This window comes from Dermacentor albipictus, chromosome 6 (assembly GCF_038994185.2).
Source record: "Dermacentor albipictus isolate Rhodes 1998 colony chromosome 6, USDA_Dalb.pri_finalv2, whole genome shotgun sequence".
Taxonomy (NCBI): Eukaryota; Metazoa; Arthropoda; class Arachnida; order Ixodida; family Ixodidae; genus Dermacentor; species Dermacentor albipictus.
The window spans coordinates 103,625,072-103,769,250 of NC_091826.1; the positions used below are offsets into that span (position 1 = coordinate 103,625,072).

General features: G+C 46.3%; 3 protein-coding genes and 1 long non-coding RNA gene across 16 annotated transcripts; all 4 read right to left on the minus strand.

Annotated features, from left to right (window-relative positions):
• Nucleotides 1–38,769: 38,769 nt before the first annotated feature.
• On the minus strand, nucleotides 38,770–58,696 carry LOC135915651 (uncharacterized). The gene is made up of 10 exons (XM_065448778.2): nucleotides 58,617–58,696; nucleotides 57,741–57,862; nucleotides 55,271–55,472; nucleotides 50,138–50,241; nucleotides 49,038–49,240; nucleotides 48,228–48,396; nucleotides 45,943–46,215; nucleotides 42,251–42,395; nucleotides 41,809–42,066; nucleotides 38,770–38,945 (listed from the first exon to the last, which is right to left on the minus strand). The coding sequence occupies exons 2-10, from the start codon at nucleotides 57,858–57,860 to the stop codon at nucleotides 38,812–38,814; spliced, it is 1,608 nt and encodes a 535-aa protein (XP_065304850.2). The 5' UTR covers nucleotides 57,861–57,862; nucleotides 58,617–58,696; the 3' UTR covers nucleotides 38,770–38,811.
• A 6,033-nt stretch (nucleotides 58,697–64,729) lies between these two features.
• Nucleotides 64,730–105,281, minus strand: LOC135915653 (uncharacterized). Of its 13 annotated transcripts, none has more exons than XM_070541165.1 (19): nucleotides 104,652–105,281; nucleotides 102,047–102,191; nucleotides 99,791–99,856; nucleotides 97,688–97,813; nucleotides 95,705–95,849; nucleotides 94,509–94,631; nucleotides 92,548–92,578; nucleotides 91,460–91,597; nucleotides 90,092–90,122; nucleotides 88,750–88,877; nucleotides 87,271–87,307; nucleotides 85,888–86,040; nucleotides 84,412–84,536; nucleotides 83,148–83,210; nucleotides 79,956–80,095; nucleotides 74,460–74,557; nucleotides 73,790–73,891; nucleotides 70,276–70,395; nucleotides 64,730–66,839 (listed from the first exon to the last, which is right to left on the minus strand). In XM_070541165.1, the coding sequence occupies exons 3-10, from the start codon at nucleotides 99,836–99,838 to the stop codon at nucleotides 88,752–88,754; spliced, it is 768 nt and encodes a 255-aa protein (XP_070397266.1). In that variant the 5' UTR covers nucleotides 99,839–99,856; nucleotides 102,047–102,191; nucleotides 104,652–105,281; the 3' UTR covers nucleotides 64,730–66,839; nucleotides 70,276–70,395; nucleotides 73,790–73,891; nucleotides 74,460–74,557; nucleotides 79,956–80,095; nucleotides 83,148–83,210; nucleotides 84,412–84,536; nucleotides 85,888–86,040; nucleotides 87,271–87,307; nucleotides 88,750–88,751. The 13 variants fall into 13 exon arrangements, with proteins under 13 accessions (XP_070397266.1, XP_070397263.1, XP_070397264.1 ...); XM_070541162.1 differs by having other exon boundaries at nucleotides 83,148–83,260; XM_070541163.1 differs by lacking the exon at nucleotides 83,148–83,210.
• Nucleotides 105,282–114,412: 9,131 nt separating this feature from the next.
• On the minus strand, nucleotides 114,413–117,713 carry LOC139046991 (uncharacterized). Its single transcript, XR_011507029.1, has 2 exons — nucleotides 117,609–117,713; nucleotides 114,413–114,583 (listed from the first exon to the last, which is right to left on the minus strand). It is a non-coding gene; the product is annotated as an uncharacterized lncRNA (long non-coding RNA).
• Nucleotides 117,714–129,237: 11,524 nt separating this feature from the next.
• LOC139046992 (uncharacterized) lies at nucleotides 129,238–135,469 on the minus strand. Its single transcript, XM_070520919.1, has 4 exons — nucleotides 135,413–135,469; nucleotides 132,760–133,699; nucleotides 130,654–131,032; nucleotides 129,238–129,341 (listed from the first exon to the last, which is right to left on the minus strand). The coding sequence occupies exons 1-4, from the start codon at nucleotides 135,463–135,465 to the stop codon at nucleotides 129,295–129,297; spliced, it is 1,419 nt and encodes a 472-aa protein (XP_070377020.1). The 5' UTR covers nucleotides 135,466–135,469; the 3' UTR covers nucleotides 129,238–129,294.
• Between the last annotated feature and the right edge of the window lie 8,710 nt (nucleotides 135,470–144,179).

Here is a 144,179-nt window from a genome sequence, read left to right on the forward strand (position 1 = left end):
ACTCGTGACTATGAGGCAACGGAAACGAGAAATATACAAACAGATAACGTTCAAATGAAGGATCAGGATCGAAAGACTAAGGTTATGTAGCAATCAAGATAGAAAGAGAAAAAAGGTAAGCCTCACAGTGGTTTCCTCTCGCACCACAGGCGTGCGCTATCCGGAAAACAAGAAGTAAGAACGATTTAAAATAACCGCAAGACATAAGAGCTTGTGTGGCTATGAGAGGGTCTGCGGAAGAAATGGTCTGCGAATCAAAAATAAGCAGAGTATAGGGGAAGCTATGCGTAGACACTTGTTCAGTAGTGCAGCCAGCGAAAGATAACAAGTGACGGGATCTAAGGCATGCGTTGAACTACCGGGAAAAAAGGCCAAGAGAACTATATACAACGCCGGTACAAATCGTATAACGAAAACAAAAGATTAGGGAAAGTGTGAGCTCTAGGCGGGAAGGTATTGAAAATCACGAGAAAAAAATTGAGCAGAGACCACCAAATCAGAAGTGATAACAAGTCAGATGCAAGCTGCATAGAAGAAAGCCACACTATAGTGTCTAGCAGAGCGGACGGTCATCAATACTGGGAATAAAGGATAAGCAGATGGAGAGAAGCAATGAATCCAACAACTAGACACGTTATGGATGGTGTCGCTGTCAAGTGTGGAGGTACGGAGCTACTCGTATGTAGATGCAGGCGAGAGAGTTGGAGAGGATAAGCATGGAATTCGGGAGGTAGATTATTGCCCTACGACTCTTTGGTACCTTGCCGCGTCGCCTCGAGGAAAGTGCCTTGGCTTCCCCCTGCATACAGAACGCGGGGTAAGTGAATGGGCCTATACGTTCATCGCTTAGTTAAGTGGCTCGTTGGCCGTAGGTCGGAGGAGGCCACTGCCAACCTCTTAGGGCCCGTACATGGTCGCTCCGCACGTCCGTTCCGCCCTTGCCCGGTCGCGTGCGGATAGCTCTCTACTGGTGAGCGAGGAGCGGACGCAAGTTTCCCATCCGGCCGCCTGCTCGTCTCTCATTGGCTGGTCCGAGGCGGATAGTTCGGCTGTCGTCACAGCAAACATGGCGCGTGCTCGAAGCGAAGCGACGCGGGGACGCAAGGCCTAGGCTACAGCCGCGTCAGAAACAGTCTATTTTTTTCTCCTTTTTGTGATTTTTACCAGAGATATGTGGCACCCACGGAGATAGTCATCGGAAGAAGCAAGCCGGTGTACGCTTCCAGACCTCATCAGTGCGTGCGATCGCCAACAGAAACAGACGGAGCGCAGGAAGTGTGTGTTGTGTTCACGAGAGCGTCGGAAGAAATATTTCAAGCCATCGACTTCGTGATTTCTTGTGCCATGCTTCGCGTGTGCGTCGCAGACGAGAACTCCATCACATACACGTGCATTCTGAGCAGCACACGCGTTCAAGGCGTGGCGAAATAAGTAGCGTCCGATTGGCGCACCCAGCGTACACGTTTGGTTTCTGCTCTGTGTATGCCGATCGTTGCCGCGGTGTGGTGAACGCCAGCCCTTCGCAACTTACCAAAAGTAACGATACGATCAGTAGCGATGAGTTTCTATCGCCTAGTTATCGCTGCCATTCTGCGTGTGCTATACTGCGTATGAGCCGTTTTGCCGGCTGCGATGCGCCGTGGTGATCGCGACGTTCGAGCTGTGCTCTTGCCGTTATGAAGTGCGTTTGCGAGCTACAAATCGTGATATATATTGTCGCAACCTATTAGGAGACGGGGAAGCCGGCGTAGAGGACGTGTAAAAGCACTTTTATGAGAGCAGTCAACGCGACGTCGTCGTCGTCTCTGTTTTTCCACTCGCGCGCCACTTCAGCGTCGTTCTCATCGCCTGGCACATACCCGCGGCGACCATATAGGATGTGGCATTTGCCCCCCCCTTTGAAAAAAAAGGCATCGTCCCGATGCACTAACCGCCGAAGGCTGTGCACAGACGGTGCAAAGTGGAGGTCACGAGGAAATGTAGGGCTTCATACGAAGCACGTGCACAACCTCGGGCAGATGCCGCCGGCGTTTGGAGCAGTTATGGCTGTCGGGGACAACTTCATAATTCACATCGCTGATGCGGCGCAGAACTGTGTACGGGCCGAAGTATCTTCGCAGGAGCTTCTCAGACAGCCCCCGCCGACGAATCGGAGTCCAGATCCACACCTGGTCACCGACGTTGTATGTGACGGGTCTGTGCCGAAGATTGTAGTGTCGGGCATCGTAGTCCTGTCGTTCTTGGATTCGCAAACGCGCAAGCTGCCTGGCTTCCTCTGCGCGTTGCGTAAACTCGTCGGCACCAGTCTCGTCGTCACCGCACTCGTGTGGCAGCATTGCGTCCAACATTGTTGTCACTTCGCGTCCGTAAACGAGGTTGAAAGGCGTCACGCGTGTGGTCTCTTGGCGAGCCGTGTTATACGCAAATGTAACGTATGGTAAAATCTCGTCCCAGTTCTTGTGGTCGACGTCGATGTACATACTCATCATGTCTGCCAGTGTCTTATTCAGACGTTCTGTCAGCCCATTGGTTTGGGGATGATAAGCCGTGGTCTTTCGGTGAGTGGTACCACTTAGTCGCAACACGGTATCCAGAAGCGCAGCCGTGAACGCAGATCCTCTATCTGTTATGACCACTGCGGGAGCGCCATGCCTTAGGACGACGGCCTCGACGAAAAATCGCGCTGCTTCGGCTGCTGTTCCACGTTGGATAGCACCTGTTTCGGCGTATCGAGTAAGATAATCAGTGACGACGATTATCCATCTATTGCCGGCAGTAGACAGTGGAAATGGACCTAAAAGGTCCATGCCAATTTGTTCGAATGGCGCTTGCGGTATCTGAACAGGATGCAGCAGTCCAGCTGGCTTGCCGGGTAGGGCTTTGCGGCGCTGGCAATCTAGGCATGTCTGTGTGTAACGTTTCACGATCGACGCAAGTCTTGGCCAATAGTACTTTAGCCTTATTCTTGCCAATGTGCGGGTGTATCCCAAGTGACCAGCGGTCGGCTCGTTGTGACAGGCATGTAAGACTTCGTCGCGAAGAGATGCGGGAATGACGAGTAGGTAGCTGCTGCCATTAGGTGAAAAGTTCTTTTTATAGAGAACGTCGTGGCGTAAGCAAAACGAAGGCAGCCCTCTCGCGAATAACCTCGGCACGCTGCTTGTTTTTCCCTCTAAGTAATTGAAAAGAGGAACCAGTTCTGCGTCCTCGCGTTGGTGGCGGGAAACGTCGACAGTATCTAGCACGCCTAGAAAACCCGCGTCATCATCGTCGTGGACTGCAGTCTCAACAGGGGACCGAGAGAGGCAGTCGGCGTCGGTGTGTCGTTTCCCCGATTTGTACACAACCGTGAAGTCGAACTCTTGGAGCCGAAGACTCCAGCGCGCAAGCCGACCAGTTGGATCTTTTAAATTAGTCAGCCAGCAAAGTGCATGATGATCACTGACAACGGTGAAACTCCGACCATACAAATATGGCCGAAATTTCAGGACGGCCCACACCAGAGCGAGACATTCTTTTTCTGTAGTGGAGTAGTTAGCCTCCGTCTTGGATAGCGTCCTGCTGGCGTAAGCAATAACTCTTTCGGTGCCGTCCTGCCGCTGTACAAGCACTGCGCCGAGGCCGACATTACTAGCGTCGGTATGAAGAATCGTAGGAACGTCTTCATCAAAGTGTGCGAGGACGGGAGGCGCCTGCAGCCGTTGCCGTAGGTCATCAAAAGCCCGTTGCTGGTCTTCGCCCCAGACAAAGGGGACATCTTCTCTGGTAAGATGGGTCAATGGCTATGCGATGCGCGAAAATTCCGCAATAAACCGTCGGTAGTAGGCGCAAAGGCCGAGAAAACGTCGCACGGCCTTTTTATCTGATGGCGTTGGGAAATTAGCAACGGCAGATATTTTATCAGGGTCAGGTCGGACACCTTCACGACTAACAACGTGACCGAGAAATTGAAGTTCTTCAAAGCCAAAATGGCACTTTTCAGGTTTTAAAGTTAGACCAGCTGAGCGTATCGCTTCGAAGACCATCTTTAGTCTTCGTAAGTGTTCCTCGAACGTTACGGAGAAAACAATCACGTCGTCGAGGTAGACCAGACAGGTTTGCCATTTGAGGCCTGAGAGTACAGTGTCCATGAGTCGTTGAAACGTTGCCGGCGCAGAACACAAACCGAAGGGGAGCACCTGAAATTCATAAAGTCCGTCGGGCGTAACAAAAGCGGTCTTCTCACGGTCTCTCTCATCAACTTCTATTTGCCAGTAGCCGCTTTTCAAATCCATCGACGAAAAGTAACGTGCGTTTCGTAGCCTGTCCAGTGAATCGTCGATACGCGGTAGCGGATAAACGTCTTTCTTTGTGATCAGGTTGAGTTTTCGGTAGTCGACGCAGAAGCGCAGGCTACCATCCTTCTTTTTCACCAATACGACAGGCGATGCCCAAGGACTCTTAGATGGCCGAATAACGCCGTCGTCAAGCATCGTCTTCACTTGTGTCTGGATTGCCTCGCGCTCTTTTGGTGCTACACGATAAGGGTTCTGCCGAATTGGTCTGGCGTCGGCTTCGGTGACAATACGGTGCTTAGTGAGCGGCGTCTGGCTAACTCGTGACGTGGATGAGAAGCAGCTCTTAAACTCATCGATGAGCTCAAGAAGGCTGCTGCGTTCGACGGGCGATAAGGTGGGACTGATATCGACCACAGGGGCAGGCATAGCCCCAGTGAACGGCGCGTGCTCCACTGAGAGGCAGTCCTGTATTGATGTAAATTCGTCGAAGTAAGCAACAGCCGTGCCTTTAACAATGTGTCGACGTTCCCCGGTAAAATTCGTCAGCAGGAGTTCAGCACGTCCGTCACGTACGTTAATTACGGCCCTGGCGATGGAAACGCCTTGACGCAGTAACAGTGCGTCGATGTGTTCAGCGACGCCAGTGCCAGTGTTGAAGTTGTCGCAGATGACAGGCACGAGGGAACAGCTTCGCGGCGGAAGCGTGACGTCGTCGTCGGCGGTACGTAAGCGGGGTCGCTGGTGCTCCGCGGGGTCGACGTCATCTGAACTCGTAGAAAATGTGACAACGAGGTCACGGACATTGATCACTGCACCATACTCTCTCAAAAAATCCATCCCCAATATAAGTTCTTTACAACACTCAAAGAGAATGACGAGGGTGGCGACGAAGGTTGCACCGGCGATTACTATTCTGGCTGTGCATTTGCCAATCGGCGTCATCAACTGGCCACCGGCAGTTCTGATGTTGGGCCCGGTCCACGGCGTCTTCACTTTTCGCAGCCTGTCGGCCAGCTTTTGACTGATTATCGAAAAATGCGAACCAGTATCGACGAGAGCGGCCACTTGGTGGCCGTCAATGCAAACGACAAGATCGGCGCTGACGGCGTCGGTTACAGGAGGTGCGGTTGGAGTCGTCGGAGTTGTAGAGTCGTCGATCGTCGGAGATGGGGGCTCTTGGGTAGCTAGCCGGTTTGCAACCTCACCCCCGGAGGTCGCTGCGTCTAGTTTCCCCGGCGCGGGCTAGGGGACCTGCCCCTAGAGGCGTCAGAAAAATCGCGACGGGTCGATGGGGTGTAACGAGCAGGAGAGGGGGAACGCGATCGAGGCGTCGTTGAACCTTCTGGCCGAAAGTTTGTAGAATTTCCGTCGCGGCTACGTGCAGCATCAGACACAGGGTAACTGCAGCTGGTAAATTTTGGATACCCAGCCGCGCGGTAGTGGCACGCGCGGTAAACATGTCCTGCTTCGCCGCAATGAAAGCATAGCGGCCGGCGGTCAGGGGTGCGCCACAAATCAGTCTTTCGAAGCGGGTAGCCGGCAGAGGATTCACTGTAGAAACGAGGCGCAGCGATCGACCGGCGGCGATACGGCATAGTTGGCGGCGGCTGTGACTGTCGAAAATAGGGCGTCGGGGATGGCGGTGATGGCTGCGTCGTAGTGGGCGACGGTGTCAGCAACATCGAAGTGGCAGGAGGTGGACGGCAGACAGCTTCCGCGTAGGTCAATCGTCGCGGCACCGCCTGCCAGTCGGGCGACGAAAAGGCCTCTCGAACTTCCTCCCGAACGATATCAGCGACAGAAGCCACCGCTGGTGCCATGGGAGAGATCCCGAGCTGCCGGATCTCCTCTCGCACAATCTGTCTGATGACTTCACGTAGAGACGTGCTGCAGCTCTCAGGTAGAATGGAAGCATTCACCGGCGAGCTCTTGCGATCATATTGGTGGTACCGTTGCTGTAGTGCCCGTTCTATAGCGGTAGCCTCCTTGGTAAATTCGGCCACTGTCGTCGGTGGGTTCCTCACGAGCCCGGCAAACAGTTCCTCCTTCACTCCGCGCAAGAGATAGCGCAACTTCTTTTCTTCGGCCATCTCAGGGTCTGCTCTGCGGAAAAGGCGGGCCATATCTTCTGCAAACATGGCAACGCTCTCGTTTGGTTTTTGAATACGAGATTCAAGTAGGCGCTGTGCGTTGTTTCTTCTGTCGCTACTAGTGAACGTGTCTAGCAGCTGGGTGCGGAAGGCATCCCACGTGGTCAAATTTCTCTCCCGGTTCACAAACCACGTCCGCGCACTGTCTTGAAGCGCAAAATAGACATTAGACAGCTTTTGCTGGGAGCCCCAGTCGTTATAAGTGGCGACACGCTCAAATTGGTCAAGCCAATCTTGGACATCCTCAAAAGCGTCGCCGTGGAAACTTTCTGGTATCTTAGGATTCTGCAGCGTCACCTGCGATGGAGTTGCAGTAGCCATGGCGGAAGTAGGTTGACGCGTTCCAGCAGGGTCCTGCAAAGGGTTGAACTCGGGCGTCAGGCCTAGCAGGCGGCGACTGTACCGGTGAACAGGAGTTTCGATGAACGAAGGTGATTCCGCTTTCGAGGTATGGCTCCGCGAAGGGGTGCCGAGCATGAGACAATCCTACCCAGCACCTCCACCAGTGTCGCAACCTATTAGGAGACGGGGAAGCCGGCGTAGAGGACGTGTAAAAGCACTTTTATGAGAGCAGTCAACGCGACGTCGTCGTCGTCTCTGTTTTTCCACTCGCGCGCCACTTCAGCGTCGTTCTCATCGCCTGGCACATACCCGCGGCGACCATATAGGATGTGGCAATATGTGCGATGTGTTGCAGCGTTACTGGGTGTAGAAGTGGTCGTACTACGCGATGTTCGTGTGCTCAGAAGTGAGCTGATTGCGTTTTCTTATGTAGTAGCCCGATAGAGAAGCCCTATCACACCGGCCTTTTCTGCTTCGTACACCTATCGTTTGTTTCAAAAGTTGTTACTGCACGGTTAGAGATGCTTCTATCGGTGGGGGGAAATTAGGGAACAACATTATAATTGCATACGTCAAGACGTTCAGTGCTGTCGTGAAATGTGGACGCGCCTGAGAGCACTAATGTCATGAATGCAATTAAAATTTCCCGAGACAGTATTAAGAGAACGGTTAAAAAAGAAAACATATGAGAAGGTGAGCACAGCAGCTTGTGAACCCGCTCCTATAATACCTCGACCCGCGTTTGTTTGTAAATGTATGTTTTCTTGCGTTTGTCAATTTTTTTTCTATTTCCCAGATTTCTTTATGTTGGAGTTCTTCTTAGTTCTCGCATTTATTGTGTGTGAATACGTGCCTGTTTCGATGCGTGCTTGCACTTACCATTATTTCTGTCCTTTTATATTATATTAGCAGTTGCTTTTGCTAGTTTTCTTTCAGGAAAGTCATTACACATTTTCATAAACCAATCTCATTCAAAGCACTAACTCATGTACACGGCAGGGCAGGCCTCTTCCATCTCATTAAAACCTTTCTCACTGGTCTACCTCGTCTTCTCAGTCTGCCTACTCGCTGTGTTTTCTGTCCTTGCTTCTTGTGTTGTTGCTGCAGTGTGATTAACCAACTTGCTCAAAACAGATTTTCATCGCCTATGAAAACAGAAAGGTTTAGAGATAGATTTTCTTAAAAGCGTCATGGGGGTTGCACAGCAACTTAGCCTCTTACCTCAGTTCATGTTTATGCATCAGTGCATGTGGCAGCTCGTCAGAAGTGCACATGAAAGGGTGCCATATTGTGAAACTATACCTTGCTATGCTGTTGCAGTTTTCATGCAATCAGTCTTAGTAAACGGATGGTTTCGCTGCCCATCACATATGATGGCAAAAAAGTTCAACACGAATAACACTGTGCAGTGGGGTGTCATTTCCTGTCTGATGTTTTTGTCGTTGCAAAGACATTTTTCACTAAATGAAGCCCAGCAAAGCAGTGCACTGATAGCTTTTGCAACTTTCACCATTTATTACTTCACAAATGTCATTGTTTGAACCTGGCCGTCGATCACTATGCCGATGGCTTGTGAATTAAATAATTGCCTCAATAAAACACATTCAACTTCACTCAGAATTTTTTAGTACAAACAATGCTAGCAAAGCTATTCAGGGTGAATAATTGTGCTTACATGCTGTCAGATAAACAAATACAACAATGGCTGCGACATGACTGTGATTTGACGTGCAGACTGCTAATGGTGCATTTCAAGCGTGCCCTCGACTACTGCTATTAATAGTTGCCCGACTGAGTATTTTGGGCCTAACTAAGCTAATGATGTTTGATAATTGTTCTTCTATTCGCATTACTTGCCTGGGCCAGGTAACCAAAATAAACAATGCCACCACATGAATGTGTGTTTGCATGCAAGCTGCCAACAGTGGCTGTCATTTTCGCATTGAGTGCTGCCGTTTCACCAACAGTGGCGACGACTTGACTGCGCTTTGACGTGCAGACTGCTAATGGGGCCTTTCAAGCGTGCCCTCGACTACTGCTATGAACAGTTACCCGACTGAGTATTTTGGGCCTAACTAAGCTAATGATGTTTGATATTTGTTCTCCTATTCGCATTACTTGCCTGGGCCCGGTAACCAAAATAAACAATGCCACCACATGAATGTGTGTTTGCATGCAAACTGCTAAAGTGGCGGTCAATTTTGCGTTGACTACTGCTGTTTCACCTACAATGGCTACGACATAGCTGCGGTTTGAAGTGCAGATGCTGAAGGTGCCTTTCAAGCATACCCCGATGATTGTTATTTCATGGTGTACTTGATGTACACAAACGTGTACAGCTATTTTAAAAATTAAAATAGCATTACAACATTGGCTCATGTCATTTAGAACATACTCAAAAATTTTTAGAAGTGGAAACAAAGTTTCCACTTACCATATGCTCATCGGATACAAAGGCTCAACTCTTTGTATCCCAGCTGCAACACATGTTGCCATTAGGAAGTGCTGCACCACAACTTCTGTGCGGTAGTTAGACCCCACTGAAACACGTGTTACATCAGTGCTTTGATACAGCCACACAGATTGCACAACCTGAGGAGCAGTTACCCGCCGTGATTGCTTAGTGGTTGTGGTGTTGGGCTGCTAAGCATGAGGCTACGGGATCGACTGCCAGCCACAGCGGCTGCATGCAGAGGAGGATGATTTACGTATGTAACAGTTACTCATCCCTTGAAATGTGAATGACCCAAACCTTCGCGAGCATATCAGTCGCAACCATCCAGCAGCACGTAGTAGAAGTACAAGCACAAGTAGAATAGTACCAACGTCTCAGCTGGTTTGTTGTGATTACCTTGCCTGCAAGTTTCTTGTTTATATTGGATAGGCTTCCTACTTCCTACAAATAGCTTGTATACATATTTGACCTGCACCACAGAGAGCTGATGTGACAAAAAAATGTGTACACCGTAGTGTTATGTTGCTTTTCATGGTGTCTCAGTTTACTTAATACAGTTTTGAATTTACAGATTGCTTCACATGTTTATAGCTAAACACCACTGAAAACTACTTGCATTGTGACTGCAAGGTCACAACACGAGGATTTGTGTGGTATCCTTCCTGTTCATCGGTGTGTCCTTGCACTATAAATGTAAAATGTCACACCTGCAAACCTGAGCATCCACCCTTACATTTCAAACACTTTTTTGAATGCTCGGCAGTTATGCTTACAAGCACATTGTGACAGCAAATCTACACCACCTTAATTTAAGTGCGATGTAAAGGATTGTTTGTGCATATCCAAGCTGTTCTAGCGTGCCTGCAGGGATACAGCATTGTCCAATGGCACTGTATAGTTCAGGCGTAACAGTGAACTAGTAAACAAAGCGGCTGATAATACTAAGCTGACCCATATGTAGGAGCATTATTTTATCTAACCCACACGCAAAGTTGCTTTCAGTGTATTGAATAACCGCAGTTTTGATTTACCAAGTTATATTACTGCACGCACAGAGCGCTGAAACGAAGTCTGTACAATGGTGAGAAATGTGCCAAGGAATGAAAGATTACTTGTGATGTGTGGATTTGAATAGCAGATGTGAATGCATACCCAATTCACCAGTATGCATGTTTTCTTTTGGAACAATTTTACATTTGGCACAGAGGCTGAGCCACTGCGGCCTCTTGACTGCAAATTTCTGTGCTCTCACAGTGCCAAAGGGGGTATCATTCATTTGGCTACCCGAATAGTGAATACGTAAAGGAGCACAACCATCTTTCAGTTTTGCGCAGAACACCTTGTGCATTACTCACAAAACTGAACCTAAGGAACTATTTACTGGTTTGCTATGCAAATAAAAAAATGGCAGTAACTGTTTCCCCACTTTTTGTGTGGCCCTGTGTTCCATTACGTGTGCCTTCTTTTCATTGTCATGTGCATGTTAAAACACCAACTAATTAAGAAAGCCGAACACGAAACTACTAACTACATCAACCTTTTCACACCACAAGATGTCACTGAACTCACTGCTAAGCTACACTTGATAATATCGGCTTGCTTTCAAATAAATGCAGGCACTGGCCAGCTGTTTATGTTATGCTATGCATTTTTCATTTTCCTAAAATATGTCTGTGCATGAGCTAGCAAGGTTGTTACTGCATAAATAAATACACAACATGCAGCCCTTGCCCAACTAACTCACATAACCTGAGTAGAGCTTATTTTTTATATGTAGAGCAATCAAAATAGAACACGCATGTATGATGCCAACAGTATCAAACAGTCTCAAGTCGAACATCCTTGTTTGGTGCCATGGGTGAGAGAGGAAGCATGCCTGTCAAGGTACTGCTTAATTTTGTGTGCTTTGGTAATGTTTGTGCATTTTTGAAATGTTAAATTAGGTATGTTAAGAAGTAAGGTGGCAACATATTGGGTAGCCAGGCTGGCAAGAAAGAATGCAATTCGATTTCACTCATAATAAGTTTTCTTATCAGCAATGTAAATTATATGCTTTCAAATAAGTACTCCCCTTGGAAACATATCTCATGAGTATGCATATATCTGCATAAGGTCACCGCAATACATACACATTGCTTTAAGCCAGTCATAATGAATTGTACACTCACTGCTTAACCTTCAATTCCTTGCTGCATGAAGTTAACCACTCATGCACAACTTTTTCTGCACACAGTGAGAACCTAAGTCATCGCTGAGCATATCATTTAAGGAAAAGGCATTCCATGCATCCAACTGCTTTAAGCAGCCTCTTAAAATTGGCAGAGTGAAAAAAAAAAGCACGAGCAAGCGTATCAGCAAGCTGTACTCGGGGCCTCACACGCGTGCTCAGTGGTAGAAATGTGCGTCTTGGCGACCTACGCAAATGCATTCCGCGACAGATGTGCGTGTGTTCTGTATTCTTGCAAGCTGTCACTAACACTATAGAAACCGCGCCACCGCGCTTCCGGCGACAATATCAGTTTTGCGTGTCGCAGAACGGATCACGTTGGATAATTAGAGAGGTGTTGTTCAACCAGCCAAGGCAGCGTGCACTGAAAGTAATCATCCGAGAATACGTCGCGTGCTGCGACGTGGTGCGATTGCAATACATCTGTAAAAGGTGGCGCAGATAAGACGACTGTGCAATGTTTCGAAGAAGGATGACGGTGCCAATGCAACACATACGGCTGCAGAACAGAATGTGGCAGCCTAGAGTCGCATTTTCGCCGGAACGCGGAAAATTGAAATCACATCTGCAAAAATATGCCAGTGTCGTCTGCTGTCAAAGGTCGTTGCCAACCTTGAACACCTTTGCTCCGCCGAACGGTTGCCAGCTGTCAACAGGCCGCGTCGCCCAATAGGAGTGCGCGTGCGTTCCGCTCGTGCGGATTGAGCGTGCATCGAATTTTGCGACACCTTCCGCCTTTCGGGCTTCCGCTCGCGACCGGACGAGGGCGGAACGGACGGGCGGAGCGACCATGTACGGGCCCTTAGAGGTCAGCCGTGAGACGTATATTCGGGAAGGCAGCCTTCTCCCGCCGTAAGCCTCAACCAATAAAGGAACGATGAGAGAGCATTGAGTCGGAATGAAGGAAACCAGTCCTCAGAACAAGGCCTCCTGCGTATGAAATCGAGACGAAGGAAGCAACGCTTCCTTCGTCTCAAGTGTAGCAAAGTGCAGCAACTTCGGAAACCTTTCACGGATGGACGGGTAAATCGTACAAGAAGCACGCATTTCCCAGTATGGAGTCATCAAGTTAGAAACAGATCAATTTCCTTCGTTTTCGATAAATCTGAAACTGATGGTAACTAGGTCGTTTCGGCTTTTTCTACAACGAATAAATTGGTAAACGAGGAAGGAATGAAAGCGCCTGTAAATTTTATAAGATGCCATTTTTCTTTTGGTATTGCTTGGTTGCATTTCTTTTGTTATGGTGAATGTTAGACTATTAGGGTTGCCATACTGTTTTTCCTGCTAGCGTAGCCGCTTTGCTTTGACACAGATCAAATACACCAACGTCTTCAGCAGGCCCTTATGCTGGCGTGGAATGGCACAAGAAATTGTGACCTGTTACATTCTGTTGCCGTAGAAGCGTACTTTACGAAATATGGGTCAGCGCAATCTTTCATAGTGACGTGTGGTCTCGGAGCGAGACTGAAGGAATCGGATAAGCCATCCTTCTCTATGTGTTACCGAGAACGAGGTCCCAGCATTTTCAGCTCAGGACAGCAATAGCTTACCGATAACTTCTTAACCAGCATTTCGCCCAGATGTTGTCCGTACAAGCATGAAACACAGCTTGCGGCAGAGAGAACAAGTACAATTCATTTCGTGCACTCCTCGCAAAGTTCGAAAGCTCATACTCATTGTCATGCGGCTTCTGGGACAGGATATTGCGATGTTTATTATAACTTCAAGCTCAGAGAGTTGAGTATGGTTATCGTGGATTTATACCGGATGCGAAATATCATTACTGACGGGATGGCATTTTCTTCTTTATTTTTTTTCGTAGAACCTTCGCTGTTTAGCCAGGCAATTAACCTATACACAGAACGATGATAGCCTAATATTCCTGCAGTTTATTAAACAGAGTTGTACATTCATTGTGCTACAATGTCTGAACTGGCTGAAGCAACTTACGTAACGAAATTACGATACTGTAAATGTTGGTGCTATCACCATTTTGGTATCGACATTTTCAATTTACACTGCATTAAAAATCCATGGTCTATGCTGAGACTAAGCAAACAGATCTTGCAGAAATATGGAGGATGGAAGAAGCCTGCTGATAATTATTATTTGTAGTTCGCGTTCACTTGCGTGCACAGCCGATGCAATGCTACAAGCTTTAACCACTGGGGAGCCCGCCTTTCATCTGCGCGTCTGTGCGTCTGCGCGTGTGTGCGTCTGCGCGCGTGTGTGTATGTGTGCGTATGTGTGTGCGTGCGTGTGTTATAGGATTCTATAGTGAGGGACATTTTCTTACGCAGTATGAACTTTACAATAAGAACAAGGAACGGAGAGTGGCCAATTATGGGTTACAGAAACTGGGCACTTTTGTCTAACACAATTAGGCCTCCGTTCCCACACACACACAATATATATATATATATATATATATATATATATATATATATATATATATATATATATATATATATATATATATATATATATATATATATATATATATATATATAATCCCACGGGGGCAGATATTAGAAATATATTTACACCCTTTCTACAGCGAGCTGCAGCCCTGCCAAGATGGCGGAAAGACAATCTACAATCTTTACAATCGTCGTTTTCTTGCCCCCAGTGGCCAACGACATCTTTGTCACATAGGTTGCAGTCTCGCGAAAATATCATTAAACTCCTTGGATATGTAGTTGTTAGGCAATAACTTGAAATGAGACAACTGCATAGCTATGTTTATAAATAACACAAGAGATTCCAAAAGTCCATCATTTCCCACTGCATGCGCCTGCTTGTCGAGAATGCCCAAAGAACTTGCAACGAGTCTATCTTGCCAACTTCCTTAATGTTAAGCGTTTACGCGCTAATGCCTTAAGTCTTGCTTAGTTACTGTTGCTAGTCTACCTCAACTGTTCCCAAAGGCTATGGCCTGGATGGTAGGAAGCATGTCATAAGCTCTAAATACTCACCTAATGAGTACTTCCTACTTAACGCGTATTTCGATCCTGGCATTTTCCTATTCGCACTGTTGCTATGGGCGGCGAACAGCGCTGTAACAAGCTTCTCGTAAACTCTGAATGCTCACCTAATAGATTCCTACAGTAAGCAAACAATAGTTGTTACTTTTTTTCTGAGGGATTTGCCGCAAGCTATAACTTGCGTATCCTGCCTGTTGCTACGGGTAGTAGTGGTTCTGAGAAACAAGACTACGAGCGTTGGCCTAGTATGAATGGTCATCCTTTGAGTAGCCGGCAAGCAGTTTCCAAAGACGAACAAGGGTGAATGCAAAATTTTAACCGTGGTCAGACCGTCACCTACAGGGAGCCTAAATTGACTGTTCTCGAAAATCGCAGGCGCTGACCATATATTACCGTTCGTTCAGTAGAGAGCACTTTCGCAGAGCCGCAAATTTTAGTCACAGCACTTTTTCAACCCAGACACATCAACCTAACTACGCTTCAAGTGTTAGGTTGTCCCAAAACCCATCAACGTTCACCAAACACCTTTTCCATTCACTCGACTTTCGCACTGAACTATTTACGCGTTCAAGTGAAAGCCTTTCAGCTTGCTCTGAATTGGAAGTTTGCCTCAGCCGCAAACAGAGACATTCTGAGCAAAAAAAAAAAAATAACCTAGTAGAAACCTTCAATGTCGCCTACACTGTAGCAGACATTTCTCACTCATGACCAGTGGCCTCAGCAAAAGTTTACGGCAGCTCAGTATGCAAATTACCAGGTTTAACATGGAAGTGCTCCCTGCAGACAACCTCGAAAGAGCTTTCTTCCCTCCTTCTGAAAATAGCGGCCTCCTTTACACGATCTAAACTTCAACGCTCAGAGAGGAAATTTTGGCCTCGTTGCCATTAGCGTCGCCTTGACTGCCCAATTCACGGGCAAATTACCATGGTCAGCTCCTTGTGTAGCACACAATATGCGCTAATATAGTAAAATCTTAATGGTTCAGACATAATGGAAAACTACGAAGATGTGCTGAGATATTGGCATCAGCGTTGTAGTTGCCAAGGCCTAACTTAATTTTTACAGCGATGTTCTGAGACACGCAATTTCATTCATCCGTCAGTTCGTTCTTTATCTATTTATTTATTCATTGTATTGATCCTATTTCTTTGGTTCGTTCTTTGTTTGTTTGTTTTATTTTCGTTTGAGCCTTATGATATAGCTTCACCGCTTCTGAAGACTCACAATCATGCCTGAAACTCTGGCCAGTTTGAATTTCAAGCCTAGAGTGTCAGCCTTGCGACTTGGCTTCACGACTTGGTTTCGGAATACTCGATATCACGGCGCAACGCCTAAAATTCTTGCTGTATGAGGAAGTTTGCTAACGGCATCGTACATGGCATATATCGTCCCACGTCTCGGTATTCCTTCTGTGCACTTTGAGCGTGATGCCACCAGTCGATAAAATTTTCTACGTTGCTTTTCACAACCGCTAATTTCACACGGCGCGCACGTCATTGCAATTGACCGTTGTATAGTTCCTTACATTGACGATAGTGCTGTCTGCGTGCAGCCTAATTGCAATGTAAGCGAAACTGGCGGCAACGTTCTCATTGCGCGCACGGCGTACCGCATTGAAAGAAATCGCTCATGGGAAGTGCTGGATTTTCTTGATGCGTGCAACCTATCTCAGTAGGATGTACTCTTGAAGTCTCCTGGACCAAGACGGTTGCGTGTGAAAGTGTGCGGCCTTGTATTGAATAAGTTCTGGATGCACATGACAGAACGGATCTGCAGCATTTGGTATGCGTTACGTACTTCCTTAATCCTGTGCTACGCACGCTTCCGCTGTGAGCTTCTACATTTCGACCCCTTCCCCTATTTCTGTTTCTTCTTCTTTACGTATCTCTCCACGGAAATAAAATACTCTTCACCCACTTCTCCAATACAATGTGAGACTCACGCTGTACTCGTTGGTTTCTAGCGCCTGCCAGCACCCCCTACTCATCTTCCCAGACTGATATCCCATAATGCCACAGTTGACCCACTCTCAAAAGGTACAAGTTACTTGCGTCGCACTTGGCCTCCGGGGCGCGTTTGAATTATCGTTGTTGGAAGCGCGCGTTCAGTTTGCGTTCAGTTTCACCTCACGCGATTGGCCAAGGCCGCACCGAGTCGTCAGCATCCAGGCATGGCTGACGACTGGCTGACGTCACTGAGACGCATGCGAAGTGATCCGTAAGAGATATATTGAAGCCTATCACATTAACAAGAGGGGATGGCTGTGTCAGCCAGCCGTCGAATCTGCTATCAAACTCCAAACTTGCTTTTTTTTGGATAAAAATGACGCAGGCCTTTGTGTCTTAGATTTAAAAATGGGGTTGTGCAGGAGCCTTGGTTGTGATTGAAAGCTCTCGTATTTCCGTCTTGATATCTCGCTTTGCATTCGGGTTTTCAACGGTATAGTGGCTTCGTGGTGACGTGCATTCATTCTGTATATAAGAACTTCTTTTTCTAAATAAAATGTACAGTTGCTAGTATCGCTTTGTGCAGTGTTTTTCCTAAGTCTCCGTTTTTAGCAGCATTTCTTTCATAATGAACGTTCACCAGTTCACCCAACTGATGATTATTCTAAACTGATTTATGGTTTATGGTCTATGGTCTATATAACATTGTTTGTACACTCACCACCTGTGCAGTAGGGTCGTTAAGTTAATAAAGTAAAAGTCAAGAGAAAATATAAAAACCGTTGCTGGCTATTATTCCTTTTAGGGCAGTTACATTTCGAACGCTTCGGAGTACTTTGCAAGGTAAATCTGCAAGGCTCGTTCGCTCCTGTAGAGCGTGCTCTTGCTGTACGACGACAGTGTACTGCAACAAAAACAACTTATAAAACTTGTTTTGAGATTTGAAAGTCTGTGGCTTCCTTTTGCTCTTTCCCCGGTTTTCGTCCTCAAGCTGCGGCCGTCGGATATCTTATGTAATACCCCTTCGTCAGTCTTTGAGAAAACAAGTTCCCACGCTATGCCAAAATGCAAAATCAAAGTCACGTGGATGTACAGTGTGAGACGTATACCCAGCGATGTGACAATGACAAAATGCGATGCATCATACTTGTATCGGGATTAATATGGATGAGAGATGTACCTAAACTGCTAGCGATTATCACGCTCATCATCACTGCTTTTAAAGGAACACGCGCATACTTGTCTCTTTAGTCGAGCGTGCACACCACTTTCTGATGTGGTGTTTTGTCCATCCGTACTAACAACCCATTCTTTAGACAAGAAAAATTCCTTAAAAGTGCGCAAACCTAAGATCGAAGGAAGAAGGCTACAGGACATAGCGCACAAGAAGAACGAAGCCCTGCCCCTTTTTTTACATTTTACGCACTAAAGAAGCATTTTTATTGTTTAAGCACTGTTTTACCAACCGGTCCAAGCATCCACGCTTTTAGCTAGCGACTCATACATTACAACTTCTAGAAAGCAAAGCATTCTCACATTTTATTTACTAACTTCTGCCTCTTATACAAGCACGCTTAAATTCCTGCATACGATGTATTTCGCACATGCAGGATGCATACCAGCATAACTAGGCTTGTAATCTTGCGGATATATCTACCCAATTATAATACGTAAGAACACCGAGAAAATTCCAAAACAAGCGCGCATTCAAAGTTCAACGCTCGCTCCTTAACATTATACTCAAAAATATTCGGCACGTTCGAAAGGTCACCTTGCTGAGAGTACGTTGTCTCTCTCTCGCTCTCAGCGCATTCACGTGTTTCCCCAAAGATAAATATGTTGGTGAGTAGTGTCAGTCGGTACACAATAAATCTGCATGGCACTCATTGCTAACTCTGAACTACGGTAAAAACAACCGTCCTGGTATTTAGAACACTCTCAGATAAGGTCTTACTATTTCTAATACTTGTTTTTAAAGTGATACATTGCTCAAAGTCGTTCACGAAACTGTGAACGCAGCAAAAAATCTTGCTTGCAACATAGGATTGCATCTTAGTCTATACGCGGATGACATCACCCTCTGGGTTCCCGGGGGAGGATGTGACGGTCACGTCGAGCGAACGCTACAGGCAGGGGTAGATGCGGTCCAGAATTACTTGCGTGGAACGGGCCTCGAGTGCTCGGCTACCAAGTCCGAACTGTTAATCTACAAACCCACAAGGAGAGGTCGTAAAACCCTGCGCGACGAAGAACGGGAATACTCCAAAATACGTATTATATTGGCAGATGGTACTCCCGTACCGCACGTAGACAAAATTAGAATCCTGGGGTTACACTTGCAGGCAAATGGCCATAACGGAGAGACGGTGCGAAGACTTCGTCGCTCGGTAGATGACACGATCCGACTCTTGCGTCGCATCACGAATAGACGCAATGGTATGCGTGAAGACTGTGCGATCCGTCTCGTGCAGGCGTACGCGATAAGCCGCATAACGTATGTTGCCCCCTACCTTAAGTGGATAGGGTGCGAAAAAAACAAGGTTGAATGCATAATACGAAAGGCTTTTAAGAGGGCGGTCGGCGTTGCACTCAGCGCGAGCACCGACAAGTTTCTGGAGCTCGGGCTTCACAACTCACTTGACGAATTAATCGAGGCGCACGACATTGCGCAGTATGATCGATTGTCTAATTCAAAGACAGGTTGATGCATCCTCGAGACACTCGGCATCGCGTACCACACTCAGCATGGAGAAAAGATGGCGGTTCAGGCCTCGGTCCGCGACCGCCTGATCATCCCGCCGCTTCCCAAAAACATGCACCCGATGCACCACGCCGCGAGACGCAACAAACGAGCCAGAGACCTTCAGAAGAAGTTTGGCAACAACAACGAGGCGGTGTACGTAGACGCTGCGCGATATGAAGGAGAGAAAAGTGCACACGCGATCGCGGTTGTAGACCGCACGTGTAAGTGCCTCGCGAGCGCTACAGTGACCACAGGACACACGGAGGCGGCCGAACAAGCCGCAATAGCCCTAGCACTGGCCACGGTGCCTAGCGCTGCGATCGTGATCAGCGACTCGCAGGCGGCAATCCGCGGCTTCGCGCGCGGTCGCGTCTCGCGGGAAGCGGTCCGCATACTCCAAATTTGTGACGACGGCGGCTCGTCATCGCCCTCGCAACCCCAAAATTCTAAAGTCTTCCTCCTCTGGACCCCGGCACACACCGATGTCCCGCTCGCGGGCAACGAGGCGGCCCATGCCACGGCTCGAGGACTCACACGCCGAGCCGCCGCTTATTCTGTGGCCGCCTCCGCCCCGAGAGCGAGGCATCGGATATGCCGGATCGGGACACTACAACAGAAACACAGCAACAAGAATCACAATGGGCATGGGGTGATCGCCTGACCACGTTCAGAGATCTCACCCAACACTACAGACTCCAAAGACGCACATTCCCGCCACCACACGACAAGTTAAACAGGAATGAGGCCGTAACCTTACGCTTGCTCCAGACGCACACCTACCCTAGCCCCGCGGTCCTACATCACTTCTACCCAGGTTTATATCCCACAGATGCCTGTAAAGCTTGTGGACAGCGATCAACGCTGCGACATGTGCTATGGGAATGTGCCGGCAACCACGGTAATGGGACCACATCCGTTCGCGACGCGTCCGTAATCGCGGCCGTTACCACAGTACGGGAAGCCTCGAGCTCGCTTCTCCCCGACGCCGCCCCGGCTGCGGGTCCCGCCGGAGACCTTCTCCATCGGCGCCGCCGTCACTGGGAGGCGGCTCTCAAAAGTTCAGAGTTGGCAGACCAACTCTGGGCCGTCCGGCAAGCCAAAGATGCCGCCCGAGTCCAAGGACTTGGAGCCGCCACCTGAGGCCACCACAACGAAATTGCCGGCCATTCATTAATAAAGTTTCTTCTCTCTCTCTTCATAACTTGAATCCATGCGGGCTCAGATGTACAAGTTCTCGAGTTGCGATAAGAGTACAAGTAATTAGTCAGCTTTCACGTGTAGAGCACCTTAGCTAATGAAACGCTGCGCTAAGATGAAAATGACATCTTCCTTGATGGATAGGAAAACTTCGTTTTAACTTTTTCTGTACGCGTTCATTATAATTCACCATCGTTTCAAATAAAGTAATAGCATTATTGTTCTGCAGGTCACGAGCACTTCGTTTTCTGTTGCTCTCTCTGCAAACAAAAAACAAAAAACTTCAGGACCTGCATGTGCATGTAGCCTACTCCGTCTAAATTTCTTCAGTGTGTAATTCATTCTTGGGAAAAGTATTGTTTCTGACAAGAGTAATATTGTAGAAATCTGACGACCGCAAACACATACCACCTGAATCATTTTCTGCGATCCTTTATTGGAGCTTTAAGCCTGCTTAGTTACTGCAAGGCGAGTACCTCATTTATCAACCATCCATCTTTTTTTTGCGCTTTCTTTTCTACCACAGATCTTAACACATTGAGACAGGCTGTTAGATTCCCATGGCGTACCTTTCTACCAAGCACCTTAAAGTCATAATGTGTCTGGACACATCGAGATGGTGCTTTATGTCTAACAGCCGACATGATCGTGCTCGTGAAGAAACGAAGAAAAATGAATATTCTTTCTGTGGATGCAGTTTTGAATGACATCTTGTATGCCGAGTCCCAATGAGCGCTATTTATGAGTGAAGTAAAAGCGAATAATATATATATATATATATATATATATATATATATATATATATATATATATATATATATATATACACAAATCTCCGGTGACCGTTTTTCACTCGCTAACTACTGTTAAACGCTATCGCTGAGTGCGGAGCGCGCCTGCATGTCTCGCAAGATTCTCGAATATTATCGATGGTTTTTACAGTGAAGCTGTATACCACTACAATCCAAGGAACTTTTTCTGTCGTTATGGTAAGCAAAAACTCCCCATACATGGGCCAATCCCGGAGACAATGCCGGCCCGACCCGCGGCGGAGGTGAAGCAGGCGTTAAGCACTCCCCTAACATGGGCCGACCCCAAAGATAGTGCAATCCCAGGCCGACCCGCGGCGGAGGGGCTGTTCGCCACTAAGGGGCCCACATACACAGCTTTGTTGGTCATCCTTCTTCACAGAGTGGAAGGACACAGATTTTTTTTAGTTTTCTGTTGTTACCGGACCTTGTGTTATCTGATTGAATGCGGGAGGTGAATTCTGAAGTATTTTCTGGAAGGCACGCGGCCCCAGCGATTGCGCTCGAACCTAGGACGAGTCATGTATGCAAGCCGGCGTACTTTATTCGGAAATCAGATTTAGACGAACGCCGACTGTGCTCAGCGCTATCGTTGTGCTTCGCGTGTCACTTGCTCTAGTGGGCAGAAGTTTGCCCAATGAAAAGTTGGTTTCGTGATTAACAGTTTTGTCTATACTGTGTTCTTCAACGTCACTACAATGCGACGATATGTATACAGTGCAAAACAGTTCGTTAGACTTCACACACATAGACTTTTTTTTCCCTTTGGCACTCTTAATAGTAACGCATTAAAAATTATGGACTAAACCGGAGAATACGTCTAGGATCCTTGGGGAAGTGGTTAGTTGTGGCATTATTTTACACCATGTGTTATGGTTTGCGCTCCCTTTAGCACCATGACTTATTCGTATGCGGGAGCCAAGTGGTACTTCGAGCCCTATTTTCTCGAGGACAATTTGGGAAAACAGTGCAGCATCTGGGATGAGATGCGCTTGGTATCTTGGTATCTGGACATTTGAAAACCGCTTGCAGTAAACGCGGTTTGTTTGTGCTCATCTCTCATTTTCTTTCTTTCTCTTCCCCCTCCACTCTCTTTCTCTTTGTGCCCCTCCCCTTCACCCAGTGCAGGGTAGCCGTCCGGAACTGGCTAGAATTAGCGGAACAAGAGGTTAACCTCCCTACCCTTTGTATGTCATCGCTTCACTCTCTCTCTTCCAGAACACAAACGGACCTTTCGTGCCTCCAGTACATCCTAGCGAATCACAGGGGCTATCGAAATGTAGGCCTCAACAAGTTCAAAACAAAGATTAGTCGAAGAGCAGCTAAAGTTGACGGTAAAGGCGTAATTAAAGCCAATATATATATATATATATATATATATATATATATATATATATATATATATATATATATATATATATATTGACCCTAACACTATTCTCCTGTAAAGGGTGCACCACAGTAGTTATAGGCACGTTGAGGCAAAGTCGCCGCACAACACACTTTTGGCAAATGAAGCGAGTCTGCTTAGACTGAGCAGGTCTTGCAGGAGGTGATGGTGACCTGATGGTGACTTTGCCAGCGCCCAGAAGAAGCTATAATTAGTTGTAGAGTACGCAAAATTATGGGTGTATGAGCGCAATCATTGCCAATATAATTACATGGCGTTACACACCGCACTGTGCCCAGAAGCTCCCCACCTTGTCCCTTGGTCAAAGAAAGGAGCGAGTCAGCCAAGTATCGACGCTAAGAAGACAAGGTCGACACAATCTCGCTGGAAATACTATATGAGTAAGATATTAAATACGGGAATAATGAGCTCGAAAAATAGACGGAGAAAGACGGAATACAGATATATATCCAACATTTATAGTCGAATAATTTGAACCATGCTGTACGTCGACCTTGTCTTCTTTATAGTCGGTACTTGGTTGACTCTTTCTTTTTTATGTACACGGTAGAAGCAGCGCGTCATTCAGCGATTTATCATTGCCTCTTTCTAGCATCAGCTTTCTTCATACGCCTGAATATGTCCTAGTCTTATCAATTTTTGCGAACAACAGAAGGCATAAGGCATCGCTTTTGGTGTACATCGAATTTTGGCGTTTTACGTGCCAAAGCCACCATTTGATCAGAAAGCACGCCGTAGTGGCGCACTTCAGATTAATTTTAACCTCCAGGGGATATTTAACGAGCCCCGTATGCACTACACACGGGCGTTCTTTACATTACGCCCCCATCGAAGTGCGGCTGGCGGGGCGGAGATTTGATCCCGCGACCTCATTTTTAGCAGTGAAACACCGTAGCTGCTAATCCACCATGTCGGGTCCTTTACTGCACGTTCTTACTGTCAGCAGGGAGGAAAGTCATGTTTCGCAATCGCAGTCCAGGTAGGGCTTTCTTTGTCACACGCATTTCAGAAAAAAAGCGGATTACTCTCCTAATCTACACAGCTGACAAATTTCTCTAGCAGCCATTTCACGCGTGTTCACTACGGTGAGCAGCATCACCCCGTTTTCCTTCAATACAAGGTACCGTGGTAACTGCACACTGCAAAGACTGGGAAATTAAAAGCGTTTTCGGTGGTCCATACGAAAAAGGGCAATACACACACACACACACACACACACACACACACACACACACACACACACACACACACACATATATATATATATATATATATATATATATATATATATATATATATATATATATATATATATATGAGAGAGAGCGAGAGAGAGGGGGGGGGGAAATGGGAATGGGAAGCTAGTGGGGAGCAGCACTGTCCAGCGCGAGCTCGGCTGGTCGAGCGGGTGTGACGGGTGGTGGCTGCTGCTGGACTTCTGGAGCGATGAGTCTGCTCACTGGCTAGTGAAGACCGATTTCTCCGCCCGATGCCGTATATCATAAAGGTGTAGTAAAGCTTAATATTACTACTACTACTAGTACTTCCTCGATGAGGCAGTACATGGGTCGAGTGAGCTCCAGAACAATACTTTGCAATGTGGTGCACTTGGTTTCAGTTATGAATCCGGCCACTTCAAAGAGGTACGATGTCATGCTGATGCATTTCTGTCGCATTTGCCGCTGAAGTGCCACTGAATTTTTTTTCCTGGTTATTTTGGCCTAAGCTATAACGAACACAAGGCTTCGTTTTAAAAGCAAAGCTTCTATGAACCTTTGCTAGCAACGCCCTTAATTGAGAATTAATAATGAGTTCTGGTGAATGCCACGTTCGAGGAAATGTTCCGTCTATGCTATAAAGATAATGAATTAATGACATGGCTCATATTTCTCTGCTGGCTTGAAAAGGGCTGATTTTCGGCTATTTTGTTGGCTAACTGTCTACGTAGAAACTTATCTCCCAATATCGTCATTCTCATTTTCGGATTTTCATGTGTCAAGCCAGAACTCCGTTAGACTGGATGGTGTATAAAACATTCAGACTTATTCGCCAGTGGGAGGTTCTAATTTCTACCACTAACGCCCTTATTCCCTTTAGAGGTTTCATAGAATGTTCGCTTAGAACAAAAATTCTTGTAATTAAAAAAAAAATGCTTACGATGGCGTTATGCTTGCTTCATTGGGCTTCTCTATAGAGGCCTGTGTTCTGAGTACTTTCGCTGCGTCGCATTTTTACTTGTATATTTTTGCCTGAGAATCATGCAGGCTTGATTTTACCAGAATGTATGGCCACATGACTGGGTGCTTAGATCAAGACGCAAATTTAGGCATAAATTAAGGCTATTGAATAAGCAAACGCTAATGCAATGCTCTGCGACATTAGACTAATTTCGTTAACCGAGAAACTTCTCCTGTGGATAGGTTTTGCTTTGCCCCAAACTATTACTTTCACGTTGGCCGTACAATTAGGAACAAATTAAATTACTGAGAACGTTAGCATTGCTTTTAGCCTAACGTGACTACACTCAAGTACTAGAAAGACTGCACCGAGATAGTGACAAAAATATAAAGGGTACAATATAGACGACTGAAAGAGCTTTTTTTTTTGTTCTTCGTTGGGATATGGATCGAGTACGAGTGAAACTTGGGCACCATGGGCTTCATACCCAAACTAAATGATATTTGGAGCTCTTAGGAACGTGGGAGAACAGCAGCATGAGTGCGGTTTAGGTGACTTTTTTTCCTTGATTCTTCACGTAATCTTAATCAGAGAAGTTCCTTTGTCTGCTCTTTCACACAAATCAGATTAGTGGTAGAACAATAATTGCTTCTCTTTCTTATCTTTCTGTTCCAGTGCCAGCGCCTGCCAACAAGACTGAAAATAATGTTAAGACCAGAAAAAAAAATGCTTTTACTGGTACTGTAGGAGGGAGAGCGGTAATGATTAAATGCCGTAATTGCACTAAATTGCGCTAAATTGTAGTAAATACGCTAATTGGCAAAATAGTGTTTAATAATTTTGAGTATGCTCCAAAGCGTCAGTCTATGTTGCTTCTATCAAACTCATCGAATGAAAGGCGATCCGTTTGGACAGAACCGATGGTGTCTCTAGAAACGAATGCCTTATCGGAGTAACAGTTCATGCGATACCTTACTTAATACAATGAGACGCACTTGTCTCTGTCGCACGTAGGATGTGCCCCCCTCGCTGGAAATAATTAACGATACAGGGAACTTAAAACTTCAAAAAACCCACAAACAGAACCGACCTTAAAGAAGCAACTTCGACATGAAATTTGAGATTGTCTGCGACTTCGCCTAAGGTGTTGGCTGCGCGCTTTTAACGGCAGCACGTAGTTCAATGCGACTCATGTTTTAAAAGCAATGCTTGTGTATGAAGTCAGATCCAATCTCGCTATCACAACGCAGTCTATATTTGGGGCTTGCAGAGTGAAATCGAGGCATTCACGTCCATTCTTACAGCTGGAGCGCCAACCGTTTATCGCATTATTAAAACTACTTCAAATGGAGTGATTTCCGGCAACTATTGCTAGGCTATAGGTCACCCTGCAGCAAGTACCACCCACTTCAGTCCCCTCCTTTGGGCTCGTAAGCTGTACCACTTCTCACGGCACAAGGTCGCACATCATCTTCAGACCATGCAGCATCAAGCGCTAGTAGAAACTCTATGTGACGTGCCGACAAATACACCAATGCATTACTTGCAGAGGTAACAGAAAAAAAATGAGATAAATGTTCTTTTCTCACCAATTGAAACGAAGCCCGGGGTACTACAGACACAAGCGCAGACTTTCAATTGGTTTTAGTAGTAGGAATCCGAGTGGTTTATATACACACATAAATGTGACGTAACATCAAAGAAATCATAAAACACGCATGTGCAATCAACAAGACAGAGTTGCACAGGTGCGTTCCCAAGAGCAGGATAAATTCTAAATAATAAAAAGTATCGTACCCAAGGCACTCATCCATGGCCTACGCAATCTATCCGTTCGCTTTCCCGAAATCCGGGCCCGTTATAGATAACTAGTTTCTTTTCTTCTTTTCTGCCTGTGTGATAGTCCCAACGAAGCCAGAGTGACGCAGTTTGTCCCAACGTGATGAATTTCTGCCGCTTCAATTATCTCACATATCATATGATTAATGTGTTTGGCTACAACCTTGCAGTCACAGAACGGCAGCCTACAATCGCAATCCCAATAGTGCAAACCCCATTGCCCTTGGACCGACCTGTGTACATTATTAGGTTCATAAAGCCTATCGTTCAGGCATCTGCCCATGTGGCCAATGTACTTTTTTTTTTACCGCAGTCCAGCGGGATATCGTATACCACTTTTTCTACGCATTCCACGTGCTAGTTGCTGTGGTTCTTTTAAAAAAATAAATCATGGGGTTTTACATGCCAAAACCACTTTCCGATTATGAGGCATGCCGTAGTGGAGGACTCCGGAAATTTCGACCACCTGGGGTTCGTTAACATGCGCCTAAATCTAAGCACACGGGTGTTTTCGCATTTCGCCCCCATCGAAATTCCGCTGCCATGGCCGGGATTCGATCCCGCGGCCTCGTGCTCAGCAGCCCAACACCATAGCCACTGAGCAACCACGGCGGGTAGTTGTTGTGGTTCTTTGTACATGTCGTCGTGCTTGTAGTGTTCTCCCCTTTTTCCTTACAAAGGGACGCTAATGGGTCCGGATTTTGCGAAAGCGGAGCAGTAGATGCGCAGGCCATCGACATGTGTGCCTGTGGTACGATACCTATTATTCAGAAATTATCCTGCTATTGCGAATTCACGCGTGCGAGTCTGCCTTGCTCGTCGCACACGGATATTTTGTGTGATGTCCTTCATGTTACGTCACATTTAGGTACGTGTATAAACCACTCGACTTCCTACCTATTGAAACCCGTCGAAAGTTTGCGCTCGTGTATCTCGTACCCCAGTCCTCGCTTCAAATGGTGCGCAAATAACATTAAAACCATGAATTGTGACCAACTAGCCCAAACCATTACACTTCAGAGAAAAGAACTCACTCGGGTAGTGTGGCCGCACTTGACAACCTCAATGAGAACGTTGCTTTTGTGCAGCACGTGCCACCTTCTTTTTTTCGACAGGATTAACGCAGTCTTCCTTCCATACTTCAGCATTTCAGGTCACAAAATTTATGTAGCTGTTGCTTGGTGCTTTTTTCTCGGAAGAAGCTGAGCACGTGGAAAGGTGATTTAGGGGGAAGTGCAGCGTAATGAACTTACGTCCCAAATGCTTCGAGCAAGCTGGCGAGAAGGCTGTTTCTCATACCGGCCTCCGTTGGAACTCAATTAGCCCTGCGCGACTCAAGCGCCACAAATCGAACTACACTCGGTACGGTGCCCCCGCCGATACGATTCGCAAACAATCAAGAAGGGGGGGGGGGGGGGGGGGGCTGTTCTCATAGCACGAAACCAGCGCAAAGACGAGTCGGGCCCGTGGAAAACGAACTTACTCGAGAACGCTGGCTTCGGCTCGGCCACGTTACCGCAGCCAGTGATCATCAGAGCGCTCCCCAGCGTGCTGTATGTATATTCGTCCGCATGTCTCACGTGTACGAAGGGGCGCGCACGCGACAAACACAATCAGACACTTAGCGCTTGCGCGCTTGCATCGCACTATCAAGTCAGTTTACGAGCCTTTCCTGCAGAAGCAAGTTAGAAAGCAAGGTTTCGGCATCGCGCGAAGTAGTTACTGGCGTCTATGTGCGAACGTTGTTATTTATTTATTTATTTACTTATTTATTTATTTAGTTATTTACTCATAAGGTAAGCGGGATGTGAATTCCTAGTGGTATGTGGTAGGCACACTTTTTCGGAATCTCTGCACTTCTGGTGGCACCCTATAGCAACGGTTAACTTTCTCGACAGCCCCTGACCGTACATATAGTGACCTTGGAATTTACGGAGTCCTAGTGGGGTGACACTCAAGGAGTCGATGCGCCGGCGTGGTGATTGCGAACCCGAGCGCTCACTTCACTACCTTTCGGATGAGTGTATTGAGCTTGTCACGATCAGGCTCGGGAGAGAGCGCAGGTGACACGACTAACGACCACCAAGACGGGTGGCCGCCCACACCATGCGCGAAGTGGACTACTTCCAACCGACCAGCCAGGGACCGTCGGAGTTTACGCCGGTTCCCCGCGAGCTCCGCGACCTGATCACGATTGCACCCATTCCGCCAAACGTACATCTGGAACACAATCGAGGTAGGCGCCCGGCCCTGGCGACCGCATTCCTCAAACGCGTAGGTAAGAAAGGTGACGACGTCGCGTTCGTGGACGCCGCCGCCTACCGATACAACCGAGCCTTCGCCGCGGTGGCGGTCTCGTCCCCGCAGCGGACCCTAAATGCCGCCAGGGTACTCACACGCGACCCCGAAGTGGCGGAGCAAGTGGCCATAGCCCTACCAAAGCTCGACGACAAGCGAGAGGTAATGTTCGGCGACTCGAGACCAGCCAGAAAAGCGTTCGAGAGAGGAGTAGTCTCCGACCGGTCGTTAAGAGTCCTCCGCGGATGTGTCTTCCGAGCACCACACCGTCGTCTGGTTTCCCGCCCACCTGGCGCGGATCTCGGGCGCCCGCACCCAACATCAACGACACAGCCCACAACGCTGCACGCGCGCTCACCGACCGCACCGTCACCGCCGGCCAACCGCGTCTCTACGAGATGGAGGTGAGCAGGGATGCCCCAGTAACGTCCCACGAAATCACTAAACGCTTTCACCTGGGACGACGTCTATTTCCGTCCCCACACCCCAAACTAAACAGGCCGCAGGCACTAACGCTACGCTTGTCACAGACAGGTACCTGTCCAAACCCCGCCACGTTACACATCTTCTACCCCGACGACGCGTCCCCCTCGTGCAGAGTGACGGCGACACTCGCACACGTGCTCTGGGAGTGTGGACGCGAAATCCGATTGTAAGACGCGAAATCGTGATAGTATACTCTCGAAAGCGACAGCCGGAGGATCCCTGCTCACAGTGATCACGTCACCCACCGGCGACATTGATGAGTTGGCGTTGTGTCGTCACAAGACATGAAAAAGCAGGTTATCGGGTACGTCTCATACGCATAAAATTTCACGCCAACCTGCTTGGGCTTCGATTTCAGAATGTTTGCTGTGGCTGATGGTGCTTCTCATTTGGACCCGAAGGAGCTGGGGATGCGGCTGGCGCATGAAAATGCACGCCGCCTGTGACCAGCGAAACGTTTCACACCAAGAACAACATTGGTCGCGATCATGAGAGCAATAAGCCAATGTAAGTGTGTCTAATGTACCGAGCGCAATCAGTGCATTCTTAGATCAACGGCCTGCAGTCGAACACATATCGGTTTCGAGCTGCCACCGAAGCATACGACGGAGAGACGGAGCGAAGACGGGCTAGCTGCAAAGCCTGCGCTAACTGCAGAAAAAAGAGATATATACATACGCCAGATGTGTGAAAAGGAAGGCCACCAGAGAAAGACGAACCCTAAATGTACCGCAATGCGTGAATGAGCGTCTACAAATTGCGTGGAACACGATGCAGATAACATGCACGCATGAGAGCGCGGCGCGCTGTTAACCGCTGGGAAGAAGCAATCAGGGGACACACACATACATACACACACACGAAAGCTTCAAACGGTTCTCCACGGCTCGTATCACACCGCTTCGCGATGCGGAACGGAGCGTTACCAGATAAAAAAATAACGCTAGAAGTAAGGAAATCCGAAGATGACCGTATACAGTTGGCTGAGCGAGGTAAATTCAAGTGCTCAAGCGCCCGCGTTGCAAACCGCGAAGTCCCCGCAAAGATGGTAGCGAGCGCCCATGACCTCTTTTTGTCGTCTGCTAGCCAGAGAATTTCCGGAGAGCAGCCAGGCCAAAATCGTCCTGGCAGGTTCTGGCAGCCCGCGGGCAGCCAGATCCGTCCAGCCCGAGCAAAACGAACGCCCGGCGGAAGTGCGTCGCGCGGTGGGCGGAGCAACCCGAGAAAAACGAAGACGCTCTGGCTGGCTCTGGCAGCCCGCGGGTAGCCAGAAGTGGAAAATAAAAGAAGCCACGGAGAAAGGAAACTAAGGAGAGGCCCTGACGTCACTCTTTGTGAAACAAAAGTGAAGCCAGAAGTTGGCGTTGCTCATGGCGATGCGCCGCCTTTTGGGCCACCCTCCTCTCTTGTTTACATCTTTCGCGAAACCACGCCGCGCTGCGCGTGGTTTCGCGCACTCGCGCAACATCCGGCAGAGCACGGTGCAGGTAACACAGCGCAAGAAGACACGGTGACTAACGCAAACCCGCCCACACAGCTCCTTTGCCACGGCACGAAACCTACCAGAGCAACATGTGTGAGTGCTCAAACCCATAACAACGCCGCCACTGTGGCCCAAAAGGCGTGGCCATACAGCAAAAAAAAACAGCAAAAAATATGAGAACCTATACGTCATTTCCGCCACACTTTTCTCCTAGCGCGCGGAGGGGGTAGGCCTCTCCTTAGTTTCCTTCCTCCGTGAAAGAAGCCCAGTGGCGCATTGCGATGGCGTCGCAATGCGACGGTGGCGCCATGCGACGGTGGCGCAGGGATTACCGCGCTCGGCTACGAAGTGGTAGCAGTGGCGGTGGCGCAGAGAATCGAATTTTCACCATGGCCATTCTCTTTTCAGATGAAAATGACTTCATGTGCGTGCCGTTTTTGGGCCAAGGCTTTCTGGTGATGGCTTTCCGATAAAATCGAGCACGCACAATGAGCCAAGTAATCCTGTCGCATTAAAATGTCTTGCACGATAAACACGACAGTCCATCGTAGAATGGCGAAACTACCGACAACGTTCACTTTGCAAAAGTATGACAACACGTACGCGAACACAGCGAAATAGGGCGCATTACCGGAGTGCGTTGTTCTTTCACATGACTTTATTGAGCCAAATAACTCCTAGAAAGCGCGGTACTCAAGCTTTACGACTTGTGCTTTGTCGAGTGTTGAACAGTTGTGAGAAGAGCTTGTCGTTGTCCGTGTTTCTTGTTTCCGTGTTTTTATTGGCGCTAAGTTACTACTTCAAATATCGACGACCAACTAGCCCAATAGTCAAGTCTTGTAGCGTATTGAACAGCTGGGCGAAAGGGTGCGAGTTTCGATAGGCCGGAATCTGTGTAGAACTACTAAAACTTCATATCTTGAAGATCTATCGCGCTTGCCCTTGGTAACCCTGAGATTTCGTTTGAATAATGATGCAGCATGATGAGCAATAATAAAGCCGAAAAGTTCCGTAATTATTTTGAAGGTATCTGGTTATTCTTAAGATCTCGGAATAGAATGTAAATATGCGATTGAGACTCGCTTCTACAACTGACAGATAACACGAACAGTATTATACATACATGTGACATTACGCTGTAGTGATGTTCAGTGTCTGAAAGACATGGAAGGTGTTCCCAATATCTGATACATATACAGGAGGCAATTTTCGTAATAATGCAGTGATAACATGAAGCCTTTTGACTACAAAGGTGCACTTTCTGAAAAGTTTATTCACAATGCGTACAAAACCAATGCATTTTTTATATATGAAAGGCGAATGCAGGAACATGACTACGCACGGAGGTAACATACACGTAGCTGGTCAGAACACACATTGTACATTAAATGTCAAAGCATAATTGCCACGGAAGGACACTACTAAATGTGACACAAGAAACTAAGGAGATAATTCAATGGTACAGCAATAACCTCTCGGAGCGAAAGAACCTGTGTTGCCAGGCTGGACCTGACTGCCGATGGAGCCAATCCAAGAACAAAGAGGCACCTATAACACATCAGAAAGAATCATGATACTTGTTCAAGTTACCAGTGAAGTAGTTACATATAATATTTCTTTGCCGCTGCGGACACCAGTGAATTCGAATACATGCGATATCGCGTTTCCTACAGGACGCGTGAATTTTAGTCAAGCAGTCCGAAAAGTGCAAGCTGCCTTACTTAAGCATTTAGACAACACCAATCTTCCCTACGCATGTTACATGCTCATAAACAGCTTAACAAACACCTCGCACTCGTTCTTTTTTATTAGGTAAAGCTTCAAGGGCACCATATTGCAGAAATTCGGGCATCGTCGGCGTTGCTCGTGACTTGGACGTGCGCTGGACGCGAGCGAAAACTCCCGATGGAAGCAAATAATTTATAACAGTTCAGAGAACGTTCGCATCGATGCAGAGTTTGTCAGACAGGTTCTTGTAACCAAAAGAGCATAACTGAGTTAAAAAGAAAATTACTATTTAAGCAGGGACCGAGCCCGGGACATGTGGAATGCGAAATGGCGTCGAAGACTGGTTCATTCAGGCACGTTCGCGGACGTTGTAGTAAACACTTTGAGGTCTTGGCCTTAGTAAAGTATCTTACAGAAGTGGACTGTTTCGTCCATGGAAATTATGAGTACGGTAATTGAGAATGCGCTAATTAGACCGAAGTGAGTGCTAATGTCGGGGTGGTTCATTGTACTTACACAAATTAATGTTCGTGTATGTGTGATGTATTAAAAATTGGAGGCTTATCAAGGTTAAGCCCAGTGGATGCTTCGCATCCACTGGGCTTAACCTTAGCGTATCCTTAGCGTTTGGAGGCATCTTGACCGCATACACGCCCGGCGCAAAGACGCTGGCGTGGTTGCGGGCACAGAGACTGACGCGACGGCGGCCGCGTGCCGCTTCATCCCTGGCGTGACGTCACCTATCACGTGATGCAGTGATGGTGGCGCCGCCGCCGCGTCGCGCGCGACGGCGCGAACCGAAGCGTGGAGGCCTCCGCCGGGCGACGTCCGACGGCGCGATATGAGGCCCTATCTGCAGCCGGTGTGACGTTATCACGTGACGTCACATCATGTGATCTCACTTCAGGGTCAATGGTGGCCACCGCCGGAGGCGACCAATCATCACGTGACGTCATGTCACGTGACCCCACTTCAGGGTCAATGGTGGCCACCGCCGGGCGTCGCGCGAAGGCCCGAAACCTACGTTAATATGCTGCGCATAATAAATTAAGTGGTTTTACGTGCGAACACAACCGACTGATCATGAGGCACTCCGTAGTGGGGGACTGCTTTAAGTTCTACCACCTGGGGTTCTTTAACGTGCACCTAAATCTAAGTACAAGGGTGTTTTCGCATTTCGCCCCCATTGGAATGCGGCCGCCATTGCCGGGATTCGATCCCGCGACCTCGTGCTTAGCAGCCCAACACTATAGCCGATAAGCAACCACAGCGGGTTGTGTGTGATGTATCGATGAGCAGGTTGTGTTCCAACATGTTAAAGCGTCTTAGAGAAAAGTACTGACGCCTACATGGTAATTGTGCGTATTCTAATTAGTAATTACGTAATTGAAGTAAATACGTCTGGTTTGCTCATTGAACTCAAATGGCTGGATGCATGTGTACGTGTGATGCATCGATGAGGAAGTTGTGGTTCAAGTATCTGATATCGTTAAGAAGTATGTATGATATTTGGTAAGTTAATTACAGGTGTTCTGCGAGTCTTTTGAATGTTCATTGCTTTTTAATTGGGGTGATGGTGAATATAAAGAAGCATGTCACATGATTAAGCATACACGAGTGTCGCAATAATTAGTGATTGGTGATCGATTTTCAAATGATAATTAGTGATTGGTAGTAGATAACGATCGGTCATTCGTTATAAAGAAATTGATGTGCGATGAGAATCAGATCGTTAGCTGCGTCGAGAGCGTGAGAAGCAAGTTGTGGTGGTAAATGGGATCATAAGCAGCAGTCACAGAGCCTAAACTGTTGTCGCATTCTACTTGAAAGGTGCAGCTTAGTGTCTCTCAAGTTTGTTTTTTTTTTGCCAGAGTAACTTATGCACGCCTCTTATAGCAATCCAGCCAATGAATATATCTTTCCTCATGCACCAGGCGATTTCTTAAAATTCTGTTAACCTAAAATAAAGCACTTCGTTCAAGAAACCATTGTTTACAGCCGTCCGTGCCATTTCTCGAGTTGTGATGCGCACCAGAAGAGGCATCTAAAATCCAGGCCAGGCTAGGCCGACATGAGACCAATTACACGTCTCTCATCCCCCTGTCAAAAAAGGATGCGCCAGAGAAAGCTGACGTGTTTGCGGAATGACGTCCCCCAAGTCCTTGTGGTAAGCACCTAGTTCCCAGCACAGACATCTTGCTCGCCTTGGCCAATCCACTTCCTGGACTATCCCGAATCCAAGCAACTGTACATTACCGACCATGACTTGGCCTCTCCAGGACCGCAAGATGCCTCGAGCGGCCAGCCACACGGCAATTTTGCCTGTATTCGCAGGCTTCTTTCACGCTCGGAAAAACACTCCTATGCAGAATGTATTGAGCAACAGAAAGCTGCAGCGGGAGTTTCTCATGTTGCTCCACAATCTTCTCATTAACGCTTTTCCTCTACTTATATTATTCGAGGAGTTGATAAATAAGGAAAAATTATGTAATTAGGCGGAATGAAAAAGCCCGTCTGGCTACTTCCAAGCAATGGCAAACAACATTACTTTGATTCTATCCATGCAACTACGGGGAATTTGCGTGTTTTGAAATCTTGGTACATGATAGTTGGGACACCCTGTATACCTATAGGACAACCCTGTATACGACAACCACTGTCGGCAAATTCCAGGAGTGTTCGCATAAAAAAGTATTTTGCTTTCCAAATATGAAGGCTGACTACCTAGCAGTTCAAACTAGTGTGATAAAGGATCGCATGACACATTGTAGATCACATGATAGTCACATTGTTCACAGTGTCACTCGTGCAACGGTGTGCCAACTTTGTGCGCACTATTCCCGTTGTGGAAACGTTGGCTCGAGCCTGATGCTTTCCTCATTACTCCAATGTTCTCCGCTTCAATCCGTCATCTCTTTCAGTGAACACTAGTGTCAGACATGTGAAGCATGATATCTAGTGGCACCATTGCGCCGCGGGAGGCACAGAGCAACTTACAGAGCTGTAAATGCTCCACGAAGTGAGCGATGTGGATCAGAAAGCTAATGGTGTTGCCGATACCCTAGTTGACATTCGGAAGACAAAATGGGACTGTGCAGGCCATGTGACGCGTAGGCCAGACAACCGGTGGACCATTAGCGATACAGAGCGGGCGCCAAAGGAAGGGAAGCGCAGTGGAGGATGGCAGAAAATTACGTGCGGTGATGAAATTCGGAAATTTGCCGGCGCAACTGATTTGGTTTCATAACTGTTGTGTTGTACAAGATTCTAAACGTTTACGGGAAGAAAAAAGTCGCAGCTTCACCCGAAAGGCCAAGCATCGATTGCGATAGCAAATTAGTAGACAGCCATTCGAAGTTAGAATAGCAGTTTTATCGGCCGCATATACTTGGGCACACCCGCTTACTAACTGAATTAACGAGCATGGTGTCAATCGAACACGAACACATCACACTCGATGAGGGCGGACACTCGCTGTCAAAACGCTCGCGCGAGGAAGCACGGCAGCAGCAGCGAGCGGAGTGACCTCAACGCTGTGTATCGCTTCAACGCAAGAGCGGCGAGAACACAGCGCGCGCAACGGTATGAACCATCTGCAGATCCCTTGCAAGATGCGGCGCGTGCGACCCTGCGCGCCCGTGCAAAGTGCGCACTTGTTGCCGCAATTGACCACCCCTCTTCCTCCCGCCCTGCCTCCCCCTTTCCTCCATATATCGGGCGGCGAGACTGAACCGCAATCGTCAATTCCCCTTGCCCCCGGTCGCAAGGGGAATGCGCGATATGCGCTATGCGTCAATGTTTAAATTATCCTAGAAAAATCAAAGGAACTGGAACCACAGCCCTTAAAAGTTGGAACAGCTGTGTGAAATGAATGCGTTACTAGGGTGGTTGCTTGGGCTAGTTGGTAATTCATGATCAAAAATAACGTACGGCGCAAAGGACAAGGACAGTGATAGACGACATACACAGCGCTGACTTCCAACAAGATTTTATTGCGTTGCCACATCGTGTGAATATATACAAGAAGAGGCATGCGCAGAAAATGTACGATAGTCACAGGCGGTGTCCTAACAGCAAGTCATTCAACTAAGAACATGGTCACCTGAAAAAATAGTCTACCAAATTCCCCTGTCTTGCGGCAGTAAATATGTAGGACAGACGGGCAGGTGCTTAAACGATCGACTAAGAGAGCACTGTAACAACGTCCGCAGCACTGTACAAGGCCACTTGGGCATTCATTGCCGGGACTGCGGCTGCGTGCCATTCTTTGAAGATACGCAAGTTTCAGCGAGACACTGCTCACAGCTCACGAGGGAAATTGTGGAAGCCGATTTCATCAGAAAACTTGGGAGTATGTGCGTTAGTGCGCCCTCAATCGCACTGACCCCTGGTGAAGTCACGTTTCTAAACAGATAGTAATCGTAATGCTTAATTTTTATTTTTTCAGGTGACCATGTTCTCAGTTGAATGACTTGCTGTTAGGACACCTCCTGTGACTATCGTACATTTTCTGCGCATGCCTCTTCTTGTATATATTCACACGATGTGGCAACGCAACAAAATCTTGTTGGAAGTCAGCGCTGTGTATGTCGCCTATCACTGTCCTTGTCCTTTGCGCTGTACGTTATTTTTGATCATGAATGCGTTACGCCGAGCCAAAAACTTAGTTGCAACACCTTATTGAAGCTACGTAATCGCTTTATTGAACTATTTCATCCAAATTGATGTATCTCACTTCGATCGTGCCGTAATTTTCCCATTTTTCTTTGGTCACCACTGACCTTCATATTTTTATTGCTCCCGGCTTCATGCCCGTGGAAGGCAGCACTATGTTCCTTTGCATTTTGTTGTATACGCCCACCTGCTTGGTACTCACAGTGCAGAATGCCTTAAATAATTAACAATAAATAAATAGTTTGGCACGCAAACTGTTTGGACGCCCACTTTTCTCTCAAGATCGCGGAACCACGAGAGGCAGTGCATTGCAGCTTGAGCTCTTTGCTCTTACACTCCCCTCTAGCCCATTGCGCTCACTAAAGCTTTGGATGCGCAACTTCGAATTTAGGCTTCACTGTTTTTCCATATCATACACCTTCGGTATACTCGTGATATCGTCGACGAGAAATTCTAGTATTAATCGCCACGCCAAGGGCTGAACCCACTCTACAGCAGCTTTTAACTATTCAACGCGCGTGCACAATGGTTCCATTTATTTCTAATCGTTTTACTCGTAAAACATCTTGAACTGTACGGGATATCACCGTGATGTTATTTTAGTTCGGCAATATTCGATTGAAACAAACGCTTGGTTCATCCCGTCGGAGAGGTTACACGCAGCTAGATGCACAAAATTGTGACATAACACAGACGCTGTCCTTCGAGTTAGGCGATAGAGAATCCCATAATTAGGGACCGTACTGTATACCTGCCACAGTGGCTCTTTGGGCACAGCATTCTGGTGCTCGCACCAGGTCGTGGTTTCCATCCCTGACCAGGCCAGCCACATTGAGACGCAGTTTATTAGCAACACCTGTGCACACCGAGGGTTGGGTGTACGCTAAGCAATTCAAGGTGGTCAGAATAATTCCACAGCCATCCACTAAGGCGTCTCTCATGCCAATCCATCCGTCCGTCCGTCCGTCCGTCCGTCCGTCCGTCCGTCCGTCCGTCCATCCGTCCATCCATCCATCCATCCATCCATCCATCCATCCATCCATCCATCCATCCATCCATCCATCCATCCATCCATCCATCCATCCATCCATCCATCCATCCATCCATCCATCTATCTATCTATCTATCTATCTATCTATCTATCTATCTATCTATCTATCTATCTATCTATCTATCTATCTATCTATCTATCTATCTATCTATCTATCTATCTATCTATCTATCTATCTATCTATCTATCTATCTATCTATCTATCTATCTATCTATCTATCTATCTATCTATCTATCTATCTATCTATCTATCTATCTATCTATCTATCTATCTATCTATCTATCTATCTATCTATCTATCTATCTATCTATCTATCTATCTATCTATCTATCTATCTATCATGAATAACGTAAGTAGGACATTCGCGCTACGAAAGTACCGCGCTAGCAAGCGCTCCGATACACCCAGCCTTTTCTCATGGGGTGTGAAAAAGAACAGGCCGCCTACTACTCGCAGTTTGGAAGAATTCACCTTGGTTACAAAGTGATCTAGAACAGCAAGAATACTTCATTGGCATAAGGCCTTTACTTCACAACTTCTGCGTCTTCGGATCTAGAGCCAATTTCCGGAGCTCCCTCTTGAGCACTTTTCCCATGTCATTCTTGGGGAGCTTTTCGACGAACGCGACACCACCGTAGAGTTGCATGTGTTTGGGACAGCTCTCTGAAAGAGAAAGCAAGGTTGCAAGTCTGAAAAGATACATTGCATCTGGGTAGTGAGCCACCACGCAAGAACAGACTAGATCGCGTGGGAGATCTTCTGCAAACGCGAAGCGTTTCAGTGACAACCATAACGAATATTAAACACACAGGATTTTGCATGAAATACCTTTTGCTCACCTCATTTCATAGCAGCAGCGGACACCGGAAATTGTGAAATAATTGATAGTGCGTCTTTTACAAAACTTCACTGCTAATTACATTCTCCACTTATAAGCTTACCTCCCATATTCAATTTGTGGAACTGAAACAGGTAGGCATTCAAGACACGTATACTTAGTACAGATTCTTTCAAGAGCTCTAGTTCCCAAATATTGTTTCGTAAAACCAGAGGCAAGAAATATTGCTGCCTCGCACAGTATTGTTGCACATTAGCAAAGGAAGGCATTGCGCAAGAATTATAAGTATAACGCCAGTGGCAATTTGCCGCTAGTTCGGAGATGGTTCACCTGGAAGATACTTCTAAATTCCATATTTCATCTCAGGGGATGTCTTGATCCGTACCAGGCTGCCAGTTCACAATTCCAATGTTTGCCCCCAACACAGTATTTATTTAAAAATATCTTGCTGAAAATCACTGGAAAAATGGATCGGTAATTCTCGCACAAGCTTTGATGTGCACCAATGAATGCTATTAACTTTAGCCAGCAAGAAATTTTTCAAACAAGTGTTTTTCCTTTCATTCTGTAGAAATGCAGATGAAATTATCATGAAAAAAGGTTGTTTTAAAATAATGTTTGCTTGTTTCGCGACCCCGGATTAAATTGCAGAGCCGTAACCGCATTTCACTAGACACACGTCAAATTACTGGAAAGTAAGCACACTCGAAAAGAATAATCGACATATAGCAATGAAAAAGGGCAAATGTTAGCACCAATGAGTTACAACAAAAATAGCAAAACGAAACTTCAGCACAACAAGAAACTTGGATACAAGAACAAATGTATATTACCGAACACATACAGCCCACGAAAAAACGAAAAGCTTCTGTGAGCTTGAGTTCTGCAGGTTAAACTTGCAATCTAGCATATATTATACAGAAATCCTCGTATCAAATCCTGGTTTGTGGGCCTGTGTGTGTTCTCAAAAAAAAATAAATTCTGCAGACCTCATCTTTAGCAGCTAGCATCATAGCCAATAGACACCCCACCGGGTATACGTGCTTGCGTGCGTGCGTGTGTGTGAGAGGGGGGGAGGTTGTATTTGGACGTGTGTGTGTGTTCGTGCGTGTGTTTGTGCGAGTGCGTCGATGCAACATGATTCGCCGAGCACTTCTCACCACAGGATGCCACTGACAGACACCCCTGGTTCATATGATTGTTGCTTCTTACACCTACTCTTATTTTATTCCTTACCCACTACTCAGCGATCACAAGATGGAACCGCAATCTAACTTTCAATATGAATGTAAAATGAAAACTACTGATTCAGGGCACGTCGTAAAGATTCTTATTCTTTTTTATCATCATTACAATCTGGAAAGACGCCTAAGTGCAACGAGTGCTTTAGAAATTGCGGAAGTTTCAATAATTCAACGCTGTCTATACATGAAAGCATCGTTCGGTGGTGGCATAGCGATGGCCTTGGTAGAACATGGTTAGCGCAAACGGGAAAACGCGAAAGAACAGCAAACAGCTGGTACTTCATGCTGTTTGTCTATTGACAGAATATCTTTTCTTAAAGCGCACCCTTGTTCGAGCTTACAATTGTCCTTAAGTGTCAACCAGCGTGCACTCGTACCTCCAAGGAAGCTCACGAACGCTATATAGGCAATAATCTTGTGCTGCAAGGTCGGCTAGTCAATTAGACGAAAGAGGTTGTGTATTATCCAGTTTTGCGTCATCTTTATGAAGCAATCAACAGCGGTCCAATAAGGAACGTCGCAGGAGCCCATGGTCCAACAAGGGGGCCTAATTTTTGTAAGCATTGCATTCATTCATTCCTTAACAGCACTTGTTTGCGCATAGCTAGTTCTCTCCTGCCCTCAATGGGAGAAGATAATTAGATGGGGCGTCAAAGGGGTCATCGAAATGTTGAAAAAAGAAATTTGGGGTACTGGTGCTTAGTTGCGACAGAGATGGAAGAGATACGGGTACGGCATGCTGTTGGCTCTTCAAGAAGTAGGGGTGACCAAAACGGATAACAATCCACGCGGGCAAGGAGGCGTTGTCAAGCCGCTGGGTCTACTTTATGATGAACTAAGGTGACATACGGTTTGGAACAATTCAGAAGCGAGCAATCGAAAAACAGGTAAACTCTGTTGTATTGCAGCGTCCTCGGTCGATAGAAAAAATTAGGCGAATGGGTGCTGCCCTTACGTAGACACGTTCCCTTTGTCGAAACTTTGGCGCCAGTGCCATTCATTGCTATAGGCTACTGTTGATTGATTCAAGCCTCCAACTTCTCGTAAACTGCTGCTTCGTTCGGCATTAGTACGAGACAAGACAACAGATAAATATAAGTCGTACGCACTTTTTTTTTCGAGTAAACATTAGGGCGTAAAACAGCGTTCTTCCTGTCAATTTATCCTTCTGTATCTACCCTCTCACCACCGGTAAGAAGGCATCGAAAGCCGGAAATAAAACTCCTTAAAGGGGAAGCAAGCGGCGTCACGCTTGGATACTGACGATCCCGCCGCATGAAAGCAGTGGAATGGAAGCGATAAGCGTGGCTATGGTCTGCCAGCTAATCTAACCCCCTTGATCGCGTGGCCCCCCAAACTCCGAGGTTATGGTGACTGCTCTTTTGGTTTTATGCTTTCAGGCCCTGCAATTTCTTTAGCTGCTTCGACCGAGAATCCCACGCACCTTCCACACGTTTCTTGATCCTCTCTGCGAGGGAGGCGCTGGCTGCCATGCCCGGTTTGGTGACAATGAAGGCGACCGGCGCGTCCTGGTACTGGACACTGGGAACGCCGACCACGGCAGCCTCGCCTACCTCTGGGACGGTGAGGAGCACCTGCTCGAGCTCAGCCGTGGGCACGTGGAAACCGATGCACTTGACCAAGTCGGACAACCGGTCGATGTAGTGCACGCGGCCTTCCGCGTCGTAGTACCCGAAGTCTCCTGTCGAGGGCGCCACGAGTTGCCCGCTTTTTTTTTTTTGAACCCGATTTGTCCGCATACGACACTCATAGCTCATAGGCGTCTGCCAAGCACATCGCCGGTCACAGGCGCGCAAGGCAATGATGCACCGGCTTTGGGTGAAGCGACGCCCCGCAAAGCCGGTTTGACGAAACATTCCACTCACCTGTGAAGAGCCATCCTTCGGGGTCAAGAACTTCTCGCGTCTCTTCCGGTTTGTTTAGGAATCCCAACATTACGCTTGGAATTTTGCAGCAGATGTGTCCGTTTTTTCCTTCTGGGAGCAGTTGTTTTGTGTCAACGTCCACCACCTGCCCAAGAGGAAGCGAATTGAACAATAAGAAGAGTCTGACGTGGGGGCACTTGGCGACACATGATTCATAAACATTGCATAACAATGAATCATTGCCACAAGCACTCGAGATGCCCTTCCGAAAAATGCCGATGGCGCAAGAGGAGCACAGAGGGTTGGTTGCATCCTGTCTGCTTCCTATAAGGACGAATCTAGGTTTTTCTAGCCTGCGGAGCGGAGCACTCTGGAACAAGCCCTTCAGGGAGTGTGAGTGACTGGCGCATTCAGAAGGATATCTTACTGCTTTCACACATATTGTCACATGTTTCTCTTATATCAAGGTTGATTTTTTTTCTTCAAACCATGGCTGATGTGTGTAGGCGTGTTAAAGTATTAAATATTAAACATTTAGAATACTAATGGCATAGTCTTTAGTATACAAATTGTATTTCAATACGAGAACTGACCATTTGAACTTGTAGAATATTATCCTGTGTTCGATCATAAGGGAAAACGTTTATCGCTTACCGGCAGTCTACAGGCAGCAAAACCGATGCAGATGTTTACTGCTCCAAATGATTCTGCTGCAGGGTTGGTTGGCAGAGGTATCAGTTCCTAAGTTAAGGCATGTATTGGAGATCCCCTGCTCGATATTTTACAGTCATGTAAAAAATATAGAAATCACCTTCAAACAACCTATGAATCGATTGTTTCGTTTCAGGCAAATGAATTTATAATTGGACTAATGTCTCACCAACTTTGCACTCCTTCAAATTGGTGTGTGGTGTTGTATTACGCTCAACGAACAGAATTCGTGCATCTAGGGACACGCTCTTGCTTGGCTTGATTACTGTGGCTGTCATGGCGCAGCAAGCACGATCATTTCCAATTCTTTTTTATTTAAAATACCTTCAGCGGATTGGATATCTAGTGCTTAACTGCATAGGAAGTATCAAATAACGGGAAAATATGCAGACACAATGCAAATATTGGAATACGTTCGAAGAGCAGCTTTAGCGACGAAAGCTTTGAAGTGAAGTACATAACCGTTCTGGTTACGAAACAAAAAACCAAGCTACCTTTCCATTTCTTTTTCTTTGTATAAATAGATATTCAGCCCTCGATCCGATATTCAACTCGAATAATCAGGTTAGCAATAATTCAAAAATTGCGCTTTTTCAACACTTTTATTGTTAAGAATGTAGGCTCGTCTCATTAAAACTAAAAAAACAACAATGTTTAATTCGGCGTATGAGCAGAAAAAATGGCTGTGGCTTAGCTAAGGTTAAGCCCAAGATGCGAAGCATACTAGCCTTTATTTTAGTTGTTGAACCACTGTTTAGCCTGGTGAACTGCTGTTGCTTGGCTATATTTGGTTCGGCTAGACGAAGAAACATCTCATGCGTTACTCTGCTTCGCCTTCAAGAGTGGAACGCGACAGCGTTCCCGTCGACCCGCCGAGGGGTGTAAGAGAATGGGCTACGGCGCAGCGACTGCGCGCCCCGCATTGGACGCGGTGAGCGTCGAGCAACGCAGCGTTCGGCGCGGCAACGAAATGTGCGCCTGAGCAAGCGACGCATGAGAACAGCTCGTTTCTAAGGCAACACCGCATTCACTAGAGGCGCTTTTGTACCGCTTTGAAGCATCGTACACGTGGCTCAGTGGCAGCTTCTCCGTCTCACACTCCGGAGACCCTGGTTCGATTCCCACCCAGCCCATCTTGCAAGAGTTGAGCCAAAGCCACCTAGAAATTCCGTTGTCGCGCCGAACGCTGCGTTGCTCGACGCCCACCGCGTCCGATCAAGGCCACCTAGAAAATGTCTAGCAGAGGCAAGCGCAGCTGCTTATATACGGCCGCGACGCCGCGAGCGACGGCGCGAGTTGGAGCCACGTTTCTCCTCTGTCGTGACGTCACGGTGTCACGTGGTATGGCATGGGGTCAAAGGTCATTGAAGGCAACACCGCCGCGCCTGAGGAGCTGGGTTGTGCTCTCGTAATACGCTTCGCATAAAAGGTCAGCACTTCTAGCGAATTCTGGTGACAGGCTCGCCATCAGCACTTACAGCTAGCATTTTGACGCACGAAGGTACGCGGTAAATTTGTTATTTGATTGCAAGTGGCACAGTATCTTTTAAGACGTTGCTATAAGCTTAATATTATTGATAAGGAAAGCTGTAAATAAACTTGAAGAAGGAAGAGCTTCACCAGCGGTGGCAGAAAAACCCCACAACTTTCCGGACGACCCGCGCAGCTGCTCGACCACTTGCGATGTCCTGCTGGCGCGGCGCCCCGAGCAGTGATGCCCTATTCTCTTTGTTTCTGTCTCACCTTCCCACTACGAGAAAGGTAGACTTCGAAGCGTGAACGGTTATGCACAAGACGCCGGCTGCAGGGCCGAGTCACACGGTAAAGTTCGATCCACACGACGGACCAAATTCCTCTTTTGGACCGTGGTCCGCGCATCACGTGATAGCACGTCACCAGTTCGTGCGTACCGCGGTTGGCCCGCGCAAGACCGCGGCCCTCGCGGTCTTACAGATCGCCGAGGCTTCTCGCGCTTCCGTTTTGGCGGCGGACCGCATGCAACCCGCAGCGATTTTGGCTTAGCCAACGAATGTTGTCCGGCAACAAAGTGTCTTCTGAAAAATCCAGTCGTTTTGGCTCAGCAAAAGCCAGTCAAGCCAGTCGTTTCATGTTCGCCGTTCCGCCTACACGTGTGGGCAGCAGATATATTTTTTAAACACCGTGTCCTCTTGGAGTGACGAGGAGGTTTTTTCATTTTGTATACCTCGTTGAGCAGTTCCCGGCTTTGTGGGACTCGAGCCGGAATGATAACAATGATAACACTCTGGCCGAGAGTGTAGCTGGTTAGTCTGCTCTGCCTTCTGCTATGGCGGTCCGCCGTGTGGATGTGCTCTGCACCTCACCGGACCAGGCCGAGCCGTGACGTCGCATCAGGCGAATGATCGGCCCGCCGACTTGGTCCGTCGTGTGGATCGGCCTTAAACAGCGCCCGCCTGCGCACCTATTTCGCGCGAACGTATATGCCACGGCAGTTGGGGTTGCAGTCTGACTTGGCTGCATCTGACAGCACCAAGATCTCCTGCAGGAAAGCGTCCCGGCATGCGCCGCCGTCAGATGACACTTTGACAGTCCACACACTTGAGGCGCTATCATCAAGCGCGAGCACCTTTTACGCTGCGGCCGACGCTGCGGCCGACGAAGCCGCTAAACTAACCTTGATGAGCACGCTGGGGCCAGCCAAGCCACTAAACTAACCTTGATGAACACGCTGGGGGCGACGAAGCCGATAAACTAACCTTGATGAGCACGCAGGGGCCGGCGAAGCCGCTAAACTAACCTTGATGAGCACGCTGGGGCCGGCGAAGCCGCTAGACTAACCTTGATGAACACGCTGGGGGCGACGAAGCCGATAAACTAACCTTTATGAGCACGCAGGGGCCGGCGAAGCCACTAAACTAACCTTGATGAGCACGCAGGGGCCGGTGAAGCCGCTAAACTAACCTTGATGAGCACGCTGGAGCCGGCGAAGCCGCTAAACTAACCTTGATGAGCACGCCGGGGCCGGCGAAGCCGAGAAACGGCAGGCTCAGAGCGTCGATGGGCGGCACCAACACGCAGCCGGCCGCTTCGGTCATGCCGTAAATGTGCGTCACCGCGAGCAGCTGGTACACGTCGCGCATCTTCTCCAACACAGAGGGCAGCAGCGTGCCCCCGATGCTGCAGGTGCGCCGGACAGTGGGCAGCTTCTCGCCCATGCTGTAGGCGTCGGTGGCCAGCGCACTCATGGGCGTCGCCGAGGCGCACACGGCGGTGACCTGCGATGCAATATAATACAATACAATACAATACAATACAATCTTTATTGTGCATAAGGAAAACAAAGTACATGTAGCAGGCCTACCAAAGCCTCAGAGGGCTTGACTGGCAGTGCCTGACAGACAGGTCACAGAAAATTGCACAGGGTTAACAGCGGAGTTAGCTATTAGCGGGTCGGAACAAAATGTTGAACAGTTATACAAAATAGTACATCAAACATCGAATTTTCTAAGTTGTTTCTTAATCTCACGTCTTGTGTTTGCCTCTAACACAGACGCTGGCAATTTATTAAATATGGCTGGAACATAGTATTGCCGTGTTCTCCTTCCGTACTTTGCCGCAGTCTTGGGGATGACGTAGGGTTCCTTCGGTCTTAAGGAGCGGACAGGCGTATATCGTGTTTTAAAATCGTTATTCCAGAAGTGTTTAATTACAACACTTTCGATAATCAGAGAAGTGAAGTTTGGCAAATTCAACAACCTAAAGACGTCTGTATCTTGCTTTGGAAACAAATCGTAAGCCACTGTTGACAGCAGGGAACGTAAAATTGAATTAATTCTTGAGCTCTAATGGGGAATCGACGCGTCGCCAACTGAGGCGCACCGGCCGCGCACGTCCTGCGATGGTGATCTGCGAAACAGCACCGCTGTAGCTATTCCCAACTTTCGCCGGCTATAGGGGGCGCCAAAACTTATTCAAGATGGATGTCGATCCGGTGACCACTTCCACGGAGACAACGGCGCCTGTGTAGTTTTGGTCGCCGCTACTGGAGGCGGGCATGTCCCGGAACGAACCGTCCTTTTATTTCAAAACGGCTATGTTACATATTGCTTAGCGGCTTTGTATAGAAACACACGGTCTACCTTGTGCCACAGCTAGCATCAGCCGAGCTGTTCAACGAAAAAAAAACAATATTTTAAAAAATGACGTATTGACACGTGTACTTATCTTTATCGGGCAACCACGTTTCGCCGCTTAACAACTGTAATCGCAGAGCCAGGGACGCGCCTGCATGTATCCGACGTTTCTGGAAAGTTATCGACGCTTCTATCCGCGTGTCTGTTGTCGCCGAACCTTGTGTTATCAGATTTCATCGCGTCACACGAATGGTGTAGAACTTTGTGGAAGACACGCGGGTCCCATCAGTTAATCTGGGACATTCGACGACTGATCTATAAAAGCCGACGCGCTTGACCCGCTGATCAGTTTTCCGACGATCGCCGACCGTGTTCGCCGCTATTGTTGTGCTATAAGTGTAGCCTGTTTTTGTGGGCACAGGTTCGCCCAATAAAAGTTAGTTTTTTATTCCACCGTATTGCTTCTTTCTTCACCGTCACAACCACGTGACAGTATACAATTATAAGCCCTGTGGTCTTCGGTCTTCAGACCTCTAACGACCGAACACTGGAGGTCTTAAAATTGTATATTGCACAATTTTTTTTACAATTTTTTTCCTTGCAGAGCTTGGCTAACGTTTGCCGGGGCATTATAGTGCAAAACACGTTGCAGTGCCTTAGCACGCCATGCAACTTCCGCTGCACTGCAAGATGATTTTGATGTGGACGGAGTCCAGAGACGAGTGCGCTAGGTTGCGCGACAGTGTGCGCCCCAGTGGAGAAAGCCCTACCACGTACGTAAACAGGTAACAGCTCAAAAGAAGATTATTCGCTGTAAAAGTCACGCGCCAGGAAAGTGTTTCATGCTCGAATTCCGGCTCTGGCACTTAAGGACGCTGTTTCTCGCTGCAGGCTCGTAATTTTTCCCTCGCGGCCACCCTCCCGACCTTTGAACATTTCTAATTGAGCTGAACACACGCCAAGCGTACGTCTGCTCCTTAATTTTCAGCATTACAATCCTCAACGAACCAAGCAGACGCTCGGTTGCTGGTGCAACAAGCAGCACGCAAATGCGTCGTTTCTCACGGCTAATATTTACAACTCTGCACATCTACTATAGCGTAGCTACAACTGCTGCACAACAAGCAAAAAAAAAAAAGCTAAGGTACACTTACATTGTGGCGTCTGATTTGTTCCATCAGCTTTGGGCTTCCACTGTCCGGTTTGACCATTACAGCAGTGCAACCGGCACATAGCATTGTCAGAAAGACCCGCACTGAACTAACTGAAAACAGTCTCCAGAGGTTAAGGCACACGTCGTCTTCAGACACGCATTTTATTGCCCTGAAAGAAATGAACGCACGTCAGTTACTACACATTTATTTATTCATACGGTGTATCGGCTTCATTTGCTTGTGTTTTTAACTGAAATTATTGTAAGCACATTTTTGTATTTGTTTGTTTTCTTCATTAACTTCTTGTTTTCTGATGTCTGTCGCTGCTATGTTACCATAACGTATTAATTCCTGCATTGTTAAATTACTAATAGGAGGTCCCCCTGACAGTTCTTGTAACTCCGGGACCTCCTTCTGTACTAATGATGATGAAATGAAATGAAATAAAAAAAATGTTGACGACCAATTGAATGCAGAACGATATACGAGTGGTTCTTCGAAAAAAAGAAAGATGTACAATTAAAGAAACATTTAGGTTCGTGTGCGAGTCAAATCCGATACCATCTCCTTTCCGTAGCAATCGGTCTACTAACCACGCTCATCAATAGATCAACGGGTTAGCAGTTGTCTGTGTGGGGACAAATTAGTATAACTACTGCAACCACTCGTTTTGCCTAGACTTCTACTAAACTCCTTTCTTGAAATATATTTACATTTCCATAGAAGAGGATTTTAATACGATATTTTAGGCTACCGTTCTTTTACACTAATGCGAGTGAAAAAAATCGTGAAATGAGCGGAGTCGCTCACAGCAGGCCCTGAATCCCAGCGACGAAGCTGTACTGCGAAAGCATGACTCCTTTAGGATCGCCAGTTGTTCCCGACATGAAGGCGATAGCGCAGAGCGCCTTTTTTGTGTCAGTCTCACGCAGAGCTTCCAAAGCCATCTCTGGGAGCCGCCTGAATGTCGTGATGGCCACAAAGCCCATGGTATCCCTGGTGACGAATATTTTCTGCGAGGAATACGTGTGCGGAAACATTGTAAAAGTGATATTCTTTGAGTCGAATTATGCAAGCTACGTTTAATGCTAATGCACAGTAGACATCGTACAACACATGCGGTCAATAGTCAAGCTACTCTGCCAATTACTCGCACAATATTTAACAAAATTTGTTTAACCTAAATATTAAATTGAACCTGTCGAAATATTTTAGTATGTTATTGAAATCGTTTCCCTTTTCACAAGAAAAGCTGAAATTTTTTAATCGGCCAGGCGTAATACGTACTCCTTCGGTGCAGGCAGCCTTCGATCAGCAACATCGCGAGCAGAACTGGGAAAAAGCTCGTCTGCGCCATGCTGGTGCTGCAGCCCGGGCACAAGAACAGGCTCGCGCAGCGGTGTGCAAGCAGCAACCGCTTACCGAGGATCCGGCAGCCTACCAAGCTTTCGTTTAATATACCATCGAGATTAACCAAGTGAAAAACACCGGCGTCGCACGTTGCAGCTTCACTGGTTAACCATCTGTACGGAGTGTTCGGACAATAATTTTTTTTTATCATTGAAGTACAAAAGGAAGCCACACAGGAACCTACATACTGCGAAGTGCCTGATACTAGGGAAACAAAATGTAATCGCTTTCCCGGGTTTGCTAAAGCGACGTGACTCTAAATTAACACGACAAGGATAATAATGACGCCCTTCAACAAGACAGCTCCACATACAAAAACATCGACCAGCATGTCTGAGGCGCTTTAGCCCTATTTCTCAAGTTTTTATCCCGCTTCGTATTAAAGAAACAAATAACTTGGAGGAACCGCCCCTACTAGAATCGATAAGAAACGTTTTTTACATGCGAGCTTGCCGTAAAATAAAGACTCCTGTCACAAAATCTCGACTGTAATATCTCACCTTGAAGTTGCACTCTTCCTGGTGTTGCACGAACATCGGCAACTGATAGGCGTCCACGAGACAATATGCCACCCCGGCATCCTTCGCATGGTACACCAACTCCTCTGCCCGCACAAAAAAAGTAACAGAGAAAAAATGGAAAAACACGCTGACAACGACGAATGAAGAAATGTCAGAAACAACAAAAAGCGCCATGTTCAACGTCAGATCACTGCACAAGCACCGAAATGTGCCTGACTAGACCCCAGCAACAATATGCCATATGTGTAAGTTTACAATTGTGTATAATTACTCTGTTACAACGGAACGCTCATGATATCGCTGTGAAGTTAAATTTCTCGCCACTGATGTGCAGCCAGCACAGCGAAAAGTTATTTGCCTACGTGTACTTTCCGGGTAGATATATTGCAACGACATCCATATTTATACATTCCTCGCAAGTTTCATAACATGCGTCTGCCAGTATTTCAGAGAGGGCGGACTGACACCGTCCACTGCTACCTCTGCAAAGCTGTTGGCGTGGTAAACAACACATTGTTTCAGATTAAGCTTACACGCTCTGTTGTTAACTCTTCGGTTGGGTTTCTCATCCGCGGCTTTATAGTTCGCAGATTACGTTACGGTTATGGACACCACCACTGGCGGTGTCCTGAACAACTCATGTTTTTTTTTTATTATTCTCGGTATTGACGTTTCATGCGCTACACTTAAAATTATTCCTTACTTTCATACGTCAGTGATGTTCAGATACTTGTTTTAATTCAAACGTATGATGACAGCCGTAATCTGCAGTTGACTCTGAATGGTAAAAAAAATGGCCTCATCTTGGATGCTAGCAAGACGGAAAGGTAATATTTTTCGCATACCGAAGAATGAATGTGCTGTGTCACTATTCTGTGTATCCTGTTCTGTTGTGTAAGGATGTTGAGATAATAACCTTTGAGTACTATTTCATGCCATCTTAAACTTCTCTGCTCACACTAATCACGTTGAAAAACGGGTTCTGCACACTTTCGGCTCTTCTTGCAGGCTTTCCGAAGAGTTACATTAGCCAACATATTTACTGAAATACTAAGCGAACATCTACGTTTTTCAACTTGAATACACTCGAAGTCTGCAATGGCACCCATAAATTTGGCATCAGCGCTACAGGAGAGATTTACAAACACCTAGGCGTAATTACCATTGACTCTGAATTGTAATTTGTAACCCCGCTATTCGTTTTCCTCTTTATTCTAGCCCTGGTCTTTGGCCGTCGTTCACATTACACAGCTGCCTGCGCTGGCAGCTGGCGTTCTGTTTCTATTATAACACCGTCATGGAGTTTCAGTAGAAAGAGAAGGCACCAATACTTGAAGACTCAGCTGCCTTAATCTACCACACCGCATAGTACACCGAGTTCCGCAGATCACCAGAGAGCAAAGACCCTTCTGCCTTCCTACCTATGATAGTTAAGATTGAGATGTGCATAAAATACATGGTCTATAATGCTTACATTGTTGATTTTAATAATATTCTGAACTCTCCATTATACCTTTTTCTATGCTTCATATCACCGTTTCTTTGTTAACTTGCCACTTTACACGTGTCATTTTATCTGTCTCCTTGAAGTTCATCTCGAACTAACCTTGGGTTTGATCAAATGACAAGCGTTAATTTTCATAATTTCCGTTTTATTATTTATTTTATTGTCTTCAGCAGTTCTAAAAGTTTACGGCAGTTTGCTTTCCCCCATTACTGACATCTATATATAATAACTATTTCAATACTTCCCCTTTCCGTCACCTGCGGAAGACTGCTTGTTTTTTCCTTCATTTAAATCTGGCTTTAGAAATCATGTCTCGGATGATCGCCCGAACTCTCTTCTCTCTGCCATGTCTGAAATTTTTAAACTTCCTCGTCACGACATATTGTTCTTTACTGTGACAAACTCATTGATTAGGAATCAGCATGGCTTTCTCTTTGGCTTCTCCACTATCACAAATCTCGCAAGTTTCATGACGCAGATCTCCACGCCGGTAGTTCTGAGGGGGCAAGCTGACACCAATAACTCTGAACTCAGAAAACCTTTTGATGCAATCGGCCACTACTGATTGACTACTGACTACAGTCAACCTTTCTCACTTTGGTGTTGCTTTGCCTTTTTATCTTGCGCAGTAATCTTGATAGATCATGTTATTTTAACGTCAATGGTAAAACGACTTTTTACATGGCAACTAGCAGCGTCCCTCCAAGCATCAGTAATAGGACCATTCTTTTTTTATTAAAATTTTAATAATGAAATTATTTCCACTAATAATAATTATTTCTTCAATATTCCGATGACATCAATATATTTACAGAAATTCATACTGTTGATCATTGTCGCATCCTGCAGTCCGACCTGCTTTCTTTCTTCGAAATGGTGCAAACATAGTAACCTCACCTTTAATGCTACTATAAGACCAAAGTCATTACCTTGACACGCAGAACAGCAAGCACTTCTTTTTTCTTACTCTGTTGATTCCGTACTATTGTGTAAGGTTTGTGAGAAAAATGATCTGGTGTACTTGTGGATGCAACCTTACACTTTTCTGCTCACACTAAACGCTTTGCAATGTGGGGTTTGAGCTCTGTTGGTTTTGTTCGCAGACTATCGGAGGAATTGAGTTCCCCTACACTGTTCCACAAGTTGTACGCAACAATCTGCATTTCTGGACTCGAATACGCGTCTATCGTCTGGAATGGCATTTCTACATTCAACAGTGACATTATAAGTCGGGTCCAGAAAAAAAAGAACTCTCTAAGCACATATCATTACCGCTTTGTTGACACGAACGCTGGACCTTGTTCTAGCACTGTTGGATCATTGTCATTGTCCTTACTTCGCTGCCGACCTAATCGCGCTGATTTTTGATTTTTTTTTGAAACTCCTTCACAATATTCTCACCTGCACCGAACTCCTATGATGTATCATGTTTCGTATTCCGCGCAAGATCAGCAAAGAACATTGACCTTTCCATGTTCCTGCCTGTCATCAACAATCAACCATCTGCAGAATAAAGGGTCTCTACAACGCTTATTTCCATGATCTCGATATTTCCCATAAGCCACTGTCACTCTTATTTTCTTAGCTTTGCCTTTTTGCGTCACAGTTTCCCACGTTATTCAACTGCCCTGCTCCTCCTTTTTGTTGTGTATTTATCTTGGGTTTTGTTGTAAGTACACTCTTCTTTCCACAATTCTTTTTATTCATGGTGTGTGTTTAAATTATAATCCCCTGCAGTTATTGTTTCTTTAACGTATGCATGTGCCAGCACTTCGACCTGGGGGCTGTTCCTGATCATGTTAAATAAACATGATTGATTATTGCTACTATTAATATTACTATTGCTACTATTACTACTATTACTAATCTTATAGCTGTTAAACCAGCATTAGAACGTATGTAGCAAACTACTCACCCATTTCTCTTCTCTCTGCGATTTCCGTGCATTTCAAATTAGCTATTCATAGTCTATTGGTGTACAGTGTAAAAAAAATGCTTGTTCAATATCAGCACGTATTCCCCTCTGGCAGCCCAACGGTCACCAATCTTGTCAGCTTTATGACGCTTGTGTCCACGCCCGTCACGCAAAGGAGGCAAGATCTTGCTCCGTATCCTGCGACCTCAGTGAAGCCTCTGACGTAGTCAATCGTTCTCTACTACTCGAGGAGCTTGCGCACTAAGGTGCTGAAGCTCATATCGTTAACTTCACTACGCAGCTATCTCCCCAACAGGTCCCGTGAGCGTCAACGGTCAATATTTTGGGCTTTACGGTATCCAGTGGCGTTCCCCAAGGTCCCTTGTTAGGTCCGCCTATTCTCACCCTAATTTTCGTCAATAACATTTTCTCGGCAATCCAAAAGACTTCCACTTATAGCGTACGCTGACGAGATCAAATCATTTTGAAGGAGTCACACAGTATCGAGGAATTCCACGTTCTGCAGTGTGACCTGACCTCATTCTCCGAATGGTGCCAGCCCAGCGGGTTCACTCTAAACCAGCATTCCGTCATATTCGCGTATAAGCCTGTAATATCGCGTTCCCTCATTTTGTTGGTCATGCAGTTTCAACCAGTGTTGTTACAATACGAGATCTCGACGTGCTTTTTTGATAGCACCTGTTACGCCGCACGTTACTGTTTACAAAGCTTCTCCGCCAACTCTGAGCGCGCAGCATCACGAGGTGTGCTGGTGCTCTTATTCTGTGTACATAATTGACGATTTGCAAAATAGTGAGCGCCCTCTCGTGCACAACAGGCAAAGCTACAGCGCTCTGCGTGTGGGAGTATGTGGTTAATATAATAATATACGGGGTTTTACGTGCCAGAACCACTTTCTGATTATGAGGCATGCCGTAGTGGGGGACTCCGGAAATTTTGACCACCTGGGGTTCTTTAACGTGCACTTAAATGTAAGTACACGGGTGTTTTCGCATTTCGCCCCCATCGAAATGCGGCCGCCGTGGCCGGGATTCGAGCCCGCGACCTCGTGCTCAGCAGCCTAACACCACAGCCACTGAGCAACCATGGCGGGTGCAGTATGTGGTTAGAAAATGAGGTTACAAAGCTTCTGCCTGGCCTCTGCCCCGGCCGTCCTGTGTGCCTTTTCTTCACTGCGGCAAAAATAGTTGTATACGCCGCCACTGCGATCCATTGTCGTTCATAACAAGGGCCTACGGCTTCTCGAAGCGTATACTATTCAAACTGATCGTGTGTGGCAGTATATGCTCTCTAAGAAAGAGAGAGAGAGAAAGAGAAAAGGCTGCGTAGAAAGGCAGGGAGATTAGCCAGAGGTAGTTCCGGTTGGCTACACTGCACGGGAAAAGGGTTGAGGGGGACAAAAAGAGAAAGAGAGTGTAAGGGGGAAACAGAGAGAAAGAGAGACGAGCACGAACGAACCGCGTACACTAGAGAGTGGTAGGGGGCAGCGTTCTTAAAGTCTATCGTGAAGCCCCGTTGTAGTTCCTCTCATATTTTCCTCTTCTGGACCTTGAACTTAATTTTAGTAATTCCCGATAGCAATAGAACACTTAGGTAAGCTTATGTTTATTGCTATGCGAGAACGCTGAGGTTCTGAGCCGATAATTACACACGCGTATCCGTCACGTACGTTTAGTTCTTGGACCACTGGAAAAGCAGAGGACGCAGCCGGAGAACATGAGCGACAGGATGGCGACAAGCCCGTCGGTCGTATTGTTGAGAGCCACGATGACGCGGTCGCCCCGGCAGACGCCGTTCTTTTGGAATCCCGTCGCAAACTGGCGCACAAGCTTCAGTAGTTCGGCGAAACTTGTGGTCTCGGTGCCTTCAATCTGGCAGATGATGTGGAGGAATCGAAGCGAAAAAAAATAATAACTGACAAAGTAACAAAACATGTTTTATCCTATACACTTTGACAACGAATGCCTTCGAAACTGGTGTCATGCCGAGAAACGTCGTTCCAAGTGGGTGCGCCTTGCGAACTCGCGGGCAAGGATTTGTAAGTAATAATATGTGCCATATTCTTAATTACAAAAACCTGAATTGTTGAAATGTCTTTTTCATTAGTAGATTGTGCATTTTTTTATTTATCGTGCCAGTAATGTACGCCACTTTCTAGTAATCCAACTGAAGGACTGTAATTGTCCTATCTGTCATACCTGATTTTTAAAACTTCTATATAGTCTTAAAATAGTCATCAAAATATTAGAATCATTTCTCGTCAGCCTTCCTTGTGGATCGTCTGTTGAAGGCATCAATAGGCCATTCATAAGCAAGACCGACAACAAAAAATCATGAACATGTTGCGACGAGTAGGCCTCAATTCAAACGCCCAGCGTCCGGCTCATTTACATACCTTTAGATTGGCGAGAAAAAAGCGAAAATGCCAGAAACACTCGACCTTATTAAGATATTTTTGAGCACACACTAGATACAATTATTTTTCCATTAGAATAGCCACTCCTAACATTAAGGTGAATGTTTAGGAGCTGCGGAGCAAATAGTGGTGACCGTAAATTGGTATAAAAAATCCACGCACAGTTCAGCTCACTTGCCTCACTCTACTGTTTAATTGTTTTAACACGTCACTTTGTGACAAGCTGTACGGTGCTCTCTTTTTTTTCATTCCGACTGTCGCCGAAATAAGCTGGCTTTTTTTTTTTTACATAATAACAGATGCCGTTCGGCACTGTGTAATACTTCTGTTCCTTATAATCCAGTCTGCTTGCAGGCTTCATCTTAAAACGGTTGCACCCTTCGGGGTGTATACTTGTTCCACAATAATAACGGTCATCTGCCCTGCTTACGTTTCCTTTCATGAAAATGCTCCACTCGCTACTTTGCTGTCGAGAATGCTACGTCACGCTGATAACGCGCATGCCGCTCATGACTGGGAAGTACTGGGCTCGCAGCGTTGAAAAAGGAAATGTGTGCTAGACAGATGGCGATTATTGTTGCGATACAAGGTATGTACGCCCCAAAGGGTGTTAACTTTTTTAAGAGTGTTTCTGAAAGATAGCACAATCGCCAACAGTTTTTCAACTGTGTGCCTGCGCAGCCTATGCCACATGTTTAACCAGTCTTCAAAAATTCATAATTCCAATCCTTGAGATGGAATCCACAAACGAGGGGGATGGTTAAATTATTTGCACGAAAAATTGAAATGGATAACTGACTGAATAACAATAATTATCTAATTAAGTTTAAACTAATTACGCAACGGAGCACACTGCAATTTACAGATTGTAGCCGGGAAGTTCGCAACTTAGAACGAATTCTTAGGCTGACACCAGTTTTGATATATAAATACGTGAAATTTGCGAAGAATTACTTTGGCGCTCCAATTACTTTTGCGTTGATTTTGTTCTCCAGAACATGATATGGCGGTTCTTGTGAAAAAAGAAAATGAAGTGGAACGACAGTGCATCTTTGCCGCAAGTTTGGTCGTTCCAATATGAACAATTCCCCGCGTGATTATTTAAAAATTGGCTCAATTTTTGTAGAAACACCTGGTATACTCTTTTTTCGAGAATGTTAGAAGCATCGCAGAAAAAGCGAAGGACCTGAATGAACAAAACAAGCGACAATGCCTCCAGAATTATAGCTCTACCTAAAAAAGTAATTTACTTGCGCTGACATATTCATAGGCAAGAATGCTGAGTAATAAGAAAGCTATTTACGTTACGTTAACGACCAATCAAGTTTTTTTCAATCCCAGGGGCAACTGATCTCTTTCGTGAATTGTTGTGACGGTGTTGCTTTATTTGCGATCAAAAGGAATCTCGATTGACATCGCCGAAAACATGACTCATGAACAGCGATTTCAAGTTCACTCTACCATCCTAAGCAACTGGTAAAAATCGACGTCATCTGTTAACATTGTATTTGATTGTTAATCGATTGGCATTAGAGGCTGGTTTTATATAAGAATATAGGTAATGTAATAAGATACAGATAGTTTGCAACGCGTAGCAGAATCAAAAATGCATTTAGGTGGTTTCGAAAGTTTTTCAGACCTCACGTAAGGTACTGCAACAAAAAGGGCATATTTGCGTCTCACGCTGAAAAAGTGGCACGATTTCAATGTCCTGGACACTTACATAAGCTGTCTTCTCTGCGTGTTCCACCAGCTTTTCCGCTATGAAATCGTAGAGCGTGCATTCTGGTATATCGAGAGGTGGATAAGGGGAGTGCACAATTCGGTTTTTCACAAGAGACATGACTGAAAAAGAAGATAAAGAGTCACATCAGTTTCATATCATTTGAGATAGTCTATAAGGTATCGGCTTACGTCGCGACACACAGTCATATTTCTGCTAAATTGGCTGCACCATGGTATTTTTAGCACGCATGGCACGGAAATCTGAGAACTGTCAAATTGGCTGTTGCAATTTGATCCATTGTTGTGTTGTTTTTTGTATCTGTTTGCTGAGGCTTGTCTCTGGTGCGCGATCTCCTTCGCTAGAGACAATGAATCAGCAAGCGAAAAAGATGTATTCGGCTCTCACGAAGACACACAACGCACATCGGGTGTGGCCAACCACACTCCAGGCAGCATTTTTCTAATGCCCTTGTTGGGTGCTGCTTTGGCGCAATGCTTAAAGAATAAGTTGCCACGGCCCGCACACTGACACATAACTGTAGAGCTTAGAGAGACTCGTGTCGTTACAAGCAGCTTGCTTACAATCAGAGCAGAGAGCAGGATAAGCGGTTATCCCGCTTTCTATTTTACTTCATGCTCTCCCAGTCTATTGCACCTCGAGATACCCACTTGCCTATCTGTCTATTATTACACACACACACCCTATGGCATAAGATGCATCGGTATGCCTTGTCCAGCAGGTCGCTGTTGTCTCGCACATTGCGCCATGCTCTGCTCTTGAACAACCGTTACCTTTGAACGCATTCACCACAGTCGGCGTTTAGTAACGCAGCGTTAAGCGAAATCGTTGAAATCATTCAGGGGAACCACTTACCTGTCAGTTTTCTTCTTCTTCTTCGACTTCCAGAACGCGCTGAATGAGATGTTCGGTCTACGTAGAGATGTCTGCATGAGGTTAAGTAGTGTAACCCCAGCGCTAGCGACACGCTTTCGATAAGCTCTCGTATATTTTGCTTATTTCATGATTTCTTTCTCTGCTCTGTATTCCGCTTTATTTTTTTTGTATAACTTCTAAACCAAGGGTCCCGGTGCAGTCTCTGACTTTGGGACCCTTGTCTGTATACCATATTTTGTAACAAGTTGTTATGAACGAATAATAAACTGAAAGTGAAACTGAAACCGAAACTGAAGTCCCCACTTCGTTTATTTGAAGAAGCTACGTGTCATTGCTGACGTGTTCATATTCATCTGCGATAAAGCTAGCGGTGCACCTGTGAAATCTCTACCGCAGCTGTACGAGGCCCTGTGGGACTCCTACGTTACAGCCTGCCAGTGTTGTCCAAATACATACGTACAAGAACAACGCTCGTGTGGCTATTTAGATATCGAGGTGATAGCGCTGGATTGACAGGGACGAGAAAGACGAGAGAACTCGTGCTATAAATAGCGCACGTCCGGTCCTCTTTCTTGTCCGTGTCGATCCAGAGCTACGACCTCAATTACTGCAACGAACCAACCAGCCCGAAAGATCTATACATCTCACTATCCACAGGTCGCAGGGCGAAACCTTATCTTTTGTTGTGTGGATACCTCGAGACAATGACAACGATGATGATAATGAGGAGAAATATTGTGATGATAATAACGATAACTTGTGTTGGCATGCCCTAAAATACATGGCGGTGAAATATAGTCATTTAGCATGCTTGAGCTAATCAGGTTTTCAGTGGCTTGCCGTCTATCATATCGCCTATCTGTGTTTGATCTTCTCTGGTGAATAAAACCTTTATCAATATTCGTGTGCTTGTGACTTCTTTTCATGTGTGAATGCTGATTGACTTTTCCTCTTTCTTTGCATTATTTTTGCATGATTTTCTGAGCAATGTATTTAGAATTGTAGTATAGACGGCTCTAAGGAGGCTGGCCAACTCATTTGTCTACGTTAAAAAGAAAACTTTTCAATGCTTTATAACTTATGCAGGCAAGATATACCTTTCTACGTACGATCTGGAACGAGTCCGGGAACGATGGAGGTTGTTGTCGGTGACGGTGAATTATAAGCAGTAGCGTGTCAGGGAGTGTCATGCAATCCATTACACACACGCGCGCGCGCGCGCACGCACGCACACACACACACGCATACATACATACATACATACATACATACATACATACATACATACATACATACATACATACATACATACATACATACATACATACATACATACATACATACATACATACATACATACATGTGCTTAGATTTAGGTGCACGTTAAAGAACCCCAGGTGGTCAAAATTTCCGGAGTCCTCCACTACGGCGTGCCTCATAATCAGAAAGTGGTTTTGGCACGTAAAACCCCAAATATTATTATTATTATACATACATACATACATACATACATACATACATACATACATACATACATACATACATACATACATACATACATACATACATACATACATACATACATACATACATACATACATACATACGTACGTACGTACGTACGTACGTACATACATACATACATACATACATACATACATACATACATACATACATACATACATACATACATACATTAAACGAAAATATCACTTTCAGACCCAACAATCCTCGAGGGCATTTTCTACTATTCCAGCAAGGAGTGCGTCGTGATAGACATCGAGTATTACGGACACCGTAAGTAGCAGCATGAAGCTCGGCGGTGGTGGTTTTTTGCTTGCTTGTTTGTTTTTGCTCGCTTTATTGCTTGCTCTTTCGTTCGTTCATTCGTTTGGTTGTCTGTAGTTTGCCCAACGTGAGTTCAGCCCTAAATAATACTTGGGCTTGTGCTTCGGTATTCAGTACTATTAAGTTGATGTTCCAGTAGAATAACAAATTCACGCTCCGTCGAACCTGGTGCGTGGACAATGCTCACGACCTCGGTCGAGCGTCAATATGCGGGCAAATGCAACGGGAAATAAAACTGGTGCAACTATTTAGAGCCGGGGCATAGACAGGGTGGTTACATGTTTTTGTCCCACTCATCGTTTGTTTCTCTGTCCCGACGGCTTCCAGAATGCCTCCTCGGGACACTCTGGAAGTTTAAAGACTCTGTGCCGCAAGACTGCATCGACCATTTCGTGGACACGTGCGGTGTCGTGCCTCCGGCGCACAGCAGAGACTTCTGCCCTGACTGCGAAGGGACGAAACCATACAAGGCCTCGGAAACATTCAGCCTGCGCGGAGTTTCGCAGCCCTATCTCGAAGGCTATGGTCTAACGTTGTCGAGGGGCTCGATAAAAAAAAATTGACTCACCAACCTGGCCCTACAGAAGTGCATGTCCAGGGTGGGTGTTGAAAACCACCCGTGCTGCTTCTTAGAAGGGGGGGGGGGGGGGGGTTGCAATGCTTGATTGCTGAATTCCTGCTCCGGCCCATTATTCAGCCACAGGGGAATGTGGACGTACGGGTATGCCCTGCGCTGGAATTCCAAGGCAATACGACCAACGGCATCACGCCAACGCTGGTCGCATTGCCGTTTCTATTCCCTTTGTCGCTACTCGTAATAATGCTGCTCCTCGGGAGTCCTAACTATGCGTTGCCTACCCATGGCGGAGCTGCAAGGGCAATGAAATCAGTTGCTAGGCTGCTTCTTTCATATATTAAAGGCTAGTGACGTCACTCCCCACGTCGCAAGCTGCCGGGACGACGGACTCCTCCTAAACGGTGATCTTTACCCGCATACCTATGCGGGGAGCACAACGTGCTTTGCATTGTTAGCAGGAGCCTCTGTCATCAATTATGTGGTTTGGACGGTTTTGTTGGGCTTTTTCTTTATTGTACTGAATGATGTGCTGTATGTTGTTATGTGTGACACCAAAGAATGTATGTACTTTTCTCTTCAATCGCTGAAGGGTTCTTTCTTTTTTCGGGAGGACGACGTTGCGAGAAATCCCGACCATCTAGATGCTAACCACTTCCCTGGAACAAAAATAAAATTAAACTCGCATACACGCTCCTCAGTGCATGACGACTGACTGTGTCGCTCGTTGAGTGAGACCCATCACTAGCGGCAACCCCACAACGCTGAAATCCGACAGAGACAGAGAGAGGCACAGAGAGAGTCATGTTAAACAAATCCAATATGTTATCTTCATGAGGATAGCAGCCGCAGTACTTCTTGGTGTATTCTTTTGTCCGTATTCTTGGCCGAAAATGCGCAACGTCGGAACGTCGTCATTATCAATAACCGGGTCACTTGGTTGTAACGTTGCTTAGACTGGCCACCCTGCACAAGAGAAGAAAGCGAAAGAGAGCGTTCGTTTCCGGGTTGGGTGCTGCAAACTAGACACGGCGAATATCAACCATAAGCTTACGGGGGACAAAACAAAACTCCATATCGCGTGTTTCTGGGACGACTATAACTATTTGATAAAGGTTAGGTACTAGAGATAAGTTTTGCGAAACATTACGGGTGTACGAATACGTAAAATTTGGACTACGAATTGAATTGTGTTATTCGATTCTTATTCGGCTCGAAATTTCACTGTTAATAGTCGTCAGATGTTCTTGACATTTCAATATTCTCCTAACACACAAAGGCAGCTCAAAAGCATATTCACTTCCCGAGTCGGATCGTATTACTGACAGATGCGTTAATATAGTTTGTTCGTTCGTAAATAGCTTCCAGTAGGTAAAAGAGCGCGTCTCGGCTTCGGCCGCCTGCGAATTCGCTGTCTCGATTTAGGCGAACCTATTACTTGGCCAACCTCACCATGCTTAGATTTTATTAGTGTTGCGTGGGTTTTTGCAGTGTTGCATTGAAATCCTACAACAAGCATTACGTTCTTCCGCGTGCATCTCCTGGGGTGCTCTTTAATTGCTTTATTGTGGTCAATAACATTGTGGCGCGCAATATACGATCATGTTCCTCAATTACAAGTTTCTCCATTGACCTGAAATCCAGGTGGTAATATCATCAGATGCATCAAACAACGCTAATTAGTCTTTTGTCGTCAAAAATACGTTACGGGACGTTTATATTCATGTTTATGTAGAAATTGCAACTGTGTGGTTCTATATTATAGAATAACGGTACTCAATTTGGTTCCAAAATTTCGCTATTCGCACGGCCTCATTAAGCATAATTTATATCAACGGCTGACGTCACAAATCGCGTGACAATCCTCTATGCGATGACTAAAACAAATTTTACTAATCAACGTTTATAATCGATGACTCTAGACGCATCTTCTAATTTGAGAATTCAAATCATGCTTTTACCAAAAAAATTTTACCAGAAGTTAATCGCCTATACCACAAGTACCGACAGATGTGGACCGAAAATCTAAAGTGAAATGCGTGGCTATTAAACTAATCCGTTTCTTCATTGTGCAAGAATGCAGCACTAGCCGTCTTACGATAGCCCCGTCAGAGTAAACTGGGATAGAGTCAAAATAGGTGCGCATATGTCTACACTCATAAAATGGGTGCCGTCAGCATCCGCGGCACCGCAACCATCAGTCGTCTTGACCCATAAAAAACACCGTTTGCGCTCATTGTGAATTATCATGTGCTCCAATAAGAGCCGCCGTCCGTTCATAAGCAAGCACTACTTACTAGTTGCAGCAGCACCGCGTAGTTAGCAGCGTTGACAGGATAGTCAAACCTCGTTGTGACCAAATGGTATAGAAGAAACTAGTGGATGTACCGAAGTAGCTGGTATTCCCTTCGAAGTTACCGATAACACCCCCCTATTTTATGCCACTTTTCAATGAGGCAATAGTTTTGTAAGAATGAAATTTCAGCGATTCCGCAAGCTTTTCATGTGTAATGAACGCGCGAAAGCGGGCTTGTGGCCGAACAGCCGACCAAGCCCGCACTCTACCGATTCTGCTTCAATCCCATCGAACCTTACACTATCGCAGCCGTTTTATGTAGCATAGGACACGTAGCGCCTTGGTGTGTGGTCGTGCACCGTTATACAGGGATGTACCACGAACGACGGAGCGGCATTAAGGCGAAAACTACCACCTTGCCACAAGTGCGATAAACTGCTGCACGTGCACTAGTAAGACATTCCTTCCACTAATTTCGCGTTTCATTCCTTTCAACTGAAAGGAATAAAAAAAAGGACGTTACCTTGAAAAAAAAGTGCGGGACATGTTTTTTTGTTCTCGTAAAGACTACTTCCTGTAAGCCTTTACACACCCTAGAAAAGCGCAATATATTGGCAATACCTCGACTATTAGCTTTCACAGCTTGCGGAAAAGGCAACGACACCCGATACTTGTGCCGACAACGAACTACGCGATGCTTCGAGTAGTTTGAAGGAAACCTGAGCGAATTATTTTGCAACAATTGAGTCATCTGGTGCATGAACGCCCAAAAGAGAGCTTCCAATTCAGCTGATAATTCGTACATGCAGTCAAATCCGGTAACCCAGCAAACGGGTTGCAGGTGTGTAAGCGCAAGCCGGCAGCAGGAACCACGAGTTTATTTCGGGAGAAACCTGGCCAGGGAGCAATGAAGCCACGGCACCATTACTGACGAATGAGAAACACGGAAAACAAAGCGCTTATACGACCTCTGCTCTCCTGCCCTGGACATAAAAGTTCATCAGGGATTTGCGAACGTGCAGGTGATGTGCTGCAAACCTTTGATTTCGTGCAGCACTCTTCGCCTAATGTCTCGCGTGAATATTTTTTACTATAGTTTTGTTGCTGTAGTGAGAAGCGGCACTTGCGGTGAACACTGTTTCAATCAGAAACCTGCTGCACTACTCGACATGCACTTTAATTAGTGTCACTGTGGCATTCTAACGACGGCAAAATTTCGGCTACATTAGCGAAGACATGTAATAACTCCTACAGTCAATCGGCATAACGATGCGATTTTCGCTTGAGCTTCGGGTACCCAGTGTAAGTGATAGCCACAGCTCGGTGCCTATCTTCGGGAAACATTGGCCATGAAAGCCGATGGTAGAACCGATATCACGAACTAGTTGTATATTTTAATGAATAAACAGCATTTTTTCTACGCGTAACAGACCAGTTCACAGCCTGACGTATGATTGGACAGTATCACTTTCCTCGTGTGGATTCCACATCGGCGAAATGGAAAAGTCACTGAGTATCAGTAGATTATATGCCCCAATTTCTCGTAATCAAGGCTTTTAGGTGTCGTAAGAAACAGGGTCGTGCACTACAATCCTAAAATATACATTTCTATACTTAAGTGTTAGGGCGTATGGGCCTTCCCGTACAAACATCGGTTCCAATGCCAAGGACGAATAGGTCTCGCCGCAATAACAGAAGCCCATATTGCCCATGTGGAAATTTGTCATGATGGGACCGTGTGCTGTCATGGATTTCGGCTAGCCACGGCTGTCCCTGTAGGCTGCTCGATTGTAGTAATGCGGAGTGCAGGTGCCTCGTAGCAATGCTTTACACATAAATGCAGCCTCAGAGGAGTGCAGATGCTATCGAAATTGCCAAAAGTTATCGAAGATGCCTGTTACTCTTCAAAACAACCTTTTGGGCAGCAGAAATGAGCAAGGCACGAAAAATAATTTAGAACAATGTTTTTCGTTACTTTAATATTCTATTCTTTTGGAAGGCGTTACTCGGCTCATGTGTTGAATAAAAGGTTAATAATAATAATATCTGGGGTTTTACGTGCCAAAACCACTTTCTGAATAAAAGGTTAAGATGTACCATTCCTTTTGAGATTTCTGAATAATACATTCCATGTAATGTTAAATTACATAATGCGTACTCTCGGCACCGCATGCAAATGGTGAGGAAAGTATGTACTGGCAAGTCCATACTTTCTTCTTCGTAGTAAAAAAATTATGTATTAGCTATAAATTCGCGATGAAGAAATTACGGAAGCATAGCAAGTCTAGACAAGTGCCACGCAGGGGGCCAACTTGCAAACAGTTGTCCGATGACAGGCAAATATATTTCTGTAGAATGATGCGCCACGTATACTCCAGGTTGCAATGAAGCCTTAACATTGCTGGCGGAAATTTGTTGCTGGATTTGTTGTGCTGCAATTGCTGGCCTCGCGCCATTCAGTCGGCTGCCAGGGATTCGGTTCTCCACAGCAAACCGAGCCAAGGCAAGGTGCTGCAGTGCGTGGCCACCGACCCCGCCAGTTCTCACTTTGTGCACTCCGGGGTCCTTCACCCGGTTTGCGGCCTGGCGGTTCATTCACAAGGCCCGGCTGAACCTTCTACCCTTAAACGGAGCCTGCCCGTGGATGTCCGGCCGTGACCAGCGGTGCAGAGTCTGTGGGTACGTGCGGGAGACCTTACCCCACGTACTCTGCCACTGCATGACCAACAAACAGCCCCTTGTTCGGGGGTCTGGTCCCCGGCCACCGGATGGACTCCGCGCAGGTGGAGGGAGCGGCATTTGGTGGGGTTAAGGGCCAGACCAATCTCCGAAGCAAGAGCTTCAATACGCTTAATGCGGGCCTGCAACACCACGGGATTGGCGGCTAAGGATGTCGAAATTGGCGGCGTACGCCAGGATGTTATGTGGGCGATCACCACCCTATATGTCCCCAATGATGGGGTAAACGACAAGGTTAAACAATAGCCCGCTGAGAGGACAGCCCTGACGGCTCCCGTCAAGGATGGGGATGGGCGCGGTGATGCCGCCAGCAGCGACGATCCTCGTACGGTTGTCGGTGTACAAGTCGCTGATGAGGTCTACGAATCGATCGCGCCAGCTCCCAAAAGGGCATCTAACAACGCCTGATGGGGAATGGACCCATAGGGGCTGGTGAAGTCGAGGAACGCGACGCAGACGTCCCCATCACCGCTACGGGCTTTGTCAACCGTTCCTGAAGGACAAAGTTGTGCTCAAACAGTCCGTCGTGAGGGATAAACGCATTCTGGCAAGGGGAGAGGGTGCTGTGCTCTCCCAGCCAGTCTTGCAATCGCCCTCCTAGGCACTTGGCGTAGAGCTTGGTGGCTGTGTTGCCAAGTGTGATAGGGCGCCAGCTTCGAGGGTCGGACTCGTCGCCTTTCTTGTGGATGAGAACCGTTGGGTGGTCCTCCAGCTGTCTGGCGTTCAGTGGTGTTGGAGAAAGTACCTGTAAGGCATATATAAACACCATAATTTTTCAGATTTAAACAATCAGGCAAGTCAAACTGACACCAAGGCAATTAAAAGGTTAACCTAAGAAAAACCACCCTGAGTACCTCGAACAGCTAGGTTGCAGTATGTTTGCCAAATAAAAATGCAATTCCATTCAAGATTATGCCTCGGGACCTGTGTTGGACAGTAAAGAAACATGTTACCAAACCTTTACAATTTCAGCCCTTTAACGAAAATCGTGTTGAAGCATAACCATATGGGCATGTCCATCTCCTAGGACTAGACCCTATTTTTCCCTCCCCTGTTCGCCCGACACAAGAAGCAATCATGCAGGTTGCACCTCACTAATTCAGAAGGGTAAATTTTTTTAATTTGAGGAATCTCCTACGGCCATTCCTAGTAGTGAAGACTGCTACACTTCTGCTCCCGGACACTTATTAACATATTTTTTTTTTGCGGCAGCACCCATCTTCTAGCTCTGGAAATTCATGACAGGAGGTTCAAGCACTTCTAGTCACCAAAAAACTAGAAAACATTGTTTCGATAAACATTCTATGCTGTATATATAAACTTTTGCGTTCTTAAATAACTGCACTGCGTTTACTGCTCATACTTCCTGTATACTTTCGTCGCAACCCATGTATTATAGCATATTCCTCTCACACAGATTAGTAATATTGTATCGAATTTCCCATTGCATTTTGTCAAGAAAGAGATGCCGTAGTTCACTCTCTATATCTGATGCGATGCTGAAGTAAACACAATTGTCGTTGTCACCAAAAAAAAGTGAACCTGACAGCGCAATGCAAATAAATAAAATGATCACTTGACTGAGCATACTAGGAAGCAAGAAGAGTAGGAGGTGAAAAAGTAGGAAATCACAAGAGCTCTTCGTGGAGGACATCAGCAAATGGGTTTAACGGCATCCGAATGACTGCAAATACATCGCGTAGGTAGATTAGGACACGCAATGTTACCGGTTTGCATGGAGAGGCACTCTCAAAGCTTATTTCCCCTTTCCTTGCAAAATAGCCTGTAAGCGATCGTATGGAAGCCAAGAAAAAAACTTCCGCTTTGAAATAAGGATGCTCTAGTTTTTCGCTTTCGCAACCATTGTCGTTTCTCCATGAGCCCTATTTAGAGCAGGACATGTAAGTACATCGATCTGCAAGTAAAAACTATCGAGATTGGGCGAGAACACGCACTTTGAACCAGTACTGGGGCAACGTCACAAAGTGATCGGCTCAAAGTTCTCATTATCATCATTATCACCAACATCAACAACGTGTTTATGCCTAAGGGATCTCGAGTGCCTAATGGCCAACGCATTTCTCAGCCATCTCAGCCTTGGTTTGTGGCGGTCGCTGACCTCACCGTATGAATGCTCATTCCCTAGCTTCTAACGCGCCACATAGCTCACTTCTGCCCAGACTTCGCTTCTGTTTACAAACATTCTGTGACTCCATCACACCACCGGTTATCCTTCCAAGACATCTCCTGGCCGACATCACAGCTTGGGGTGGTTCAAGAGCTTAAGGACATGGAAAGAGAAGTGAGACGCAACTGACTCAGTGCAAAGCTTGAGAAGCGGGAAATTCCATGCTGTTTTCGCTTGAAGTAATTTATTCAGACGTGGGCACTCCATCGTAAAATAAAAATTGCAGTGTATATATATAAAACATATATCTCCTGTTTGGAAGTGCTTCCTTTAAATAGGAAATGAGAAGTACCACCAGTGGCAACAAAACTACCCCTCCTTTTTTTCTGTATAACTGCACGGCTAATTCGATCGAGACTAAGCACGAATGGGCTTGCGAGATTGCCCGCATTGTCTACGAAGATTGCCCACATTTTCCATGAAGCGAAACAATTTTCATTTATTTAGCGAGAAGAATAATTACTGGGGTAGAAACGCGTAAGTAACTTTTATTAAAACCTCTAAATTCTTCAGCAAAACTGTCGCTTTCTTAACTTTTCGCAGCACTCACGGACACACCGTTGCCTTGTGTCTTGGACTACATGTCCAATTAAAATTTTTTCGTAGAGAATATCTCACAATTTTTGTCACATATTGTTCGTAGTAGCTACAAGCGTGTCTTTACAAACTTTGTTCAATTTTATCCCACAATCTTTATTCTGGCAATATATATCTTTTTTTATGACACATATCTCGTTAATAAACCTTTTATGCCTGAACAGTGCCTTCATTATACTTTTCGTTTGTGCACTGCATAAAATACTGAGTGCAGTACTTTCTTCGAAAAAAAATGGCGTAACCTACAAAAAACACCCAGTTTCCTCACGGTAGGGAAAGCGTTAACTGCGGCCGTGGCAGGAGGCGTGGTCGAGGCGAGGGCAAAGTAGGCCGACGAGTATACGGGGTATGCACTGACGTCATCAAGGTCGCCATATTGTAGTACAGCGAGCACGGTGGAAGCCTGCGTGTTATCTCCATCCGCTTATCTCCAGAAGCACAGTGCAAGCTATGAAAAGGACTACAGTATGGCGTACGTGACGTCACTTGAATACTCCCTATAGGCAGGAGCCAAGCCCAGTCAAAACACTATTACAGTTGTAGTAAGTACATAGCAAGGGTAGCCGGGGCGGAGCCCGTGCCCTGCAAGTCTAACGATGACCAGAAGTAGCCCGGTGGTCGGCCATGAAATACCAGCAGGAACAGGAGCGGCGAGATCGGCTGCGTGACCTGACATACGATCAAGGATCACCGGCAGGAACGAAGCCCAGTTTAGCAGGATCGGGAGCGCTGATGTAGGGGGCGTGTCCCGCCGCTCCATAAAAGTTGTTACCCTCTTTGAGCTCGCGATTTCTTCCCCAACTTGTTCATATTCAACAAGATGTTCCCAACGCAGTATAGGGACACCTGCCCCTGGTGCGGGGCTACACCCACACTCTATCACATAACTATGGAGTGTGAACGAAACGACGATTTCCGCGATCATAAACCCCCGAGTGCGGAGCATTGGGAGAGCCGGCTCGTCAGCTGCGAGCTCGCCGTCCAAAGAAGGATGGTGGAGCACGCTAGGGACGCGGCCAAACTCAGTGGAGCCCTGGACTGAGGGACCAGCCGTGCTGAAGAGGCTTCCCTTCGACGAGAAGGCAGCGTGAAGAAGAGAAGGCCTCGATCCGCGAGAATTCCATTTCATGATTCAATAAATGTTTCTCTCTCTCTCTGCAGGCGAAACCCGCGCAGCAACCACGCGGACACACGCGCTTTCCGCCCCGCAGGCTGAACACAATCGCCGAGTCGCGTACTTTCGAAATCCGCGCACTACGAAATGCCGTGTTTCTGGTACAACGATGCATGCGCGTACACTTCGGTATTCCGATGAATGTATTTAACCGAATCTGTGTGCCTCACCATAGGCGTCCAGCCTTCGCGCTGCGGCATCGGTAACGAATGAAATACGCACCTTCCCGCTTGCTAGATCATCCAGCGTCCTCTCGCTGTCGCTTTGCTCGCCAGGTATCGAGTGCCAGTCCGTTCCAGAAAAGAACGAGTCCACGCGTCAGGCGGTCTATGGCCTTTGCGCCTAGAAAGACAATATATTCAGGTTGCATAAAACATATAAATGAATACCAAATGACCAGTTACGAATACGAATTGCCCGGATGCCAACAAAAGCTCAATGTAGTGAGAAGGCAACATGGGATGCGTCATCTTTGTGGTGCGCTTTTCTGACGATGCAGAGTGCAACACAGCTGAATCTCCACTACCAGAATGACTCCGCTACACCAAGGGACAGTGCCTCGTGCTTAAAGTTGAGCAACGCCAGTTAATATCTTTCCGCAAGAATACTACTATTATCCTTACTGAAAATATGGCAACGCTGCTTTAAAAAAGATCAGGACGAAAGGCGCAGAATTGGGCCCCCGGACACCGAGAATCACCTCGTACATTTGAGCAACACTACATGTGAAAAGTTCCCTCCAGGTCAACTCGACCTCCGTGTGTAGGTGCGGTATCGGCGGACTGTGTTTCCTCAGTAGATATGAAAATAATCTTCAGCTTCGCACGACATGAACCTATTGAAGAATCCTGTTGAAGCAGTTAAAGAGTTGATGTATCTGCGGAGCCTATAGTAACGAGACTTCAAAGAAGGCTGGAAAGCAGTGAGGTGAACGAAGGAAATCTGACGGGCCTAATTACTGCCATGGTAATTACTTCTCGGGCGTATGTGGCGAGGGAATGTGTACTACGCGGAAGTATGCTGTCCAGGGGCAGGACAGAATCCTGGCGAAATATTAGATAAAACAAAGAGCAGCCACCACTTCTCATGGTGGGATGAAATATACTAGGGTCCTTCGTTTCCGGGTTTTATGTAAATCTTATTTTGTTCGAGGGTAAATATTTGAGGCCCTTTTCAAATTGAAATCGCTGCATTCTTATCCGGTAGTGTTAAATTCGGAGTCTTCATGGTTAACTATTAAAAGCATTTAACAAAGGCCATGGTCACACATTTGGACACAGACATTCTATTTCCACAAGCGAAACTACAAATACAATTTTGTAGCAATGATAAAGGGACGGGTATTAAAACAATCTGATAGGAACCTCTAACAAAAACAACAAGTTGAGACTGAGTTTGGCGATCTATTGTTTACTTTCTTTGCGCTTTCTTTTAAGCCATTCTTCGCAGGTGGTGTGATGCTTCTTGTATTACTTATAGTACTCTTGTTAGTGTGCATTAAACACAGTGAGCATTTCTGTATCCATTTTAAACCTGTCGAGCTTTCATGCTTGCTTCTTGTCCTGTTCTACCGGGTGATTACTAGACAAATTAGTGCCTTTTTCCACCTAGAGTAGTTACCACGGTTTACATAATGCGATGTTCGGTAAATGCGATGTAATGCGCTGTTGTCGTACTACCTCGAAAGCGGCTATTAAAAAGCAACAAGGTTTCGTTCATTTGGGGTCTGCTTGCGCTGAATATAATATATCATTATATAATCCAGTTTTCTAACCAGTGTTATGCAAAAACGAGGTAGGCGCAATTTTACTAGTAGTTGCGTAACACCACTTGCTGTTATGCTTTAGAAGTTTGCAAACTGCAATGAGAAATTGGGTTTAACCCGAAATTGATGAGTCGGTCGCATGTCACGCAGCAGTCATCAAAACGCCGAGATCACACTTCGGGCGGGTGACTATAGCCTTTGTGCCTAAAAAGACGATATATTCAGGTTTTACCAGGAAACGCATCGCCCCAACTATAGGTGAAGGTGGTGTGCGATAATTGCTCCAGTTCCGGTGGTCTACAGAAACGTGTACAGCTAGCATGCCAACTTCTGACGTTCCACGAGGTACGTCCCAGCGTTACATGAAAGCAATCTCAAATGTTGTGCTGTCAATTTCACCATACCGGAATAAATATTTCCGAGATAATTAACTGCAGCTCTCACGATCTGGAATGTGCGCTCACTTACTAAATGAGGCCAAGTTTTCAATTTCTTTGTCGGAATAACTCTACATTTAAAGCTTTCCAATCCTAATGGTATTTCACCTGCCCTTTCTACGTTCTGGCTAGCTAGGTTAGCGTCGGTTCTCTGAACAATGCAGTCCATACGCCATCGTACGTGGAATGCGATTCATGTGTCAACAAGGCAAAGGAAAAAGATCAGTTCAGCTTGGACAGTGGAATAAAGTGGTTCCTAATCTATATTCGTGTACTAGCATAAAGGGACTGACAGCTGGCCAGAATGTGTTTTGAGACGTTCATGGAAATGAAATGACTATGATTTATAGTGATAGAATCCAGCCCGCCCGTTCGCGATTAAAGTAGGGATTATTATTTCACAGTTGCAAAGAAGGTCTCAAAAACCGGTAAGTGGCGAGACCTGGCGGTGCAATCTTGGTACTTCGAATGTATTCTACGAGATTGCTGTACGTAAGTCGATTGTTGTCGAGTACATCCTAATTATTGCTTTAAGTTAGTTAGTAAATTATTAAACGCTCACGCATTATTCCATGTTTCGGCAATAAAAAACGCACGCGTGGCTACAGCAACACGGTGAACTCCAAGTCACGTGTAAAGGCGTAGTTTCGCTTTCGACCCGATTCGTTTCCTTTTGACTGCTTAAATAGCAAAGCAGTTCGACAGAGAACAAAGAAAACGCATAGTTGTTAAATGATTTAACGATTCGCAAAACATGAATCGGAGGAACGCCAACTTGATTACAAAAAAAAAAAAGAAAACTCTGCCTCTCAATAATGCCAGCGTATAATCGCTATCGCACTCACCCATCGAAACTACACCCTCAGTTCAGAGTGATAAATTCTAATAAAAAACATTCCATGGCGTTTCCCGAGTTAGGACGTTAAGTTCGAACATGCCACATTCGAGAGTTTTTAGCGCGCAGGAGGCAGCTGGCTTAAAAAGGCGTGAACTAGGCTTTAGTCATATGAAACTAGACTTCTTATGGGGTTGTAACATTTGCATGCAGTTCAAAATAGTCTATATGTCATCTTAGAATACTGGTATGTCGCAGACACTAAGCCACAGGAAAGCGTAACCTTAATCAGGTTATGTTATTTTGTAGCTCAAGTGTACCGCAAATATGACAAGGGCATGGCACGAGTTATGTAAGGTTGGCGAAATAAAATGTATTTACGTCATCTGCCAGTATACTAGCGTAGTGCAAAGGCGAAGATAACATATGTTAGGTTCCTTGCTGTAGCTTCTTGTAACTGTTAAGCTTCATTTGTGGCATAACGTAGCATTGTTTGTTCATAGACTGCTGGTTCTGCGTGGCCCTTAGAGTGCTTCTGTACAATGTTATAAAACATTGTTTGCGCTGAGGCATCCCAGCTTCCGCCACCCTGACAGTTCGGTCATTTTTTTCTAAGCCACGCTGGCATCCCGGATAATTATTTTTGCCTCTATTTCAGGCCTCTATTTCAGGCCTCCATTTCATACTTCTATTTAATACCTCTATTTACGCCGAGGAGCCTGCGTGGACCCTCCTGATTTGCCTCCTCCAATATGTCTATGAACTCAATGGGGCCGCAGCATCCCGCTCGGCCAGTGCTTCCTACAAGAAACAAAAACAAAATTTGTCAGACAAAATGGTAAGTGGTTTTTGCGTAATAAGACGCGGACCGAAAAAAAAAATGGGGGGGGGGGGCAACAGGACAAAGGAAGCGCTACGCACAACTCATTTATTTCGAAACAGAACAGGCGCGTTGTATATAAGACATGCTGTGGTATGCGCACTTTCACAGCGCGCTGATCTTCACAGGTAAGCGAGTTCTTCTTTGGAAAGCGAGAGGAAAGGCATGCTTGCATGATCGACAGGGGCGGCCGCACTAAGGTAAACAAGGCTCTAGCTTGCCGGCTATCATCATCAATAGTTTGTTTCATGACAACGCAATATTTGTTCATCGACAGCTGTTCATATTTGGTGGACCTTCCTGGTTGTCTTAGCTAACCTGACATTAGTTGATGAAAGCGGTTCCTAAGGCATGTTGTAGGCAAGTTGGCGTAGTACAAATGAGCTAAGACATTTGTTTAATTTGAACAAATCTCAAATCACTGGCACTGGCATATAACGTTTTTGCCAGAAACAGATGCAACCAATGTTCACCAGAGCAGATACTAACCAGTGGTGACAGCAGGGAACTAGTGATGAGTGCGCACCCAATGCAGGTGAATAACTGCCACTGCACGGGGAATATGCCTGCTTCCACTGATGTAGAATCTGCACAGACAAGTGAGTGTTCATGTGGGAAGACAATACGCAGTAAACAGCAAAGTTTCATAGCAATGACGCGATGATTGCAGAGCCAGCACGGACCGATAGGCACTGCTTCCAGTTGCATTATCTTCGTGCTACTTACTTCGGACCATGCGTAGAGCTATTATTAAGATGGTGAGCTGATACCAATTCTCAGTTTTGTTGCATTATTTGCTGTGAAAAGCAACAACAGCTAGGTTATGTTGCGATAGCGGACGACTATGGTCCGTAGCTTAACATGTAACAATGGGGCAGCAAAAGCAAGACAAGAACATAGGACGAGTCCAGATGTGTGGCCAATATGTAATTAAGAAATGTAAGTGCAGCGTGAATAAGACAAAAACAAGAGAAGAGGTCAAATAGCACCGATCACTAAGCCATTTTCGATTACAAGCATGCCGCAAACGCGATGGCCAGAAACAAGGTTGCGCTGGTTTCCGTTAGGCTAGCGGATTAAGTGGTTCGTACGGAATTTCGTAAAGGCTGGGAAACACCCCATGTAAGATCCCCGCAACGGCAATATTTTATAACGGGCTGGCCACACCTTTCTTCACATGACGGCAAAACACGCGATTGATGGCCACAGGAGATGCATTAAAGGGACCCTGAAGCGATTTTGGCGATTTTCTACAAACGTACTGAGTCGTTAGAGTAGGTTCTTCTGATCATTAATTGATGCATCTAAGTGCTCTGCGTAAAGCGTGTAATTTATTATAAGGTTTTAAAAATACACATCGCTGCCGATCGCAGCGCACTGCTCGGCGGAATTTTAAGCCGCCCCTACCCATATGATGCAAATAACCCATATTACGTCACATGGGCGAGCTATCTGATTGGCTGACCAGGGCGCGTGGTCGATAATTTTTCCAACTTTATGGTGAACAAATGATGCTCGTAATAGTTGGAATGTTAGTTACTTTGTTTTTGTAAAAAGAAAATAACTTAAAGAGAATACACAAGAATAGTTTTTTAGTACATTTGAGCACTTCCGGCACACAGCAAGTGTCGTCTGCTTGTGTTACAACGTGCGCAGTCTTTGACGAGAGCTCCGCCGTCAGTGTCGATCAGTCTTTTCCGTGAGCACGATGAATCACCTTTGTTGCGTTGTGGGCTGCAGACGTAGCGACTGGAAAGATGTGAAGTTGCGAAATCGTGTCTCTCTGCAAGGCAGCATACGAGCGAACTGGCTGCTGCCCATCGGACTGTGGCTATCCGATAGGCGCCAGGGTTTTGGTGTTTGTGGCCGTCACTTTACAGCGGAAGATTACTAACGCAATAGCGTTTCGCAAGTCCCGTATTAGGGCAAACACAAGCGCAAGGGGACAGGGTCTGGCCGCTTGACTGCGCCGGGATGAGCCATGAGATGAGCAGGAAAGTAAATGTGAATGGTCTGCACGTTCTTTGCTGCTGGTGTATATTTTTCGCAGGAGTGTAATCATCAACACGTTGTTCTTATAAATGTTTAAAAAGTTTTACACTTCGTTAGAGCAATATTAGTGCTTCGTTTGACTGGTTAAGCGCTGCGCCAACAAGTGTCTGGACAGTGCAGACCGATCAGGCTGCTCACGTACGCCTACTCTGAAGTTCCTTCATCAGCTTGAGTTTATGCCTCCAGTCATTTGCCGAAATGACCAGCTTGCCTGTGGTTATCGGAATACTGGCCACCTTCGGCGCTACGACAGAATGCTCGCAACGCACGCTGCTTCGATGGCTCTCGGTCGACGGCGAAGCGGCCAGCGGAGAGGTCTCGCGCGGGAGGAGGCGTGCTCCAACAACCGGAAGTGGACGATGTGACGTCGCATCGTGACGCAGGACAAGTGAAGGCGGAGCTTAGCGCCGCTCGCTCGGCGAGCGAGTTGAGGAGGAAAGGCATGGCTAGGGAGGAGGGTAACTTCTAATCGCTTGTAACTCCATTAATACGTAACGCTTCACTTAAATTGTGGTGCGAATGTTCTACTTAAGCTGTACCCTATGCGCCTACAAAATTTGTCCGAACCGTTTCAGGGGCCCTTTAAGGGCCCTTCTGTCATCTGCACAAAGGCATAGGACGATAAGGTGATCGGCTTGCGTACAGTATTGGTGCCCGGAGTAACGGTAAATGAAGAAAACTTGCTACTTGGAGGCGAAACGCATAGTTAAGAGCGTTGACGGAATAGTCGAACCTCGTTATGAGGAAATGGTATACAACAAACTAGTGGATGTAACGAAGTAACTGTTATTCCTTTCAAAATTATTCATAAACCCACTTTATTCATGCCACTCTTCAAGTAAGCAATTGTTTTGTAAAAATGAAGTTTTATTTAAGCTGGCAATGAAGATTCTCCAATTATATCGCTGCAATTAAGAATGCGAAAACACCCATGTACTCAGATTTAGGGTTAGCGTTAACAAACCCCAGGTCGCCCAAATCACCGCAGTCACATACTGCAGCATGTATCATATTCAGAAAGTGATTTTGGCACATAATACCCTATAATTTTAAGAATGAATTTTGCGTTTAAATCATTTCACCATTCGTCATTGAATTATGCGAAGTAGGTTTGCCACCTTTCGCATGGGAAAAGACAACATTACCTGGCAAAAAAAAAAGTGCGGCACGTTTTTTTGTTCTTGTAAGGCCTATGCATGATACACCATACAATTCAAGCCAAATAAATTGTCAATACATCGGCTACCACCTTTCACAGCTTGCAAAAAACGCAGCGACACCCAATACTCATGCTGACAACGAACTACATGATGCTCCAAGAAATTTGAGAAACCTTTTTAGAGAATTAAGGACGAATTCTCTTGCAACAATTTAGTCGTCCGCTGCATGAACGCCCGAGTGACAGCTTGCGATTCAGCTGATAATGCGCAGGTTCAGGTAAATCCGGAAACCCGTCAGATGGGTTGGGGCTGTGGGGGTAGGGCAAACCGCCAGCAGGAGTGAGTTCACTATTACCGAAGAATGTTAAACCTGGAAAATAAAGTGCTTGTGCGACGTCTGATCTCCTGCTCTTAGCATTATTCAAGAAGTTCAACAGTGATTTGCGAACGCGCAAGTGAATTGCTGCAAGCCTTCAATTTCGTGCAGTGCTCGTTGAACTGTCGCGCGAATTATTCTTTTCTTACTGTTTTCTAGTTGTAGTTAGAAGCGTGCGCTCGGTATACTGTGAATGCTGCGACGAACATTGTTTAAAAACAGAAACTGGCTGCACTACTCCGGCATGCACTTTCAAGCAGTGACACTGTGCTTTTGTAGCGATGACGAAAAAATAAATTTCAGCTGCATTAGCGAAGACATGTATTAACTCTCGCAGTCAATGGGCGTTGCGATGCCATTTTTGCTTGAGCTTCGGTGACCCAGCGATAAGTGTTCGCCACAGCCATGCGCATATCTTCGGGAAATACTGGCCATGAATGCCGACGATATAACTAGTTGCATATCATAACGAATTAACAGCCTTTTTTCTAGGAGTAACTGGCCAGGTCAAAGCTTGAATTATAAGCAGACAGTATCACTTTCTTCGTGTGGATTCTACATCGGCCAAAGGGAAGTTAACATATATGAATTGCTGCCTTGCCCTCTGGCATCCAAAACCACACAGCGAATTGCTGCAAAAGGAAGAGAAAATAAGCGTGTCAGCTGTTCATGTTCGAAAAGCAATAAAATGGAGATGTGCCGATGCTTTTTTGGTGCGTGTTGAACGTTTGATTTTGAAAAATTAGAGCTATCTTTTATATTAAAGCAATGACCGAGTAGCAGCACATTATATACTACAATTTATTGCAATACCGGCTTTTAGATGACGTACGGAAGCGCGATCGTACACGGTAATCCGAGAATAGTTTTCATATTTTGAGTTATGGGCGTATAGGCCGTCACATATAAACATGGGTTCGACTGGCATGGACGAATAGGTCTTGCCGCATTAATGGAAGCTTAAACCGCTCATGTGGGTTTTTGTCACGAATGGACCGAGCGCTGTCATGGATTTCGCCTGCTCGATTCGGGTAGTGAGTGCAGTTGTGTCATACCAATGTTTTACACACACATGTCACCACTGAGGTGATGGCAGAATTATATTCGAACGTGTCATTCCACTCATTTGGAGATTCAGATGTTAAGACCTGCTATCCTTTTTTTAGATTCCTGAGAAATTCATTCCGTGTAATGTTCAATTACATGATGCATAGTCTTACACATTTCTTTCATATGTGACGCACTAATTTTGGGTAGCGAATGCGAACAGCGAGGAAACCTATATGTTCTCCAGATTCCATACTTTTGCCTGCATTGTAATAAATTTGAGTATTCTGGGGCACTATAACGTAAAACTATTCCAAACTTTTCTATTCCAATTCTGCTATCAGCCCTCCACGATTGGTCAAAAACTTCTTTAGACCACACCCACTTCACCTGTCTGTCACGCGACATCACGAAACCCTGCGATACCTCCCCATCTGATATGATATGCACACAGAGATTATGCATGATTTGACAGAAAAAAGAAAAACAGTTATTTCTGATTCGACCCCTTTTCGCCATTAGCCCTCGGCTGTTGGTAAAAAGTTTCCGGGCTGCACCCACTTCACCTGACTGTCACGCGACGTCACAAAACCGCACAAACTCACCACGTCAAAGTGACGTGTACGCGATAAAGATGCATTAATATGCCGAACAAAACTGAATTTTCTTCGGAATAGCCGCAGGCTGCCCCGTTCCAAAAGGAAAAAAAGATAGCTGCCGCCGATCGCTCAGGCACTGGCGACTCGCGCCTGCCGGAGAGCATGGGTATATTTGCGTATAATAAAACTTCTTGCGTGGCCGTGTAACGTTTTCAAGCCCCTTCGGCACGTTTACCACCTCATTCTGCCAACTCTTCTTTGCTGAGGGTCAGTTTTAGCGTCATTCTTAAGCTTCCATTACATGCCACCGTGATTTTCGACCAGCCACCACAAGCTAAGTAAGGGAAAGCCGACCAATCGCACACGCCGGAACCACCCTCTTCATCTGGTTATCTATTTTGAGTGCACTGGCTCTGCCCCAGTGAATCCCTCTCCACTTGAGCGTTCTCCTCGCCTCTTGTCAGCCAATTAGATATGACAAGCCGCTTAGCTTAGGCAACGTTATTCCTATTTCAAGCAAACAAAAGTGACCTCCTATGAGCGAGAGAAGCGTTTGATTGGTCTGTTCAGAAAACCCTGCGGGTAACCGCCCGGGGCTTGCGTTGGTGGTTACGCAAATTTCACGTCAGGAGATTGGAGTAGAAACATATTGGAATAGTTTTACGTTATAGGGCCCCTGTATAAATTCGCGATCAAGATATTATACACACATAGCCATTCGAAACAAGCACCATGCAGGAGGTCAACTTGCCGATAGTCGTACGATGACAGGCACAGCCATGCTTGTGGAAGGCTCAGCAATCTCCTTGCCAGGTTTACAAGAAGCCTTAAAATTACTGGTGGCAATGAAATTTCTGAACATTTCCCTGCTTCACTTGTTGCAGACGGTACCTGTAACGGATACATAAAAACCATAGGTTTCCGGAAATAACAATCCGGCAAACCAACAACTGAAACGCAGGCAGTTGAGAACCCCACTGAGTGTCCCCGACAACTAGGTTGCAGTCAGCTTTAAAGATCGAAATATACCGCTATCCCAGACTATGCATACGGCTCTTTGACAGTAAGCATCACGTTTCGAAATTTTTGCAACTTCAGCGCCTTTAATAAAATCCCGTTAAATCACAACCAACGCTCACGTCCCTCCACTCCGACTAGGCCCTATGTTTCCTTCGCTTGTTCCCCCCTCCCTCGACACACCACATAAGACGCAATCTTCCACTGCAAGGTTGTAAACATGACATGGCCCTCCTTCAAATCACTTATGTAGAAGAAGCAATTGTATCTTATAGTATAAATTTTAGGAATCTCTTTCAGCCATTCCTGGTACTGAAAAAAGCCACACGAGGTAGCAGCCATCTTGTTGCTCTGGAAATTCATCAAACGAGGCTCAAGCACTTATAGTCACCAAAAATCTACTGAACATAACTGCACTGCGTTCAGTAGTCATGCTTCCAGTATACTTTCAAAGCAACGCAATTGTGATCACCTACTTCTCTCACACAGCTCAGTATTATTTTATCCAATTTTCCACTGCATTTTGTCAAGAAACAGGCGCCGTAGTTCATTTCCGAGGGCGGATGTGATGTTTAACTAAACAATTATCACTTTCAATAAAGAAAGTGCACCTGACACCGCAATACAAAAGGCTCTTCGTGGAGGACATCATTTAAAGGGTTAGAGGCATTTGACCGATTGCAATACAATGGGCACGTAGATTAGGACGCGTAAAGCTACCAGTCTGCCCGGAAAGGCATTAAACGCTTATCGTCTCCCCTTTTCTTCCAGAATAGCAAGTCAACGGTCTCATGGACGCACTGAAAGAAACCCCCGCTTTGAAATCAGGAGACTTGTTTTCTCTCTCGCAAGAAACAAACGAATCTCCTTGAGCCATATTTAGAGCAGGACACGTAAATACACTAATCTACAAGTACAAACACTATCGAGATTGGGAAAAAATACGCTCTTTGAACTATTAAGGGTGCAACGTTACAAAATTGCCAGCTTTAAGCCATCATTTATTATCATTATCGTCAATATTGATAACTATTTATGCCTAATGCAGGACCAACGTACCTATACCCTTCGCTTGTGCCAGCTGACCTTACTTTACGCCTGATTTGCTAGCTTCACGGCACCACCTAATTCACTGCGGTCCCGGACTACGCTTCTATTGGCACCCATTCTCTAACTGTAATGAATCCCGGATTATCCCACCGACTCATCTTCTGCACGATTTCATTTCCTCTAATTTTCGACAATACCGTGTTTTACCAGTTACTTGCGGCACTGAACATTGCACGCACGCACCGTTCAGTATTCCCGGGAAAATAATCTAATGTCGGTACCACGCACGTAACGTCCATCCTTCACGCTGCGACGCCGGTGACGAATAAACGCGCACCTTCCCGTTCTGGGCGTCCACTATCACTCTCTCGTGGTCACTTTGCTACCAGCATAGAGGCACAAATGTTTACTGACAAGGTTACTCCTAATTATAATGAAACTATCGGCTCTGAAACCTGCAGTAACGTTGCTAGGAGTGAAGGTATAGGGGAACTGAATACTGCCATCAGGCGACGTCATCTTGGACATTTAAGGCGACGTGGAAAACAACGATAAACTAGAAGCAGCTCTAGTAGCCACAACGATACCGAAAGAGTCCTTGCACAGTGTCAATGTCCGGATGTTAACAAAAGCTCAAGGCAGTGCGAAGGCAATAGGAGCTGGTTTTTATGCAGGCTGCTTTTCCTGCAATGCCAATGCAGAGTGCAACACAACTTTATTATCGCCAGAGCCAGAAGAATCCTGCAGCGACCACAATTATTCAAGAGACACTTCTTCGTGCTTAATGGTTGAGCAACGTCAGCCGATTTCTTTTCGCATGAAAAGTGCAAATACGCCTAATGAAAAAAATGGCAACGCTGCTTGAAAGGATATCAGAACGATGGGCGCAGATTTCCGCACATTCGGGTCCAGAGATCGATTATACCGCACAAAGTTCTGTCCTGGGCAACTGGACCTCCTTGTCTATGTGCGGGGTCACCGGACTGTTTCCTTAATGGATACGAAAATGTTTTTTTCAGGTTGGGACAACGTGGACTACAAGCTTCCGATGAAAGCAGATAAAAACTTTACGTACCAGTAACCGAATCTGTGGAATCCCGAAAAGCAGTGAGGCGAGCGCGGGCAATCTGAAGGAACCACCTAATTGCTGCCATTATAATTGCTTCGCGGGCGTACGCGGCCTGCGAATGTGTTGCACGCGGAAGTATGGTGTTAAGTTCGGGGTCTTTGTGGTAAACTTCAAAAGCCCTTGACACATGCTATGGTGTTCTTTGGGACACAAAAACAAAATAATTCACACACACCCATTGTTGCAATGAAAGCTCCTCGCAAAATTTTTGGTGAACCCGTCTCTACAAGTACTCTATGCCAGGAATTAATAAAACGTTTCGCGCAATTGCCTGCACCGACTAGCCCGTTGCTGCTCATGCCAGCATTCTCATACTGCCCCTCGCGCTCGTTCCACTGATCGGCACTTTGTAGTTTTCTTTCCCAGCTGACTCCGATGGTGCTCAAGATGCCAGCGTTCCCATACTTCCTCTCCTCTGCGACGGCATCGGCCCACTGCTAGTCGGTGCAGTAATTTCCGTCTCAAATTCTTTGCCTCAGTATATCGCGAAAGGTAACACGAATGTCTAAAACAGATGTGTATAAGAAATACATAACATGAATGGACGCGAATGTATCAAATTAAATGTGTCTATACTTTTCCACACGATGACCACCGATCAAGACAACGCGTTCGTAACTTTGTTCGAAATACTGTGCCACCTCTTTGTCGCGTGCTGCAGAGCTTTGCTAGCAATGCACTTTCACAGGGTGGAATGGCTTAGAATATTTTTTTTTCTCCCTTGTCACTGCCATGTAGGTCACTCACTGGCGGAGCGCTTCATGCTTCACTGTCAGGCCTCGCGCCACCGTCGTCGGGCTCGTGCAGCACCTGCAGCATTGAAATGGCTAGGACCCAAGTCCTGGACGATTGTACTCCCCCTGGGTGACAATGACGATGGACTGAGGCCGTGACAAGAAACTTGTTGGTCAGTCGTCAGGTTGACTGCAGTCGGCCTGGTGACGACGTCGAGCTAGAAAGGCGGGAAACTGGGGAAAAGTATTTGGGTGGTCCTGGTTGACCGCAGCACCCAAAACAGCGCTGACCTGACTCACCACAGCATCCAGAACGGGGCAGAGAGTTGAAAAACAAAAGTTTGCCACCCCTCATCAGAGACGGATTGTAAAAGCGACATCGAAATTGTGGTATCCTGGAAATCTTGGCGAGGAGAGGCCGCAAGCATGGCTTCAAGCTCTCGACGAATTACCCGCGTGAAATTTTCCTATAAGTTCCAGGTGCCTGGTCTTCCCACAAAGGTGTCGCCGCCGTATTTAGTAGCCTTCTGTAATGCTGCGTAGTATGGGGGACATTCCACATTCAGTTTTTGATTATTTCTTTGACTGAGTCAGAATTTCCCAATCAGCAGTTAAAAAAGGAATCTCCAATGCCCTTCAGTACGTGGTCAAGCTTGTATACCTCGTTTATGTTTTGCTCATAGTTTACAGGAAGAGCGCGAGCGCATATTGAATATGCGCCCGTAAGCCTATATTTATCAACCCTGTCAACATGTGATGCCCGGTCGAAAGCTTCTTTCATTTGAGCTGGCGCACAATAGGTATTTCAAACATTTCACAAGGCTACTCCTTTCATACGACCGAACTCGTTTCGTCGCATTCGTGCATCTCTGCCAGACTTGTCCCGTGCTTCGGAGGTAAAATGTGACATTCTTTAACATTAGCGTTGCATCCTGAGGGTGTCAAAACCGTGCCGTTCTGTCAGCATGAATACTTCCGATGAAGGGACATGAAGGGTAGCACGCTTCGCGCTCATAACCGAAACTGAGATCTTCATTGTATGCATTGGTAGCAGATTTATCGTTGGAGATTCGAAAATAGGCAAGTCAATAGCGGGGCGTTTTTCAAGATAGATGCAAGTGGCATCGTTACTGTTTTTTCGGGGACAATTACTCCCTGCAAAAAACGATCGTATAGAATGAAGCACTCGCGTTAATATAGTGTCTTGTAGGGCAAGAACCCTACAATAGTGTAAGATCAGTACTTTACAGTCAACACACCACTCATGGCGCACTCACCTTCTGCTATCAGGAGGGAGGCTTGGAAGAATGGAGGCATCGCTGACGAGGACGTAACGGCACCGCACGTGAACGATTCTCGCAGCGAATTCAGAAAACGGTCCTCCGCCGCTGTGCAGTCCGCGCTGAAACGACAACATTCAAGTAGCTGTGCGCAGCTTTCAACAAATGTTTCATGCAACCGGCACTGGTTGTTTGGAACTGATTGTCTTTCTGCGAAATCATTTAAATGTTGGTAACTTGATTGATCTGCGTGACATTCGCCAATGTTTTAGATTTATTGCCCCCAATATTCAATATAGTTCGTTATGAGGACCGACCTATTGGATGGACCAGAAGCTATTATGCCATCGGGGCGTTATATAACATGCATCTCAGGACTAAGTTAATAGCTTCGAAATACTGCGAGAATCAATATAAAAATTAAGACGTTTGTACAATCAATTTTCTGCTATTGCGGTAATCAGACGCATGTTTAGTCGATACATGCCAAGATGTTTTAACAAGAACAGTGCAACCTAACGTGTCAAACGCGCGCTTACGTTCATCGTTCGTTCACTGCGAAGCTGATTTCTTATTCTGCTGATCCATGGTTTTTGCTTTTCTATATAATTTACAGTCTCATCCAACACTAATTAATCCCAAACAATTCACTGCTCATTTTAACTAAATGTTCTTCTTTATATTATGTACAAACTCCTTCACGCATACGGTCACCACCACAAAAAGAAAAAATTACTGAATAAGCAGTGCATTCCCATGCACTTCTCAAGTCTGGCATGAGCAGCGACACTGCCTATCTGCAGCTTGATATAATAATAATAAATTATTATTTCTGCCTCAAAGATACATCGACAGAGGAGCTGCAGAAAAAGCTGTAAAAATACAGCTTGACAAAGCCGCAGCCCCCATTTTACAGGCAACAGCAGAAGACAAACAACGACTAAACTTCAGGTGTCGTACAAACGAAACAAAAGAACAAAAATGTAATGCTATACATTGCAAGAGTACTTCAAGCGTACTGAGTAAACACAGGGATAAAAAGATTGTTATTACATATCACACTCTCATACATGAAATATTAAATACAGAAGCAAAGACTTATTTTGGCACAACTGAGGATGAAAATTGTTCGGAGCTACCTCCTATATACATCCTACGAAATACTTTATGAGTACAGGTGAATAAGTCAAAGTGTGCAAATGTATAAGCATTCAGAAGGGAAGGGAGTGTGAATTGCAAACGTTCTTGCCCGGAGTTTAGGCGTGCTGTTGGCACCATCCATTGTTCGGGTTGTCTGAAAGGTAATTTGTGGTTTTCTCTTGCAAGTTTGCCAATTGTCTAATATGGTTTGTACCACTTTTTTATTTCTGTTTTGTAAGAAATGCTCAACCGGTATCACCACCATCTATTGTCATTTCGGAAATAATGGTACCGACGTGACAAAGTATGTACAAAAGTGTATTGTATACTAACCACTGGTGTCACCAATGATGCGGCGAAGACTGCGACCCTCGCTGACGAGCAAATGACTGCGCCCCTTCAAAGCACCCGACAGACTGGCCCGCTTCCACCGGCGTATACAATCGGTGCAAGGACGGCAACGTCGGTGTTACCGAAAAACGCTGCCTGCGCACAGAAACCGGGTAATAGTTGCCTCGGTTAACCTTAAAGTATGACCGTTCAATGAACATCGGAACACTGAGCAGTTCCTGTTATTTATATAAACATTTGTCTTTTTGCGATTTAGTCATACTGCCAAAACGAACCCGATGAAACGTGGAAAAATGCTAGGAATGCTAATAATTGAAATGGATGAGAAAAGCATACTACGTAAGCGATCCGAACGTGCCATTAAAGTTTCCTATATATTTTGGACGCATGCAGTGCATGGAGCAGAAAATGCAAGATAGGAGGGGAAAGACGAAGGTTTTTAATGACATAACACTGCTTGGTGTTAGTCAAAAGCTTAAGGACACCTACTGAGAACTGACGCTGCAACTGACTCCGGTCAAAGTTGAGAAGGATCAAATTTCATGCTTTCTTCGCTCGAAATTATCGTTAGGTGGGTAGTCCTTCTTAAAACACACGCACAAAAAATCTGCAATGGACAGATAAAGAAAGATCTCCCCTGTTTAGAGGTGCTTCTTTTACATACGAAATGAGAAGTACACCTAGAAGAAACAAAAGTAACATTTCTTTTTTTCTGCATAACTGCTCGGCTAATTCAACCGACGCTGAGCACGAATGGGATTACGAGATCGCCACAATGCCTGCGGAATTAATGAATATTCATTTACTTAGCGAGAGGATCAATTATTGCTGTAGAAACGCGTTAGCAAAATTCGACTTTCTTCAATACCCAGGAATCTTATTTTGAAGTCACAACATGTTAAGTTTTAAGATGAATGCACCGTTCTTGCGTGAAGAAACGATACAGAAATGTAAAGCCACGCAGACTTGTCAATCTCGTGATGCGGCCAGCAGCTAACATCGAAAGGTTTTTCTACTTGTCTTGTACAACGGCTTCTTGTCCGAAACACTGACGTTATAGTAATACTGGTGCTTCTGGAAGAAGTGTTTTTATCGAGATAGGATTATCGCGCATTAAGGCATTTCCTGTGTGACGCAAGGAAATCGAATCAATGCATGCTGCTTTTGCTACTTGCCTTGTCACCAGCGCGAACAACGAAAAATATGTTTCTATCCGCGCCTTTCCGATGGGAAACACTGCGAGCTGCACCTATGTTGTAGCAATGCGGCTAGCGTGCAAAGCCGAATTTCTGATTGGACCGCTTTCCATGATGTGATGCTTATAATTGACAGACAAATAACTCTGTAAACGTGTTGCTACTCTACCATCAAAGTCGGACATCCAAAATCGCCCAGTGACTTCCTGCAAAGAACAGAGAAGCATGTTAGATGCATGGAGAGTACAGGCAATAAGAATTTAGCATATAACAGCATAGAACTTTGACAGTTTCCACAGATACCGCGGTTCGCATATATTCGACGTCATTCGACAACGCAGTTATTCTCGGTGAAGCGGTACCGGTTCGAACCATCAAACATCGACAACGTGGGTGGTATTACTTTTAATAAACTCGGTTGTATTGAAAAATGGGTCACTGATAAATTACCAGACATTTAAGCCGGCGGAACATGCCGTCAGATTGGCGAAGTCAACATCAAGCACAGCAAAAGTAAAGAAACGGCCCGGCCAGCCTCCCAAACAATCCTTTCTTTCTTCTTTTACTGCCCGTCACTACGATCAAAACAAGCAGCTCGGTGGGATAATAATCGTACAGGTCGGGGAAACTCTATCCGGGGTCTTTGTAGTCCTTGCTTCGATTAGCGCCGTCGAAGAATTTGGTAAGTTTGCAGTTGTGGTTTACAATTCAATGAAATAACGATGGAGAAAGATGGCACATCATTTTTGGGAAAGAAGCAGGTCACTGACGTCAAGTCAAGCTCCACCGCGTCTTCCAGCATGACTGCGTGGGAACGTGTGGGCGCAGGTACGCCTAACATTCAGGAAAGCACAGACACAAAGAGACAGTGTAAACGAGGCATCAGCGAGGCGACTAGACTTATTACCAGACCTGAAATACATTACATAGAAATAGATTAAGTAGTGCCCTCGTGTCTTGAAGCTTTAGTAAGGATTGCGTTTCACTCACATAGGGTAACTGCTGGTATGCCCGTACCCATCCACAAGGCGAGGTCGAAGTATGGCGGCGAAAAGCCGACGTCGTAACCTCAGGTACGGCAATACAGGTGACGGCGAAGTGCAGTCACAACACTATTATAGCCCTAGAATGTAGCAACGGTACCGAAGACGCAGCCTGTGCTCAGCAACCACCGAAAGTCCAGGGATGACAGGAAGTGGGCTGGTTCTGTTGCAGCAATTGCCAGCACGAAAAGAGATGCGAGATCAGAGACGCCGACGGACGTACGAGCAAGGTTCACCGGTAGGACGCTAAGGACGAAGTCCAGTTCCCCAGGATCAGGACCGGTGATGTCGAGGCATGGCCCCCCACGCGGGCCCCGGCGTTTCTCGCCCTGTCCCACCAGAGCCGTCATCCCCGTCGCGTTCGTGAATTTGCAGGCCAAATGCGCGCAGCGACTGCGTGCCCACTCGAACTTTTAGCCCCGCACGCCGAACACGAGCGCCGAGCCGCGTACATTGGAAATCCGTGCACTATAAGATGGCGTCCTCTTGCTACAACAATGCACGCACTTACCACCATTCTGATGAAAATAGTAATCGAATGTGTGTGCCGCGCCCATGACAACCATCCTTCCCGCTGCCGCATTGGTGACGAATGAAATACGCACCTTCACGCTATGGTGTTCCTCGATTGCTCTTTCGCTGTCACTTTGTTCCTGCTCATCATGTATGGAGTCGCACTCAGTTCCAGACAACACGAGTTCACACGTGAGGCGGTCAACCATTGCCTTTGTGCCTAGAAACACAATGTGTTCAGGTTACATGAAGTGCATTAATGAATAAAAATTGACCAGTTTAATAAGCGAACTGAACACTACTACAGTTGAAGTTATAATTATAAGGTGACGTAGAAGACACAAGGACGAACTAGGGGCAGCACTTGTATCTACAGTGATACCGAAGGAGTCTTTGGAAGGTGTCAGCATTCGGTATTAACATAAACTCAACGCATTGCGAAGGCCGGAGGAGGTATCTTTCGTTTAGTGTTTTTGAAAATTCTGGTCGGGATGCAAGCACTGGGGATTCTCGGGTTTTACCCGAAATTCAGCGAACTAAACATATGCGTAGGTGGAATATGACAATGCATTCGGGTGGTCTAAAGTTACATAAAAGAAATCTCAAACAAATGCTGTGCTGTCAACGTCATACAGGAATGAATATTTCCGAGATAGTTGGATATTTCACAATCTAGAAATGTACGCTCACTTACAAAATGTGGCCAAATTTTCAATTGATTCATTTAACATATTTCGTGAATTTGCTACGTTGCTTAAAAAAGTTCTGCAGAAGCTGTATTTACATATTACTACGTTTCTTTATATTCATGTGTAAAATATCAACGTTGTCCGCTTTAGATGTACTATTAGATGCAATTCACATAATTGTGATATCATTTCTCGTTGCTGAGTTACAAACTTAGCAGTTTCGTTTTTGAAAACTGTCCATTTTTGCCCATTTTTATTAAAAAACTGACGACCTAACCCAAAAATTCGAAATGGGCACTATATTTTACGTTCTTTTAAATGCAACAAACCTGGTCAAATTTGGTGCAGTGGTTGCCAAGAAAAACTTATTCTCCTTTTACATGTATTTAGATAGGAGCACCCGAGCTAAAGCTTCCTCTTAAGAAACACTGCTAGTTGGCGTACCATCGTATAGTTTCCAGCGTAGATAGGAGTGTCTAACCTCGTTTTAACGAAAGGATATGCAACAAAAGAATGGATATGAAGAAGCAACTTTGATTGCCTTCAAAATTACCAATTAAAATTAGGCCGATGTACGATGCACCCGATATAACGAACTCGTTGATATTATAACGAATAAAAAACCTTGTTTCTGTGAGTAACTGACTTGTAAGAAAGCGCCATGTATAACTCGATAGTATCACTATCCTCCTGTGCATTCTATATAGGCGAATGGGAACTTAACATATCCAAATTTCTGCCTTACCCTCTGACATCCAAAACCGTGCAGCAGATTCCTGCAAAATGAAGAATTCTTTAGAATTTCTAATGCGAAAGGCCCCAGATGGTCTGCTTAATATCCCCACATCACAGGTTTTCACGCTCGAAAAGCAGTTCAATGAAGACGTCGCGGTGCTTTTCTGTTGTGCTTTAAACCGTTCATTTTCTAAAATCACTTATCTACTGTTGGTTTGCCAATATTAAATTTTAACACACGATGGTACAGAGTGAACGGTGTTATAAAGCAGTCACCGAGTAGCAGCAATTATAAAAAATTAAATTATGGGGTTTTACGTGCCAAAACCGCTTTCTGATTATGAGGCACGCCGCAGTGGAGGACTGTGGAAATTTCGACCACCTGGGGTTCTTTAACGTCCACCTAAATCTAAGTACACGGGTGTTTTCGCATTTCGCCCCCATCGGAATGCGGCCACCGTGGCCGGGATTCAATCCCACGACCTCATGCTCAGCATAGCAGCAATTATAAGCCCCAATTTATTGCAATCACAGCCTTTAGAATAATTTCACTTTGGCCTAGTTGGTGTTTACTGCGTGTCATATTGATCGCAAATATAGACAGGGACAGCGGAAGAGAATACGAAAACGACCCGGGCGATGCCGTTTGTGTGTTCTCTTCTGCTGTCCCAGTCTTTTATTTGTGGTCAATGTGATATGCACGGCATTAAGGTTACGTACAGAAACAACGCTATCGTACACGGTAATCTGAAAACATACATCTTTTCGATTGCCAAGGACGAATAGGTCTTGCAGCATTAATGGAAGCCTAAATTGCTCCTGTAGGATTTTGACACTAAGGGACCATCTGGTGTCGTGGAGTTCCGCTGCTTTATCCGGGTAATAAGGAGCGTAGGTGTGTCGTACCAATGTTTTACATACACATGCCACCTCTGAGAAGAATGCAGATGCTATCAAACTGAACTTTGGTAGTGATAATGAGCAAGAAGAAAAAAAAACTGGAATTATGTTTCTGCTTTCTTTAGTTTGCACTGAACAAAAGCAGGTCCAATCACAATGTGTCAACTACACCTTGAAAGTATTATCTTGGAACATGTCACTCCGCTCATTTCGTGATTAATGAGTTAAAATTTCGAGATTCCCGAGTAATCCATTCCATGCAATGTTGAATTATATGGTGCACACTCTTGGATTTCTCTCATATGTGACTCCCTATTTTTGGGTAGCGAATGCGAACAGCGAGGAAACCAGCGTTCTCCGGAGTTATATATTTTTTTGCCTTCGTTCTAAGAAATTGCAGTATCCTATATAAATCGCAATCAACAAATTATACAGGCATTGCCAGGCGAAACAAGCACCATGTAGGAGGCCAACTTGCCGATAGTCGTCCGATGACAGGAAGTCCATGGCTGTAGAAGGCTCAGCGATTTCCAAGCCATGTTTACATGAAGCCTTAATATTGCTGGTGGCAATGAACTTTCGGATTCCATTCTTCTGTAAATTTTGTATACGGTTTCTGTATATATATATGTAAAGATAAGTATACATACACAACATAGGTTTCCGGAGTTAAACAATCAGGCAAGCCTACATCTGACACCAAGGCAATTAAAAAAACCCTTGAATACCTCCGACAGCTAGGTTGCAGTCAGCTTGCAAGAAAAAAAATGTAATGCTGTTCCAGACTATGCATACAGCCCTGTGTTTGACAATAAAGGATCATGTTTCCAAATTTTCCAACTTCAGCGCTTTATTAAATATCTTGTTGAACCATAACCTTACGCGCACGCCCTTCTACTCCAACAAGACCCTATTTTCCCTTCCATTTTTCCCCCTTCCCCCAACACACCCCACAATCTTCGAGGTTCTAAACATGAACAGCCCTGCATCATATCACTTAAGGAGGGACAATGATATCTTCTAATATACATTTTAGGGATCTGCTTCCGCCATTCATAGTAACGAAGAAAGCCCACGATATACGACCTCTTCTCCCCTGCTCACGGCATTCACGAAGCTCATCAGTAATCCGTGAACGTGCAGCTGTATTGCCGCAAGCCTTTCATATCGGGTTAACAATCGTTGGTGAATTTACGCGTTCAATTTTTTCGCATTGCTTTGTTGCTGTAGTTAGAAGCGTCCAGTAACGGCAAAAGTTTAAAATTGGAAACTTGCTGCACAACTAATGCATGCACTTCCATTTTTGCTTGAGCTTCGGTTACCCAGTTTTAAGAAACAGCCACAGCGCTGTGCACATCTGCTGGAAATATTGGCCATGACGGCCGACGACATAACCGATATAACGAGCTAGTTTCGTACTATAACGAATAAACAGCCTCGTTTCTCTGAGTAACTGACTTGTGAGTAGCAAAGCCACACGTATAAACGGACAGTATCGCTCAATTCGTGTAGTGTAGATTCTATATCGGCGAAAGGAAAACTAGCATATACTAATTGCTGCCTTACCCCGTGGCATCCAAAACTGCACAGCGAATTCCTGCAAAACGAAGAGGATTGAGTTCTTAAGAATTATGAATGATGATTGCCACATCGTCTGCATTAATACACGAGTGACAGAGCTGTTAACGCTGGAAAAGCAGTTCACTGGAGATGTATAGATGCTTTTTGTTGTCCGTTAAACATTTCATTTTCAAAAAGCAATTTATGTGACGAAAGCAAACAACGCTGTCGTTCATTGCCATCCTACAACACAGACTTCAATATTTTGAAATAAAGGCGTAAAGGGAATTGCCAAGAACGAATAGATCTTCCCGTATTAATAGAAACCTAAATTGTTCCTGTAGAATTTTGTGATTTCATGCATTTCCGTTTGCCAGGGCTCTCCCTGTACGCTGCATGATTCCGGTAATGAAGAGATCAAGTGTGTCCTACCAATGTTTTACACAAACATGCAACCTCCGAGAGGGGCCCAGATGGTATGAAAATTACAAAAAATTACTGAAGATTTGTGTCGCTATTGGATACTGAACATGGGCAGTTCAAAAGCCATCAAAAAAAGCGGAATGATGGTTTTGGTCAATGTCATGTTCATTTGCACTAAACGAACAGGGACGCTATAGCGTAAAGCTATTCCAAAATTTTCTACTCCAATTCCGCTATCAGGCCTCCTTCATTGGTGCAAAAAATTTTCGGGCCACTTCGTGCGTCTCTCACGCGACGTCACGAAAACCGCGAGAACGCCCCATATGAAGTGATGTGTGCAAACTGATTATACTTGTTTAGACCGAAGGAAAGAAAAATTATTTCTCATTCAATGCCTTTTTTGCCGTAATACTCTGCCATTGATCAAACGTTTTCAGACTGCGCCCACTGTGCCCCGAAACGTCACAAAACCCCGAAAACTCAGCGTCAAAGTGACGTGTTCGCGCTAAAGGTGTATTATTATGCCGAACAAACTGAATTTTCCATTGCATTTTGTCAAGAAAGAAGCGCCGTTGTTCGATTTCTATGGCTGATGTGGTGATTAAGCAAGCACAGTTGCCGCTGTCACTAAAACATGCGAACATGGCAAAGTAATGTGAATAAAATGATCACGTGACTGGATATACAAAGCAACAAGAAGAATAGAAGATGAAAAAGTAGGAAATGACAAGGGCTCTTTGTGAAGGACATCAGCAAATGGAAGGCATGCCATTTATTGCAACACGTTGCGTATGTAGATTAGGAAATGTCAAGTTACGAGTCCGCGCGGAGACGCACTGTCAAGACATATATCCTTTCCCGTTTATTTGCAGAATAGCATGCGAACCGTGCTACGAACGCCGGCGAAAACCTCTGGTTTGAAATAGGCTCTCGTTTTCTCTCTCGCAAGAAATTTCGTTTCTTGATAACCCATGTTTAGAGCAGGACACGTAAATACATCGATATGCACGTAAAAAAACTATCGAGATTGGTTGAGAATATCCTCTATGAACGATTACTGGTACAACGTTACGAAATTATCAGCTCAAAGTCGTCATTATCGTCATGAACATCAACAGCGTGTTTATGCCTAATGCAGCACCAACGCCAGCCATCTCAGTTACCTTGCCTTAGTTCTGGCTGACCTCACCTTACGCCTAATCATTTCTTAGCTTCACCGCACCACCTATTTCACTGCCGTCCCAGACCCATTCTCTAAGGTAATGCATCAGGGGTTACCCCACCAACACATGTACTGCACGACTTCATTTACTCTTATTTTCTACAACACCGTGTTTCACCAGTTACTTGCTGCACTGCACCGCGATGTGCTGCACTTAGCAGTGCGCCTTGAAATCCGGGAACTATGAAATGCCGTCCTCTCACTACAACGATACGCGCACGTACACTTCGGTAGTCCGGTGAATATAGCCATCGAATACGTGTGCCACGCCCATGATGTCCACCCTTCGCGCTGCGAAAGCGGTGAGAAATGAAACACGCACCTACCCACTGGCCAAGTCTTCTAGCGCCCTCTCGCTGTCGCTTTGCTCCCGGTCGCCATGTGTGGAGTGCCGGTCCGGAAAAAACGAGTTCAAACGTCAGGCGGTCGACTGCGGCCCTTGTGCCTAGAAAGACAACACACTTTTTCAGCTCGTCAACCTCGTCAATGTGAGCGAGTGTTACCGGTTGCTGCCTGAGCTAAACCAACTATGCGCGAGAAATAGCTAAGAAAACCTGCACGTCGAATAACACGTGCAAAAACACGTACTGGTTAGTGGACACTGCATCCGTTTGCTGCAGCGCTCTCAGAAACGCGAGATGCGTCGACATCGCCTGGCGAATACGCCGAAGCTTCAGACGAATTTTCAGGCGTTCCGCGCCTGTTCTTCACGCCATGCTCGTCTTGTGCCAAACTATATTTTTAAATTTTTGCGACATTGCCTTGCAACTCCAGCGGAACATTGGAATTGCGTCTCATCGCCGCCGTGAACCGTGATTGGGAACGGAATGGAAGCTTCAGAATACTGTGGTTGGCGCTAAACTTCGTTAAAAGAGACACCACCGTTAAGTTTAACCGCGGTATAAGCGGCACCCGAGTGAAAAGGTCATTAGTCATGCGCCAAGGACTTCTACAGAATTACGTGGGTTACCCTTCTATGTTTTCAAATGTATGCTTACACTGACACGCAGAACTGCCAGTAGGTGTGACAATCAATTTGGACGGAGCGGATATTGGAGGCGCTCGATACAATATATGTCCATTCGCGAAGTCTAAATGTGCCTTTCCCGCGCGTTCGACTCGATAACCAAAACGAATACTTGATGCAATTTCATTTCGCCTTCCTGTCTTTAGAAATCAGCACTTAACTTAAGCTGCTTGATTAGAGCTGCCTATACAACACACCTCCAAATCCATTATAGTCTTAATTATTCAACTCAAACAAAGACCCATGATGCCATAACTGCCAAGCGGGTCGCGCTGACGACGCCACGTATCCGACGTCTTATGCGTTAACCCTACCGTCAACTATCAAACAACTACGGCCACGTCGCGAGTACATCTCTTCCTGACAAAACCGGCAGCTGCAGAAAAGCCACGTACTTTCCCTCCCTCTTCTAAAACGATATACCGCCAACCTCCAGAAATACGGCCGCTTCCAAGGTTACGCGAGAGAGAGATGCGAAGAGAAACCCTCACCGTGCGTACGATCAGCCGTCAGCCAGTGATCTTCCCAGTACCCGTCGAAGTGGTGCAAGCTTCGTCGCATGCCAGTCCACCTTCTCGTAGGCGAACTGCCGTAGTGGATAATTAGTCGGAACTCCATACCCTGCTCCGATTTCACCTGCAACCGGGAACAGCGCACGCCGCAAGCGTGCGTAAGGGCCACCGGTTGAAAGGCCGCGTTCATACTCGTTCAATCGACCCGTCAGAAGAACGCTGGCAGGTTGGGCGCTCGAGGCGAGCGCGAGCGTATGGCGCGAACCCCGCAGGCCACTGGAGCGCGCACCAAGCGCGCGGAGGTTTAGAAGGCCTCCCGAGACGCGCTGTGGGCAGCGCGAAAGACGACGAAGCCCAATGGACGCGCGAGAGCACGCACACCGTCCCTTCTATCAGCTCTGTCGGAGCCCGAAGGCTGGTCGCAGCGTTTCCTGGCTTGCGCTGCTGGCGTGAGCGTTGAGACATTTGTTGAGAGCACGCAGAAGAGCGGCCGTGCTTGTATACCCGACCTTTCGCCATTGGTCTGAGCTGAACGGATAGGGATCAAGCTAAATACAAAGCTCACTGCCCCAGCGTTGCGCGGATGCTTTCAGCGCGTTGCTAATGTTCGCTCAATTGCTTTCAATGCCTCGCCTTCGGGCCCAAAACTGCCTCCTTTCGTTTCTGCTCGGCTTCCATTCCCGCTGTAACGCTGGTGCTATGGTGTGTCAGATGGCTCATCAAGCACAGAAAGGAGACACTGGCCTTAGCGCACTGAATAATCCCGCGAACTCTGGAAAAGCAGAACTGTTGAAGCCGTGCTCCCGCATGGTTTGCAGAAAATAGCGCTAGCCTTTTCTCCTTCCCCACAAGAACCACTTCTCTCTCGGCTTCTCTTCCCGCTGTAACGCTGGTGCTATGGTGAGCCAGATGGCTCAACAAGCACAGAAAGGAGACACAGGCCTTAGCGCACTAAATATTCCCGCGAGCTCTGGAAAAGCAGAACTGTCGAACCGCGCATATTCCTCGAAGCAACGTTCCTCTGTGGAACACGACGCGCGTCACAGTCGAGCACTGACACGTGAACGCAGAATACAAAAGTGTTTTGCAACGCAGCATAAGCATCACGAGACGCTAGAAACACATTTCTAAATAATTACGAGCAAAGGTTACACCGCGTTACAACCGGTGCTACTTCACATCGGCCCAGCGACGAAAGGTGTAACGGGCCATATGGCGGCTTCATAAACACGTGAAGCATGTAGGTCTTCCTGAATTTTTATGCAATGAAGCAACGGGGCTGTTGTCCATGCTGCCTGCTGCGATCCTAATTTAACCGTGTTTCTTGTTCTTGCTAACGAGGAAAAAAATAAATACCTAAATTACGTTAGTCTCATTTACCGCTGAGGATAAACTAGAAAGAGTGTTTGTCACACTTAGAGATAGGCTGTTTTAATACTGCTAGGCCTAGAGAGGTCACTGAGGCAGTGAATGGTTCATTTTCAAAGAGGAGTACTTCAATTCCGGATACCTCGCAAGACATACTGGGTATTTAACCGGCTTATATAGCGAAGACGCCAGAGCACATAACCATATAAACTGCAAACACAACTACAACACAAGCACGTATTCACAAACAAACAGGCAAATATTTAAACAGATATATGCAGCGCGGGTTTTCTGTATGTGTTCTTGCGTGCTCATTTACCTGCGCCGGCTAAACTCGCTCTAAACCTATTTTTTCCTAACAGGTGGCGCCACGTGACTGCAGTGTAGGGGGCATGCATGCTCTGTAGCATTCAGTCACCTTAGTGCAGTGTTGACAGACGCTAAATGCTGTGGCGCCATCTGTTACATAAAAATTGACAAATATTTCCGCATCGATGCCGTCCCTCTGGGCGTCATAACATAACGCGGTTAGTGGGTGTACCGTCCGAAGCCTTGCGCTTATGGTATGTGAGAGGAGTTTTTTTATGAACTTACCGAGACGGCTGGAAAAGTGCGCTGCACACCGCCGAGAAAAAGCCATTTGTAGAAGATGCAGGAAAGGTGCCATTTTGGCGTCCAATACAGAACAGTGCACAAACCCCGAGAACAAGTGGCATTGTCCTGAAAAGAAAAAGTATGTTTGCTTATTATGCGTCAAGTTCCAAATCTGTCTAGTCGTTCGGGAAAATTTAAAGCAATTTCAAGCAAGAAATGTTCACATTCAAATCTCGTGACATCACACAAAGCGAAAACAGGAGGACGTAATCCAGTGACAGTGAAGCAGGGTTTTCAATTTTATGAAGGCGCAAGCAGCTAGCGACTGCATAATCTCTCATTCCTGCATACTTTTAGGGTTACGAGGACGCCCCCGACAATAATCCTCAGGTTTCTGGCTTTTTTAGATTAACTCCCCGGCCTCAGCAATCTCGGCACGGCACAATAGCAACTTGTGCCGGTTCGAGTCATTTTCGGGGTAGACCTTCCATTAACGCTACCTGCGTTCGCGTGAAATGATTGAAGCGTATCGCGCACCATGTGGGCCGTCTGAGAACGCAATTTTCTTTTTCTGCACTCGCACACTGGGTGGCTCGATTTTATTTTTCTCATTAGTATACGTACGTAAAGCACCACATTTATTGTACTGAACCTTACTTATGCACGCACTGCGAGAAATCCGATTGTCCGAAATAAAGGATTCCGGTGAATCGGAGGAAGTTTTTAATAACTGTCTAGCCCATAGAACAAAGTCTTTTCCTTCTACTCCAGATACTCGAGCCATCACAAAGACTAAGGGAAACTTTCTGGCGGTACTGATTTTCAAACAAGGCTCATTAGGTACGACCTCATACGGCACTGCTTATCTCGGATTCTAAATAAGTGCGCCCCAATTAATTTTTACGTGACGAGGTCACCGCAGTATTTTGCCATGCCCGCAATTGCACATCCTACAAGATGAAGAGCACCAGCTGGATTCTTAGCGTGTCCACAGAGACCGGCAATGCATCTCGACAGCGTCGACACAAATTTAGGCTTAGCACTACGTTGGGCGAGGGATCGACTAGAATGTCCTATAACGATGACAAACATCGGAAGTGCGTTGTGAGTGAAGTTTGCATAATCAAGATGCCAGGGCACGAAATCTGCAACTCATGTGCACGTGCAACAACGCCACAAGCCAGACAGGCAAAGTAACCTAAAAATGAAAAACACGAAAAGAAAGAGGCAGCATAATTCAAGTTAAACATGAAGGTATGCATAGATATAACATTAAATAAACAAACAAGATATTCAGAGCGACGAAAGAAGTGCGTCATTCCGAAGGAAGTGTCCCGTCAATACAGTGTAGCTCGAGAACCCCATGGCTGGCTTATAATCGTCAGCAAGTATTTTCATTATATTACTACAACCTTAAGAAATTCCTTCGAGAAGTTAAACCAGTAACCCAAAGTCAGCATCTATACTTTCCTAACAGTTTACTTTAGGTAACATAGGTTGGTAGGTGGAATATTTAAAAAAAAATGGCTGCGGCTTAGGTAAGGTTAAGCCCAGGATGCGAAGCATACTAGCCTTTATTTTAGTTGTTGAACCACTGCTTGGTGAACTGCTGTTGCTTGGCTATATTTGGTTCGGCTAGACGAAGAAACAACTCATGCGTTACTCTGCTTCGCCTCGGACGCCCCGCATTGGACGCGGTGAGCATCGAGCAACGCAGCGTTCGGCGCGGCAACGAAATGTGCGCCTGAGCAAGCGACGCACGCCTGAGCCTTAGAAACAGCTCGTTTCTAAGGCAACACCGCATTCACTAGAGGCGCTTTTGTACCGCTTTGAAGCATCGTACTCGTGGCTCAGTGGTAGCGTCTCCATCTCACACTCCGGAGACCCTGGTTCGATTCCCACCCAGCCCATCTTGGAAGAGTTGAGCCAAAGCCACTTCTCCTCTGTCGTGACGTCACGGTGTCACGTGGTATTCAAGGCGACACCGCCGCACCTGAGGAGCTGGGTTGAGCTCTCGTAATATGCTTCGCATAAAAAGACTTGAATTTGAACATACTTCAGGTATGCTCAGGTAGGAGAAAGGCCAGCAGGGGAAGAACATACGATCACGCTGCACACAACCAATCCTGACAGCCGGTGTGCTTTGTGCATCTCCGCCACTGGAATAACCTGCGTAAAAAGTACGACAATGAAGTGTGTGGCCTGTTTACACCATGCTGCACTGCTTAGTGCCATTAACATCACCGGTAGAATTGGCACTGCTTGATTGGACACACTGCCTTTATCGCTATTTAAGTCACAATGGTAGAGATAGACTCTGCGCGAGTTTGAGTAAACTTGAATAAACACTAGCGCATTCGAAAGCTCTAGTACTGCATGCACTATTCCAAGCTAGTGCATGCACATGCACTAGCTTGGAATAGTGCATGCAGTGTAGCTGTGTAGTGTGCGAACTCATGCACTAGCATGAGTTCGCACAGCTACAAGAGCATTCGCCATTTCCGCACTGTATAGGCCCCCTAGCTAAACAGCAACAGTTAATAGCGGCAGCTGCCTCAAGGTGCGGGCTTGAGTACAACGTAGGGAGACAAGACGGTGCGGCCGTTCAATGCGAAAATGTGAACTTTCATAAAGCTTTCCTGGCTGAGAAGACACGGACTTCGCCTACATACACGTTCTACGTACTATACATACACGTCCATTCACATGCAACAAACCTACATTGCGGGGAAATGTGAGAAGCAGTCATGTTTCTTGAATGACATAGCGTTCCACTCTTAAAAGCGAAGCTTAAGTGTCCTTCAACCTTTTTAGTTAAAGCATTATAGTTCAAGGTTCAATATACCTTAACAGACATTAACTAAATAGGCTATTATCATTATTACTAGGAAAACAATAGTCTAATAATAAAACGGCAGCTGCTAATAGCTGCTTGCTATTTGCCGCTGAAACACCAGTGCCAATACGTCAGCGCCAACGTATACGTCAGCCAATACGTCAGCGTCAGCCCTGAATTTCGACGTATGTTCCTGCATGGAGGTTTTGATCGGCGCAATATAAGAATCCTAGAAACTACATACCATATAACCACATAAACTACATAATACAGAGTCCAGCTTTTGGCTCCTTTAAAAATCCCTGGTGCCAATATCGACTAATGTGCAATTCACCGGCGATGAGCAGAGCCTGTCAAAATCACTGACGTCGCAGCAAGTTTTACGGAAACTGCCAAGATAGCGTTGACGCCGGTGTATCGTATTGTTGCGACTTTGTTCATAACGCTTTATTTTAAGGTCAAAGTGGTTCTTGTTTCTAATAATACACCAATACACCAATACAGTTCAATACGTAATACCAATACGTAATACACCAGTACAGTTCAAATTAATTTGCTCTTTAGTGTCCCTTTAACCCTGCAAATATACAAGGCTGCCTTTCACCAGCGTTTCCCATTGCAAACCAGCGCGTCTCACCTACTCCGAGATTTACCACATATAACAATTGGTCAACCCTAATTATTACCATCATCTCGTATGAAATACTTAATGACCTCATTCCATGCAACATATTAGGTGCAGTTGAGCTTGTTAACAATAACAAATATATACATTTGATATAGCAATTTGCTTTTACCTTTAATGCGAACAAGTTATGGCAGAAGAAGAGCCATCTTTTTTTCTAGCACATGATAAGGAATCATCTCCCCAAATAAACAATCGTCGACACTATCTATGTTTAAGTAGCAAGCGTTCTCTTTTTTAAAGGGTAGCTTTAAAAAAAAAAGAAAAAACACATTTGTTTCTTGCTCCCCAAAAATATATCTGGTCGATTGCCAAATTCGTTACGTACAGGCTGTTTGCACTAATGCATATTTTAAAACATTATTTGTTCAGTTCCTTGACATTCCTTGAACACTATTCTGTATATTGTACTATATATGTCTTACTTTAGCGCAATATTTTGCATTCTTTTAATCATCAAAATTGTGTTATACAATTCCCTATTAGACTCATATTACTGTTTCCTTTTTCTTGCGATGCTTTCTTCTACACTGCTGCTAAATGACGTTTCGTTTGTTTTTCGCAGTACCTGATAGTGCGTTGTGCTGTGGGACTTCCTCCAGTATATTCATTTATGTAATAAACTCAATACGGCGTGATTCCGATTCTGGTTAATAACGTAAACTGCACCGTCACTAATTCCGAAGGCGGCGCTCCCGCCTTCAAAGCTTCTCTCATATTCTAAACCCACGCGTAATTACAACACTGTCTCGATAAAGCGAGAACACACACGCACTTTGTGAAAGATGCGCGTCGAAATGTCACGATTGAAGCTCATTGTAGCAGGAAGCGCACTCACCACTGGTGACAGCGGGCAGAGTCCGATGACTGCGTTTCCAATGAGGTCGTGACCTTGAAGCACGCGACTGATTTCTACTGCGGATGGATAGTGTCCCTCGCCGTCGCCTTCAAATTTCGAGCCTGGCAACGTCGAGGAAGGCCACCTGCACGCAGTATTCAGCAAAACATAATGCTATGCGCACCAAAGCGAAATCTAGCTTGATGACGCACCATTAAAGACGAAGTTGGATGAGTACCATATACGTGAACAACATGGGAGAATTCCGAAACGAAAGCAGTGATATACTCCTTCGTAAAGATGAGGAAACGTCACAAACGGGGATTTTCAAAGGAGCTATGCGATCGCTTTCCACGCGAAATGGTAAATACATTTCAAGAAATACAAGTATTTTGATGTCCCTTCCTAATTCGTCGATTTCTATAACATCAACAAAGGAAGGAGACGTCCATAAATGTTTTCACAGAGAGCATAAAGGTTCTCAGGCAGAGCATTCACTTCTTTCAAGCTCACATTTCCATGAACACAAAGATTTTCATGCCTATTTCTATTTCGTCAATGTCTGTAGGCACATAGGGAAACATGGTGCTGCCGCGGTTATTCGCGGGGCAGTACATGTCACCATGGCACCAGGAATGCGAGGACGATTTGTCCAATTTTCTCTGGATTACACAGCAAGGCAGGATAGCTCAGCGCGAGCGTAGATATCTTCTGCAGGCAAATAATGGTGCTCTGGCTGCCTGAAAAAGAATATCTGACACGATGTTTACCAAGGCGGAAATGCCAGCAAAGCGGACTCGTGCGAGCGTGAGCTTTCGCGTGCCGCCAAGGGTACGTGTAATTTGGCATTTAGGCATATACACAGAGTCGGAGACCAACACCCAACGTAGGAATGGGCACCTAAGAGCGGCGCTCTAAAAAAAAATGTCTGTGGCTTAGCTAAGGTTAAGCCCAGGATGCGAAGCATACTAGCCTTTATTTTAGTTGTTGAACCACTGTTTAGCCTGGTGAACTGCTGTCGCTTGGCTATATTTGGTTCGGCTAGACGACGAAACAACTCATGCAGGCGAGCGCAAGAGCTGAGACCCGGCTATGTAGCTACGCGGCCGCAAGCGAGCGCACGAGTTGAGCCTCCGCTTTTGCAGCTGTTATGACGCCATATGGTAGCTACGCGGCCGCGCGCGGCGCAGTAAGGAAGAGCGTGGTTGTGCGGCTAGTATGCTTCGCACAAAAATCGGGATCGTTGCATGCCGTCGTAACGCGGGCGACCTTATAACACAAACGCCGCTGAGGCAAAACGCGTTTAGCGCAGTTACACAGCAGACGAAACGCCCGTTTGGCCACTAACCCAGGCTGACTGCCTTGGTAATCTCGATCTAAGTTAAGCTAACCGACGTTTCGCTAGGGGTCAAGAGGGAGGACAGGACATCAACGGAGCGCAGCGTGGGTCCGACGCAGGTCATCAAAGAGAGTGCAAATTGTCCTGTCGTGACCTACGGATGCTGTAATTACCGATTGGGAAGATAATCTGGCTCCTCTGCTCTGAAATACAATGCATGCGCCTGTGCCCCGAGATGACGCAAGTGCGACGGCACTCTTCCGGCCGACTAAGGGCACGGCCACACAAAAGGAATCAAGGGTGGCTACCTGCACTACGAATCACAAGTGCAAAAACATGTAGTGGTTAGCTGACGCTGCGCGCGCGTCTGCTTCAGCGTTCTGAGAAATGCAAGCCGCGTCGATGTGGCCCAGGAAAGATGCCTAATCGTCTGACGAGTTTTCAGGCGTACCGTGCCTGCTCTTCACGCCATGCTCATTTCGTGACAAAGTAGCTTTACGTTGTTTGCGTTAGTGCGGCATTGTCTTGGAATTCCAGTGTAACTTGAAATTGCGTATCATCGCCGCCATGAACCATGAATGGGAATGTGCATGTAGCTGCGAAATACTGTGGTTGGGGTTAATTAACTTCGTTAAAAGAGACACCACCATCAAATTTAACCGCGGTAAGCGGCGCCTGTGTATAAAGGGCATTAGTCACGCGCCAGGGACTTCACAGGACCACGTGGTTAAGCATTCTATGACTTTAAATGTACGCTTACACCGACGAGCAGAACAATCACTACGTGTGACAGTCAATTTAGACTGAACGGCTATTGGAAGCACTCCATACTCCATATCTCTCTTCGCGAAGCCTAAATATGCCTTTCCCGCATGTTCGACCATTGCCATAACCAATATTTCACGCCACTTCACTTCGCACTCCTGTCTTTAGAAATCGGCGCTGAACTTGAGATGCCTGACCAGGGCTGCGTATACAGCACTCTTCCGAATCCATTATATTCTTATATTAAACTTAAACAAAGACCAATGGCGGTATAACTACCAACTGGGTTGCGCAGATAACGCCACGTTTACGAGGTCTCCAGCGTTAACTCATGCGTCAACTATCAAACGACTCTGGTCAAGTCGCGAGTACATCTCTCCGTGACGAAGCGGCAGTCACAGCGGCTGCATTTAGGACTCATAATTTCCTTCGCTCTTGGAAAACGATATAGCGACCACGTTCAAGGTAACGCAAGGGACGTATGCAAAGAGAAATCCTCACCGTGCGTTGGTTGAGCTTCCGGCCCGGGACGCTCCGCGTACCCGTCGAAGCGATCGAAGCTGCGTCTCTTGCTGATCCCCGTTCTCGTTAGCGAAGCGTTCTAGGCGATCGGTAGTCAGATCGCCGCACCCTCCTCGGATTTCGCCTTAAACCTGGAACAGCCGACGCAGCCAGCGTGAGTAGGGCCCCTAATCAAAAGGACGCGTCCACGCTCGTTCGATGGCCACGTCAGAAGAACTCTGGCGGGTCGGGCGCTCGAGGCGAGCGCGAGCTAGCGCGAGCCCCGCAGGCCCCTCGACGCGCATGCTCGCCCCGGGAGTCTTCAGAGACGCGCAGTTATCAGCGCAAAAGAAGACGAAGTCAAATGACCGCGCGAAGCTCGCACATCATCCCTTCTATCGGTTCTGCAGGAGCACGGCTTGTCGCAGCGTCTGGCATAAGCCTTGAAACTCTTGCACAAGAGCAGCTGTGCGCATACGACACCGCGTGCCATTGTCCGGAGCGGAACGCATAGGTATCAAGCTAAATTCAACGCCACCCGCGTTCTGTAATGCCTTCAGCGCGTTGCTAAACATCTTATCGCTTTTATTGCCTCGCCTTTTGGCGAAAGTTCCTTTTACAGCGAAGCTGTTCACGCGTACCCTGTGCCTTCGTGGTCGTGCTTCGCTTAAAGGGGGCTATGTGAACTAGCGAGAGAGGCAACGAAGAGCTCAGCCGGGAGAAAGGGGTAGAGTGACCCCTTTCCCCCTGTGAGAATGCTAACTCACAAGCGAATCTTCTTATACGGTTTTCACACGGTGTATGTTCGGCGACCCAGCCAGATCGGCATCGAATTTATCGACGATTGATTCCACCTTGCCGTGAAAGAAACAAATGTGCTGGTGATTGGCGGCCAACGAACAGTGCCCAGTGATCGAAACGCGATAGTAGGAGCGCGTGGCTGCCGGCGCTCCTTGCGCCAGCAATAAGAGCCGGCAGCCACGTCCATCGTCAGACCAATCCGACCAACCATCAGAACGATTGCAACGCCCGCATATCCAGTCGTGGGCCTTGCGCCCAATACACGGAGCTTCGGATTAGTGGTTCCCCACATTTCATCACAGCTACAACTATGGGGAAATTACGAGTAGTACGTATTCCCGAGGAAGGGGCTGCCTACAGCGAGCGTCAGCGGTAGTTGGCTCGTGAACGGGCTCGTCGTCGTATAGAGCCGACCCTGAGCTGCGTGCCAGACAGAGGTCCAGTTTGAACGGCAGTGCTCCTAAAGCATGCTCACCACGCAAAGCACACCAAAGCGAAAATGTGGTGAAAGAACCGTGAAATGAAAAAATTTACAACATAAACTGCTTGAGAAGTTTGCCTGCATGGTGTAACATTCGGTGCAACTAACACAGCTTCCCTGTTCGACCATCTTCACGGACTGGAAGAGAAGATGATTTTTCGTTTTTCTTTAGCTTTTATTCACGCTGAAACGCTCATGCTACGGTGGGTAGAAGAAGCTGGCCTCAGCGCGTTCAATGCTCCCGCACGCTGAAAAGCAGATGGAGGGGGGGGGGGGTATTCTGTAAGAGTCCACCTAGTGGACCGTCCATGTCGTCCGCTGCTGATTTGATGCAGCTGTATGAGAGAGGAGAAGACGAGCGGCCCTAGCCAATCAGCAACGGCCGAAATAGACAGTCCACTGGGTGGACTCTTACAGAGTACCTCTCCTGCAATGTCGCACCGTACACATCCTCGAAACAGCGTTCCTCTGCAGAACAGGACGCGCTTTACAGTCGAGCACCGGCACGTGAACGAAGAATACAAATGCGTTTTTGCAACGCGGCATAAGTATCACGAGACGCTGGCAACATATTTCTAAATAATTACGCGCAGAGGTTACACCACGTTACCAGCGGTGCTACTGAACAGTGACCGAGTGACGAAATGTGTGACACTCCATAAGGCGACTTGAACAGCCGACAGTCCCGGACTGTGCGAAGTGTTACTTACGCAACGCTATTTGGCTGAAAGCACCTTGGGCTGTCCGGGACTGTCAGGAAGGATAATCGAAGAGGTATACACTGTTCCGTCTCCAGCACCTGTCAGGAAATTCCATTTCCACATTCCTTTCCCCTCAGAACTGGTAGCTGGTGATGTCAAAGGAATGCAAAATTATCGAGAAAGAAATTATCGGGTGTTTGTTATGACACAGAATTTAAGGGAGCACAATAACGGCTGGCATACTTATGATCGTGTACGCAATAATGAAGTATCACTCAATTTCTGCCGCACAATTTCTCATCTCAATATTCCCGCCAGCAGGAGTGAATAACCCTTTGACTGACGTGAATGTTAAGCGCACGACGTCAGGGAGGTCCAGTGAACTAACAAAGCGTTGAGGACAGCAACTCGACGCGTCATGGAGGACGGAAAATATAGGAAGGTGCATTACATCACGCAGCGAGCCTTGCCAAGCGAACGCTCCGTGTAACCCACGGTGTAAGAGAAGGCACAGTGGCGGTCCACCACGTGGCCTCTTGCGTCGAGATCAGGGAGCAAAAATGGATATTTGCCGAGGCGTTTGGTCCCCAGTAGCTATGCCAGTAGTTTTATTCGGTGCGCGTTTGTTCGGCTGTGTCTGCTGAGCGGGAACGTCGAAACCAACTACGCATTGGGACGTGCGAGGATGTGTACGGCCTCTAGGTTGGCTTCAGTCGCGTTGCGGCATGCTCCGCTCCCTCCTGTATATTTCCTTCCTCCATGTGACTCATCGTCGTTGTCTCAATTTTACACGTGCGCCCATGCTAATGAGAGAGAAAGAAGTTTAATGACACGAAATGCCGAGAGGTCGGCCTGAGGTATATTCCTCTAGCCAGCTACTCGGCATTGGGGAAAGGGGAAGTGGGAAAGAAAGAAGGAAGAAAGAGGTGCATGATGGGTGACGATGACGATAGAAGAAAGATGTAGAAAATATGGCAAGCAATTGGGCATGCTCAAAGTCTGCAGTCCAGGCCCGTAATTTTTAAAAAGTTCAGTAATGCCTTGATGGCCTTAAAACTCGACTGAGCGTCTGGCCAAGAGCCTAAAATAATATCCTCCGACAGCGGTGCGCTGTCGAGACGCGTAAGGTCCTTGACCAACCTATCACGCTCTTCCACAAACTTAGGGCAGTCACAAAGCACATGACCTATCGTCTCAGTCACATTGCACAACTCACAGTGTGGAGACTCGGTGCGCCGCATGAGGTGCACGTATCCGCGCGTAAACGCTACCCCCAGCCTTAGTCTGTGCAGAAGACTGGCATCGCTTCGTTGAATTTTCGGTGGTAGCCTAAAATTCATGGTGAGGTCCAATCTCTGGAGTCGTCTGTGGCGATTATCTGGATTGTCCCAGTGCTTTGCTGTCAATTTTCGGATGACACTGGAGAGGAGACAGTTGGCGTCCGCTCTTGAAAAGGGAATTGAAAGCAGGGACTCTTGTTCTTCGAGTGCTTTCTTCGCTTCGGCGTCGGCCAGTTCGTTGCCCTGTATGATGCCGGAACTGCATAGGTGGTAAAGGCGCACTTTCGTCTTCCAGCTGTGCTTTGGTAAAATCACGTGCAGCCGCTCTGGAAATGCGACTCCATCAGCGTCTCTATCAGGGTCTTAAACGTCAGACTATATTGCTCTCAACAACGACCTTTCTATTATGGCTATAGTGACGAATCCAGTGAGGGGAGCCGCGTTTTATTTCTGCTCGAGAAAAATGAAATGCATATACCTTTCACACGTCTGCTGTGAATCATACTACGTAAAAGCTTTCCTCATTGGCGGGCCAAGCTTATGATAATCACAATTTACTCTAACCTCCGTATTCAGAAATGCAACTTAAGTTGAGGCTCATGCTTGACTTGATATCAACGACGCCTGTTGCGAACGCGCCGAAGACGCTCGTTGCGTTTCTTTTGGTGCGTTGACGACAGGCGTCGTTTAAATTCAAGTCAAGCATGGGCTTCAAATTAGGATGCATTTCTGAATACGGGGGTAAATCTGGTGTCTAGACACCTTTAAAAGCACTGGACAACGTATCCGGGTGACCGGCGCCGAGTGTGCTCTCATCCGCTCCCGCCGGCCACTTTCATCAGGTGTACCTGGAAATTTATTTTGCATCTCATCCACGGAATCGGAGGCCTACCTGGTAAATCGAGGAAGGGAGGCAGGCATGGTAAGAGAGATGTCATGCTTTGGCTTGTTAGGAGAATTAGGGTTAAAGAAACCGCGGGAAGAAGGCAATATGGCGTCGCCGAAGATGGCATTAGACAAAGGAAAAAGCCCTGGGCCGACGCCAGCCGAAGCATTCTAAGAGACTTCGGAGCCATGCGCAATAGTATTAAAGGGCCCCTGAAACGGTTCGGACAAATTTTGTAGGTGCGTAGGGTACAGCTTAAGTAGAACATTCGCACCACAATTTAAGTGAAGCGTTACGTATTAATGGAGCTGCAAGCGATTAGAAGTTACCCTCCTCCCTAGCTATGCTTTTCCTCCTCAACTCGCTCGCCGAGCGAGCGGCGCTAAGCTCCGCCTTCACTGGTTCAGCGTCACGATGCGACGTCACATCGCTCACTTCCGGTTGTTTAGGAGCACGCCCCCTTCCGCGCGAGACCTCTCCGCTAGCCGCTCGGCCGTCGACCGAGAGCTATCGAAGCAGCGTGCGTTGCGAGCATTCTGTCGTAGCGCCGAACGTGTCCGGTACTCCGCTAAAAACAGGCAACCTGGTCATTTCGGCAAATGACTGGAGGCATAAACTCAAGCTGATGAAGGAACTTTAGCGTAGACGTACGTGAGCAGCCTGATCGGTCTGCACGGTCCAGACACTTGCTGGCGCAGCGCTTAACCAGTCAAACAAAGCGCTAATATTGCTCTAACCAAGTGTAAAGCATTTTAAACATTTAGAAATCAACGTGTTGATGATTACACTCCTGCGAAAAATACACACCAGCAGCAAAGAATACACTTCGTTGCTGCTACTGTGTATGGTTGAGCTCTGTGCCACCAGGTGGCTGCACCGTGCAGACAGTTCACATTTGCCCTTCTGCTCATCTCGTGGCTCATCCCGGCACAGTCAAGCGGCCAGACCCTGTCCCCTTGCGCTTGCGTTTGCCCTAATACTGGACTGGCGGTTTGCAGGTCGCTAGGTTTGTAGTCCACAAGGCAACAAAGTCGAATCATAGTGCTCGCGAAAAGACTGAGACCGACTCTGACAGCGGAGCTCTCGTTAAAATGGAGTACGTTGTAACACAAGCAGACGACACTTGCTGTGTGCCGGAAGTGCTGAAGTGTACTAAAAAACTATTCTTATGTATTCTCTTTAAGTTATTTTCTTTTTACAAAAACAAAGTAACTAACATTCCAACTATTACGAGCATCATTTGTTTACCATAAAGTTGGAAAAATTATCGACCACGCGCCCTGGTCAGCCAATCAGATAGCTCGCCCATGTGACGTAATATGGGTTATTTGCATCATATGGGTAGGGGCGGCTTAAAATTCTGCCGAGCAGTGCGCTGCGATCGGCAGCGATGGGTATTTTTAAAACCTTATAATAAATTACACGCTTTACGCAAAGCACTTAGATGCATCAATTAATGATCAGAAGAACTTACTCTAACGACTCAGTACGTTTGTAGAAAATCGCCAAAATCGTTTCAGGGTCCCTTTAAATGAAGTGATGGAGATACGTAATGTCGTCACTTACGACAGCTGAGGCACGGGACGTTCTTCTACATAGTCTTCGTGGCCACTGTAGCTACGCACCCGAAGCCGGCCGACGGAGGAGTCTAGCGTCGCAGAGGATGACGCCGTCAGGTTGGCGGAGCCGCTTCTCCAGGTTGAGAGGGTCTGTGGGGTCTGACCAACATGTCATTTATTCGACATATACGATTTCAAGGACCTGTGCCATCATGCCATTCACTACCACGCAGGTGACGTAATCAGACCCGATTGGTAGTAGCAATGCCTTTGGTAGTACACAGGTGGTGTGGACACACCTTATCGGCCAATTGAATTCATACAAACGCACAGACACTGAGGTCGTGACTCCATCATGCGGATATCACAAGCAAGCCCTGCTTGTGATACTAGAGGACAGCACGACACTATAATCACCCTGAAACGTGGAACCATAGAGTTTCTCACCATAACACCTAGAGAGAAATCTGTCATCACTGTCTACGGGAGATTTCCTAAGGGTCGCTGTGCTGTCATTAGAATAACGCTATATGGTGTCTGCGAGGCTTGTGTTGGCTGGTGTTGTAAGAGGCTTCGTCTAAAACATGGATATGGCTACACAAATAACGCGTTCTTAAAGTAAAATCTTCATAAAAGGTTTTCATTCACGCATATTAAATCTTCCAGTGACGTTTGCTCACCTACGGTGCATAATCATGCAAGCGAAGAAAAGCAAGAACAGATGACAAAGTGTTTCAAAGCAAGCGCGAATCTGGTCGTCTGTTCTCCAACTTTAGCAGCCCGCTGATACTTCTTACGTTTCATATAATTGTACACGCAATAACAAGCTCTCATAATTATACAAAACCTGTTTTTGTGCTATAATAAAGTTAAAACAGCGTCTTACGTACTCGTTTAGTAGAAAATGAATCACTATGACAAACGGAACGGTGCTTGCCAGGTGCGTTTTCAAGGTGCCTCGGCTCTCCGAGAGCGGTGCCAATCCGAAGTCACAATATACTGGCATTCCCATGCATAGTACACCGCAGCAGAGCCAGTGTTCCCCTAATCTAGTGAGAGACTCAATGCGTGGAACAGGTGCCACCGCCAGCGAGTGGAAAAATTGTGCGAGGGCGCTGTGAGTGAACTGGATTGGGGCGGAGACGGGCTTCGCGGCATTATGCAAAAAAGAAGTCAGGCGTGCGGACAGGACACAAGAGTAGAGAAGTGGACAACACGAACGCCTTAAGGAAGCTAACGAAGCAGGATTGTGCAGATAAGTAGGGGAACATGGTAAAGGGCTCAGAGTACTAGAAATGAAGCTTAAAACGACAGAAAGCTGAGCTAGTTGGTAAGTATTCATTCTGCAAAAAAGAAGTGAGGCGTGCAGACAGAACACAAGAGTAGAGAAGTGGACAACGCTAGGCGTTCATGTTGCTAGCTCAGCTTTCTGTCGTTCTAAGCGACGTGACGGAGCGGTTGCGCAGTGATATCGTTCTGCTCTCAAGCGTGCGTTTGGTGAGCAAGGTCCGCTCTCGTCGGTTCACGGCGTCAATGATTGCTGCTGGCCGAGAGCTGCCGAGGAGATAGAAAGCGCCCTGCCACTTCTCCTTCACCAGTCACGATGCAGCCGACCTGGTCGCGAGGTCGACGACCCCCTAACTATTGGAAATGGTAAGCTTCCGGTGCCACTCATCTCGAATACGGCTAGACCGAGAGAGCAACGGTGCCCCCAATTTTTCACTTAACAAAGTTATGTCGATTCCCCGTCTCGTTGTCGACGCGGTGCGAATGCCAATACAAAATCAGGAGCATCGAGTGGGACCGCGAAGTTGCCCTGGTACAAGCACGACACCTTGCTTTCTTCGAAGGCCTGGGTGACGGAAGCACTCGGCAAAACGCTACTAGCGTGGCAGCTGAACAGGTCAGCATCCGTGCCGAGAAACAGGAACCGCATGCAGGAGGTGGCGACGCTAGAAGAGCCTGTGATAGGCCTTAGCGATCCACGCCAGTCTCCCTCCGACACCGGCGTCATGAGTGGTTTGGGTGGCTAAACTGGGACTGACGGCACTTCACAGAACTTTCCGTTACTTTTTTTTCTCGCGGGCCGAGATGCAATTGTACACCTCCTATTCTCCGAACGCGACGCGCTCCTTGAGCTCATTCGTTCGCACAGTGACGGCAACATGGCACAACCGAAAACAATGCGGAGGTGTAGCGAACGCCTCCAGCGCCTCTCGGTGGAAGCGAAATGCAAGAACATTCGTCTTCAACATTCCAAGACCCATGCGCGAGCAACTATACGTACCCCCATTGCCTCGCAACATGCACCCCCAACACCACACGGGGAGGCGTAAAGCCAGGGCACAACAAATGAACAAAAGTTACTCTAACGACAAGGATGCGGTCTTCACCGACGCAGCCCGCTATCGAGACAGGAAGAGTTTCGTGGCAGCAGTTACTAGCCACCGAGGCAACCACCTCACGAGCGTCACCGTGAACACGGCACATGCCGAAGCGGCAGAGGAAGCGCCCATAGCACTGGCCCTCACACAAACCAAAGCTACATACGTGATCTGTGACTCGCAAACGGCAATTCGCAATTTTGCAAATGGGTGCATCTCGCAAGAGGCGTATCAGATACTCCAGCGACATCCCATACACCAGGGAGAGGCCGACGTTGATACCCGAAGGCATTTGCTGTGGATCCCGGCACACACTGGAATGAGCACCCCCAACGAAGCGGCTCCCGGCGTTGCTCGAGGCCTGACTCACCGAGCAGCATCGGAGGAAGAGCCCCCGCGGGGTACTGCAAACGTCTGGGCATGGGAGGATCGTATGATCACTTTTCACGACATCACGGCACACTACCAATTACAAAGACGCATATACCCATTCCCTCACTCTATGTTAGACAGGACGCAAGCAGTACACTTCAGACAATTACAAACAGACTCTTACAGAAACCCCAGACTCATGCACGCCATGTATCCAGACATGTACAGTACAAACAGATGCACATCGTGTGGCGAGGTTGCCACACTAAGTCACATGCTATGGGAGTGTCGGGACCTAACAAACAAGCCGGGCAGTGCCGACCCCTCCGTCTCTTCCACCGCCAGCCTCCAGTCACGCTGGATGACCGCACTGCCCTTACAAAAATTTTTATATAAAGTCAATAGACAGTCCATAGACATTTGTCTATGAAGTCTATAGACTGTCTGTAGACATTTCTTTAGACTGGTCTATAGACAGTCTATAGATTTATGGCCGCACACTTTTTATAGACTGGTCTATAAAAAGTCTGAGTTTATAGACTGTCTATAGACATTTCTTTAGACTAGTCTATAGACAGTCTATAGACTTATGGCCGCACACTTTTTATAGACTAGTCTGTAAAAAGTCTGAGTCTATAGACTGTCTATACACTGTCTATAGACTGTCTGTAGACTTATGGCCATACACTTTTTATAGACTAGTCTATAAAAAAGTCTGAGTCTGTAGATTGTCTATAGACTTTCGATAGACTTATGGCCATACACTTTTTATAGACTAGTCTATAAGAAGTCTGAGTCAAGAATGTCTATGGATTAATTAAAATTCATGTTTGTAGACAGTTGTCTGCATAATGTCTATGGGCAAGTGTAAAACAGAACTTTATAATCCAATACACTTTTTTCTATGACATTCTGCATACACTTGCCAACAAACATGCATTTTCATTAATTTATAGACACTCTATAGACACAGACATTTTATAGACAAGTCTACAAAGAGTGTATAAGGCCATAACTTCATAGCGGCTATCTACAAGTTAGTTTACATTTTTCATTACATGCGGTAGCAAAACGTTTTGAATTTATTTCATTTCATTTTATAGATATGAAATGCATGGAAATGCATGGAATGCAGATATTATGCATGTGCACCTGTTCCTTTTCATCTGCACTTATGCATTACCGTTAGTAGATTAATAAAGCTCCTGAAGCAGCTGTACTTTCATATATGTTGCATAAACAGAAAGAATTTATATAGTGCTGAATCATGCAGTGCAAAAAATAAAACAAATGCACCGGCAATGCATTAACCGTTTTTATTGCTCGATATAATACATGAATTCCTTAAATTCTTGTCTTATGCTATTATGGAAACAGATTAAATATTTACACTACTCCTTGGCAAGCATGGTCGCCAGGCTGGCCTTGACCTTTGTGTCATTAGTCCCAAAGGTGCTGCAGGTGTATGCTGCAAATAAGTACATGCAGCAATATGAGGCAAAAATAACAGATGTGTATTCTTTGTATGTTCATTAAGCAGCTGAATATATTTACTCAAACCATCTAAGTCAATACTTAATGCGGTTTAACTATGACTAATGGCTGCTTGTCAATACAATTCAGTACCTTTATGCAATGTTCTATTGCATGGTATGGTGAACAATTAAACAGTCACAACTGCTGCTCGTGTCAGCAACAGTATGTTCCCTTTTATGACAAGTTCATATATGATGCATTATTGTACTTATCCCAAATGGTCCCTATATTTATTGCAGAAACGTTACCCAGTTGGGCTGTCTGTACAGTTTTTTTTTTTGGCTGGTAGTTAAGTATGCCCGCGCAGAGGGATGTTTTCAGAAGACGTGACTGGAATATTCCCAGTATCATGCCTAAGATTGTAATTTATTTTGCTTAGTACACATTGAAATGTATTTCTCATACTTTTAAATGAATGGGTCATTGGCCATAACTTCAACAGATGACAGATGGGTTGATTGTATTGATATGGTACCTTAATTTCTTGCAGGTAATGAGGCCTCTTGGGCATGCTAACAGGTTTCCAAGTTAGGTATACCACATGAGCACCCGAAATACCACACGAGCACTTTGTGTCATGGCACGACAGATATGCACCTCCTAGGAAACAGAACTGATAGTATAGTTCGAATGAATTCTATCACAGTAAATTATTTAAGGTGTTTTGAAAGATGAAAATTTTTTCTAGGCTATCGAGGTTCAGGACGTTTAGTTAACGCAAAAAAAAACATATTGAGTAAGAAATGCCTAGTCAGTCTGCTTGACTTTCTTTTTTTTTCAATAAATAGAACCAATTTCCCTCAATTTTTATGAAGTGAAACGTTTTAAAAATATATTTACCACAGAGACTCTCTGGAAACTTTGACATGTAAGAAGACAGCATACCTATGTGGCCAATTTAAGGTTTCCCGATCTTTTTCCAAGCCTTTCCTGGCTGTTTTCATGAAAATTTTCTGGCAATCTATGACGCCTGCAGCTTAAGTGCAATAAAAATACTATGGTTTAATGCTTGCCAAGTAGTGCCAGTCCATAATATTTAGATAAAACGAATAACACGTCAGTCACTTAACATGTAGTATTAGATGCAACTGACTTGAATCCCTTGTTTAATAAAGCTGACAAGGGCTTCGGCAAGTTCGTAATTGATGGCCACACGAGTACAGCACGGAAGACACAGAGACACGCGTAAAACAAATGCAACAATGTGAGGGAAAACTATACAATGAGTTATTTTTACGGTTCAATAGTATTTTTCTAAATAATTTGCTCTCACCACTTATGCCTCTAGTTAACTTTGTTTACTTATGACTAAAGACTACATGGCAATATTAATCAGTACCAATAGGATGTTTCGTTATATTACAGTATGAGAAGCAGTTAGACAACCATAATGGTCGCCGGTGTTAGCAACGGTACGTTTCGTTTCAAGACAGGTTCATGTGACACACAGTGTACTTATAAAAATAAATGTGAGAATCCCAAACGATTCCTATAATAATAATTGTTGAAACAAAGATACCCTGCTGGACTGCACATTTTTCAGGTGTTAATGCAATGTGCCCGTGCCGATCAAACATGCTCAGCATACTGACTGTAGTTTTCAACAATCACGTTAACATTTGCAATTTATTTCCGCTTAGAACAGTCTGCATTGTCTCTTTTCTCATACTTCGAGATGAATACATTTGCCACACTTTCAGTAGAATGCACATGAATGGGGGCGTACTGATCAGGTTACTTATCAACAAAAACATGTTACGATCTCTTAGGTGTGTTAATAACGGTAGAACAAATGCAATGTCCACTGAATTATTTGAATAATCTGTGCGTTATCTACTAAGAAAAGTCCACCAAATTGATAATCTGGCTCTTTTTTCTTTTGTACAGCGCATATAGTATTCAGTCTGTCCAAGACGACGGCACTACATGCAACAGTAATGAAAACCGGAACACTTATTGCGCACGACAAGGGCTTCATACCGTGCACGACTGGCACAATGCGAATCTGCGCCAGCAGCTGCCTAGAGATTAAGAGCACGTAAACTGCATAACACCGAAGCATCGAAAGGCGCTTAACGCTTTTCATATAGCTCGAAAGATAACTTCTGCTGCTAAACTGTTTAAAAAAGAGACAAAAAACAAATCTTCCAACTACCGTCAAACGCAATGCCTTCAGTCTGAAACGTGTAAAGGTGCTTCCCGGAGCGACTAATTTATTGTGCTCCAATTTTTTCGGCTAAGTTGCGAAGCTGCGAGTGACTGAGCTTATCGCAGGTTTCATGCTCCAAAAGCGTTTGTGGTTGCATATAAATAGATTGGGTGAATCTAGAGATTTTCGCTTGACATTTCTTCAAGTCTCGTGTTTTGCTTGCGGTAACTTCCCAAAATTATTTAGATTGGTTGCCAGAAACCTTAAAAATACTGCTACCTTTAAACAATGCGAAAACGGCAGTGCACACACTGCTGATGCATGCCCCGCAAACACGGCCTTTCATCCGAGTACGTTAGCAGTTATTTAACTATACGTGTCTGTCAGAACATTCTTGATGCTAACACAATTTCGAGATATATACGTAAAGCGTGTCACGAGAATTTCACTACACATGCGGCGCAGCATTCATCGCGGCTGGATCAAGCGCCACGAAATGAGATCTACCACACTGGCTGCCCAACATACACAATCCGCTTAGTGGTAGCTCAATATCAAGTTAAAACATGGTGTAGCTTCCTTCTTTACGCACCTAAACTATTATGCGAAAATCAACAAGCCCGAGCGATCGCTCGCCGTAAAACATTCCGTATAGTAGAAGCGAGAACAAGAGCGCGTTATGAAACCATGTCAACGACAAACCGACACTATACCCGAGTCACCTGCGCTACATGCAGCCGCTTCGCGCTACGAAATGCGCTCACATAATCATGGACTATTGACGCAAAACATCTTTGCTAAAGCTTACCGTTCAGTGTAGTTGACGTGTGATGCCACAAAGATGACACGCATACACAGACACCAACGTTCAGGCGGACACCGCACACCGGTACAACCGTATACGTGCCTGGCGCGCTCGTTGAGATGGCGCACCGCCGCGCATGCGCAAGATCTCCGCGCATGCGCAGGAGCTCCGCGCGCGAGAGCGCGCACGCTCGGAGGAGTGTGAGCGCCTTTTCCTCCTTCATTTTTTTTCGCTCTCTCTCTGCGCGCCATGCGCGCCGGAACGGGTGGCTTATTCATCTTTATCACCATTATTCATCTTTTTTAAGTGGACGAAGGAAATGCGCTGGCAGGTTGTATGACAAACGCTGTGGGCTATCGTATGAGACTGGAAAGCTAACTTGAATGCGCTGTTTGTAAAAGCCATTAGGCCCTTCAAAGGTTTCAGACGCATTATTGCCAGCGTCGATTAGTAATACAGCGTACTTGTAGCATATCTTCCAGCGTACCACCAAATGTGATGCCCGCACGTATGTTAGTGCTAATTTTCTGTTCCGGTGATAGGTCAAAGCAATCAGTACAGCATTGAGGTACTCATATGCGTGGCTGCCCAGGCATAACCGCCGGCGAAATACTGGGTGGTGTTACGTTTCGCCTACGACGCGCGGTAAAGCCAGCGCGGATGCAACGTACGCCGGAGCTTCGTTCCAAGCGGCGGACATTTTGGCCCGTTCGGAGCGGCCGCGACGCATCCCCGGCGAGCGCGTCCCGGCATGTTCAGTGCCACGTGTCTTTGTGTGTGCGTGTGTGTGTGCGTGCCCACGCTTGTCAAAGCGCGGCAGCCGGGGAGAGGAGCTCCCCCAGTGTGAAGCGAGGAGGTCTGACCGGCGCCGGCCCGTCTGATGCGTCACCTCCTTGTTCCAACGTGTCTCTCAGTCCGTCCGTCGCCGCTGTCACGTGGTGTAGTCCCATGACCTTCCCTCTTGCTCTCAACTCCGAGAGTATAAGAGCAGCGGCCCCCGGACGCCAAGAGAGAGGCTCCGATTTCTTCTGTGGAGCAACGTGCTCTCCCGTCTCTCTACTTCGGTCGACCTGACCGCCCGCTCTTTGCGATGCTAGAATAAACAAGTTGTTCTGTTAGCAGTCGCCTCACGCTTTGCTGGGACCTTCGGATGCTTCCAGTGTGCCCCAGGCCGCCAGGCCAACGCTACCTTTGGGGCTTGCGACCCATTTGCAACAACTGGCGCCAACGGTCCGGTTGCAACAACGGGTGTCAGCACTGAGGTTCCAACAGCTGGTGGCAGCGCTGAGGTTCCAACAGCCGGTGCCATCGGTGCGGTTCAAACATCTGGTTGCCAGCGGTGAGATCGCGACAACGGAGGCCAGCAGCGAAGAAATGCGGTTGACTGTATGCTGAGCAGCACAACGACCATCCGGGAGCAGTGCAACGAGCCCTGTGTGATGACTGGTTGCCTGCAGCGGAACGACTGCGCTGAATTCTTGGCTGCGAGGTTTGGTGAGTGCGGGACTTTCTTCTTCTGAGTTTTGCCAGGCTTTTGTTAGTGTCAGAAACAGAGCTGGTAATTGTGGTTGTCGTTGCTGCCGGGTTAGTTTGCGGCAAGACAATAGTAGGCAGTAGAGAAAGCAGCATTCAGAGCAGCCATGGATTTGAAGTCGTTGCGCAAACCGAAATTGTTGGAGCTTGCAAGAGAGTTGGGTTTGGATGTCTCAGACAAACTCAGAAAACCAGAACTGCTAAGGGCTATTCTTGAGTTAGAAGCTGAGGATGACGAGCTGTCGGAATGCCTTGAGACCATTGAGGAGAGGGCAAAAAGACAGGAGCGCGAACTTAAAGAACAGAAAGAGCGAGAGCAACAAGAGAAAGAAAAATTGGAGGACGCTTAAGCTTCGCCTTCAAGAGTGGGACGCGACAGCGTTCCCGTCGACCCGCCAAGGGGTATAAGACAATGCGCTACGGCACAGCAATCACTTACGATGCGCCCCGCATCGGACTTAGCGCCCACCTATCACGCGGTGAGCGTCGAGCAACGCAGCGTTCGGCGCGCCAACGAAACGTGCGCCTGAGCGAACGAAACGAACCAAAGAACTCGGTGTCTCGGAGGGGAAACGATCTACGCCAGCCAAACGTCGTGATCGGCACGGGCAGAGAGATAGATAGTAATCTAAACCGGAAGCACGGCGAAGCGTCGTCAGGGGAGAGGGAGTCCCGCGACGCGCCTGGCAGCGGTCCCAATGCGCGCGCGGCGCGCCTCCTGTCGGGGCAGCGCCGTACATTGAGAGGAGGGGGTCTTCTGTGTTTGCCGCAAGATGGCTCTGCGTGTGCGGAAAGCGCAGAAGAAATGCAGCGGAAACGCACTTCGCAACTCGTGTAATTGTGACTTCTGTACGTTACATGTTCATAATTACCGATATACACCGCAGTATAACTTTCCACGGCTCGTTTCGAAGGCAACACCGCATTCACTAGAGGCGCGTTTGCACCGCTTGGAAGCATCGAACTCGTGGCTGAGTGGTAGCGTCTCCGTCTCACACTCCGGAGACCTGGGTTCGATTCCCACCGGGCCAATCTTGGAAGTTGCTTTTTATTTATGAAGCGCCTGCCGTGATTTATCGCTCACGGTCAACGCCGCCGACGCCGACACCCGACGCCGACGACACCGGCTTTTCTGCGACACGAGCTCCTTAACGCTATCGCGTTAAAAAGAGCGTGACCGTCAACACGCTTTGGAAATGAAGCGTCTCGAGGTGGAGATGGAACGCGCTCGTAATGGAAATCAGGCACACGGTGCAGGAGAACGAGTATTGTTTAAAATGACTGACCTGATGCGGCCGTTTAAGCTTGGAGAGGACATTGGTTTGTTCCTGGTTAACTTTGAGCGAACGTGCGAGAAGCAGGGGTTCTCTCGGGAAACGTGGCCACAGCGCTTGCTCACTTTGTTACCCGGCGAGGCGGCCGACGTAGTCGCTCGCTTGGAGAGAGAGGAGGCAGAGGATTTCGACAAAGTGAAATCGAGTCTGCTAAAAAAGTACAGGCTGTCAGCGGAGGCGTTCTGTCGGAAGTTTCGAGAAAATGAGAAGGGCAAAAGTGAGTCATATACAGAGTTTGCCTACAGGCTAATGTCAAACATGCAGGAGTGGCTCAAAGAAGAGAAAGCGTTTGGTGACCACGAGAAAGTTCTGCAGTGTTTCGGGCTAGAACAGTTTTATAGTCGGTTACCTGAGAACGTGCGGTACTGGGTCTTGGATAGGCCAGACGTTAGTACGGTGTCTAGAGCCGCTGAGCTAGCCGAAGAGTTTGTGACGCGTCGGGCTCGCGGAGCTAAGGACGGTCAAAAGGGTGAATTTGGCTCTAAGTTCGAGAGGCCGAAGTTCACGCCCATGAGAGCAAAGGGGGACACACGTACTGCGGATGCGAGTGAAAGCAGTCCGACCGAACGTAAGGAGACGGCGGCAGCCGAAGCCGAACGCAGAAAGCGGTTCGAGACGAGGCAAGCGCGCGTGTGTTATACGTGCCAGAAGCCGGGTCACTTTTCGGCGCAGTGTCCGGAAACAAAAACAAAAGTCGTGTTTTTGTCATTATGCAGCACTGACGAGAACATGAAGCTTCTCGAGCCTTACATGCGAGACCTCCTCGTGAACGGGAAAGAGTGCCGAGTGCTTCGCGATTCCGCAGCTACGATGGATGTAGTTCACCCCTCTTACGTAGAACCCGATATGTTCACGGGCGAGTGCGCATGGATCAAGCAAGCCGTGGAAGCTCACAGCGTGTGTCTGCCCGTAGCAAAAGTGCTTATTGAAGGTCCTTTCGGAGCACTTGAGACGGAGGCGGCAGTGTCATCTATGCTGCCCCCCCAGTACCCGTACCTATTTTCGAACAGGTCCGATCACCTCCTGCGCGAGAAGGGGCTTTTGTTTGGTGAGGCTAGCGTTCAGGCCTTAACCAGATCGAAGGTTCGGGAGCTCGCTGCAAAGGCGGTAGTTGCGGGGCCGACGTTGTCGAACGATGAAAAAGGGTCAGAGGCGCAGCAAGGTGATATTCAGAGCACGCCCGAACTGAATAAAATTGAGTCTGTAGCGTTAAAGGCACCAGATACTGGAGAGGAAATTCCCGATGCGGGAAAGTTAGAAGAGCTATCTGCAGATTTGCTCATCGCGCCTACGTCAGACGGACTTAATAGGTTGCTAAAAGTCAGCCGGTCGGCTTTGATAGCCGAGCAAAAGAAGGATGGCAGCCTAGAAAACATACGCTGCATTGTCAAGGAAGGTATCGCCAAGAAAAATGCTCGCTTTGTGGAAAGAGGTGGGGTCCTGTACCGGAAGTATATAGACCGCAGGGGAGTGGAGTTCGATCAGCTGATCGTGCCTCAGTGCTATCGTCAGGATCTGTTGCGCTTGTCGCATGGGGGTTCGTGGTCCGGACACCTAGGAGTTAAGAAAACTAAGGACCGTCTCTTGCAAGAGTACTATTGGCCAGGGTGTTTTCGGGACGCAGACCACTTTGTGAAGACATGCGACACCTGTCAGCGGGTCGGCAAACCAGGGGACAAATCGAGGGCGCCGTTGAAGTTGGTACCTATCATTACGGAGCCTTTTAGACGGCTCGTTATTGATACAGAGGGACCTCTGCCGGTAACAGCCACGGGGTACAGACACATTTTGACTGTGATCTGCCCAGCTACAAAGTTCCCTGAAGCAGTGCCGCTTAAAGAACTCAGCTCAGTTGAGATAGTCAATCCACTACTGTCCATATTTGCGCGAGTTGGTTTTCCTGCGGAAATCCAATCAGATCAAGGCACAGTGTTTACTAGCGCTTTGACGACAGCCTTTCTCGAAAGGTGCGGGGTAAAGCTGTTACACAGCTCAGTGCACCACCCCCAGTCGAATCCCGTTGAGAAGCTCCACTCCGTCATGAAGCGCGTGTTGAGAGCCTTGTGGTTTGAACAACAAACTGACTGGGAGCTGTTTCTGCCTGGGGTGACGTTTGCATGGAGGACCGCGCCGCATGCGGCTATAGGGTTTTCGCCAGGTGAGCTAGTGTACGGTCGCTCGCTGCGATCTCCGCTTCGCATGCTTCGAAACGGATCACTGCCCTCTCCAAAGGCTGCAGACTATCTGTTTCACAAATGGCCGCCTCCTGCACTGGAGCCTTGCTGTGCAACAACAATCTTTTGAGGTGCGTTACAAAAAGGGGAGTCTCAACGGTAACGCCGATGGCTTAAGTCGAAGCCCCTAACGTGGGAATCAGCCTCAAAATTGTTTGTTATTGATGTTTTTCTTCCTGAGGCAGGATTTTTAACATATTGCTTTTGTGTAGTGTTTCAAAGTGATCATGTGCTTTCTAGTGCAATTTTCCAATTTGTGGACGCGTTCTGAGTGCTGCTAGACTACTGTAAGGAACTAGGCAGTAGTATTAAAGGGGAAAGAGCCTGGCATGGCTTAGTGAGGGTTGTGCCGTGCTTGCTGACTGAGCGGCTGAGTTTCGGCGTAGTTCTAACGCTTGCTGGGAACGAGAGAAAAATGAGAACTCTCCCGAAGTCACTTTGCAGTGTCCTCTGTGAACCTGAACGTGAGAACGAGGCCTTCTCGGTGCGCTGCGCTCAAGAAACGCCGAGGGACGACCGACTTCGGTTATGAGCATCATCGAGCGACATCCCTCCGGACAGCGGATGCAGTCCCCTGACCATCGGGATCTCCCTCCCCCGGCGGGGCGGTCTGTTACGTTTCGCCTACGACGCGCGGTAAAGCCAGCGCGGATGCAACGTACGCCGGAGCTTCGTTCCAAGCGGCGGACATTTTGGCCCGTTCGGAGCGGCCGCGACGCATCCCCGGCGAGCGCGTCCCGGCATGTTCAGTGCCACGTGTCTTTGTGTGTGCGTGTGTGTGTGTGTGTGTGCCCACACTTGTCAAAGCGCGGCAGCCGGGGAGAGGAGCTCCCCCAGTGTGAAGCGAGGAGGTCTGACCGGCGCCGGCCCGTCTGATGCGTCACCTCCTTGTTCCAACGTGTCTCTCAGTCCGTCCGTCGCCGCTGTCACGTGGTGTAGTCCCATGACCTTCCCTCTTGCTCTCAACTCCGAGAGTATAAGAGCAGCGGCCCCCGGACGCCAAGAGAGAGGCTCCGATTTCTTCTGTGGAGCAACGTGCTCTCCCGTCTCTCTACTTCGGTCGACCTGACCGCCCGCTCTTTGCGATGCTAGAATAAACAAGTTGTTCTGTTAGCAGTCGCCTCATGCTTTGCTGGGACCTTCGGATGCTTCCAGTGTGCCCCAGGCCGCCAGGCCAACGCTACCTTTGGGGCTTGCGACCCATTTGCAACAACTGGCGCCAACGGTCCGGTTGCAACAACGGGTGTCAGCACTGAGGTTCCAACAGCTGGTGGCAGCGCTGAGGTTCCAACAGCCGGTGCCATCGGTGCGGTTCAAACAGTGGGCTCTGATAATTTGGCACCTATTTTAAGTGAATGAGAAACTTTGATGGGTTTATAGTGCAGGATATCAGTAAACAAAAAACCGCCCTATGTTAGTGACGCAGCCGAGGTATGAAGAAAATGTGAAAAGTATCCGAGAATCGGACGACACACAACGCGAACACAACATGCGCGACATCGGTTCATCGCACATTCACAAAGTCCGCGTTGTCAGCTACAAACATTACGAGTGTCCTTGCTGTTAGCTCGATGCCTGTTTGGAATCCACTTGTAGCTGAAGCTGGCGTTCATAACAACTATTATAACAATTGGATCGGCGTTTTGCTTTCTTTATTCTACTGCCGCAAAAGTGATGCGACAACTGTGAAGACTGTCTTGGGATTGCCGAGACCGACTACGTAGATCATATCATGTGGTCAACAAATGCGGAGGTATACACTATGTGTATACTAATGTCTACAAAAAGGCTCTACAGCAATCTCAGCAGTATACAACTTCAGTGGCTTATATCAAACGCAGCTACGTATTATCCACCGGTACCTGCGCTTGGTTACAGCATACACGGGTTGGGCCCAGATTAACGATGTTTGTCTATTGTTAATCTATAGACATGCAATACCACGACAACTCAGAGGCAGACCAGGTGGTGAATTCACCACCTGGTCTGCCGGCTTTCGCGACTTATTCACCACCTTTGCCACATCATCACTATCTGACCTTCACCAGCTGGTCTCGCGAAGTGTACGTCCGGGAAGCAGCCAGGATTAGGGCCTTCGGGTGCCTGGAAGACCTTTGTGACTCGGACGTTGCCTGTTCTGCCGCGATCCTCGTTCGGTGCAACTGCACCGAATGACGACTAGCAGTCTGCACGGTTTGCCCGCCGCGCCGGGGTTGCACGCGGTGCCGGTCGCGCATGAACCAGTGCCATATCAACGCCTTCGCAGAGGGCGGGGAGTATGGGAACTCGGCATTACATATTATCGACTTTCTTATATAGACATTCAATACACCAGGAGAGAAAAAGAAATAGAAACCTTAGCCGACTATTATTATTAACTGTCTAATATAGAGAGTCTATAGACAGAGTATGGACAAAAATAAATAGAGACTGTATCTGCTTTCGTCTATAGGTAGCCCATATAGAGGGGAAGCAGACAAAAAAGAAACAAACACCTTATCGACTTTTTTCTATAGACCGTCCATAATCTACGAGTAGACGAAAACAAATAGAAACCTTATCGACTTTCGTCTTTAGAAAGTCTGTATACAAAGTATGGACAAAAATAGATAGATGCCGTATCCACTTTCGTCTATGGGGCTCTTGCATTGCCCAGGGGGCGCTGCGAAAAAGGTGCTAAAAAGCGCCCTCTGTGCAAAAATGGGTCGTACCAAGCTCGGTCGTCTGCTTCGGAAAGCACGTTTACAATATGGACCCGCCGCTTTCGGTTGTGTTGTTTCACGGCCTGCAGCGAATATCGGGCGCCGAAGATTTTTTCAGGGGTGGCACGCTGCGTAAAGGCAAGAAATTATGCAGTGCCGAATACGTGTACGCCGTTCAAGAATTAGGCGGCGAAGTTTTAGCACCGTGTCAATCGCAAGTGAAGCGAGTCGCGTACGAAGTGGAACTTCAGGTAAGGTTTGCACGCCAGCTGCTAGATTCAGGCGCTCAAACGCGAGGAAATGCTTGTTATAAATGAATCCACAGCAGCGATAAGCAGGCATCATGTGTACAGAACTGCTCGAGCACACGACGGTACGTGCCGCGATGTACGAACTGCTCGAGCGCACGATCGTACGCGCCGCGACGGCAGTGGTCTTTCGACATGCCGCGAAACGCTGGGCCTCCTGCATTCTTTGTTGACTGCATGCCGCTAAAGAAGTAGTTATGCCTGCGTTGTAGTAGCGGCCATCTGTTCCTTTTAGTAACTGGTAATAACTGATGCAATGCATATGAGCTCGCACGTAGTACGTACGTGCGAATCGCGCTGCAGCGCGAGCTCGTACGCCGCTCGCTTGATGTAGGTTTTAATGACAGCGCTCGAACATCGATGTGCTGCAATCAATACTGCCTTGCTGCGTTGCCTCAACGTGCTGGCTTGAGATCAAGGATGAGCGCATTTAACTCTCTTAACCTGTGCTGCTCGTAGTGGAGTAGTGAATTGTCATCGAATGAGCCCGACCATTTGTGCTCATTTGCACACACCTGGTCACTTCACCACTTCGCATCGGTCGAATTGTTAATTGTCGCTGTGGCCGGGTCTCGAATCGTGAATTACCAGCCATGCCTGCTGCTATGTCGGTCTGCTGTCGGGACTGTAGGTGCAAAATACCGAACATTAGAACGCAGATAATCAAGCAAGCTTCAAGACAGGCGAAGCAGTCAGCATGGCGCGAAGTTTCGCTTACTCAGCGCGACGAACTGCAGCTATGCAGCGCGCCCGACGCTCCACTTCGTGAGGCCTTGAAGGAAAACGGCAGAATATGATGTTGGGATTCAGGCCTTCTTGTTCGTGGCATCCCACGACGCAGAAGTAATGACGGTGACGCCTTCTCGAGGCTGGGCTAGGTCTCCGGATCGGCGCTACCGATTCCGTCTGCTCCCAGCATTGCGTCCCACGGCACACAGAGAGCCCGTTTTCGTTAAACTATAGGCTGCGGCGAGCTCGCAGCGTGGTTGACATGGTCTGCGAGAAGTGACGAGCCTTTTCGCACTCGCAACAGGGCAGAAATAAGTGCGAATCGACGCAAAACTCGGCCTAGAAACGTCCTTCGCCACAGCCAGGGCTCAATACAACCCAAGCTGGTACGACCCAGTAGCGCCGCCACCAGGCGCCGCTACTATACCTCAAACTCCAGCGCAAGACGCCCATAGGTAGGCCATAGAGGGGAAGGATTAAAAAAAACACCTTATCGACTTTTTTCTATAGACTGTCTATAGACTGCGAGTAGACAAAAAGAAATAGAAACCTTATCGACTTTCGTCTAACGAAAGTCTATAGACGAAGTATAGCCGCCGTGGTTGCTCAGTGGCTATGGTGTTAGGCTGCTGAGCACGAGGTCGCGGGATCGAATCCCGGCCACGGCGGCCGCATTTCGATGGGGGCGAAATGCGAAAACACCGGTGTACTTAGATTTAGGTGCACGTTAAAGAACCCCAGGTGGTCGAAATTTCCGGAATCCTCCACTACGGCGTGCCTCATAATCAGAAAGTGGTTTTGGCACGTAAAACCCCATAATTTAATTTAATTTTATAGACAAAGTATGGACAAAAATAGATAGAGACCGTAATCCACTTTTGTCTATAGGTAGTCCATAGAGGGGAAGGATACAATAAAGAAACAAACTCCTTATCGACTTATTTCTATAAACTGTCTATAGACTGCGAGTAGACAAAAGAAATAGAAACCTTATCGACTTTCGTCTATAGAAAGTCTATAGACAAAGTATGGACAAAAATAGATAGAAGCTGTATCGACTTTCGTCTATAGGTAGTCCATAGAGGGGCAGTAGGCAAAAAAGATCAAACACCTTATCGACTTTTTTCTATAGACCGTCTATAGACTGCGTATAGACAAAAAGAAATAGAAACTTTATCGACTTTCGTCTATAGACAGTCTACAGACTTTGTATCAACAAAAGTCCAAATCTATAGAAAGGAAAGGTCGTCTATAAGAAGTCTATAGACTTTCTATAGACAGTCTAAAGTCATTTTTGTAAGGGCTCAGCTCTGACCTGACAGCACAACTCTGGGCCGTCCAGCGAGCCGAGGAAGCCGCTTCGAGACAAGGTCTCGGAACCGCGTCCGCGGCGGGTGCCCAGACCCACTAAAAGACGCCGGACTCAAATCTTGCTGATTTGAAATTAAAGTTTACGCTCTCTCTCTCTCGTCTATCTAGGTTTAGGTATACGTTGAAGAGGCCAGTCGTCAAAAGTGACCCCGAGTCACCCAGACCGGCGTGCTTCGTGGCCAAATAGTCGTTTTGGTAGGCGAAGCCCCGAGGTTTATCTAAAGTTGAACATTTCCGGGTACTAGTTTACGGGTGGCAAAAAGAAAGTGTTCTATAGTCGCTTATAACGTGCGCAGCCTATATTTCGTTTCTCTATATTTTGAAATATCATAAAGATGTCTGCGTAATTAACACATCAGTGTGTTGTCTCTAGTGTATACACGAGTGGATTATTTGTATTTCCAAATGCTTATTTGCTCTCCATTGCGAAAACAGACATAAATTATGGATTGACACATTGACTGAATGTTTTATTGACTTTATATTGACTATATATGAATTGACTTTAGTGATATATATATATATATATATATATATATATATATATATATATATATATATATATATATCGTCTTTCTCTAAGCAGTGCCTACTGCTCATTCTTCTTCAGTACAATATATATATATATATATATATATATATATATATTGTACTGAAGAAGAATGAGCAGTAGGCACTGCTTAGAGAAAGACGGCGACAACGTGTGTTTGGAAGCCTTGTGCTTGTGTCGCATATATATATATATATATATATATATATATATATATATATATATATATATATATATATATATATATATATATATCACTGTATTTCTTCCAGAGCTAATTCAGGAAACGCCACTAGAAATCCGTATTTTACATTTTTGCTTGTTTACTTGGCAGTGTTCTTCCCGCGCTTCTGTCATGCGCCAGTACATTTGGTGTGCTTCCTTGTTTGCCAAGTAAAGCAGAGGTGTGCAGGTGGACAGGCGTACCTGTCAGCTATTTCAATTATCTTTCGCGGCTTTACCCGTGTTTATTGCGAATGGTGGGCATTATTCACACTTGTACTAGTAAAAGTACATCGGTCCCCCTCATTGGAAAAGTTACCTTGGGTTGGTTCCCTCCCCCCTCGTTAAAAAATGCTCGGCACGCACCTAGGAAAGCCCCAAAGTTTATTTGAAGTTTAGCACTTCCACGCACTAGTTCCAAGAAAATGTTTTATCGTCGCTAAATTATTACAATACACTCGCTTATTACGTGTACAGTCGATATTTCATTTCTCTGTATCATAAGATATCATAAAGATGCCTGCGGAATAAAACATGCAAGTTATTGTCTCTAGTGCCTTCACGAGTGGATTACTTGCATTTCCAAAAGCTTCTTTTCTCTCCATTGCAAAAACAGACATGAATTATTGATTGACTCATTGACTGAATCTTTTATTGAATTCTTGATTCAGCCGTACGTCGAAGCCATAGGGACTTGCCCTGTCTTCTATGAAAATGGTTGAACGCTCTGCTCTGCTGACGGTGACTGCCAGCCTGCAAGAAAATATTCAGAAAAGGTACGGAGGCATTATTACCAAGACATCTGAGGGAGCAACATTTATGTAAACTGGTTATGTGTACTCTGATGTACAAAATAAAAAAGCTGGCTTTATCGCCACCATTCATTCATTCATTTTGCTCAATTACAGGAAATCATTATCCAGTTAATTTCTACACATATATGCATTCATTAGTCCAGTATTTATTTAGATATTTATCAACAGACCAATGCGAGCGCTATGTTTCAAACCCAAGCCACAATGTTCTCAAAACGTCACAATATTCTCAAGCCATGTGACCACCTTCTGCACCATGACATCACGTTATACATACCTCACGCAGATCGAAACCCTAACTTAATTCTGGAAAACCAATCACAGCAACACGCTCGGAGCGCCATGAGGCTTGCCAGTATGGGCTATATAGTTTAGGTCGATGACTTTCGTTTAAGATTAAAGATGAAAACTACAAATTGTCATGCGGCTTCTCTGCTTTCACAGGCACACAAACACACACAACACACTATTGGCAAAGGCTACACAAGTCTCAAGGGTCAAGTTAGTTTGCTCAGTTTTCTCAATTACATCCTTTTTTATTTCTGTTCATGCCGTATGAAACATCCCAATGAAGTAGCAAGCCCTGTGTAACTTTGCTGGCAACTTCGTTTTTTTTTGTTAAAGACTTCTCTTTCATCCACGTGCAAACACGCTTAAAAAGCAACATTATGTAAGCTGTGTAATTAGTGGGAAACCAAAGCAGCAGCCTAATGAATATAATTGAAAAGCAGTGAAACAATACAAAGAAAACAGTACTGTTTGCTTTGTCCTCCCAGGTGTGATTGAAAGACAGCCCATGTTATTACAGACGATTTGCGATGCATAAAAGTTGTCAGGTTTGCATAATTCGCAATAATGGAAGCGTGGGATAGACATTGTAACACGTTCCGTTTGTTATTGCGGACTATGTAGACTTAACAGTTTTAAAATCTAACTTGGGCTGCCATGGCCTGCAGTATCTTGGGAAAACAAAATATGGTATCCAGAAAAATTATTCTAAGGTTCATAAATAGCTAGCCGTTGTAAAGCTGACGATTCATGGTAGCCTCACCCCCCCCCCCATTCTACCTAAGGAAATTTATAACAAATCTTCCTGCTGTTCATGTTGCTGCGGAATGACCCTTTTTGTTTTGTAATCCATCATATTTTGCTTACAGGTATTCATATTCACATTCCTCCTAGTGCATTAGACGGGCTGACCTCTCCTCTCCCACCAGCAAAATAAAGGGATGATAACAACCCCCTCGTACATGTTTCACATAGATCGGCTCGAGGCTGCAGAACGTCAGCTATCTTCAGGAAGCGGCGGATGTGTAGCCAGCAATCGTGGTTCAAGTCAGAGAGCTGACGCCTGGCACCGGGATCTGAAAGGCATTTCGCCGTCTCCTTGACGACGCCGGTCATTCTCATAAACTCGTCGAGGCTCAAGTGGCCAACACGAAGCAGGGCGCTGCTGATCATCCCCTTGGCATCGGCCTTGGTGACGTCAGCGCCTTCGCTCACCATTTCGAGCAGACGAGGATGGTCGTGCATCAGCTCGATAGAACGAGCGGCTTCGACGCCATCTTCCTCGCCAAACACGAACTTAGCTGCGGCCAAGACGGCGGAGGCATTCCGTCTGGTCGTTTCCTGCAAGTAGAACAAGATGAACCGTTGCGGGGTTTAAAGCCTAAAAAACGTTGATGAGCCTGCGAAGGGTCAAAAGTTCCATGCACTTTACTGGTATTGGACAGCGTGCGCGAAAATGTAAGGAAATCTAAATGAGCTCCGCTTGAAAAGCGGTAACGCAGCTCCAGAATCAGAGCAATTGAAAATCGCGAATAAGAAATTTCGGCAATGTGTGATAAACATTCTACTGTAAAGCGAAAACGACTGCAACCGTAATATTTCGAATACAGTAAAGAATACAGAATACAGAATACACTACTGTTGTTGGGTGCACGAGGATATTGGCTTTAAAATAGGAACGAGTATACACGAAAAAAAAACAATACTTGTTTGCTGTATTCTTTTTTTTTTTGCGGGTGTGCGAATGCGCAGGCGTCACGATTCTCATGAGCGATGCCAGATCTGAAGGCCACAGTGGGTCCAATATGCCTTGTTGTAAATGGAAAGGACTACGAAAGAAAGCATCTGCTGGTTCGGTAGCTTACAGGGCAGTGCAAAAAAAAGAATCGTACGTGCCTCACACTGGAGGACCTCTCACCCAGCCCCACAAAGGTGGGTTTTTGCTTGGTGGGTTTAGCCTTGGTAATATTCATTGCAAGTACAGGTTAGTCTCGTTGTCTAGCTATGTTGCCCCGTTTAGACAGTCGTTTGGGCGCTGTTCATCTGTTTCCTGCGCGATAGTCTGCAGGAAATAGTCGCCGCTAGAGAAAGAGAGTGAGAACAACGGTGATGGTGAGGACGTCGCAAAGCAGGAGCACACGCAGCAGACGAACTTGCAACAGTAAGCTCCCACGCTAGCGAGCGCGCTGGCATGCTTACGTCAGTTTTGCGCGTTCACGTGCCCAGTTTTGTTTACATTTTTTGTTTGGTCCATCTCGTTGCTCTCTGAAACTGAAACATGGACTGGTCGCTACATACGAGACTTCAAATAGTTACTGTGATGCCCTGAAGCAAATGATGTTTCGTGCCGTGAATACTGGGTCATTAACTACTTATTGCAGCAGAAAAAACAAGATCGAAAATTTTTCTTTCGCTACGCCTTTAACGCGTACACAGCTAATAAACTTTTAAATTAGCAAATTTCCACACAGACTTCAAGAAATATTACTAGAGAAAACTAAGGGGCTGTTACCATTTAGCTACCCCAGAGAATGATGTTAAATATCCGCATTTGCCTGTTTGTGTTCACTTGTGGCTTCTACCAACCTTCCGGCGTAATCTGTGATGCTATTTCCTAAGATTCTCAGCGCTCACTTTTGTCCAACCCAGCAAACCAATTAGTCTCTGCAGACGCGCGTAATCATTGGAAATTCTCGCACTCATGGCGCATTGTGCTGATGGATATGGTCAGCTTACAAAATCCAAAAACTGTTCGAAGTCACAAGTATGAAGCTTATAGGCCACATCCGTGCAGTGCTCTCTCATTCCCATGCTGCTGGAGCCGCACTTTCGCAGCAAGACTATATAGGCGTACTTCACTACTGGTACCCTATAGTAGTGCACAGCTACTAATACACAATTACTACTGCACTAGTAGTGCACTAGTGCACACGTAGCACCAGATTTCTTTCAAGCGATCTGCGCAGAAAAACACTACACGGCGCGTAATACACGTGCACTGTCCTCAGTAGCTCATCATTTTACTTACGATCGGAAACTATTCAACAAAAGATAGCACTGAGACATACCAAGATGTCGGCCAGTGCGATGTTCTTCTTGGTGGACACTCCCGTCCAGGCCTCGCCCCTGTGCACCGAACAGCTGCTCACCGGTCCATGCACTTCACCGTGCCCGGCCCTGAGGATACAGGCGGGAGTCATGGCGAATTCTGTGAGGCGGATACTCTTGCTGGCAGCATGCGCGAGCCACTTGAAGTCATCCTCGGACATCAGTACTCCCTTGACGTTGACCCTGACAAGTTTGAGGTTGGAGGCCAGCGCTCTCACTAATTCCGATTGCACCTCACGATTATCTTTTGTCAGACGGGTGAAAAAGGAACCGAAGTTTATGTCTACATCAGTAAGCGTGGACGGAGCTCTTATACACGCCGCCAAGGCGGAGAACACCCTGCGATCGAAATAATAGCACTTAATCCGGAGCGACGTTATGTGAGAGCAGCCACCGACCGCTTCTAGAGCTGAGATAACTGGCTGCAAACTGAGCCTGCCATTGTAGTGAAAATGGGCCAATCTGATGGTTGCACTGTCGATTTGCGGGCATTGATGCAGACATTCGGCGTTGGGCATGTAAGCCCCGTGGATGACCACTCGGTCGTTGAGTCCTCGCTCCTGGATGGTGGCGCAGACCCTGTCTGGCCGGTCGATTCCGGGCAAGGAGAGAACGACCACCGACTTCAGAGCGTCCGTTTCAGCAATTGCATCGAAGAAGGCTTGGCACTCAGATTCGCCGAAACACCGCAAGTCAATGCAGAGCTTGCTGAGCGGCAAATTCGGTCTTCGCAGGGCTGCAAGCCAGGCCTCCATGCATTGCGCGGCGTTCGGATCTGGTGGCTGGACAATAGGGCTGCACATTACGCCATGGCAATCGCAGAAAGTCGAAGGTAACCTCAGGCTCCGCAGTGTGGCGCTCCGAAGGACCACTTCGGCGAAGAGGCTGACCACACCCACGCTGCCAAACACATATAGAAAACACTTGTTAGCTGAAGACCAATAAAGTCAAGAGGGAAAACAACACGAGAAGAATCAATAAAAAGGAGGACTACTTTAAAAGCTCACATTGCATACTCAAATTGCCGTTCCTTAACGCGAAGAAGAATCGCAGCCAAGATCATCCGCAATGGACGTTCAAGGCGTCCACCATGCTTTAGGTCTGCGAACTCTATGTTACAGCAAGTGCCGATTGACACTGACCACAGGATCGACAAGCGTTTCATACCGGAAATACTAGTCATACAAGCCTCACAGTGAATCATGGCGCGTTATTAACGGTGTACTGCTCAACGACTGTTTGAGACGAAACGCTTTATCAGTTTCTACATTTTCGTTTTTCTCCATGAAGAGTGCACATGTTTAAAAAAGGTGATTCAACGTGTAATAGAATTTGATGAAAGAATGTTTTCATGGGTGAGTTGGGACTGAGGAATTGGGGTCGGAGTAGCCTGATTTATCTTGAATACCGCGCTGGAGCGACAGTATTTGATCGACGGCAACTAGAAGTGGAATCACCTGAAGAGCGTTTGTCAACAGTTATTATCATTATCGTCATCAGCGCCATCGCATTCCCAGGAGCACTTAGATGTACGATGCATGTCTTTCTGGATGGGTCTGTTATAAAGCTAGCTCACGAAGGAAGACATTGGCCGCAACACAAACACGCGTATCTATCTATCTATCTATCTATCTATCTATCTATCTATCTATCTATATATATATATATATATATATATATATATATATATATATATATATATATATATATATATATATATATATATATATATATATAAAGGAGGTTAACCGAGGGGCCTGATTTTTATTAGTCATATCATCAGATGCCAACTAACACTGACACCAAGGACAACTTAGGGGAAAGTACTTTGGCCTTATAAATGAAATAAAAAAACGATAAAATCATTGAAATTAAAGTGCATTAAAAAAGAACCTGCCGCAGGTGGGAACCGAAACCACCCCGTTCGCGTTTCGCATGCGATACTCTACCAATTGAGCTAACACGGCGCCGTTTCCTCGTCCAATTTCTTGGGTATCTATGTTTCCTAGTGGAAACCTGGGAGTGTTCGCCAACGCCACCGCACACAGACCTTGGCGGCGGACGTGGAACATCCTTTTCAACCACAGGCGTCACGAGAACGTGATCTTGTCGGGTGAAGGCATCAATGCTGCTGGACTCGAGACCCTCGTTATGTAATAAACGAGAAGAAAGGGAGTTACCAGAGGGGACCGATGTGTATAAGTCATATCATAAGAAGCCAACAAACACTGACACCAAGGACAACATGCGTTAGGTGTGCACTCGTAAAATGAAATCTTCAGGTATCAAATTCACAGTAGCCCAAACATATTATATATTACATCGGATATTACATGGTTAAGATGTATCAAAAATATCTCGCTTCACTGTGGCCCACTGTGGGGGTCATTGCCCCGTGCTCTTTCATGGAACCGAGGTGGCTGCCCGACTGGGGCGCCTACACTGCCACTCAAACCTGCTTTTACATTTGCATAAAGACAGTCGACTCACCGTTGTCAACAAGTCAAAGAGTGTATTCTTTGCCTCCGCTGACAACGAAAGTCCCGGAAGGAGTGTTGCTAAATGCCGGAACGTTGCAGCGTCGATCCATATTACAATGACAGCTATACTTACAATTCTCGAGTCATCAGATCGAGGTCCGCATTCAGTTCCTCCAAAGAAGTCATCTTGCAGAACACATCGATCAGTTCTCTCAATAGCAAGTCCCAGTCGGAATAGCCATCCGATTTTAGCGTCAATTTTCGCAGCGCTGAGTCTTCTTTCGCAAGGTACCTGGCGAAGAGTGCGTTGGAAGCTTCGTCGCGGTAGCCGAACACGCTTTGTCGGACGCGCAGGTCAGTGATAGTTTCGTTTCTTATGAGACCATGTATGAGCGAACTCGCCTCACTACGGGACATCGAAAGTTCTGCCACGTCGAGAGTCGTCAGGTCATGCCTGTCTAGATCCAGTGATGTCCCAAACAAACGTGCCTTCATTCCCCATTCCTTCTCGAAATCATGAACCTTGAAAGCAAGACTCTCGAGATGCGAGAAAGACTTGATCACCTCGCACATGAAAGCTGCGTCGTCTGCTCTCATTAGTGCACCGCAGACGGCAACGCTTTTCACAGAACAATTACGTTTTACTACAGAAAGCAACGAACGGCGATGCTTCGAGCTCACGTTGAATTCTATCGCTGAGATGCAGCGATGCTCGGCCAGTAGATGTTCAACAAGATCCAGAGGTTTCGATCTGCGAAAGACTTTGTCTGAGCTGGACAGGAGATGCCCGCAGGTGCTTGCTTCGACGACGGCAATAAGGGCATCGCCTCTGGTCTTTCCTCGCCTGTTTTCCCGAAGCTCAAGGCAGGCGTCTAGAAGGATTTGGTTTAAGCCACGACGGTGCTCCAGTAAGTGACAGCTTGCCCCAGCTGTCTTTGTGCATGGGATGTTCTGCACGTGCCATTCCATGCGCCTTTTGGCGGTTGCAGGTCTGGTGGTGCTGGCATCTTTCACATGCAATCTTCTAGGCATGTTCACCAGCCCGCTGACTAGCGGAGTACAGTGCTGCCACGTGACTTGATATCCTTCAGTCGTCTGGCACAAGACCTGCGCATAGAAACGAAACGGGGTGCAACAGTGTCGGAGAATAAAGTATAAAACCCATGCATGCGATCTTGCACGCGACAGCAACAAGCGACGCTATGGAGATGGCTATCGTGTTCGTTCGTCACCCAGAAGACATACCCCATTCCTGCGATGACTTCGAGCGACGTCTCCCGGTTGTTGCCGGTGTGGGTGCCGCAATATAGGCACTAAAACTAGCGTGACACCTGCTTTATTAACTTAAGTTGATGTATTTTACTGCAAAAAGCAGTATAAAATATTTCGGAGGGTCTTAATTGCAGCAAGTCCGCAAGTTCGTACGCACGAGGTCCAATCATGATTTGACATTGGCTAAACGAACACAAAATAAAATACAGCGTCGCATGAACAAGCAGCTTCGCGACAATGGGTATCCTTTTTCGAGTCCATGGATCCGCGATAATCTTTGTCGCTTATACGGAGGACTGTTTGTGGCCTTAGCACAAGCTGTGGTCCGCGCCACCCGTTTCTCTCTCTGGCACTCCATCTACAATGTAGAGATATTGACCTCACTGAATCTTTCTGCAGGAAGATTGCTGGCGAAGCAAATTCCGATGGAACGGGTATGCCACTGTACTCACGCGATCCCCGCATGGAATTCCCTTATTCTATGGAAGAACTAGAAGCTGCGCTGGCTCTGTCCAGAAATTCTTCTGCGCCAGGACCTGACGGCATTACATGCCGTGCTCTGTGAAACTTAGGAGACCAAGCTCGGAAGGCACTCTTGCTCCTGTACAACGACTCCTGGCAGCCTGGTACGGTTCCGCAAGAATGGAAGTCAACTCGCCTCATTCCACTTCTCTAAGCTAGCAAGTAGCCTTTGCACATTTCCTCATACCATCCGATCACACTTATCTGTTGTGTCCGAAAAACAATGGAGAATATTATTTTAACATGTCTGGAATGGTACTTAGTTCTATGAAATCTACGCAAATGCTATGGCCTGATTCAGGTGTGGTCGTTCGTCAACAGACAACGTTGTTGAAGCCTGTGCTTTCTCCGTGGTGTTTGAATCGTCCACCAGTGCATATAATGATTCCAGGACTACAGAAAAAGACAGGTCTACCGGCCCCTGTTCTAAATCAGCTGAGCGCACTTCTTCAGCATGAAAAGTACAGCAACCACGTGTACATCTATACCAATGGATCGACTACATTGTCCAGTTCTGGGGGTGCGTTGGTTATACCAACGCGAGGAATAAAACAGCGGTTCAAAAGATCGCATGTCAGGACCTCAACGGCGTCCAAAAAAAGGCCGCGAGGTTGTTTTTCAGTGGGTACCTGGCCATTCTGGAATCAGTGGCAATTATTCCGCTGATAACGCTGCTCGCACAGCACATCAAGAATAGTACAGCGTTCCAATTCCGTTTTCGAGGAAAGACGCCGCAAGGTAGCTTCCACACCTGGCACACAGTCTCTCACTGGCCGAGTGAAACTCGCAAAACCTACGACTTTTAAGTAAGTAAGTGTTTTTATTTACAGTAAGCAGCATACAAAGCTCACTGCAGGGGCAGGGGCTAAAGGCAATCAAGCCTGACAAAGGTCCCTGTCCCTCCGCAGTTCGTGGCAGCTCACCCGCTTCGAGTTCAACAGAGTAAAATAAAAAAAAAGATTGCAGCACATCAGTTTCAGGAAAATGGACAACTAGCTACTTGCAAGAGTACACATAACAAATCACATGAACAAGAGAAAAATATACATAACATCTCTAAACAATCATACAGAAGAGGTCGCGCGCACGCCATAATATATAGCTACACAAAATAAATTCAAGAAATTTGAAACTAAGAATGCATGAGGATACGATGAAATTACATTATACATGGAAACACTCAAAATACTAATTCTTGAATGATTTAAGCATTGCTCGAGGCATGAAAATTCACAGGTTAATGATTATACTGTATACATGTGGTAATTAATAAGTTCTTTGCTTGTTTTTTTAAATGCAGCACTACTCCCTGTAAAGTTCAATCTATCTGCAAGAATATTCAAAACATGATGTGTCTGGTAGGCAGCACTTTGTTTTCCGTAATTAGTTCTTACTTTAGGTGCTCGAATCCTTTGTTCTCGTAAACAGTAGTATAGTTTTTCGGTGCGGCTTTGTTCATATAATTTATTTTGTTGAATTACTTGGAGCAATTTAAAATAGTATAACTGATCAACCCTGAGCATGGAATGTTTTATGAACAGTGGAGCAGTTGGCAGGTCTTGTAATTTTCCCCTGTACTTTTCGAAACAGCGCAATATTTTCTTCTGCATAGTAACAAGTCTATGGTAATTTCTTTGCGATGTTGTTCCCCAGACTAATACCCCATAAGTTACCTTAGAATGAAAGAGTGCATAGTACATATTTAGTTTTAACCTTAATGGGATTAAGTGTACTGTTTTGTGAAAACTACCAACTATTCGCGCTAATGCGGTAATCAGGTGATTTACATGTGTATTCCAGTTTAATTCCTCCTGAAACCACACACCAAGAAATTTTTGTTCCCTAACGTGTGTAATACAATTTCCTTCAAATGTGACACGTATTTTACTTATAGGCTTGTTTATAGGTCGGAATATCATATAGGTTGTTTTTTTTGGCATTTAAGCGTAGCTTATTTTGCCTTAACCATCCTGAAAGATGCCCTAAATAGTTATTTACACTGACTTCAAGTGATAATAAATTGTCTGATGAAAAGAAAACGTTTGTATCATCAGCGTACATAATAAGTTCAGGGGAATCAGGAATTTCTACAATATCATTTATATAAGCAAGGAACAATAGGGGCCCCAATATGGACCCTTGGGGGACTCCTTGGTTTAATTTTATCTTTTTAGACATTGTGTTATTAATTTGCATGAATTGATAGCGATCTTCAAGATAACTTTTGAAGAGTTGAAGTGCGACTCCACGCACTCCATACCTCGATAATTTCTGAATTAACAGCTGGAATTGTATGGAGTCAAATGCTTTTTGAAGATCAAGAAAGAGCCCAAGTGTGTATTTTTTCTTTTCCATATGGTCGATTATCTCATCCTTAATATATAATAGAGCTTGCTCCGTTGACTTATTTTTTTGAAACCCATATTGACTCTTTGTTATTATTTGATGTTTATCAAAAAAGGATGCAAGTCTACTGTAAATTACTCCTTCAAATATTTTTGATATTGTTGGAAGCACAGATATTGGTCGATAATTTGCTAAACTATTGATATCACCACCTTTGTGTACTGCAGTGACTTTTGCCACCTTTAACTGTTCCGGAAATACACCGGCAGTGAGGGTGAGGTTGATAATATAGGACAATACATCACATATCAATGGTGATATCAATTTCAACTCAGCAGAACCTATTTCATCAATACCTGATGCAACATTATTTTTAAGCTTTCTGATTAAGTTTTCTACTTCAACCGGATCTGTGGGAGCCAAAAAGATAGAATAAGGTACAGTAGACTTATCAGCAGTTGGGGCACTTTCCGTATTTCCATCGGTTGCAACATAGGAGCCCGCGTTTATGAAGTGTTCATTCATGACATTGGCCAAATTTTCGCCGCTGAGTGTTTCGCCATTAATTGTTAGGTCTTGTGTCCTATGACAGCCTTTATTCCTGTTCGTAAGCCCATTTATAACTTCCCATAATTTTCTCTGATTGTTGTAAATTTTTTCAAATAACTTTTCATAGTAGTTCGTTTTAGCCTTCCTTATATCTGAAGTTAAAACATTTCTATATGCCTTATATTTAGTGAACGCGTCAGTCTCTCTCGAGTGGATGAAATCGTGGTACAACTTATTCTTTATTTTAATGCGCCTGTAAAGATCAGAATTTATCCAAGGCTTTCTGCATTTTTTATTTATATCACGTGAGAACTCATGAAGTGGAAATGCTCCATCATAACTAGCACGCAACAGCTTTAGGAAGGCGTTATACGCTTCATCAGGGTTATTTTGCCTATAAACAGTGCTCCAATCTAGGTTCTGAACTAAGTGAAAAAAATTTTCCCGAGTTTTGCTGTTTTTAGTTCGATGTAGAAATGTCTGGGTTTTTGGTATGCAAAGGCGAGAAGTAGATAAGACCAGAAAGAAGATGGGCATATGATCACTGATGTCATACGAAAAAACCCCGGTTTTTATATTCTGCGAACTTAAATTTGAAGCACATATATCAAGCAGCGTAGCGCTTACTGGTGTAATCCTAGTCGGTGATGTTATAAAATTTGCACTTCCATATCTAAGCAAAAGCGTTTCAAATTCTTTCGCATAGGGATCATTGGAGCAGAGGTAAATATTTATATCGCCCATAATTATGCAAGGAGTATTCCAGAGCACAGTTGATGATAACACAACGTCAAGGAACTGAATAAATCTCTTTTTGTGGCCACGGGGTGGCCTATATACACCAACTACTAAATATGGCCCAATACACATAGTCATGCATTCAATATCATCATTCATGACAGAATATTTATCAAGCAGTTCACAAGAAAGCGCAGCCTTAAAATAAATAGCAAGACCTCCACCTTTTTGTTGTTCACGACAAAGGATTTCATTTCGATAACCTGGAAGGAACGGTGCATCTTCTTTACAAGTGATCCATGTTTCTGAGAAAACCAGCACATCAAACCCAATTGATAGAGACTGTAGAAAAACAGCAATATTATCGACTTTTCTTTTTATACTTCTACAATTTATATGTAATGTCGAAAACAAGTTCTTGCTAGAGCGGAATTCGCTATTAAATTCTGCAACATCATAATACTTTCGGTTGTTAAAAAGATCAGACATAATAAACCGTTTTCAATTTCGTATTTCACATTGCATGTTCAATTCCCTATTTTAGTCAGGCTTGCCTCATCCGCAATGTGTATCACTCGTGAACCTTCATCTTTGCGTGCTAGCACTTTGCCACCAGATGTCCAGACAAATTTCCAGCCAGTTTCTTTCTTTTTCTGTATTGCCGCTGCAAGCAAAGCCTTGCCCCTCTGAGTCAAATGCTCATTTACAAAAATGGGCATTTTCTTCTTATCCCCAAACACAGAGCTATCCAGCCTTTTCTTTCTACACTTCGCCAGAATATCGTCACGTTTTGTTCTTTTGACAAAACGAACGATTATCTTCTGCACGCCTGGTTTAGGAGTGTGAATCCAGTGGCATGTGTCGATGTCAGCCGGATCAATCGTCGTGCCGACAGCTTCCCCTATCTTTGTTACAACTGCCACTGGATCATTTCCCACCGGGGCACCTTTTATCTCAAGATTGTTTAGGCGCTGATACTGCTCTAGCTCATCGCATTTTTGTGCCAGTTTCTTGTTTTCTGCTTTTAGTTCCATGTTTTGCCTGATAAGTTCTTGCATTTCAGCTCTCATATTCTTAATATCAATGGCTGCATCTTTCACCTCACTGCAAGTATCAGAGCAAAATGTTATGCTGTCTTTAATTTCCCTCATCTGAATTCTGAAATCACGTTTGAAGTTGTCAAACGCCTTTGACAGCTCTGCAAGATCTTTTATGTCAGTTGTGTCCTTCTCTGCATCTTTTCCGGCATTCTTTGCGGAGTCTTTCCCCATTAGCAAAGCAAATACACTTCACGCAAAACAAATACACTTCACGCTGTGTTCGGCAGCAGTGCACAAGAACAGAAGCAAACTTAAAAATAAGTAACACCAATTCTCACCTGCAAAGGCAGAAGGTGTGTTACGATTTGCACTGTTCGTGCACCGCCGCCGAACTGCGTGGCCCACTCGGTGAAGCCGTCCTTTTATGCGTCTTTCACAACCAGCTGGCGTTGCGGCCACGTGAAGATCCAAGCGCAGGCGCAGGACCACGGTGACCAAGCTTGCAGCGGAGCGTCCGTCCACGAGGTTGATAAGGGCGGTCTTACGTGAGTTGAGCCAAGGACAGCGAGCTGCAAAGGCAGAAGGTGTGTTACGATTTGCACTGTTCGTGCACCGCCGCCGAACTGCGTGGCCCACTCGGTGAAGCCGTCCTTTTATGCGTCTTTCACAACCAGCTGGCGTTGCGGCCACGTGAAGATCCAAGCGCAGGCGCAGGACCACGGTGACCAAGCTTGCAGCGGAGCGTCCGTCCACGAGGTTGATAAGGGCGGTCTTACGTGAGTTGAGCCAAGGACAGCGAGCTGCAAAGGCAGAAGGTGTGTTACGATTTGCACTGTTCGTGCACCGCCGCCGACTGCATCGATTAAGCTCCTCACTGCAAGTCCGACCTCCAGTCGGACTTCCCTACGCTTCTCTGTTGCCTCTGGTTGGGAGTTGCCTTCACAAATGCATACTCTACATTAATAGGAGCGACCGACAGTGCAGTATGCGAGGTCTGCGGCACCGAAGAAAATATAGACCACCTCGTGTGCCACTGTCCACGATATGCCAGCCAGAAAGACAAAAACTTGCTAACGCTCGTGCGGCGGTGGCGTAGAGGTAGAACACCCACCTCGCGTGCAAGAGGTCCATGGTTTGAATCCCGGTGCCGGCAATTTTCCACCGGAAAAAAAAAATCCGCGTGTTGATAAAATTCCATAAACAGGCCTGGAGTGTGGCCTGATCCCGGTGACCAGAACCGGTAACGCACTCCCTCACCAGAGCAGGATTGGCCACCCTGGTGCAGTACTTGGCCACAACCTCCTATATGAACCACACAATCAAACCCCGGTCCTCAGTCCCCAGCAGCTGTGAAGCAACTGACCACGGCGGCGTTCAGACCTGCGACGCCGCAGAGGGTGCTAAGAATCACTGGCTCCGGACAGGCCGCCATTGGAATATGAACCTGGCAACGTTTAACGCTAGAACGTTATCTAGTGAGGCGAGTCTAGCAGTGCTATTGGAGGAATTAAAGGGCAGTAAATGGGATATAATAGGGCTCAGTGAAGTTAGGAGGCCAAAAGAAACATATACACTGCTAAAAAGCGGCCACATCCTGTGCTACCGGGGCTTAGCGGAGAGAAGAGAACTAGGCGTCGGATTCCTGATTAATAAGAAAATAGCTGGTAGCATACAGGAATTCTATAGCATTAACGAGAGGGTGGCAGGTCTTGTTGTGAAACTTAATAAGAGGTACAAAATGAAGATTGTAGAGGTCTACGCCGCTACATCCAGTCATGATGACCAGGAAGTCGAAAGCTTCTATTAAGACGTGGAATCGGCGATGGGTAGAGTGAAAACTAAATACACTATACTAATGGGCGACTGTAATGCCAAGGTAGGCAAGAAGGAGGCTGGAGACAAGGCAGTGGGGGAATATGGCATAGGCACTAGGAATATCAGGGGAGAGTTATTAGTAGAGTTTGGGGAGCAGAATAATATGAGGATAATGAATACCTTCTTCCGCAAGCGGGATAGCCGAAAGTGGACGTGGAGGAGCCCGAACGGCGAGACTAGAAATGAAATAGACTTCATACTCTGCGCTAACCCTGGCATCATACAAGATGTGGACGTGCACGGCAAGGTGCGCTGCAGTGACCACAGGATGGTAAGAACTCGAATTAGCCTAAACTTGAGGAGGGAACGAAAGAAACTGGTACATAAGAAGCCGATCAATGAGTTAGCGGTAAGAGGGAAAATAGACGAATTCCATATCAAGCTACAAAACAGGTATGCGGCTTTAAATCCGGAAGAGCACCTTAGTGTTAGAGCAATGAACGACAATCTTGTGGGCATCATTAAGGAATGTGCAATGGAAGTCGGTGGTAACTCCGTTAGGCAGAATACGAGTAAACTATCGCAGGAGACGAAAGATCTGATCAAGAAACGCCAATG

Bases quoted from the DNA above. Each gene is read 5' to 3' on its own strand.
- LOC135915651 (XM_065448778.2), bottom strand. From the start codon at position 57,860: ATGTCTCTTGTGAAAAACCGAATTGTGCACTCCCCTTATCCACCTCTC. The intron at 42,396-45,942 runs GTTAGTTTAGCG...CCTCTTGGGCAG, and splicing joins GCCCCGGCGTGCTCATCAAG to GTGGTGGACGTTGACACAAA. The intron at 38,946-41,808 runs GTGCGTGGGATT...TTTCTCTTTCAG, and splicing joins GATCAAGAAACGTGTGGAAG to AGAGCTGTCCCAAACACATG.
- LOC139046992 (XM_070520919.1), bottom strand. From the start codon at position 135,465: ATGACTTCTTTGGAGGAACTGAATGCGGACCTCGATCTGATGACTCGA. The intron at 133,700-135,412 runs GTAAGTATAGCT...TGTGTTTGGCAG, and splicing joins GATCTGATGACTCGAGAATT to CGTGGGTGTGGTCAGCCTCT. The intron at 129,342-130,653 runs GTACGAGGGGGT...ATTTTCTTGCAG, and splicing joins AGCCGATCTATGTGAAACAT to GCTGGCAGTCACCGTCAGCA.
- LOC135915653 (XM_070541163.1), bottom strand. From the start codon at position 99,838: ATGCACAAAGCACACCGGCTGTCAGGATTGGTTGTGTGCAGCGTGATC. The intron at 97,814-99,790 runs GTATGTTCTTCC...TTTTCTTTTCAG, and splicing joins TGGTTGTGTGCAGCGTGATC to GACAATGCCACTTGTTCTCG. The intron at 94,632-95,704 runs GTGAGGGTTTCT...TTGTCTTTCTAG, and splicing joins GACGGCTGATCGTACGCACG to GCACAAGGGCCGCAGTCGAC.